A 105336-nucleotide genomic window follows, 5' to 3' on the forward strand; every position below is an offset into this window, starting at 1 on the left:
GCAGTGTGACCCAGAGGAATGAGTCCCCTAGACGGGGGGTGGAGCAAATGAGTACAAAACAAATCTGGTCTATTTCTTGTCTTTTTCTTGTTTTGATCCACTCCATCTATCTTTTACATCTTTCGCTGGAAGCAGACGGTGCAGGACTGCAAGCCATCCACATCTCATGGCTGCTCGGCAGAAGATGGTACAACAGGATTGCTAGCCATCCTCATCTCTTGCCTGCCCGGCATAAGATGATGCAATAGGACTGCTAGCAATCCGAATCACCTGCCTGCTCACCATAAGATGGTTCAATAGGACTGACTGCAGGACTAAAGAGAATGACCTGGTCAAGTCACTCCAAATTTAGTCCCTGCGCCCATGTCTGCCCAGGCGCTCCTGATCGACATCACAGAGGCGACCAGGAGCACCTCAGACACGACGATGATGGCTACCAGTCCTATTGCACCGTCTGCTGCCACAAGGCAATGGGTTGCTGCTGCTGTGTAGCAATGCAGTGCCATGTTTGCCAGCACCCAGGAGACATACGGTGACAGTGAGCTGAGCGGGCTCCATGCTTGCCATGGTATGGCATCTGCACAGGTAACTCAGGAAAAAAGGCGCGAGACGATTGTCTGCCGTTGTTTTCACAGAGGGAGGGAGGGCCTGATGACATGTACCCAGAACCCGCGACAATGTTTTTTACCCCATCAGGCATTGGGATCTCAACCCAGAATTCCAATGGGCAGCGGAGACTGCGGGAACTGTGGGATAGCTACCCACAGTGCAACACTCCGGAAGTCGACGCTTGCCTCGGTACAGTGGAAGCACTCCGCCGAGTTAATCACTTAATCCACTTAGAGCATTTTTTGTGGGGACACACACACGATCGACTATATAAAAACGATTTCTAAAAAACCGACTTCTATAAATTCGACCTAATTTCATAGTGTAGACATACCCAAAGAGGAGACACTTAGATCTCGAAAATTAGATAAAATGCTTCAGTCTGAGCTAAGTAGTAGCTGCTCTTAACAATTTCAAAAAAAATACAAAATAGAATATTTCAGCTATTCTATGATGTCATAATCTGATCTGAGTGAACGTGATAGGACACCTCATATTATGCTCTACTCCTAGTGACACTCTCCAAAGAAACCCCATCCTCCACCCACCGTGAGGTAGGTAGGAGCGGATCATTATTATCCCTACTTGAAAGAGGGAGAAGCTAAGGCTGAGAAAGGAGAATTGACTTAGGTCACACAGCCAATCAATGGTAGAGTTGGGAATAGGACTCAAGAGCCCTGATTTTCAAACTAACCATCGGATCTCGAATTTCATACATTGAATGACCTGAATAAAGTGCTCTCCAATGAGCTTCAGACCAACAACACTACACAGGAATTATTCAGCAAGTATTTTAGGAGAACTGGAATGTTAGAGAGAATCATGAACTGCTCAGAGACAATTAATGCAGAGAAGCAGCAAAATTCGTCAAACATATGACTGGTTATGACTTATTTACTTGGTCTTAAAAGAGAACAACAAAGACCCGAGTCTCCTCCCTGTCAATAACCCCCTGCTCAGGCAATCAGGGTAGAGACTGAGGACGGGAGGCTGAGGGTTCTCACCAGACAGCCCAAAGGATGGCCCAGGTCACTGGTGGGGATCACTGCCCAAGCCCTATTTCAGCCCCACATTTTTGGGGGGACCTCCCACAATGGGAGCTGCAGAGTACTCCCCCGCGACACACACACCTCCTGATGTTGGGAGGGGAACAGGAGAAAGGACAAAAGAAGCAAGAGAAGAAGAGAAAGAGGGAGGGATGGAGGAAAAGGTGAAACAAAAAGGACAAACCCTAATGTCCCCAGTGATTCTAAGGGACAACATTCTAGGTGCAGAATAAAATTCTGCCTCCTTAAATTCGTGTTTTCCACGCCGAGAATTCAACTGTCACCAGCTGGATCAGACTGAGCAGGTTTCAAACCTCGATGAGGCTCTTACCTTCTAAACAGGGACGTCTAATTTCTACTCAAATCAGTAAAAGGAAAGGAGAAAACTTGAAAGAGGTTCCTTCTCGCGCTCACATACGTGAACCCTAATACTCTCGCAGTCCTCAAAGAGAGACCTCGAGAAGGAGACTTGCTGAAGCAAAGATACATGGGTCTCTGAGGTTTCCCTGGCCCCTCGCCCCTGTCCTGCCTGGCTGATGTCAGCATCTCTCTGTGAGGTCACCACCTCCTCACCACCTTGAACCAATTGTCTGAGGTCCTGCAAAAGGCCTTTGTGATGTCACTGCCATACCCCTCCCTTGCTGTGCTAATGTCCTGCCGCTGGCCAGGCACTTTGGAGGTTTGAGCTACTCCCTGTGGATCACCCCACTCAAGGAGTGTTCATTCTAGGAAGCAAGCCGGCTAGACAGTGAAACATCAGATGCTGCTCCCAATGCTCCACTCAGTTTTTCAGAAATGAGGAGACTTTGTGGCCGGAAGAGACCATTAGAGCATCTAATCTGACCCCCTGCGTATCACAGGCCTCCTGTATGACACAATAGCTACTTTTTGGGCAAACACATTCCAGAAAGGCATCTAGTCTTCATTAAATGACATCAAGAGATGGAGAATCCACCACTTTCCTTGGTACCTTGTTCCTGTGGTGAATCATCCTCGCTGTTGAATATTTGTGCCTTATTTGTAATATGAATTTGTCTCTTTTCACCTTCCAGCCATTGGGTCTTGTTTTGCCTTTCTCTGCTAGATTAAAGAACCCTTTAATACCCAATATCTTCTCTCCATTAAGACACTTCAACACTTCAATGAAGTCACCTTTCAATCTTCTTTTGATAAGCTAACCAGGTTGAGCTCTTTCAACAGCTCACTAGAAGGCATTTTTCTCCAGCCCTCAGAACATTTGGTGGCTCTTTGCTGCCCCAGCTCCAATTTCACAACATCTTTTTCAAATGAGGACACCAAAGCTGGATGCAGTATTCCAATATCAGTCTCACTGATGCCGTGTCACCTCCCGTGACGTTATTGACATAATTTGTAACTCTATTGATCACTGTTGCGACCACTGTTATACTTTTGCAGCCAATATAAAGGTTGTCGTGTAAGGGGTCCATGGAGAGGTTATGATTGGCTGATTCTAATTATGCTATCTTTTTCTTTTACTGGGGTATTGGTTTTCATAACCATTCATCCCCATAACGAGTGGCACTGGCGGTGATACTGGGAAACTGCAGTGTCCAAGGGAATTGCTTGTGTGACTTGTGGTTAGCCAGTGGGGTAAAACTGAAGTATTCTCTGTTTGGCCAGTTTGGTTTGCCTTAGATGTGGAAAAACCCACATCTACGGCAAACCAGCTTTCCGCTCTAACTGCCCTGCTTGAAGCAATTTGTCCTGAATTGGCACTCTCAGCTGGATCCTGCCAGAACCAGCATCATTACAGCTCCCTGTCCTACTCACGGCTCTGCCCCTACGTCTGATGATGGCACATCATCACATGTGTTCACCACATCATCACATGTGTTCACCACAGCATCACACTGGGAGCTCATCTTGAGTGGCTTCTCCACTCTGGCCCCTAAATCCTTTTCAGAGTCACTGCTTTCCTGGATACATGTCCCCATTGTGTAGGTGTGGCTGGCATGCCTTGTTGCTAGGTGTAGGACCTTGCATTTGGCTCTGGTCAAACTTGTTTTCTTTGAACAGGGCCAGCTTGCCAAACAAGCCAGATCGCTCTGTATCACTGCCCTCTCCTCATCAGTAATTACTACTCCACCAGTATTTTGTCATCCACCAAACTTATCAGCAGTGATTATATGTTTTCTCCCAATTCACTCATAAAAAATATTTTTAAAAATTAGTCCTTGAGAGCTTCTTCAGACTCTTAGTACCCAGGACCTGCTCCCCACAGCACAGTGAGAAAAGGCCATCCAGCCCTGCTGGTACAAAGGAGAGAAGCACAGAAGGAAGGCAGGATTTCTTCCTCAGCAACTACCTGAAGGTCCGTCTCCCTGAGGGAAGGGAGGACTTGCTCCTGTTGCACCAGGGTGTGGTGTTCTGTCCCATCTAGTGGTGCTGAGACCACATAGAGAGAGAATTAAATGAGTCTGCTCTATAGCCTTAGCTAATAGCCAGTTGGCTTTTAGCTCATGCTGTAGAGGCTCATGCACTAAGCTCCCAGGCTTGATCCTGCCCACTGACGACCGGGGTGTATCAGTGTTATAAGTGGGGGGTTGTGACATTATTGACATGAACTGTGACCATATAGATAATTGCTGCAACCAAGGTCCTATAGTTGCACCAAATCTTGTACGAAGGAGGTCATGTGAGGTGTCTATGAAAAGGCTGTAATTCGCTGGTTATGATTATGCTATCTGTATGTGTGTATCCTTTTTGTGTTTGAAGTTATGAGTCTTGGCTATGTACTTGTATCTCAATGTGTTTGATTCTAAGTAGCATTAGTGAAGCATTTGGTCAGTTTCTTGAGAAAGCAATTTTCAGATTAAGTGTCCAATAAAGAATCACTTAACTCACAATTGACCTTGGGAGACTCCAATCCACGTATGAGAAGCCTTCCTGGGAACGTTCAAGATAGCATGTGAGCAATGGCTGCTCCACCTGTAAAGGATGGAGTCATGCATGGACATGTGACTTGCCCATGTGACTCCAAACTCCACCTTGCTGCTGTGATTTTCCACAGTAAGAACAAAAGGGTCCTTCCACATGGCAGAGGATATAAAAAGCCCTGAAAACCCCTCCATTTTGTCTTCAATCCTGCTTCTTACCTCTGGAGGAACTTTGCTACAAACTGAAGCTCTGAACAATGGACTGAATGGCCCATCCAAATCTGTGGATGTTCTCCAGAGACTTGATTTGTGACTGCAGTTTATTCCATCACTGCTACAAGCCTGAACCAAGAACTTTGCCATTGCTGTATGTAATTGATTCGTTTAACAATTTTAACTCTCATCTATATTTATTTCTTTTTATGAATAAACCTTTAGATTTTAGATGCTAAAGGATTTGCAATAGCGTGATTTGTGGGTAAGATCTGACTTGTCTATTGACCTGGATCTGGGGCTTGGTCCTTTGGGGTCCTTTGAGAGAACCTTTTTTCTTTTACTGGGGTATTGGTTTTCATAACCATTCATCCCCATAAGGAGTGGTGCTGGTGGTGATACAAGGGAACTGGAATATCTGAGGGAATTGTTTGTATGACTTCCAATTAGCCAGTGGGAAAACCAAAGTCTTATCTGTATGGCTGGTTTGGTGTGCTTTAATAGTAAAGGACACCCAGCCTTGGGCTGAGACTGCCCTGCTCCAAGCAATTTGTCCTGAATTGATACTCTCAGTAGTGTCCTGCCAGAGGCCGCATCGTTACAGGGGTCATCCAGGATTACAACTGAGCTTCAGAGACTTCCCAGGACGCGCTTCCTCAGCCAGGGGAAGTATGTAACCCACACACCTTCTGGGTGCAGTGGTGTGTCCCAGCTAGTGGCACCAAGACCACTTAGAGGGAGAAATAAAACAAGTCTTCTCTACAGCCTTCGCTAACAACCAGGTGGCTTTTAGTTCATGCTGTAGAGGCCCATGAACTAAGCTCCAGAGGTCCCCGGTTCAATCCCGCCCACCAATGACTGGGATCTGTCAGCCTTACACAGGCAGCTGCCACCCGAAGAAGGAGAGAGCTTCCATGCCACGCCCTGCTATGAAGAGGTGCCATGTAGTGAGTTGACACCCTTCAGAGCTTCCTATGATAAACTGCGAACTTCGGACAATAGCAGGGTGGTAGGAAGTGTCACCCCCTTGTGTTTCCCTCAGAGTCCAGCCAGCCCAGAATCCTATCCTCCCACAGTGGCCAATGCCAGGTGCCCCAGAGGGAATCAACAGAACAGGCAGTCATCAAGCGATCCATCCCCTGTCACCCATTGCCAGTTTCCAGCAAACAGAGGCTAGGGACACTTCAAGAGCATGGTTTTGTATCTCTGCCCATCCTGGCTAATAGCCAATGATGGACCTATCCTCCATGAACTTATCTAGCTCTTTGTTGAACCCTGTTATAGTCTTGGCCCTCACAACATCCTCTGGTAAAGAGTTTCCCCAGGTTGACCGTGTGTTGTGTGAAGAAATACTTCCTTTTGTTTGTTTTAAGACTGCTCCCTATTCATTTCATTTGGTGACCCCTAGTTCCTGTGTTATGAGAAGGAGTAAATAACACTTCCTTATTTACGTTCTTCATAGCCGTCATCATTTTATAGACCTCTATCCTATCCCCCCTTAGTCATCTCTTTTCCAAGCTGAAAACTCCCCCCAGTTTTATTAATCTCACCTCATACGGAAGCTGTTCCACACCCCTAATAATTTTGGTTGCCCTTTTCTGGACCTTTTCCAATTCCAATATATGTTTTTGAGATGCAGGGACCAGCTCCAGTATTCAAGATGTGGGCATGCCATGGATTTATAGAGAGGCAATATTTCATTTCTGTCTTGCTATCTATCCCTTTCCTAATCACTTCCCAACATTTTGTTCGCTTTTTTGACTGCCGATGCACATTGAGTGGACGTTTTCAGACAACTATCCACAATGACTCCAAGATCCCTTTCTTAAGGTGTAAGAACTAATTTAGACCCCATTATTTTAGATGTAGAGTTGGGATCATGTTTTTCAATGTGCATTACTTTCCATTTATCAACATTGAATTTCATCTGCCTTTTTGTTGCCCAGTCACTCAATTTGGTGAGATCCCTTTGTCACACTTTGCACTCGCTTTTGGACTTCACTAACTGGAGTTGGTTTGTATCATCTGCAAATGTTGCCACCTCACTGTTTACCCCTTTTTCCAGATCACTTAGGAGTATGCTGAACAGTACTGGTTCCAGTACAGACCCCAGGGGGACACCACTATTTACCTCTCTCCATTCTGAAAACTGACCACTTAGTCAGACCCTTTCTTGCTTTTGAACCAGTTCCCTACCCCAGAGAGGACCTTTCATCGTACCCCATTTTGCTTCAGAGCCTTTGGGGAAGGAGGTTGTCAAAAGTTTTCTGAAAATCTAAGTACACTATATCCACGGGATCACCTTTATCCACATGCTTGTTGACACCCTCAAAGAATTCTAATAGATTCGTGAAGCATGATTTCCCTTTACAAAAACCAGGTTCACTTTTCCACAACAAATTGTGTTTATCTATGTGCCTAATAATTGTGCTCTTTACTCTAATTTCACCCAATTTGCCTGGTACTGAAGTTAGCCTTAGTGGCCTGTCATTGCTGGGAGCATCTCTGGAGCCCTTTTTATACATTGGTGTCATATTAGCTATCCTCCAGACATCTGGTACGGAAGCTGATTTAAAGGACAGGTTACATACCACAGTTAGTTAGTAGTACTGCAATTTCACATTTGACTTTCTTCAGAACTCTTGGGTGAATACCATCTGGTTCTGGTGACTTATTGCTGTTTAATTTATCAATTTGTTCCAAAACCTCCTTACTGGTTGTTACAGTCAAGTCATGATCACTGGCCCCAGAGCAACCATGGACATCCAGTCCAGTGATCAGCTCATCTTTATCCACCACAAGGAGGCCCAGAATAGAGTCACCCCTATTTGGGTACAAGCTTTGTATTAGAAAAGTATCTATAATTTTTCAAAATCTCCAAGGATGATTTATTCCTGGCTACATGAGACCTCCCCGGTCTGTCTCCAGATAGGAAGTCCCCCGTGCTAACCTAATTTCTTCCCACAAGTCACAGACAGGTGCAAAAGGAGAAACATTTCTTGCTCTCTGGTTTGGATTCAGTGAACTGTGCCAGCCCCGCACCGATTCATCTGCTGGGCTGTGTTAGTTAGCAGATTGATCCCTATCCATTCGAGGTCCTGGGGTTCTCAAGAACGGAAAACAGGTAATGATGTGTCTAATGCAGGGGTTCTCAAACTTCATTGCACTCCCACCCCCTTCTCAAAACAAAACTTACTACACGACCCCAGGAGGGGGGACCGAAGCCTGAGCCCTCCCGAGCCCCACCGCTCCAGGTGCGGGGGGAAAGCCAAAGCCCGAGTCCCCCCACCCTGCGTGGGGAGGCCACAATCGAAACCCAAGAGCTTCAGCCCCAGACAAGGGGCCTGCAACCTGAGCCTGAATGCCCAGGGCTGAGGACCTCAGGCTTTGGCTTCGGCCTCAGGCAGTGGGGCTCGGGCTTCAGCTTTGGCCCCAGGCCCCAGCAAGTCTAAGCCAGCCCTGGGGACCACATTAAAATGGGGTTGCAACCCACTTTGGGGTCCTGACCCATAGTTGGAGAACCGCTAGTCTAATGGAAAGTGCCACCCTGCCCACCACTTTTTTTACCCTCTCTCCCCTACCTCAATGGGTTGTAACCAGCGACACGAACATTCCAGTCAGATGCATCATCCCACCGGGTTTTCCCATTTCTCCTCCACATGGAGAATTTCCAACTCCTCTTCCTTATTGCCCAGATTCTGCTGCCAAGAGCGGTGTTGCTTCCCTTCATGAGTGATATCTTGCAGGGCACATACACCGCAGCACAGCATTCCCCTGAGTCCACCCTTGTGTTACTGCAGGACGGGTTATCTGTAAGCCAGGGAGAGACTCCATCTCACGTGTCCTTTTCTTCCCTCCATTGCAAGGTGCTGAGGGAGAGAGAGAACGTGTCCCCAGGGCTGAGGCAGCATGGGATTGCTGGCGTTGCAGCATGCTCTCCAGGAACCCGCAAGCCTCTGCAGCATCAGAACAGCAGAGCCTGGATTGGAGCAAGGGAAAGGCCTGTTTTCCACAGAATCCTTCCCTCAGGCCTGGAGCATTTAAAGCAGAAATCCCCGTGGGAGTTAATGTTGCTCTAAAAAGAGCTGCCAAGGGGTGTGCAGCTTCTTGATAACACCACGCAAAGTGATCCGTTTGTAGAGATGCATAAAGCCCTGCACTGATTCTCTGAGAGGATTCCCCAAAGCAGTTGTGGGAGGCAGGACCTTATTCCTTACGTCTCATGACAGGGCTGTGAGAGAGCCTGTAGAAAGCCAGAGGCAGCTTTCTAGAGCATTAATTCAGAAATTTCCTGTGGAATCTAGGGGCTGCGGCCTACGGCAGGAAGGAGCCAGGTGGTTGTTGGAGTGACTCCAGGAGGAATGCTAGGGGATGGCTCTCTGATCACCTCTTCACTCTGCTTCTTCCCACCCCCACCTTTGGGGTAAGTCCATCACCTCCTCTTTAGTGCTTGTGGGCTGGAAATCAGATATGGCAGTAGAGACGTTGCCCACTCAGCCCATACGCAGGAGGATCCATTGCAGCTCATGTTCTCCTGCTTGTCACAGCCCAGAGGAATGCATGACACCGAGCCTGGACTCTGGGACTGCATTAGTCACCAACAGGGGAGTGTGGCAGGAGAGGACACATAACATGTCTACAACTAACTTTTTCTGGACTGCTGAGGTGGGGGGAGAGAGGCCAGATTCCATCTGGCTCTTTAGGACACTCAGGAAGCTCTGGGATCTGGAGAGAGGTCTCTGGAGCCTCGGGATGTGCAGGTTTGGAGACATGTGGCTCCTACCTAGTCCAAAGTAACCTGCCGTGCTCCCCCACAAGAGCCATATTAACAGGCAACACTGCCTCTCTATTTCCTTGGCCACATGTACCGTGTCCTTTCTCTGGTGGCTAGTCCAGAAAAGGAGGACGAGAGCTCACAACTGCTACCACCTGAGGGATTTGCTGGGTTGAGATCAGCTGGTAGAAGCAGGCAATAGCGCCAGAATCTGGGACTTCAAGCCCCTAGAGTGACCTCTTACCTTTATAGATCTGCCCTTTCACCATACACAGCTAGTTTAAAGTTTAGTGTGATAGTAAAGAGACCCCTTTTCAACCCTTCACCACACAGGACAAAGCCCGCAGTATTTGTCATTAACTATTTATTTCTACTCTCCTGGCTCCCAAACTGTTTCTCCTCCCTACTGCCACCAGCCACCTTCGAGTTCTCCCTCCTCTCTCCCCGCCTCTGCTCACTTGATTGCAGCAGCTCAGCGGATGGTCAAGCTTTGCTCTTTTACTTCCATTTTTCTTCACTTCTTTGGGTGGCCGCATTTGCCACTGAGCAACCTGATGGAAATACCTGAGTCCTCTGTCTAGGCACACAGGCCCTGCAGCTAAAACCAAGCCCCACTGAGAGCAGTGGGAGATTAGCCTGGCGTGTCAGTAGGGGAGGCTTGGCCCATGGGGACCCCAGGCACTGCAGCTACTGCCACCTCCATGGTGAATCCTCCAACCCATCACCAAAGGGCTCTTCCACATTCTGCAAACTGGCCTCACTGGGTGACTGTCTAGGAAAACAGAAATCCTTTGTTAGAGCAGGAGAGTCTCTTCAATGCAGCACTCTTTCCACGGCTCCCAGAGGGTCCCAATGAAACACCTGTGAGTCTCTAGGAGGCTCTCAAGGAGTTCCCTGCTCAGTCACTTGGCACCCACCAGCAATGGTCTCTGACAGTGGCATTGCAAAGGGGAGCTCAGCAGATGGTCCCTTCCATGGCTTTCTTAATGGGAGGGAGGTTGGGCTTGTTATTTAAGGCCTAGCTGTCAGAGTCAGGGCTCCTGGGTTCTCTGACTTTGGAAGTGGGTGGAGTCTAGTGGTTGGAGGTGGACTGGTATCAGTTCCACACTTCCTTCTTGCCTCTGTCAGTGACATTGTGTGTGACCTTGCAGCCAGTTGCTTTCTATCCCTATGCCCCAGCTAACAGGGATAATAATGACCCACCTCAGAGGAGCTGGCAGAGGTCACCAATGAGGACAGCCAGGACCCCACGCAGCCAGCAGGACCCCCCGACCTGCCTCCTGCTCCTCCGATCCCTGCCCACTATTTCTCCCGTCTCTTCTCCCCAAGCTTCAGCCCCAGCAATCCCTGCCCACAGCTGTCTCTCCAGCACCAGCCATCCCCCAACCATCGGCCCGAGGAGACCCCTGCCCCTCCCATGTCTCTGTCCACCCTCCAGCTGCTGGGCGCTATGTCTTGCTCACCACAATCCTCTCCTCCACAGCCGCCTTGCAGCAGTGCGGCTCCAGTGTGTCCTGCCCTCTCTGCTGTGCAGCGAGACACGCGGGGTGGATGCTGTGCAGGAACAGGAGCTGCTGGGCCTCATCCTGCACCCACCAGGAGTGGGGTTAGGGGAGAAAGAGCCAGTTAGCCAGGGACCTCCCTGCCCCAGCCACACCAGCTGCAGGACTTAGGCCTGAATGGGGGATAGTGGGGACCCACCCATTGTCCAAATCCCCCACGACTCCTACACAAGCAGGGTCAGGAACTGGGACAGTGCCTGTGGGGGGAGGAGACCCCGGCTGGTGTGTGACAAACACCCCTATCTTGGGGGTCCTAGATCATGGAGGAGAAAGGTCCCCATTAGGGGTGGTGGCTCATGAGGGCCAAGACCCTCTGCAGGGGGTTGGGATGCTGGGAAGGAGCAGGACAATCTCGGTTCTAGCACAGCTGGGGGACGTTTGTACCTTTTCTTGGCCCTGGAGCTGCTCTCGGATGTTTTTGAGAGCAGCCTCCTCTGTGACCACGTCCACCCAATCCTCCTCTGAGTCCCTGGCAGTCCCTGCACCAGGGAGAGAAGAGGACAGGGTGACTCCTGCTGCCACTCGGGGGAAGGACAGGGGCATGGTGGGGCAATGTGCCCCCTTCCCACCTCCGGGACCTAGGGCAGATGGGACCCCACATTCCCCACTCTCAGGGATGCCTTCAGCCCCCAACTCCTTCAGGAACCCTTAACAAAGAGAGCCCCCACACTATCCTGGACTCCCTGAAAGGTGCCTCTCTCCCCCATCCGCTGCCCAATGGAGCACCAAGGACCAAAGTGGCAGCATCTAGTGTCAGTGCGGTTCACATGGCTCAGGCCAGACACCTGAGTTGAGGACCCACCCCCATACCACTGGTCAAGGGCCTGGGCCCAGGGTGTTAACAACCCCCTCCTCACCTCTCACTGAGCCCAGCCTGGCTCCTCACCTGGAACAAAGCAGAAGCGTCCACAGGCCTCACTGCTGCCCGAGTCCCAGGCGCTGCTATTGTCACATGGGGAGCGGGCCGAGGTGCTGGTGCTGGGACAGGGATCCTCCACCTCCTTCTCTGGGAAGGCTGGAAGGTCCTCTGGGACAGGGTAGGGCGATGCCTCCTGCTGGAAATCAGGGCTGGGCTCCTGGGCCCGCTGCTGCCCACACAACAAGCCCCAGAGTCACCCTGCCCGGTTCCGCTCCTGGGCTGGGTCCTGCCTTCCCAGCCGCATCCTGGCCCAGCTCCATTTTGGCCTGGATGGAGGGGCCGCTCTGCTCCTGGGGAAGATGGCAACTGCTTCCCTCAGGCTCGGGGGCCACCTGCAGAGCCTTCTTCCTGAACATCCTCAGGAGCCTGGCCATCCTGGAACCGAGCGGGGAGTAGGCGTAAGTCTGGGGTCAAGGCAGCCTCTCACTAACCAGCCTTTTTTGTCCCTCCCCATCCATGCCCCAGCCAGAGCAGCTCTTCTTCCCCCCACAGGGTGCAGGGAGTGCAAGCAGGAGTTCATTGCATGGTCTGCTCCCAACGTTCCCCCTCGTCATCCCTGGTGCTCCAATAACCGGGGAGTCTCCCCCTTTTCGAGCACTAGGGTCAGTCACAAAGACCATCGGTCACTTTGGACAAGCAGCTCCCTCCTGCCATCCCAGGCCAGACTCACCCCTACCCCCACCCCCGCACAGGCTAGAGAAGGAACAGAACTGAGGAGTCTGGACTACTCCTGGGAAACCATTCCCCACTTCAAAGTCCCCATGCATAGCAAGGCCAGGACCCCCTTGTTTCCCATTGATTTCCATGCTCAGCAGCTCACAAGGTCTGGCCCAGTTCAGAGACTCTCAGCCTGGGGAACAGTCTCCCATAAGGGAAGGGCTGGGAGCCCCATTGCTGGGACCTTTCCAAACACACTGGAGACGGCTCTGGAGAAGCCCCTCCCCGGTCTGAGAGCGAGGGGCTTCTGGGGGCTGTTTGCAAATCCAGTCTCCTTTGGGAGAGATTCTCTCCCCCTCTTTCTGCCTCTCCCCAGACAGACAGGGAACACCACAGAGGAACCCTAATGCCACTCACTTGCTCTAGGTGATGGAGCAATGGATGGAGGATGTTCAGTGTCGTCCCTCGCCCTTCTCATTCTCCAAGCCCAAGGCAGGCTGGAGAGGGTGGTGGTGACCTGAGGAGTTACCCTGCCCAGCCACCAGGCAGGGTGATGACTCTGGGGGATCGACTGGCTGTGAAAACAAGAGTCTGTCTTATTGGCAAGGGACGGAGAAACTCGGTCAGCAGCAGGGGGTACAGATCACTGCCGTAGTGCGCGGGTGACAGCGCCTCCAGGATCCTGACATCCCAGCACTTTACACACCTTCCTGGAGCCTCCCAACCCCTCTGGGCTGTCAGAATTGCGACCCCAACCCTACTGATGAGAAACAGGCCTGGGGAGGGGAAGCTACTGGCTCAGAGTCACAGCAAGTGTCAGAACTATGGATGGGACCCAGCAGTCCTTATTTCCAGGCCCCTTCGCTAACCACTGCTGCACACTCCCTCCCACAGCTGGCAATTACAACCAGGCCCTCATGTCCGCTCCCCCTGACTTTCAGAGGGAGTGTGCTCCGGTGGAGTGACTGGACCAGGGGATTGGGAGTCAGGACTCCTGAGTTCCATTGCTGGGTTTCCTGTTGGATCCATTGCTGGTTGTTTTCCTTTTCCTGTGGGACTTTGGGCAAGTTGCTCCCCCGTCTATGGCTCTGTCCCCAGCAGTCAAATAGGAATTTAATACTTTCCCGCTATTGGAAAGTGCTGGGAGAATCCCCCAGCGAAAGCTGCTCTGACAGTGCTAAGCAGCATCTGACCATTAGAGATCGGAGCGCACTGCCCAGGAGGAGGAGTGTTTGGCTCTGGAGTTTCACTTCAGCCCAGTCTCTAGAGAGGGGCCCAGCCATGGAGTTTGGCTCAAGAAGACCAATTCTCCAATTTGTTAAGGGCGTTTTCAATTCCAATCCTGTGCTTCAAAGTGCTTGGTGTCATTTGCAATTTTAGAAGCATACTCTCCACTCCATTTTCCAAATCATTAATGAAAATATTGAATAGTACCGGACCCCGGACTAATCCCTGCCAGACCCACTATGTACATCCTCTCCATTGGACAGCCAAACATGGAGAAGGGCTCTTGGAGTATGGGCTTTCAACCAGCTCTGCACCCACATTACACTAATTGCATCTCAACCCCATTTCCCTCGTTTGCTTGTGAGAATGTCCTAAGGAACTGTGTCAAAAGCCTTAGTAACACCAAGATAGATCACATCTACTGTTTACCCACCTCCACCAGGCCCGTAACCCTGCCAAAGAAGGAAATAGGATTGGTTTGGAATGATTTGCTCTTGACAAATCCATGCTCGCTAGTCTTAAGAACCAAATTATCCTGTAGGTGCTGACAAACTGATTGTTTAAGAACATATTCCAGTATCTTTCCAGCTATGGAAGTGAAGCTAGCTAGTTGGTAAGTCCCAAGGTTCTCTTCGTTCCCCTTTCAAAGATAGGTCCTGTCTTGTTAATGGATGGGAAGATGTTCTTTTTCAGGGATCTCAGACGAGAACTGGGGCACAGCACCTGGTGTATTAAGGCCACAAAAATGGAGGCAGGAACCTCTTCTCTCCTGCTGGCAAAGAACCCCAGGTACCTAAAGGACAGGGACTCACATCCCTGAATGGGCTTTAAACAAGGCAATGGTTACAAAATTTGGCCCCGAACATTTCTTGTTTCCACGCACTAGACATTTTGGCAAACTTTAGAATTCCTTGGTGCTGAACACCGTGAAACTCCCCTCTCTCCTTCACAGAGGGCTTTAGCGCCCCTTCTCTCACTCGGGCTCACGACTGCCCAGAGTTCGAGAATATTCCCCGTTCCCATTGGAGAGATGGGGAGGAGCCTGGGGTACAGAGAAGGGAAGTGGCCGACCCAAGGGCCTACGCTGCCAGGGTGCTAGACGGGGGTGATTCTGAAGCGAGTTAAAGGCTGGGGAGGGGGCATCCTCCATCGAGAGGAGAAAGCCCAGGCTGGTCAGAGCAGCTGATCCCCCTCGCCCTCTGAGGGGGCACTTCGGGGTGGAGAAGAAGATTGGCCAACTGCCAGAACTGCCACTTTGGAGGGTCCCACTCTCCCAGGTGGCAGGGGCTTATCCTGACACAATCCCAAAATTTGTCACTGTGGCAAAAATCCCCCTTTGCTAAAGAGAACAGGAAAAATGAAAAGGATCTGATTGTTCAGAAACCCCAAAACCAAACATCAAACTGGTGAATTTTCAGCCTTTGCCATTTTATCCCTCCCCCCACCCCCCAGTGAAATGGTTCATCCCCTCAGCTGGGAGCTTTTATCCTGAGTCTGGGGATAAGTTTCCAACTCCCTCCCCCTCTCCCCCCCCCCCGCGCAAGTGAGAATGGTCCTTCCTCAGCCCAGAGTGGCAGTTGGTAATTAGGGGTGGGGGCGAGGTTGTGCAGTTTGAAAGTAGAGGGTGAATTGCCCAGAGAGGGACAGTCTGGGCCTGTACTGGCTCCATCCCACAATCCAAACCCAAGATGCCCTTTGCCCTTCACTGCGGCATTAACCCCTGGGAGCAGCAGCTGCAGGGGGCGAGAGGGGACGATGGGCTCGGGAGGATCAAACAGCTCCTGAATTTCTAACAGTCCCAGTGAATGTTCCCTGAGGGGCCACAACAGGCTGCCCCGGCCTCAGACCCTGAGAGGTCCCTGCCCCCCCCCCCCATATCCTGTGGGGCAGCCCCTAAGACGTCACTGCCACCCTGTATCCTGTGAGGCTCACCACACTCCACAGGGATCTATGAGATCACCCCCATTTCCTTTCCTTCCCCATCTTCACACTTATGGCCAGGCAGCCCTACCCCATCTCTGTGGAGGGGCACCCCAGATGACGCGCCCAGGGGAGAGGAGCCTGTGACTGCAGATCAGGTTCCTAATAAATTATTCTGTCTGAGGAGTACATAAAAAGGACCATAATGATAAGCTGACCCTGGAGCCCATGCTGATCACTCAGCAACTGTCATGTGAGCCCAGATACACACCAGGAGAGTCTGTCTGCTTCGACAACTGCCAAAACTGGTTGAGGGGAGGGAAGGGGATAACACTTAAGGGGTGGGAATGAAGGTTGTCTCCACTGTATTGCAGGAGAATTTCAGCTTTCATTACAAAAGTTTCTAGCCCTCATGGTAGCAGAGAAAACCTTGAATACATGAAACCAGTGCATCCTAACAGTTCAGAAACCTAAAGCAAGTAAAAACCTCCAACTTCCATTTTTTTAGAACAGTCTCATGATTTTTAACCATTTGGGGGTGGCAAACAGTTTAGCTAACATGTACTGCTCAGGCAGATTAGTCACAGTACAGCTCAGGTTCACCAGCAGGAGACAGGAAAAATAACTCCTGTTTTCTATCCCTATGCCCCAGCTAACAGGGATAATACTGACCCACCTCAGAGGGGCTGGCAGGGGTCACCACTGCCATGACTCAGGTTGGAATGAGTTGTGCTCTTGGTAGTGAAGGGCCCAGATTCAGTCCCCATGGATGCCCAGGGTGTCTGTACTGTGGCCGTGGTTTGACTCACCTAGCATTACAGGCTGTTTAGCCCGGTCCCGCCAGGCGTGGTGCATCTGCTCCTGGCCCTCTCTGGCACACAGCTCCGTCACACACAGAACCCTGCCCGCCAAGGACAATCTATCAGCTCCCATCTGGTGTTCAGCTCCAAGATGGATGGTGAGCCCAAGCCAGACCATAGAAAGAGAGGGTGGTGCTCTTTGGTGGAAACTGCTCGAGCTTCAGCCTCTGCTCCCACTTCCACCCACACGCTAAGGGCTTCAAAAGTGGTCCCTGACCCCAGGTAAACAAAGTAGTTGAGCTGAGGCCAGGGTGGATGGAATTACTGCTGGGACTGATCCTGAGAGAAGAGCAGATTTCTCCTCTGCTCTAGGGAGATTCCCATCGGAAAAGTAGCTGGGGTGGGGGCAATACAAGCACTACCCCTCAGCCCTTGAATAGCAGGCAACTAGGATTTTGGGAGCCAAGGGACTGGTGTATCTTGCTGGAGAGCAGAAAAGGGCATTGGAGAAATTGAACAAAAGTCAATATCATGGCTGGGTCAAGGGCAGCCAGACCTACTGGTCAAAGCCAAAGTCCACACTCCCATGACAGGAGTGGAGAGTCAGCTGGGTCAGAAAACTGGAAGATCAGCAGCAAAAGACAAACTTGCGATCACAACCACAAATCAGATGCCAGGAAACCAAGCCAGGGGAGCGGCAGCAGAAACAGGCACCACACGGTCCAGAACAGGGAGCAGCCCTGGTGTTCAGTCAGCTTCCTGTTCCTGCTGCTGTCTTAAGAGGACCAGGGGGCCAATTAGCTTTTCTGGGACTCCTCCAATAGGATCTCAGGAGCGGAGCCTCAAACTGGGGCTGAGCTTCATGGGCCTTAGGTAAGCAATTTTCAGCAGCCTTCCAGGTGGAGGGTTGGAGTGTGGCTGCTCCCATGAACCCCACAGACCCGGGTTGAAGACCCCAGGGTCGTGACAGTGAGTGATCTCTTCCCGCTCAAACCTCCAGCAGCAGGAAACAGTCTCCAGGATTCTGGACACACCCTCTGAGAATCAAATGACGATATCATGATGAGACATAGGTTTCTGTAAGAGCACTGGGATCCAGGGACAGGGAAAGCTCCCAACCAGGATATGTAGCAGGAACCCCGTTTGTTGCAAGAGCCCCAAGTGGTAGGATAAGTGAACGGTTCTTACCTCCAGGAGGAGCACGGGATCTTCCATCTGAGTCTCAATGGGACCCATGTTGCTAGGTTTGACAGGATGAGATGACCTGTCCCCACTGCTCCCTGAGCTGGGCTGGTTGCAGGATATATCTGTGTGAGAGGCTGGGACAGAGCCTGAAAGACAGATGTGACAATCAGGGTTCTGTCACCTCAGGGGGAGAACAGAGGGTCTGAACCCCAAATAATGAGCAATTGAATCAACAGATTCAATGAAGTAGTATTGTGCCATATAGGTACATCATAAGGTCCTCTCATGGATTGGTAACTGGTTAAACACTGCTCTGCACTGACTGCCCTGACCACGGGAGGCCCAATGGTCCAACACACCCCCAACTTAGCAGCTCCAGCTACCAAGAGAGCAAGGACCAGAGGCCTTCCTGCTCCTGGGACAGAGGAGTAGGCTGATGATCTACCTGGATGTGAGTGTTGGCCTTCCCCATGCCCATGGTCTATACTCCATTCAGGGCAGCGCACAGGAACTGTGATTCCTATTCTGGATCTAGGGGCGGTTTCAGTTTGCTGGCAGGAGACTGTACATGAGCCCTTGCAGTTGTGGAGTGACCCAGGCACTAACATGGGCAAGGAACTTTGAGGAACAGGGCAGAGGCCTGTGTGGGGCAAGGAGGGCAGGGATTTTGGAAGCAAGAGTAGAGAATTAAATACTTTCTTAATGTGGGACAGGATGATCCCCATTTCAAAGATTGAGAAAGTGAGGCACCAGGTGGGAGAGTAACCTGGCCAGGATCACCTTACCACTCAGTGGCAGGGTTGCAGAGTTCACTCACCGATAAGTGCCCCTTCCTGGCAAGGCCTGGTGGCACAGCTTTCTTGTTGGGCTACCACCCCCGCTGAGAGTCACTTGGGCCCTTTTGCAGTTTTTTGCCTGGGAATTCAGCCCTTCAGCCAGGTGACCCTCCTTTAGTCCACTGCTTCCTGGGTCGCACTCATCCCAGAGGAAAAGTCCAAAAATGTCTTTAACCGAAACAAGGTCCTCCGTCCCTTTGGGGGCTTTTCCTCAGCCTGACTTTGGCTTGGCCTGCCCTTGCTGGCCTTGGTAGCCCTTTCTATGGCCCTGTACCGAACAGCTAGGCCTGCTCCTGTACCTTTGCTGTGGTTTTCCCTGGCTTTCCCCTCAGGTGGAGCTCACTCTGTAATCCATTTGGCCTAGCTCCAGGCTTTATTGCCCACAGGCCAAACCCCCCTGTCATATACGCTCCTCCTTAGAAACTGGCCCACACGAGGGGAAGTTCTGTTCTTGTCCAAGCTTCATCCCTCGTCATCTCGTCGCTGTAACCGGCTGCGCGCTTGTACAGCCTGCACCCACAGTGTCTCCCGCTCCCCTGCCAGCTCCCTCACCAGAATGCAGAGGCATCCTCCTCTTCTGCAGGATCCCAACGCTCTTCCTGCAGCTACTCATTCCCATTAACAGCTGCTTGCAAAGCCTCTTCTGAAGCCTTTAGCTTCTTCTGTAGCCTCTTTGCTACTGCCGCTGCATACACCAAAACCTTTTCCATCAGGGTCAGAGAGCCCACCATGGACTGCTCCACCCTTGTGTTTGTCCCTACTCCAGTCTGCTTCATCTCTGGGCCAACCATTTCGTCCTTCACCTCCCTGCAGCATCCGACAGGGTGTGTTGGTGGAGGGTCCGCAAAGTCCATGGCCATCCCTGCCACCTCCACGTTGCCTGCCTCATGGGGGTTTGTGTCAGAGAACACCTTCTCCGTTCTTTCTAACCTCTTGGGGCCCTGGCCCCTCCTTTTGATACTCAGCAATTTCCTAAGCAGGCCCGGTCTTTTGATATGGCCTGCTTCTCTGCACCCAAAACAAAGAACTATTGTCCTCATCTTGGCATTAGGCCATGCTTGTACGCTTTCTCATGCCCTGCTCTCCTGGGCTAACCTTCTCAGCACAGCCCAGGCATGCTCTCCGTGTCTGCTCTTTTTGTCCATGGGCATTCCCTTTGCAAGATCTCTCACAGGTATTGCTGCTGCTGCATCTGTAGCTCTGCCTCCACTTCCTTCTGCCTCTCTTGGTTTTCTAGGAGCACCTGGAGAAACCCCTAGACCTGCTTTGGCTGCTTAACCAGTCCCTGGAACTAAAATGGGAAATCCAGTGACCGGCTCGGTCCCTCGATACACCCGCTTGGGAGGACAGACATTCCTTCAGCAACCAAGTCTTCCATCAGTCCTCGTAGATCACAGGCAGAATTCAATCCTCCTGACTATGCCAATCAAACAAATCTACTCATTGTTACGTGCCCGCGCTGGATACCAGGCATGACATCACAGCCTTCTCGCTGGGCTAGCGTCCCCCATCCATGGTCGCTCCAGCACCATGGTAGTTTCTCTGCCTGGTAACTCAGCCCTCCAGCCAGGTTACCACCTTTGGTCCACCCTTCTGGGGCCCAGCTTGTCTACACTAGAAGTCCAAAGAGGTCTTTCCACAGATCCATGGCTGGGGATCTTGCTCAGCCTGCAGCCCCCTTGCTGGGCTTCGAAACCCTCTCCGGGTTTGAGTACAGCCCCTTCTTAGGGGCCAGTAGGGGAACCCAGTCCCACCCTGACATTGGTAGCAGTCAAGGGCCCTGTACCCAATAGCAAGGTCTGCTCCTTTCTCTTTGCTGCAGGTTTCCCTGGACACTTCCTACTTCTCTTCTCAAGTTTCCTTGCTGCTCTGAATGACCTCATTCTCCTTCCTGTTGATACCCCAGCTGGACTGTGTCACCACGGAAGTCTGGCTCTTTAGGGGGAGATACCTGGTGCCTCTCAGTTAGGGCTCATTCTGTAATCAGCTTGGCTAGGCCCCAGGCTCTGCAGCCCAGGGGAAAGCACCCTATTACAGGCCTGCTCTGCCCACTCCTACTGTTATTGGCCTGGGGTCCTTGCTCCCCATTTCAGACCTGGTTTCCAGAGGGGCTGAGTACACACAGGCCCCATTGTCTGGACCTGGACTTTGCTTGTTCCGGTGACTCGGACATTCAGGCCCTTCATCATTCAGAGGCTGACAGGTGTGGTGAGGGGGCTGGAGAAACCCCACTGATGAGCGAAAGGAAGTCAAAGAGTTGGGATTCTGGGAGCTGATGGGTTCGTTTGCTCTGCTGCGGGAAGTGGAGTTGGAGACCGGAGATGCCATGTGAACGAGACTACCTGATGCTCCTCTTCATGTCTGAGGGGCTGGAGCCTCCTGCCAGATACGCTCTCAGGAGTCCAGGTTCGAGGACATCTCTGGGGAGCCCCTTCCTAGGAACAAAACCAGGGTGGTACGATGATGGAGACATCTCTGTCCCAGAGCTGGGAGCCAGGGATGGGGGGAAGCTCCCAGCCAGGCTATGCATCGGGGACGCCATGTCTCCCCCAAGAGACCAACACTCCTCAAGGAGTAAATGGCTCTTACCTCCATGAGGAAGTGGGGTCTTTCATCTAAGCCTCTTTGAGAGCCAGCGTTGCTTGCTTGGATGGGACAAGGTGACCCGTCCCCACTGCTCCCTGACGTGGCTCAGCTATAGGGTGCGCACATCGGGGAGGCTGTGCCAGATTCCAGGGTCTGGAAAACAGCTGGGAAGGAGGCTCCTATTCATTTCACACCCAGAGACCCCATAGAAGGGCCAAGGGGAGAATAAAGGGCAGGAGGTGAAGCTAGCCCTGAGCCTCTGTCCCACCCCCACCTCCTCAAAAGTGGAGCTTTCCGAGCTTCAGTGGGGCTGGGGCCCTGACCCAATGGCCTTTCTGCACCATCTGGGGCAGGGAGAGCTCTGTCTGGGCACAGGGGGAATGGGATGAGGGTAGACCAAGGAAAGGGGGGAGGGGAGTGGGTGTGAGGGAAAGAGCTCCTGCCCCAGATGAAGGAATTTGGGGGGCAGAGGGAAGGACCCTGCTCCACAGAGAGATGGGAGAGTTTCTGTGAGTGCCAGTGGCCTCCATTTCCCCTTCCACTAGCTCCCCAGCCAGAGTGTCCTTACCTCCCCGACCCTGGCTCTGTTCTTGTAGCCCAGGAACCTGCTGTCCTGGTGCCAGTCCCAGACCCACAGGTCTTCGGCCTCATGGATGGTCAGGCCTGGGAAAGAGAGAGACACACACACATTTGTCATTCTGGTTGCAGTGTTTGTGTCCTTCCAATCCCATTGCTGGCTGCACAGTGGGCAGAGTCCTCGCTGTGTGCCTGGCCCAACACAATTGCAGGGGGTGGTGTAGAAGACAGAAAGAGAGAGACTCATCCTCCAGCCGGGGTCAGTCTGAGAGAAATTGGCTGGGGTCCCAGTCTCACTCTTCTCTCGGGTGCCATTTCCCAGCTGGGTTCCTTACCCCTCTGGTACAGCAGCAGCTGGTAGAGCCGGTAAACCGCCTCCCTGGCCTGCTGACTGATGTCCTTGGCTGGGTCACGGACGAACAGAGCCAGCTGTGCCACGTGGTGACCCATCCTGGGGAATTCGGCTGAGTTCTAATGGAAGGGAGAGGGAGAGGGGACTTCATCAGCATTTTCCTGTCAGCTCCCAGTCCCCACCTGGACCAGGACTCTCCTTCCCCTCAGCAGGAGATGCTGGAGGATAGGAGCTCTGTCTCTGCCCACAAGGGAGCCTGGAGCACAGGGCTGCAGGCAGGGACCTCCATGAGGATTTGCTTCCCCAGCTGCTCCAGGATCACAGGAAGGCATAAATCTGGAGCATGGTCCCCTTAAAAGCAAGAGTCGCCACTTAACCAGGACAAGAAGAACTTGATTCAAGCCAGGCTCATTCTCTGCTTTGACTCTGCCTCCCCAAGAGGAACACTCCTAACTCACAGCCCCTGCAGCAGCAGATCCTACAGCCCGCTGGAGCCGGCCCACCTATATCTGGAGTCAGGAAGTTGGAGTCAGAGGCCACTTACGTCGAACTCAGGGAGGGTGATGGTGGATCTAAGCAGGGCCGTGCTGCTCCTAATGACCCTGGCTCTCTCTCATGACACCCTGGACAGGATCCAGTAGTTAATGTGCTGCGGGGAAAGGAGGCAGCTCAGGATCAATGGGCAGGTGAATGTGTTGTGCTAATGAGCCCCTCCCCATTCCCAGGGGGCTGAGACGAGGGCTGATTCTCTGGGGTCCTCCTGTTTCTCTAGGAACGAGCCTGTGACTCTTCTCTGAGGACAATCTTCTGGATCTCACAGGAGGGGTTCAGACTCTCACTCCCCAAGCCAGCCAGGCAGCCCATGGTTAGTGCTCAACAGAACCAGGCAGGGCTCTGGCTTGAAGTCCCAGCTCCTTCCTCTGTCCTTCAAGGAGGAAGGGCCTGACACTGCATTGCACCGAGTGCCCTGACCAAGGACGGCGCACTGAGGGCCCAGCTCGGAGGACAGACTGGAAAAGGGATCTAAGAGTTAAGGGAGAATTGCCCCCACCCCTCTCATGGGGCTCACCTCCAAGATGTAGTGGAGCCTGTTGGTGTCTGGGGACTCTGCCAGCGGGTTCCCCAGCATGGCATCCAGGAGGTCTGGCAAGACCCTATGCAGAAACTGCAAAGCAAGGGAGAGTCATGGGTCAGAGTTAGGGAAACTGGGGCTACATCTGCCACAGGATGGGAAGAGGGGGTCTCTGGGAAGCACTGGTGAGACCCCCAAACACATATCCTGGCCTCTCTCATTCACATCCCGCTGCAGGCAATTAGCAAGATTTGTGGCAGGATGACAGCTGGCTCTTCAACCAGGATTTAGCATGATCTACCTGGACTTGGGTGGTGTTCTTCTCTGTGCCCAGGGTGAAGACTGCATGCAGGGCAGCTCGAAGGAGGTGGGTCTCCAGCTTTGGCTCAAGGGCAGGTGTCATGGTGTTGTCAAGAGAGAGGAGCCAGTATTAGACTGTGCAGTGCAGGGGTGGGACTGGCACCAACACGGACGTGAAACTGCAGGGAAAAAGGCAGAGGCTGGCAAGAATGGAAACTGAGGAACCGAGCCAGGGACTGATAAGGCCAAAGTCTACCAGACAGACAGTGGCAGGGCAGGAATGGCGCCTGTTCCCTGGACCCTGCTGCCCCTCCTGTATCTGATCCTGGGAGTCAGCCTCTCCCCAATGCCATTGCAATGTTACTGGAGGGAAAAGATCAGAGCAGCCAGGAGAGAGAGAGTGAACCTTTCTGCCACCTCTGCCAGAGGAGGCACCCCAGGGAGGTGACCTGGGAGTGGGAGGGGCAGTGACTCCCAGTCATGGGCCTGAGCAGCACCAGGGTTAGGGGAACCGGGCAAGAGGGTCTCAGTACCTGAGGTTGCCCACAGAAGTCAGGGAGTTGGCCAGGACTGCGCTGGGTGGAGAGCCATCTGGAAGCTCGTCAATGAGGTCCTGTGAGACGCAAAGGAGAGTGTTAGATTTGGGCCTCACTGACACTTCCCAATGAGGAGATTACACAGCCAGCACCCCACACAGCCAGCAGGATCCCCCCACCTGCCTCCCACTCCTCCGATTCCTGCCCACTATTTCTCCTGTCTCTTCTGCCAAGCTTCAGCCCCAGCAATCCCTGCCCACAGCTGCCCCTCCAGCACCAGCCATCCCCCAACCATTGGCCCGCAGAGACCCCCTGCCCCTCCCATGTCTCTGTCCACCCTCCAGCTGCCGGGCGCCCTGTCTCGCTCACCACAATCCTCTCCACCACAGCCGCCTTCCAGCAGTGCGGCTCCAGTGTGTCCTGCCCTCTCTGCTGTGCAGCGAGACACGCGGGGTGGATGGCGTGCAGGAACAGGAACTGCTGGGCCTCATCCTGCGCCCACCAGGAGTGGGGTTAGGGGAGAGAGAGCCAGTTAGCCAGGGACCTCCCTGCTCCAGCCACACCAGCTGCAGGACTTAGGCCTGAATGGGGGATAGTGGGGACCCGCCCATTGTCCAAATCCCCCACGACTCCTACACAAGCAGGGTCAGGAACTGGGACAGTGCCTGTGGGGGAGGAGATCCTGGCTGGTGTGTGACAAACACCCCTATCTTGGGGGTCCTAGATCATGGAGGAAAAAGGTCCCCATTAGGGGTGGTGGCTCATGAGGGCCAAGACCCTCTGCAGGGGGTTGGGATGCTGGGAAGGAGCAGGACAATCTCGGTTCTAGCACAGCTGGGGGACGTTTGTACCTTTTCTCAGCCCTGGAGCTGCTCTCGGGTGTTTTTGAGAGCAGCCTCCTCGGTGACCACGTCCACCCTTTCCTCCTCCTCATCATCCTCTGAGTCCCTGGCGGTCCCTGCACCAGGGAGAGAAGGGGACAGGGTGACTCCTGCTGCCACTCAGGGTAAAGACAGGGGCATGGTGGGGCAATGTGCCCCCTTCCCACCTAGGGCAGATCGGGCCCCACACTCCCCCCTCTCAGGGATGCCTTCAGCCCCCAACTCCTTCAGGAGCCCATAGCAAAGGGACCCCCCCACGCTGTCCTGGACTCCCTGGGAGGTGCCTCCCTGCCCCCCACCGCATGGAGCACCAAGGACCAAAGTGGCAGCATCTAGTGTCAGTGGGGTTCACGTGGCTCAGGCCAGACACCTGGGCTGGGGATCCACCCCCACAGCACTGGTCGAGGGCCTGGGCACAGGGTCTTCACAGGTCCCTCCTCACCCCTCCCTGAGCCCAGCCTGGCTCCTCACCTGGAACAAAGCAGAAGCGTCCATCAGCCTCGCTGCTGCCCGAGTCCCAGGTGCTGCTGCTGTCCCATGGGGAGCAGGCCGAGCTGCTGGTTCTGGGACAGGGATCCTCCACCTCCTGCCCTGGGAAGGCTGGAAGGTCCTCAGGGACCGGGCAGGGCGATGCCTCCTGCTGGAAATCAGGGCTGGGCTCCTGGGGCCGCTGCTGCCCACACAACAAGCCCCAGAGCCACCCTGCCCGGTTCCGCTCCTGGGCTGGGTCCTGCCTGCCCAGCCGCATCCTGGCTCAGCTCCATTTTGGCCTGGCCACTGCCTCTCCTACCTCGGCGCCTGCGCCAGGAGCGGGTTTCCCCTGCCAGAAGGCTGGGCACTTCCACCTCCTGGCCCGGCTTGGGGCTCCTTCCCCACCAGCGGGGACGGAGGGGCCGCTCTGCTCCTGGGGAAGATGGCAGCTGCTTCCCTCAGGCTCTGGGGCCACCTGCAGAGCCTTCTTCCTGAACCTCCTCAGGAGCCTGGCCTTCCTGGAACCAAGCGGGGAGTAGGCGTGAGTCTGGGGTCAAGCCAGCCTCTCACAAACCAGCCTTTTTGGTCCCTCCCCATCCCTGCCCCAGCCAGAGCAGCTCCTACTCCCCCCACAGGGGTGCAGGGAGTGCAAGATACACACACTGGCAGGAGTTCATTGCATGATCTGCTCCCAATGTTCCCCCTCATCATCCCTGGTGCTGCAATAACACGGGAGTCTCCTCCTTTTCGAGCACTGGGGTCAGTCACAAAGACCATCAGTCACTTTGGACAAGCAGCTCCCTCCTGCCATCCCAGGTCACACTTCTCCCCCCTCCCACCCGCCCCACAGGCTAGAGAAGGAACAGAACTCAGGAGTCCGGACTTCTCCTGGGAAACCATTCCCCACTTCTAAGTCCCCAGGCATATCAAGGTCAGGACCCCCTCATTTCCCATTGATTTCCATGCTCAGCAACTCACAGGGTCTGGCCCAGCTCAGAGACTCTCAGCCTAGGGAACAGTCTCCCACAAGGGAAGGGCTGGGAGCCCCACTGCTGATCCCTGCCAGACCCACTAGATACACTCTCTCTGTTGGACAGCCAAACATGGAGAAGGGCTCTTGGAGTATGGGCTTTCAACAAGCTCTGCACCCACATTCGGGGCAGCTCTACCCATTTTGCCACCCCAAGCAGTCGCCGCCAAATTGCCGCCACCGCAAGAGCGGCGGAGCTGCCACCAAAGTGCTGCAGCACCCGGAAGAGCAGCGAAACTGCCGCCGAAAAGCCGCCGCAGTGGGAAAAGCGGCGGGGCTGCCGCCGAATTGCTGCCACGAGACACAGATTGCCGCCCCGTTTTGAATGGTGCCCCAAGCAGCTGCTTGGAAAGCTGGTGCCTGGAGCCGGCCCTGCCCACATTACACTAATTGCATCTAGACCACATTTCCCTCGTTTGCTTGTGAGAATGTCCTATGGGACTGTGTCAAAAGCCTTAGTAACACCAAGACAGATCACTTCTACTGTTTACCCACCTCCACCAGGCCCGTAACCCTGCCAAAGAAGGAAACAGGATTGGTTTGGAATGATTTGTTCTTGACAAATCCATGCTCGCTAGTCCTAAGAACCAAATTATCCTGTAGGTGCTGACAAACTGATTGTTTAATAACATATTCCAGTATCTTTCCAGCTATGGAAGTGAGGCTAGCTAGTCGTTAAGTCCCAGGGTTCTCTTTGTTCCCCTTTCAAAGATAGGTCCTGTCTTGTTAATGGATGGGAAGATGTTCTTTTTCAGGGATCTCAGACGAGAACTGGGGCACAGCACCTGGTGTGTTAAGGCCACAAAAATGGAGGCAGGAACCTCTTCTCTCCTGCTGGCAAAGAACCCCAGGTACCTAAAGGACAGGGATTCACATCCCTGAATGGGCTTTAAACAAGGCAATGGTTACAAAATTTGGCCCCGAACATTTCTTGTTTCCACACACTAGACATTTTAGCAAACTTTAGCATTCCTTGGTGCTAAACACCGTGAAACTCCCCTCTCTCCTTCACAGAGGGCTTTAATGCCCCTTCTCTCACTCAGGCTCACGACTGCCCAGAGTTAGAGAATTGTCCCTGTTCCCATTGAACAGATGGGGAGGAGCCTGAGGTACAGAGAAGGGAAGTGACCTACCCAAGGGCCTACACAGCAAGGCGGTGGCAGAGCCAGAAAGAGAAGCCACCAGTCCTGACTCCTGTTCTAATGGACAACAACTCCCCCACCCCACCCCCTGAGGCAGGGATAGAGCGCAGGAATCGAGATGGTGGGGAAATTTCACTGAAACCACTTCTGTCAGAAAATCCCATTCAGACTACACCAGTTTGTTTCTTGAAATCATAACAAGTGGGATGAAAGTTCTTTGAAAAAATATTTTGTTGCAAAACAAAAGCACCTCCTGTTTCTCACAATGTGTTAAATTGTCTCATTGCACACAAAGAAGAGACACTTAGATCTCGAAAATTAGATGAGATGCTTCAGTCTGAGCTAAGTAGTGAATAGTAGTGTCTTAGGTCGCACAGCCAGTCAGCGGCAGAGTTGGGAATAGGACCCAAGAGCCCTGATTTTCAAACTAACCATCGGATCTCAAATTTCATACATTGAATGACCTGAATAAAGTGCTCTCCAATGAGCTCCAGACCAACAACACTACACAGGAATTATTCAGCAAGTATTTTAGGAGAACTGGAATGTTAGAGAGAATCATGAACTGCTCAGAGACAATTAAGGCAGAGAAGCAGCAAAATTCATCAAACATATGACTGGTTATGACTTATTTACTTGGTCTTAAAAGAGAACAACAAGGACCTGAGTCTCCTCCCTGTCAATAACCCCCTGCTCAGGCAATCAGGGTAGAGACTGAGGACGGGAGGCTGAGGGTTCTCACCAGACAGCCCAAAGGATGGCCCAGGTCACTGGTGGGGATCACTGCCCGAGCACTATTTCAGCCCCACATTTGTGGGGGGACCTCTCACAATGGGAGCTGCAGAGCATTCGCCCATGACACATACACACCGATCCCCCTACACCTCCTGGTGTTGGGAGGGGAACAGGAGAAAGGACAAAAGAAGCAAGAGAAGAAGAGAAAGGAGGGAGGGATGGAGGAGAAGGTGAAACCAAAAGGACAAACCCTAATGTCCCCAGTGATTCAAAGGGACAAAATTCTGCCTCCTTAAACTCGTGTTTTCCACGCCTAGAATTCAACTATCACCAGATGGATCAGACTGAGCAGGTTTCAAACTTTGAGAAGGCTCTTACCTTCTAAACAGGGACGTCTGTTTTCTAGTCAAATCAGTAAAAGGAAAGGAGAAAACTCAAAAGAGGTTCCTCCTCCGCTCACATACGTGAACCCTAATACTCTCTCAGTCCTCAAAGAGAGACCTCGAGAAGAAGACTTGCTGAAGCAAAGCCACACAGGTCTGTGGGGTTTCCCTGACCCCTCGCCCCTGTCCTGCCTGGCTGATGTCAGCATCTCTCTGTGAGGTCACCACCTCCTCACCACCTTGAACCAATAGTCTGAGGTCCTGCAAAAGGCCTTTGTGATGTCACTGCCATACCGCTCCCTTGCTGTGCTAATGTCCTGCCACTGGCCAGGCACTTTGGAGGTTTGAGCTACTTCCTGTGGATCACCCCACTCAAGGAGTGTTCATTCTCGGAAGCAAGCCGGCTAGACCGTAAAACATCAGACGCTGCTCCCAATGCTCCACTCAGTTTTTCAGAAATGAGGAGACTTTGTGGCCAGAAGAGACCATTAGAGCATCTAATCTGACCCCCTGCGTATCACAGGCCTCCTGTATGACACAATAGCTACTTGTTGGGCAAACACATTCCAGAAAGGATCTAGTCTTCATTAAATGACATCAAGAGATGGAGAATCCACCACTTTCCTTGGTACCTTGTTCCTGTGGTGAATCATCCTCGCTGTTGAATATTTGTGCCTTATTTGTAATATGAATTTGTCTCTTTTCACCGTCCAGCCATTGGTTCTTGTTATGCCTTTCTCTGCTAGATTAAAGAGCCCTTTAATAACCAATAGCTTCTCTCTATTAAGGCACTTCAACACTTCAATGAAGTCCCCTTTCAATCTCCTTTTGATAAGCTGACCAGGTTGAGCTCTTTCAGTAGCTCACGAGAAGGCGTTTTTCTCCAGCCCGCAGAACATTTTGGTGGCTCTTTGCTGCCCCAGCTCCAATATCACAACATCTTTTTCAAATGAGGACACCAAAGCTGGAGGCAGTATTCCAATGTCAGTCTCACTGATGCCGTGTCACCTCCCGTGACGTTACTGACATAATCTGTAACTCTATAGATCACTGTTGCGACCACTGTTATACATTTGCAGCGACTATTGTATAAAGGTTGTCGTGTAAGGGGTCTGAGAGATTATGATTGGCTGAAACCTTGAAAACATGAAACCAGTGCACCCTAACAGCTCAGAAACCTAAAGCAAGTAAAAACCTCCAACTTCCCTTTTTTTAGAACAGTCTCATGAGTTTTAACCATTTGGGGCTGGCAAACTGTTTAGCTAACATGTACTCCTCAGGCAGGTTAGTCACAGCACAGCTCAGGTTCACCAGCAGGAGAGAGAGGCACAATAACTCCTATTCACTTTGGGGTTTGATAGTGAGCCGAAATGTCAGGTAACCAGACTCAACTGATTTACTGATTGGAAATGAAGTCAGTAGAATTGTGACTTTAACCACGGTTCCATCCAGAACGTTGAACAGCTGTATCCCATCTGGTCTCCAACCAGGGGTGCCTTTTACACTGCTTAGCTGTGAAAGCAACCACTCCTGGTTTGCTCTCTCAGCCTCCAGCATGTAAATTACTCCCAGCAACACTGTATGGGGCCTATAGCCAGTGACTCCTGAATTACACTGCAGAGCAACACCAGCCAAATCCTAGTTCCAGACCTTCCCCCCAAAATCTAACACATGGTCCTGTCCAGCCTTGTTCTGGACAATACAAGCTCATATAAACTCCATCATTTTATTAACAGAAAATGATAGGCACAAATCCTGGTCTCAAATGAAGTTTCTCAAACCCTTCAATCCAAACACACTGTTTTAGATGAAACAACAAAACAAGTTTATTAGCTACAGAAAACAGATTATAAGTGATTACAAGTAATGAGGCATAAAAGTCAGGATTAGTTATAAAATAAAAGGTAAAACACAACTAATATCTAAAGTTAGCTAAATGGATTCAAAACAAAAGTCTCTCTCACCACCTATTGTATTAGTTTTATTGGCGGGAATCCTTTCAGCTTGGGACCCTCCTCAAGTGAGGTGTTACTTTCTTTGTCTTTCAGGTGTCATTGATGCCATGAGCAGAGAGAAAGAGAAGACTATTCGGGGGCACCTCTTCCCCTTTCTTATAGTTCATTCTCTTATGAAAGAACCATCCCCAGCCAAGTTTTAGGAGACATACGGTCTGTCTAGACAGAAATCTTAAGCTGTTCCTTTGTTAAAATGCAGATTTCTCACTCACACCCTTTCCCCTAGCCAAATAACAGCCACTTTACCAGGTAAAAGTCCATTCGATTCAGCTAATATTTGGCTGAGGGGTCAGTCTGCCTTTTTGTCTCTGAGGAACTGGTCTGTGGGTTTTCTCTAGAACTACGACATGTCTAAGTAACATCATACAGTAGAATCATATAACTTTACATAGAATGTTGCCTCCCATATTTTCACAAGACAACAATGTTCAGCACATTATGAGTTTTCTAATAATACTTCAAAAGGCATACTTTGTACAAAATTGATCATTAACCTGAGGAGGGGTGAACATAGAGGTACAGACTGTCACAGGTTTCAGAGTAGCAGCCGTGTTAGTCTGTATCCGCAAAAAGAAAAGGAGTACTTGTGGCACCTTAGAGACTAACCAATTTATTTGAGCATAAGCTTTCGTGAGCTACAGCTCACTTCACTGGATGCATGCAGTGGAAAATACAGTGCAGAGATTTTATATACACAGAGAACATGAAACAGTGGGTGTTAGCATACACACTGTAAAGAGAGTGATAAGGTAAGGTGAGCTATTACCAGCAGGAGAGAGAAAAAAAACACCGTTTGTAGTGATAATCAAGGTGGGCCATTTCCAGCAGTTGACAAGAACGTATAAGGAACAGTAGGGGGAAAAAATAAACATGGGGAAATAGTTTTACTTTGTGTAATGACACATCCACTCCCAGTCTTTATTCAAGCCTAATTTAATGGTGTCCAGTTTGCAAATTAATTCCAATTCAGCAGTCTCTCGTTAGAGTCTGTTTTTGAAGTTTTTTTGTTGAAGAATTGCGACTTTTAGGTCTGTAATCGAGTGACCAGAGAGACTGAAGTGTTCTCCGACTGGTTTTTGAATGTTATAATTCCTGATATCGGATGTGTGTCCATTTATTCTTTTACTGTCACAGTAATACAAAAAGGTAAGTATGTACTCACTCTGGAGAAATGTTTTGCAGCAGATACCTCTTCACTCTGTTCTAAACTATGAGCTCAGTTTTGCTCATATTTGTATTCTCCTCATTTAGAAGACAGAAAATTCCAGATTCCGCAGACCTTACACATCTTTTCTTATCTAATTATGCACACAACAGTTTAGCTGGTAGTAAACCACAGCACACAAGTAGCATAAAACCATAGAAATATTTGCACCAACTGTACCTAGCACACAGTTCATATTTAGCAAACCTTAACAGAGCATACATTTTGCGTCTGACAGATGTCGCATATACAATGAACAAAGGTTAGAACAAATTGAACTACTAGTAAATTTGTACAATAAAGCTTAGCATGAGCACAGAGTTTTCTGGATGATTTTAACTCATTCAGAGTTCTTACACCCCCATTTCTTCAGTAGAAATAATGGTTAAAAGGAGACTACAACTGAGCTGAACTGCAGCTGGCATAACCAGCTCCAGAAAGAAAGGCAGGATGGCTGCTTCTCCCCAACATCATCTCCCAAGAGTGACTGGAACATAAAGTCAGCACTGCAGGGAAGATTGCAGATCTTCACTTACACACACGGCAGTGCAGCCATTTCAGACTCATATTTCTCTTGTATTATTTTACTCCCTCCAGGAATGACGAGACAACAGTGACAAAGTCCCATCTCATCATCGCCCTCTGACAGAGAAGAATGGCCACAAATTACCCCAGCTTAAGGAATGTGGAGACAATGGCCCAGTACTGCTGCTCAGTTTGAACTGTGGATGTTGCTGGGACTAATATCTCTCCCTCTCTATTTAGGAATCTCTCTCCTGAAACAATGCTCTCTGGGCTCCCTGTTCCCATGCAGGATCCCACCTCTGTCCCTGCCCCATGACCCCTAGATGTTTCATACCCATGTCACACTCTGGGCTGGGACTGCAACTCCACGAGTTGTTTACAGAAAACACAGACAACAAGCAGCAAACCTGACTCCCAGCCTGCAAAGCAGAGCAAAGTTGCCCAGAGAGATTTTCCTGCACTCCTTGCCACTTGGTGTCAAGGCTGAGATCCAAGTACCTGTCAAGGCTTGTCTACACTACCACGCAGGGTTGATCTAAGATACCGCAACTTCAACTATGTGAATAGCGTAGCTGAAGTTGACACCGCGGTAACTCTCATCAACTGCACTTGCGCTCCTCGTTCTGGTGGTGTACTGGTGTCGACCTCCTCTGGATCGATTGCTGCTCGCTGACATAGCGGGTAGTGTAGACAAGCCCTAAGTGCAACAGCTCCCACTAGTGTTCAAGACACCAAGCTATCATTCAAGACGCTCTAACCCAATGGGAGAGAGCTTGCCTGTCAGCAGAACACCTCCACCTCTATGACAGGCGATGGCTATGTTGGCAGGGAAACTCTCCCATCAACATAGCTCAGTTTACACCAGTGCTTAGGATAGTATATTTTACATCACGCAGGGATGTGGATGAGTGTTCTGGTAAGTGATAAGCTCTAGTGTAGACAAGCCTTAGGTGGCATTACAGTGCCACTAACTCATCCAGGAACACAAATTTGAGTTATTAAAAAAAAAGCCATTATAATAGGAAGTAACTGACATCTCTCATCCCTGCCCTTGCCTTTTTTTTGGTGGATGACTTCTGATGGCACAATGAATCAGATGATGGGTAAGTGATGTAGTCAACCCTGATCATGACAGCAGCATCCATAGATGTCAAGCATTTGCACGTACCATCAAGATGATAAAGAAGGCAGGCCATAACCAAACGGCACGCTATTTGTTTATCCGGAAACTCCGATCTCCAACCTTCCAGTCCTAGCTGGTATTGCTTGCCAGGCAATTAGGTGTGAAGACAGGGCCCTCGCTGCATTATGCATGAAGCCAACTACTAAGACAGCTTGATTCATAATTTTCTCTCAAAGCCAAATCAAAACAACCTTCCTTTTGATTCAGTACTATGAGGGGCACGCAGGGGATGTCACAGCCTTTCATTAACTATGGAGACGAAAGCTCCTTTTCAGTCTTTGCCAGAATCTTTACCCATTATTCCTTTTTCCAAACACAAAAATCCCAGAAGAAATAAAACAATTACTTCAATTTGTGGAGCCTGAGAGGATGGGAGCCGCAGTGAACAAACGGCTTGGGAGAAACCACGGCCTCCAAAGTGCAGTCTTGGCTCCAGTCATCTCTCTTAGCTGCAGCCCATAATGCCCACAATGGAATGTTTCAGTACCTCTTGGCTTAAATGCTCCCATCTCCAGGACCATACAAATTATTTTAACAAACCCAGCACCTAAACTCATGTCTGCTTACTGAAGAGGTGGGAACATTTCAGAGTGGGAGCAAGTTGTCTTTCTTTTACAGGCTTTGAGAACAGGGTGAAGTGAGAGATTGAAGAGGTTCCCTCCATCAAACACAAGGGTCAGGCATCTCTATTCTGAGTGGGTGCTCTGGTGTTTAGTAAGATATGATGAGCGAGCAAAGCGCTTCCCACACTGAGTGCAGGAATATGGTCGTTCTCCTGGGTGGGTTCTCTGATGCTGAGTAAGAGATGATGAGCGAGCAAAGTGCTTCCCACACTGAATGCAGGAATATGGTCGCTCTCCTGAATGGATTTTCAGATGTTCAGTGAGAGATGATGAGTGAGCAAAGCGCTTCCCACACTGCGTGCAGGGATAGGGTCGCTCTCCTGAATGGATTCTCAGGTGGTTGGTGAGGCCAGACAATTGGGTGAAACTTTTCCCGCACTCAGTGCAACAATAGGGTTTCTCTCCAGTGTGGATTCTCTGGTGGCTCTTGAGATGATGTATATAGACAAAGCCTTTTCCACAGTCAGTGCAGCGATGGAGTTTCCCAGTGTGGACTCCCTGGTGTCTAGAGAGACTGTCTGGATGACGGAATATTTTCCCACACTCAGCACAGCGATGGAGTCTCCCCATATTGTGGGTTTCCTGGTGTCTCCTGAGACTTTGAAGGAGACTGAATTTTTTCCCACACTCAGCACAGCAATAGGGCTGTTCCCCAGTGTGGATCCTCTGATGTCTGATCAGATGTTCTCGTAGACAAAATTTTTTCCCACACTCATGGCACAAGAACGGTCTCTCTTCGCTGTGGATTTTCAGGTGTCTAGTAAGACTTGATATAACTTTGAAGCCTTTCCCACATTGGTTACAGCGATGGGGTCTCTTTTCTGAGTGGATTGCCTGATGATTACGAAATGTTGATGAATCCATAAATCGCTTTCCACACTCAGCGCAGGCATAGGGTCTCTCTCCTGAGTGGACTCTCTTGTGGATGTTAAGTGCTGATATATGGAAGAATCTTTTTCCACATTCAGCACAGCAATAGGGTCTCTCTCCTGTATGTATTCTCTGGTGGGCAGTGAGATATGATAACTTGTGGAATATCTTCCCACATTCAGAACAGGGATGATCTCTCTTCTTTCTGTGAGCTTTCCCATGTGCTCTGAACTCCTTCTTTCTCCTAAAGCTCTCCCCGCACTCGCTACAGTGATACAGTTCCTGTCTCCTATGAACCATCCAGTGGTGGCTTATCAGATCTCTTTGCACCTTGAATTCTTCTCTGCACACACGACAGGTAAATAGGCTCTTTCTGGGCTCAGCTTTAACCTCTGCAAGAGGCTTTAGATATGGCCTGGATCTCCTCTGATGGCCTCTTGAGGTTGCTGGCTTGTTCCTGATCAGATTTTTCCGCTGCCTTTGGAGCCTGCACTGCCTCTTGTGGGGTCTCCCCCGCTCAGATTTCTTGGAATGCTTCTTCCCCGATGTCCCTGGGAAAGGCCTGAGTGGCTCCAGGTTGCCACGCCCTTCCTCAGGAGTCTGCCCCTCAGCCCTGCTCAGGTTCCTCGCCCCTGCTTGGTGGGGAAGAGAATCCAAATGTTATTTCTTGTGCTGCTCACAAAGGGAACCACTAATATTCCCAGCAGGGGGATGTGCCTGAGAAAGTGCCACACCCCTCCCCTCAGAACAGGGCTGACCCTTGGCACTTCAGTGTAAGAGGCCAAACTTCCAGGGGCCCCAGCACTGGGAAAGGAGGAGAAGGTCAGTGTCCCATAGGCCCTGATAACAGTCCTCCAAGTCAACGTGAAAATCAGCCCCCCCCCAATTCTCTACCTACTCTGAGGCCCATCTCACTGGGGAGAACAGCATCACTACACACCAGCACTGACACCCCTCTCCCGAGGGACACACACGGAACACTCACACTGTGATGGGATCCCAATGGCTCCATGTTCTTTGGAAAATGGGGGAGGGGGAAGAGACTGGGGGAATCTGTGTAAGGGGAGAGATGGTGTTCCTAGAGGGATGTCAGGGTGAGGAGCTGTAGCACTTCTCATGTTTGGGCTTCAATCCCTGTTGTAATGCTCTGTGAGGGGAGAGTTTGCAGCTGATGGACGATTCCTGAAATGAGCTCTCTGGCTCCCACTAGTTCAAAGGGCAGAGCTGCTTCCCTACCTGTTCTAGGGGAAGAGCTTTGTGTGAGGAAGAAGCCCAAGGAGCTTTCAATTGCTGACCAGTCCCAGGTCTCTTCTGTATCTGGAAAACCTGCACCAAGACAAAAGGTCTTTGGTTGACAGCACATAGACCGAATTAATATCACTGAGGGAAGCCCTTTCCCCTGCACTGTAAATTACTCATTTATGGTCACTTGGACAGTGGGTTCCACAATGCACAAGAAGGGAAGCTATTTGGGACTTGACAGTTTCTTTGTACTGTGGTAGCATAACTGAGATCTTGGTTCCATAGCACCAGGTGCTGCACAAAATTACAGAGAGATCGCCCTGATGTTGTAGAGCTTATATACTAAATACAGAAAGGGTGGGAGAGAACCTGAGTCAAAGGAATAACTTGCTATTTTAATAACTGGGCCCACAAATTTACCCTAATTGGCACTTTAATTGTAAAAACTGTGAGAAAGTTTATAAAGTGTTACAATATCCTGTGAGAATAAATGTTGATGGGAAAAGGTGCAAAATGTAAACAAGATGACAGAATTAGTCCAAATATAAAAGGCCTATAATGCAATTCAAGTACAGTGTTAAAATGATGGTGGTAAACAAGAGAAGTGTGGAACTGGATATTAACGAACCAAAATGACTGAGTTAGAATTTAGGCCTAACACAGAAAAACAGTGAGGGGCTGGGCTATTTTGCCCATTACTTCTTTTTGGTGTTTCTCAAAAGAAAACACTTTCGGGGGAAAATAAAGGAGCGAGACTGAATGCAACCCTTGCTGACTGAAAAAACAGCAACAGCAAGAGCATGCCAACAATTGCTGCAGTGAGCGATACCATCATGATGCCACCCTGATCCTCTTTTGCGACCCCAGATCTTCTTCATCCTAATCCTAAAAGATGTCTTAACAAGACTGCACCAGAGAAAGGGATCTGGAGGATATTGCCATGGTTACCAGTTCTGGCTAACTCCCCAAAATCACCTGGAATGTGAGATTTTGTCCCCATCCCTCTTGGCCCTCATGAATTCTTTCCATTCCCCTCCATATTTCTTCTCTTTCTTATTCTTCTCCCTTTGTCTTCTAGAAAATAAGAGTCTGGCTTAGCTGGCCAAAACTGTCATAGTTTGCAACCTTGCTGTAAGCCCATTATCAAAGAGGCAGCCAAACGCATTGTCCACAACAGACTAACGCTCGACAGGTTTGCCAGGCAGGTCTCCAATTGGCTGATCAGACCGTGTGCCGTGCCTGTGTTTCTCCAGCCATGAAGTGGCAAGTAAGAGTAAACCCAAGCCAGAAGCCACATGTTCTATCCATGCTGTTCTTTTCTCTTCAGTCTTGAGTGGGTTTATCTTCTTTTGTCTCCCAGGAAACAAGATCGGATTTTTATGATATCAACATCAGCTCCAGCACATTTCAACAAGCTGTTTCTCTTTTCCCCAAAAGGACAGTTACTACCATCTTTAATACCATCAAAAAGACTTTCAAACAGAGGCCTTTTGTCTGAAGAATTTCTCCGGGTAAAGGGAAAGGAAACAAGGGACATTGTCAAAATAAAAGTTCTTAGGTCATACCTGACATTTCAAATGCCTTAACTCTTTTTCCTTCTTTTTCTGTATCTTTAATAAAATAATAGAAAGAATTTTTCATGGTGTTCTCCACGGTACTACGCAGGCATCTGTCTCTGTATTCCAAACCCCAAACCTTATTTAACACTCTTTAACGTTAGCCATAACAGTGTCATATTAACACCTTTGTCTCTCTGGGCCCATGTAGTCTATATGAATTAATACAACATTGTCCAAGGTCTGCCAGCAGCTCAGTGGCAGAATGAGGAATAGAATCCAGGTCTCCTCACTCCCACAACATGATGTTGCCTCCCAACCAGTCCTGGAGAGTAATAATGAAATCCCTTATTAATGTCAATTCAGAGCCCAAAAAAGCAATGGAACAATGTTGGGTCCTTACAAAACTGGGCCTGAACTCGGAAGGGAGATTCCCAAGTGCTGCTCGGCCAGCGATTCAGAAAGCCAGGGAAGGATTACAAACACTTTGGTGGACAGGATTAGATTTCTAAAGGATGTTGACAAACTGGAGAATTGGTCTGAAATCTACCAGGTGAAATTGAAGAAACAAGTTCAAAATAGTTCACCTAGGAAGGAAAAATGAAATGCACAATAGAAAATGGGGAATAACTGGCTTGGCAGCAGTACATCAGAAAACAATGTGGTGATTACAATGGATCATGAATTGAATGAGAGCTGAAAATGTCATACTGTTCTAAAAAAGCCTTACAACATTAGACTAAAAATTGTCATTCCCGGATGTATTGTCACTTTGGCCAAAATGTATCAGGATTCCAGCTGCCTTTAAGCTATCATTTGTTCCCTGCACAACACTTTAACTCTTTCCTCACCTGGGCGGGTGCCACTCAGGACGTCCTCATCTTCATCTTCTGTGGGACCCTGGACACAAAGCTCTTCCCCTCGCTCTATGCTGGAGATCACCACTGGCTTGGGGGTTTGGATTCCTGTTTAGAGAAAAGCATCACCCCTAAGAACTTCTAAGAACATTGTGCAGCTCCATATGCAATGTTTGTGCCAATTAGGCTATGAGCTAATTGTGAAGGCTAATAGGCAATTGTTTTCCATGGAAACATGAACTGCAGCTTATGGTCAAAACTCCTGGTGCCCAGCAGTGGCGGGATATTGAGCTGCAAACAACCTGGCACCTGTGGAAAGGGGAGCTGGAGAGGAAAGCGGTGTCTGAAGGGATTGGGTGGAACACATGTGGCAAAAGCTGGATATTTCTCCTTGTCCTAGGAAAGTTACTCTAATATGGCCCAGCACCCCTCTCCCTCCTGTGGATACGTTTACATAGGAATTAAACACCTCTGCCTGGCCTGGATCAGATGACTTGGGCTTGAGGGGCTTGGTCTGTGGGACTGCAAAATTGCTGAGTGAATATTTGGAGGGAGGGTCCAAGACAGGGCCGTTCCTACCTATACGCAAAGTACGCAGCTGCGTAGGGCACCCGGAAATTTGGGGCACCAAATCTGCAGGTGCCCTATGCAGCTGCATGCTGTTCCAGCCCCTGCTCTGCTTCTTCCCCCACCCATGCTCTGCCCCAAGCCGGCCTCTTCCTCCCTGCTCCACCCCAGCCCCATCCCCACTCCACCCTTTCCCCATGGCCCCCGCCCATGCTCCACTCCGCCCCGCCTCTTCCCACCCCAGCTCTGTCCCCACTCCAACCCTTCCCCAAAGCCCCCACCCCTGCTCTGCCCCAGTCCCTCCCCCACTCCACCCCTTCACCAAAGCCCCCGCCCCTGCTCCACACCCACTGCGCGCCCACTCCCCTGAGGACTGCAACAAGGAAGCACCGACCGGCGGCGGGAAGGGCAGCAACCTGGCCCCAGCCACGCCACTGGTGAGTGCTGGGGGGCAGTTCCCCCCGTCCCCCAAGATAACACCCCCCCCCCATGGAGGCCTGGGGCCAGCCTCCCCACGCCCCTGCGGAGGCCTGGGGCCCCAAACGCACACCCTGCGTAGGGGGGGCTGCGTAGGACCCTAGAATGGCTAGTGATGGCCCTGGTCCCAGAGCCCAAGTTCCAACCCAAGTATGAACATATACACTGCAATTTTTAGCCCTCCAGCCTGAGTCCCACGTCCTGAGTCAACTGACCCAGACAAACCACGGCCGTGGTGTTGGTCTTGTATACCAGCTTAGATGAACCCAGTCTGTCTTTCACCTTAACTGTGGTGTTGGTGGCCTTTCATCCTGTAGCCTGCAGAACACACGGCCCTTTTCTGCTTATGTGCTCAGTCTAGGGAACTACAAGAGACAGAATTCTCTTGCCTTAAACTGTGGAGCCCGAGTGACCATGCGTGGAAGGATCTTCTCTTGAAGATATGCAGTGTAGTTGTTGACCTATCAGTCCCAGGATATTAGAGAGACCAGGTGGGTGAGGTAATACCTTTTACTGGACCAACTTCTCTCTCTCACCAACAGAAGCTTTCCTTTCCCAGACCTGAAGAAGAGCTCTGTGTGACTCAAAAGCTTCTCACACTCACCAACGTAAGTTGGACCAATAAAAGATATTACCTCACACACCTGGTCTCCCCAGAAACTGGCTGCTCTGATAAAGTAAACATGCCTCTGTCCATCCATACCCATGCACCTCTCCATCAAACCCAATCGACACCATTCCACCCACCACTCACACCAATGGTCCATCTCAGTTATTGTGTCTCTGTGCAGCACCCAGTGCTCTGGGGCCCTGATCTTACAGACACAGCTCCTCACCTAACGAGACCAGAGTCTGGTAATTTTCCCACATAACGTGTTTGTAAAGTTGTCTTTGCTCCTCGCCCAGCAGCGCCCACTCCGCTGGGGAGAAATACATGGCCACATCCTCAAACGTCAGCGACATCTGAAAGGACAAACAACCCAACTCAGCATGGCAAAGTTTACACACTGGTAGAGGAATAGCTGTTGCAGGTGAGGCAGACGTACAGTGGTCCATGGAACTGGGAGGGCCCTGGGAGGTATGAAAGTTTGTACCATTGCTATGGGTGCAAGTTTGTCGCATTGTACAAAAAGTAATGGCCGGTGTTCTCTGTGTCTGTGACTCCCCACACAGTGGTGGCTCCAAGAGCTGGGCCTGGCCCCCTGCTGTGGGTGTTGTATCCAGTCACAAAGAGTTGCACCACTGCTGAGGCGTCTTTCTCCGGACCCTCTGTCGTGATGGAGCAGGCAGGCCAAACGTCAGTCAGTGCACCAGGTCACAGCCCCACTTACATTTAGTCTGCACACCTGACCCTCTGTCACCAGGCTGGGGGGCTGGGCAGACCAAACCTGAGTAGCACTGCGGCCCCTCCAGCCATGATGCAATGCAATTTATTTTCCACTTTTTCCCATCAAACAGGAGCAGCCCAGGCTGGTAGCACTGGAGGTCCCGGGCTGAATCCCCAGCACGCTGCCCGATGGGGCGCTCACAGAAGGAACCTTCCCCCCGCGGTACCCACGGACTCAGCGCAGCCTCCCCCCGCGCTCCCATCGCCGGTGTGTGCAGCGGCCCCAGCCCGGCGCCGAGCCCGGTGTCCCGAGCGGGCCGGTCCCAGCCCCCACGGCACAGGCCGGAGGAACCGACCGAACGGATCCGCCCCCCAGCCCCGGCCGGTGCCTGCTCTGCGGGGAGGGGTCAGAACCCGGCAGCCCCCGCAGCCCCTCCCCGGGGAAGGGTCCCGCCTGCCCCCGTCAGCGAGCGGGGGCGGCTCGGTCGGGCTCTCGCTGGCTGGGGCGCAAACCTGCCGGGCTCCGCTGCACAGACCGGCCCCCGAGGGGTGGCTCCGGTCCCAGGCGCGGTTCGGCTCCAGCCCCAGCAGCCTCCTCCCCAGGCAGCGATTCGCAGCCTCTGCTGCCGCTTCCCTCCCTCCGCGGCCGCCTCTGGCTGCGCCTCCCCGCGCCCCGCTCACCGCCCCGCGCGCCGGGGCTGCAGCCTGCAGAGGGGGCTCGCTCCCGCACGCGCCGCTCGGGCCGCGCTCGGCCCCCGGGTCTCTGCGGCGGGCACGAGACGGTCCCTCCCTTCGCCCGCCCCCTCGCGCAGTCATTCCTGGGCCTGTCTAGGCTGTGGAGGACCCCGAGCTCTGTGGATTTAACCCTTAATCATCTCGGTCGGGGAAGCGAGTTGCCCGGGGAGCCACTAGGGGAGACGGGGTGAAATCGGTTCCCTGTGGGTTGGTGGCTCCCATCCCTTGTGCAAAGGCGGGTATCGCACCAATGTTATAGTGGGGGGGTGGACACCCTGTTTAGGATGGAAACCACTTCAACCCTGGGGTGCTGCCACACCTGCACTCCCAGCACCCTGAGTTCCAGGCCCCCGGTGCAAAGAACATTTCTTGGTAATTCATCAGGGTGAGAGACGCCTTTTCAAACATTTCACCAGAATAAATATGGATTGAGATTCATAACAGTGTCTATCAGTAAATCTATATATTATTTAATAATTGTTCAGATCTGGAACTGGGATGTGAGTGACTGTAAGTAATAAAATACTTTTGGGGGCATTGTAACTTGTGCCATTAAGATAACAGAAGACAATTTCCAGAAGTGAAATTCTGTGTCTGGGCTACGCTCTGCCAAATATCATACCCGAGTTTCTAGTCTGTATCTATTTGACAGTAGTCATACCACATGTATGAAAAAAAAAAATCAAACAAAAGCAATAGTCAACCAAATTATGGCAGATCCAGATGTAATGTTTTCACATAGTTTATATGGACAACAGTTACAATTTAAGAAGTCTGTAGGACTAGCCCTGCTTCCTTCTTAGCCAAATTAAGAACAAGAAAAGGGCTCAATTTATCAGAACTTATTTCATAGTTGTATAAATATCTAAAATGTTATAATTTGTGTCATGTCTTTTGCATGGTGCACAACAAAAATTATTTGAAGAAACTATCAGACACAACCGGCATCCCAAAAACATGTTTATTATTTATATATAAACATACAAGACCTAGCTGAGTGCACACTGTGGTCAGACTGATTTTCAGATGGCTTCTAAAATACAGGTCACAGTAAGTACCATCAGAGGGCTCACAAACAACTTAAAGGGATATTACAACCCTATTCCCACACACACTACAACTAGTTAAACCAGGCTTTAATGTTGCTGTGAGAGTTGCACAGTAGTAGTGTGGCTTGGTACACTTTCCTTTTCAAGTTACTTGGAGAACTCTTCATCTGAGCAATAATAACTCCACTTCCTTTCCTTTTAATTTCCAGAATTCCATCACAGAAATGCCAACGCTCGGTTTGATCAAGTTTTTTTGGAAACGTACAAAATGGTTCCCAGTGTTGTATGTCATCCTAACAGTTTTGTGCCTGTAATGACAGCACCTTGGCTTTAATAAGTGCTAATGTTTATTCAAATCACTTTGATGTTCTTTACTGAACTAATCAATATTTGGAACACTATTTTTACTATTAATCTTATATCCAAGTTACATGGAAAGGAGTTAAAGAAAGGGTAGGTGAAGGATTTATCTGCCCTTGGGATATTTCTTTTTCTGAACAGTCAATGCATGTATCTGAAAAGATGCAGTACAGTACTTTAATATAAAGGATCCCCTGGGAGAATAACATGAGGGGGAAAGGAGTCCAGGAGAGCTGGCTGTATTTTAAAGAATCCTTATTGAGGTTACAGGGACAAACCATCCCGATGTATAGAAAGAATAGTAAATATGGCAGGCGACCAGCTTGGCTTAACAGTGAAATCCTTGCTGATCTTCAACACAAAAAAGAAGCTTACGAGAAGTGGAAGATTGGACAAATGACCAGGGAAGAGTATAAAAATATTGCTTGGGCATGCAAGAGTGAAATCAGGAAGGCCAAATCACACCTGGAGTTGCAGCTAGCAAGAGATGTTAAGAGTAACAAGAAGGGTTTCTTCAGGTATGTTGGCAACAAGAAGAAAGTCAAGGAAAGTGTGGGCCCCTTACTGAATGAGGGAGGCAACATAGTGACAGAGGATGTGGAAAAAGCTAATGTTCTCTACTGCACTAATCAATATTTGGAACACTATTTTTACTATTAATCTTATATCCAAGTTACATGGAAAGGAGTTAAAGAAAGGGCAGGCAAAGGATTTATCTGCCCTTGGGATATTTCTTTTTCTGAACAGTCAATGCATGTATCTGAAAAAATGCAGTACAGTACTTTAATATAACACCCCAAATGCATTTTGTTTTCTCTCAACTTACTTGCCATCATGCACAGAAATTGCTGGTGGAAATAGACGAGGGTCATATTTTAGAATTTTTCTGTGATTGGACTTAACCTCCAGTGTAATGCAAAAGATGTGTGGTTCGCCATTAATGAGATGACATTTACTCAGTTGATATATGTTGCACTTGTTAATTTTGATTCTGAAACTGTAAAATAAGCAAAAAACCTGCTAGCTATTATACCACAAATATTTTAACTAACCAATTCCTGCTTTTGTTGTTAGTGCTGAACACTAGTGACACCTGTATTTACCTATTCCTAAAGGTTTGTATTATGTGACACTGTGTTGTGCAGAAGGGAATTTTCTTCACCAATAACTGCAGATAGTTCCTGTATAATTTGGTGCTGTGTCTGCCTCTCCGTAAAAAGTTCTCCTGGTCTTTAAACTTGACACAACCAACTACTGCACCAAACATCCATGTGAAGGGGGAAAGTTGGTAAAGGTGAATGTGGAGAGGGATCAGAAAAGGGCTTCAGAAATTCATAGGTATTAAGGCCAGAAGAGACCAGTCAATCATCTATGTCATCTGCATAACACAGGCCATGACATTTCAATGTATTACCCCTCTATGGAGCTCAACAACTTGTGTTTGGCTAAAGCATCTTCCATTATGGTGTCCCCGAGACACAAATCCCATCTTGCAAATTAAAGAGCACATAAACTACAATAGCATATAGTTCAAATGATTCTAAGCAAAGCAATTCATTGCAAGTAGCCAGTTTGCAACAAATCGCTGACAACAGATCTTAAATTACTTTAAAGTTTATATATGTATACACTGGTGCCACATAGGGGTCGCACTGAGGGCCATGTGCTGCCCCCGGCCTGCTGCCTGAACTCTAGGGGCAGGGCCGGCCAGAGTACGCAGCCATGTAGCTGCGCTGCTCGGTCCACCACCAGAGCTTAGGGGCCAGACCTGGGACACCTCCCCAGTCTTGGATAAAGAAGGATGGGGCTGGGGAGTGGGGGGAGAAACACAGGATGGGGAGAGTGTGGGGGTCCCGGGCTAGGAATGGGGCGGGGATGGGTAATGTGGGGAGGTCACGTGGCCCCCCTTAGGGTGGTCCCCACTAGCTGCTGCTGTAAGTATACTTAAAACACACACACACATGTAAAGCATACACATACTAACCCTATATACTGCCCTATACACTAAACCATAATTAAAAGTATATTAAGCTTACGCTATAAATCTGTTGCTGTTTTCTTTTAAAAGTCAAATCACTGCTGTGGCTGCTGTTCAATTGCTGCTCAGTCAGCTTTGCCCGACTCCATCTTTCTTTTCTATCTCTGCCGCAGTTCTTCTTTGGCTTCTCTTGCTGGCTCACCGGCTCTTCCTGCATGCCTCTCTCCTTTTCAGACGTAGCCTCCGGACTTCGAAACTATTGCTGGCAACTGGCCTTTTACGGTTATGCTACACTGTACCTCTTTCTTTATATAGCTTCCTATTCTTAGACCTGGTCTACACTACAAGGTTAGGTCGACTTTAGCCTCATTAGGTTGATTTTATAATGAACTACACAACCAGCCCCATTCCGCCAACTTAAAGGTCTCTTACAATCGACTGCTGTACTCCTCCCTGATGAGGAGAGAAGCGCTAAAATCCACCTTCCTGGGTCGAATTTGGGGTAGTGTAGATGCAGCGCTGTGCAATTAGATGTTCTTGGCCTCCGGGAGCTATCCCAGAGTGCTCCAATGTGACCACTCTGGACAGCACTTTCAACTCTGCTTCACTAGCCAGGTACGCAGGAAAAGCCCTGGGAACTTCTGAATTTCATTTCTTGTTTGGTCAGCGTGGCGAACTCAGCAGCACAGGTGACCATGCAAGCCCAGAATCGCAAACAAGCTCCAGCATGGAGCGAACAGGAGACAATGGATCTGATTGTTGTATGGGGAGAAGAATCTGTGCAGACAGAACTCCGAACCAGCAGAAGAAATGCTGATATAGATGCCAAAATCACACCAGGCACGGTGGAGAGAGGCTACATGCACAGCGTGCCGTGTGAAAATTCAGGAGCTCAGGCAAGTGTACCAAAAGACAAAGGAGGCAAATGGTCGCTCCAGATCAGAGCCCCAGACATGCTGCTTCTATGATCAGCTGCATGCCATTCTAGGAGGAGACCCTACCAGTACCCCAACACTCTCCATGGACACCTGCAAGGTGGCATCCTCAGCCAACAGCTGCAAGGTGGCATCCTCCTGGCAACACGGAGGAGGATTTTGTGGATGAGGAGGATGAAGAGGAGGGGAATGCGCAGCAGGCAAGCAGAGAATCCGTTCTCCCTGGCAGCCAGGACCTTTTGCTCACTCTGAAGCCAATACCCTCCCAGGACCTATTGTTCCTGGACCCTGATGGCAGAGGAGTCACGTCTGGTGAGTTCACATTTGTAATGACACTACAGGAGTGAAAAGCAATTGTGTTTAATGTTTGATTTGCCCTGAACAATTGGGATGCATTCGCGGCCAGTACAGTAGAGCTAATGGAAAAGTCTGTTTACGTGCCTGGGGATGGAGCGGGAATCCTCCAGGGACATCGCCGTGAAGCTCTCCTGGAGGTACTCTGAAAGCCTTTGCAGAAGGTTTCTGGGGAGGGCTGTCTTATTCCGCCCTCCACGGTGGGACACTTTAACACGCCAAGCCAGTAGCAAGTGGTCTGGAATCATTGCAGCACAAAGCATGGCAGCGAATGGTCCTGGGTTTTGGTTGCGTTCATGCAACATTCGGTCCTTTTCTTTCTGTGTCAGCCTCAGGACAGTGATATCGCTCATGGTCACCTGACTGAAATAGGGGAAGTTTTGTAAGGGAACAGTAATCCCTTCTGTTTGCTGATTAGACCCCGGGCATGCTGGGCTGTTTGCGCTTGGCTAAAAGGGATCATCTTGGAGAACAGCCATGCTGGGGGAGGGATGTGTGTGTGGAATCCACGTCCAGTACCAGAAGTGGTGCGGCTGTGTGGGGGGCTGGGGGTGTGCAGGCTGCTGGGTATTTGTGGTGGAGGGTCTGTGCGGGGGGCTGCTGGGCATAGCAGTTCCAAGGGATGCTGGGCATAGGAAGTCGGGGGCTGTGTGACACGCCATGGGCCCACCCCCGAGGGGAAGGCGCAGGCTGGCAGCACAGGGCTGGGCGGGCCAGTGTGCGTCTGGCAACTGCCAGTTTGAATACAGTGCCCTTGCACTGGGCTGGGCAGAGTGGGGCCGGCCCCACCATGCTATGCTCCATTGCCCCTCGCTGGCCCTTGCTCTGGGGACCGACCTCCCCACGCCATGCTCCTTTGCCCCCATGGGGGCCCACAAATATGTTTGGCACCGAGCCCATAAAAGGTCAATCTGGCCTTGTCCACGCCGACAGTGCACGGGCTGTCCCTCCTTTTAAACAGCAAACACAACCGGCATTGGTTGCTATGGGAAAGGAGGGCGCTGCAGTTTGAAACCATTCCCACATGTTCTGAACGCGGAAGAAGACAACCCCATGTACCCTTTCGCTCACCATGGCTATGTGCAAACCAAATTTTGTTGCCCAGCCATGTGTGTTGTGTCACCCTGCTGGTAGGCACTCAATTTAAAAAGCAAAATGTGACCTTGTACCTAAAACACATGTGCTGTCTGCTGTGAATTGCTTGATTCACTGTGAAATCGTCTGCCTTTTGTTCTCAGAAATGAATCTTCTGTAAAGTCTACTCTCCCTCCCCACCCCCAGCCCCTGCAGCTGCAAATGTTTCCATGCTACCCACATCAACTCCAGCCTGAGGTTATCACAGATTAGAAAGCGAAAAAAATGCACTCACGATGACATGTTTTCAGAGCTCAAGCAATCCTCTTGCACTGATAGGGCACAGCTGAATGCATGGAGGCATTCGGTGGCAGAGGCTAGGAAAGAATACAGTGAGCGTGATTGTAACATGTAGGAGGAGATGCTGAGGCTAATGGGGGAGCAAACGGACATGATGAGGCGTCTGGTGGAGCTGCAGGAAAGGCAGCTAGACTACAGAGCCACACTGCATCCATTGTGTAACCGCCTGCCCTCATCGCCAAGTTCCATATCTTCCTCACCCAGACGCCCAAGAACATTGGGGCGGCGGCGGAGAGAGGGAGGGGGAGGCTCCAGGCACCCTGCCACTCAACTCCAGGGGATGGCCCAAGCAACAGAAGGCTGTCATTCAAACAGCTTTGATTTGTAGTGTGGCTACAATAAGCAATGTGGCCTTGTCCTTCCCTCCACCTCCACCCGCCCCTGTTATCAAACCCTTTGTACACCTGGGCTTCCTTTTACTAGTCAGCATTGCCAGTGATCTCAAGTTTTTTTTAATAAATAAAAAATGAATGGATTGAGAACAATAGGGACTTTATTTCCTGTGCCAGCTGTCATCGAAGTGGGGAGGGGGGATTGGTTTACAGGGAAGTACATTCACTAAAAGGGGCAGCTTTACATCAAGGACAAACACACACAACTGTCACACCCTAACCTGGTCAGTCATGAAACTGTTTTTCAAAGCCTCTCTGATGTGCAGCGCACCTCGGTGTGCTCTTCTAATTGCCCTGGTGTCTGGCTGCTCAAAATTGGCCACCAGGCAATCTGCCTCCACCTCCCACCCCGCCATAAATGTCTCCCCCTTACTCTCACAGATATTATGGAGCACACAGCAAGCAGCAATAACAGTGGGAATATTGCTTTCGCTGAGGTCTACCCTACTCAGTAAACTGCGCCAGTGCCCCTTTAAATGCCCAAAGGCACATTCTACCACCATTCTGCGCTTGCTCAGCCTATAACTGAACTCTTTACTGCTCTTTACTGCTGTCCAGGCTGCCTGTGTATGGCTTCATAAGCCATAGGAGCAAGGGGTAGGCTGGGTGCCCAAGGATAACTATTGGCATTTCAACGTCCCCAATGGTAATTTTCCCCAATAGTAATTTTCCGGTCTGGGAAGAAAGTCCCTTCTCGCAGCTTTCCGAACAGCCTAGAGTTCTGAAAGATGCAAGCGTCATACATCTTTCCTGATCATCCCATGTTGATGTCGGTGAAATGGCCCTTGTGATCTACCAGTGCTTGCAACACCATTGAGAAGTAACCCTTGAGGTTTATGTACTCTTTGGCAAGATGGTCTGGTGCCAAGATAGGGATATGCGTTCCATCTATCGCCCCATCCCAGTTAGGGAACCCCATTGCGGCAAAGCCATCCACTATGTCCTGCACATTTCCCAGAGTCACTATCCTTTTTAGCAAAAGAAAAGGAGGACTTGTGGCACCTGAGAGACTAACAAATTTATTTGAGCATAAGTTTTCATGAGCTACAGCTCACTTCATCCACTGCATGCATCTGATGAAGTGAGCTGTAGCTCACGAAAGCTTATGCTCAAATAAATTTGTTAGTCTCTCAGGTGCCACAAGTACTCTTTTTCTTTTTGCGGATACAGACTAACACGGCTGCTACTCTGAAACCTATCCTTTTTAGCAGAATGGTAATGATTGCCCTGGCTACTTGGATCACAGCAGCCCCCATGGTAGATTTGCCGACTCCAAATTGATTCCTGACTGACCGGTAGCAGTCAGGCATTGCAAGCTTCCACAGGGCTATTGACACTCGCTTTTCAATTGTCAGGGAAGGTCTCATCTTGGTATTCCTGCGCTTCAAGGTGGGGGAAAGCGACTCACAAAGTTCCATGAAAGTGACTTTAAGCATGCGAAAGTTTCGCAGCCACTGGGAATCATCCCATACCTGCAACACTATGTGGTCCCACCAGTCTGTGCTTGTTTGCCGGGCACAGAATCAGCGTTCCACTGTATCAACATGGCCCAATGATGCCATGTGCCAATTGCCACATCCCATGCTTTCAGGAACATCTGTGTCCATGTCCTCCCCACAATCTTCCTCATGCTAGTAGCTCCTAGCTAGGCTCTGCACATACTGCAGGATACTGCGTGAAGTGTTTGCAATGCCCACAAAAGCAGTGTACAGCTGGGGTCTATGCTTGCCATGCTATAGCGTCTGCATGGATAACCCAGGAAAAAAGGCGTGAAACAATTGTTCGCCATTGTTTTCAAGCGGGGGTGAGGGAGACGGACGACATGTACCCAAAACCAACTGCGACAATGTTTTTTTCCCCCATCAGGCATTGGGAGCTTAACCCAGAAATCCAATGGGCAGCGGGGACTGTGGGATAGCTACCCACAGTGCACTATTCCGTGAGTCGATGCTAGCTGTGGTACTGAGGATGCACTCCGCCGACCCTGTGCGCTTAGTGGGGAAATGCACCACTGACTTTATAAAATCAGTTGCTAAAGATCGACTTCTATAAAATCGACCTAATTTCGTAGTGTAGACATGCCCGTAGAAACAGTTCCCTCACTTGCACATGCTCAGTCTTGAGCGTTACCCCAGAATTCAGATTGACAGCTCTGACCTTTAAAACAAGTTGTGACCAGGACGAGTGGCTTCCGCCCAACCAGACTGACCTGTCCGTCCCCCCTTACTGCACATGCCCAATAGTTGCCGATCTCGCACGATGCTCCCTGTTGTCCTTTACCCCAGCGCTGTGACTCTGCAGAGACACGTCCGCACACACTTGGCTCTTTGCCAGCGGCCAGCGCAACGTTTTCTTTTCTTTTTTTCTGAAGAAATCCAAAGTTCTTACTGAGCCGGCTCCGAGCCCGCAGCAGCCGTCGCAGGGCGGAGTGACTTCTCCTTACTCCAAACGGAGATCAGAACTACACAGCAGGGGCTGGAGAATTGGCTCTGGTGATACCGTGTTCACTCCCTTCGCCCTCCCCCATCCACCCCCGTGGGGAGGAGAACAGTGAACTGCCAGCCTGGACTGGGGAGGGACCATTCGCACCCTGAGACGGGGGGGGGGGGCGGGAGGGCAAATAATGTAACCGCAGAGATTTTTCTTGACATTCCTGACAGCAAAATAAAAACAAAAATAAAATGGGCTCCCCCGTGACTTTATCGCCTCTGCTCCTGCCACCAGCGAGATGGTTCCATCCAGAGCAGAGCAAGGCACTAAACTCCCAGCTCGTGGGACGAACCATTTCCCTTTGGTAGGAGGAGCTCATGCAGAATAAAATGCCAAAGGTTCAAAACTGACCTGTTTAATTTTGTTCCTCTGTATATTTAAATCCAGATGCTTTAAAAGTTTTCTCTTTAGTGACGGGGGGAGTATTTACCAAATCAGTAGGTTTGAGGATTTTAGTAGGGATCCCTCCCCCCCTTCCAGCTGAGAATGGGCCCTGCCAAAGTGGCAGTTATGGCAGTTGGACTGACCCCTCCCCCACCCCAACTGCCCGCCTCAGATGCCAAATGGGCTCAGAAGCCATGGTGAGGCCTGGCCTGGGGGGACTTTAATCCCTTCAATCCATGGCAGGGTAGAGGTTAATTGGGTCTGTCTGTCCTGTCTCCACTGGGGAAGTTGGGGGTGATTCTGGAACAAGTTAAGAACTGAGGAGGGGGAATCCTCCATTGACAGGGGAAAGCCCAGGCCGGTCAGGGCTGCTGATCCCCCTCGCCCTCTGAGGGGGCAGTTGGGGGTGGGAAAGGGAGGCTGGCCAACTGCCATAACTGCCACTTTGGAAGGTCCCACTCTCCCAGGTGACACGGGGTTATCCTTACACAATCCCAAAATCTGTCACGGTGGTAAAAATCCCCCTTTGCTAAGGGGAACAGGGAAAATGAAAAGGATCTGATTGTTCAGAAACCCCAAACCAACATTAAACAGGTGAAATTTCAGCCTTTGCCATTTAATCCCCCTGTGACGTTGCACTCCATATGCTTTCTGAAAATATGCTTATGAATTGAATATGACATAACTGGAATATGCTTTATGCTAAATATGCCATGTAACATATCTTTGCAAAGGTTATGATCTACTGAATGCATTCATCCTATTTGTATGCATGTATCATTTTTATATCTGAAGTTATGAGCATTGGCTCTATTCTTGTATTTTAAGTGTTTGCTGTGGGAAACACATAAAGGAGTTTTGGCCAACCTATTGTGAAGGGACTATTCAAGTAATTGGAAGTACTTGACTGACAATGGATTTAGGGAGATGCCAATCCACATCTGCTGAGCTAACATGTATACAATGGCGCTGGCCTGCAAAAAGCTGAATCATTCATGGACAAGTGACTTGCCCACGTGGCTACAAACTCCATCTTGCTGCCGTGATTTTGCACAGAAGAACAAAGGGGTTTCCACCCACAAGAGAGAGAATATTAAAAGGCCCTGGAAGCCCCTCCATTTTGTCTTCAGCTGGCTCAAGAGGCTGCCAGTTAGGAGAACACCCCTGTTTATCACCTGAGATGTAAGCTGAAACTAACAAGGTCTGTACCAGGAGAAAGGATTGGGCCCAGACTAGGAAGGAGTCTAGTCTGTGAAAGAAGCTTATTGGAACATCTTTGGAGGGGGGGTGTGGTGGGGTGGAGCCCAACCCCCTGAGAAAAGGGCTGAACCAGGCCAGAGAGGCTGCGCAAACCAGCAGACAATCAGGGAAGGCCTGGGGAGAGCCAATCAGGGAGGGAGAAGGGGCAGCCAATCAGGACCAGGCAAGGTCCTATATAAAGGCTGCCCAGCTAGGGCCCAGGGTAGTCTCTCCCTGACTGGTAAGGGAGGAGGACTGGCTCCTGAGTGGAAAGGTAGCACCTTGGACAGAGCAGTGCTGGGGAAGGTCAGAAGGAGCTGGGGAGCTCCGGCCAAGGAAAACCCTAGGCTGCAGGCCTTGCTACAAAGGGCTGAGCAGGTGCATGGGGCCAAAGGGGAAGCGGCCCAGGGACAATAGTTTGACATGGGGAGAGAAGGAGGGCAGAGAGGCTGCTGCTAGAGGGCCCCTGGGTTGGGACCCAGAGTAGTGGGTGGGCCTGGGTCCCCACCTTGTACTACACCTGGCTGAGGAGGAGCGTGGCCTGATACAGGCTGTGGCTGGCCCCTGCGACAAAGGGGATAGACTGCAGTCAGCCACTAGAGCTGGTGTAGATCGAAGACTGCTGATAACACCAAACCCCCGGAAGGGGGTGAGACCGGAGCAGTAGGCATTGCCGGAGGGCAGTGTCCTGAAGAGGACACTGCCAAGTGGGGAGCAATGTGGGTCCCCAAAGCAGCAGAGCAGACAAAGGGCAAGGCACCATGTGCAAAAAGTGCTCCATGATGAGACTGAGCTAATTCCCTGATGATCCAGGGGGCGGCACTGTGGTGGTGAGTACCAATCCTGTCACAGGGTAAGATATTACCTGTTTCTTAATGTATTGGGCTTAGACTTACGTGTTATGTTTAATTTTGTTTAATCAGTGTTATAGAGGGTGACCAATTTATGAGTTTACCCTGTATAAGCTTTATACACACTAAAATGGATTTATTTGGGGGTTGGATCCCATTGGGAGCTGGGTGTCTGGGGACAGGTAACTTGCTGGGCTGTTCTTAGTGAAGCCTGCAGCTTTGGGGGCCCAGCCCAGACCCTGGGTCCGTGTTGGGCAGGCTAGCATGTCTGGCTCACAAGACAGGAATCTGGGGTGCCCAGGCTAGCAGGGAAAATTGACTCCAAGGCAATTCCAGTACATCATTTGACAGTCCCAAGGGGATCCTTGTGACCCAACCCATCACTGCCCTCCCCCCCATAGTGAAATGGTTCATCCCCTCAGCTGGGAGCTTTTATCCTGAGTCTGGGGATAAGTCTCCAACTCCCTTTCTCCCCCCTGCGCAGGTGAGAATGGTCCTTCCTCAGCCCAGAGTGGCAGTTGGTAATTAGGGGTGGGGGCGAGGTTGTGCAGTTTGAAAGTAGAGGGTGAATTGCCCAGAGAAGGACAGTCTGGGCCTGTACTGGCTCCATCCCACAATCCAAACCCCAGATGCCCTTTGCCCTTCACTGCGGCATTAACCCCTGGGAGCAGCAGCTGCAGGGGGCGAGAGGGGACGATGGGCTCGGGAGGATCAAACAGCTCCTGAATTTCTAACAGTCCCAGTGAATGTTCCCTGAGGGGCCACAACAGGCTGCCCTGGCCTCAGACCCTGAGAGGTCCCTGCCCCCCCCTCCATATCCTGTGGGGCAGCCCCTGCTTCAACCCCTAAGACGTCACTGCCACCCTGTATCCTGTGAGGCTCATCACACTCCACAGGGATCTATGAGATCACCCCCATTTCCTTTCCTTCCCCATCTTCACCATTTATGGCCAGGTAGCCCTACCCCATCTCTGTGTAGTGGCACACCAGATGAAGTGCCGGGGGAGAGGAGCCTGTGACTGCAGATCAGGTTCCTATTAAATTATTCTGTCTGAGGAGTACATAAAAAGGACCATAATGATAACCTGACCCTGGAGCCCATCCTGATCACTCAGCAACTGTCATGTGAGCCCAGATACAGATCAGGAGAGTCTGTCTGCGTGGGAAAGTGCCAAAGCTGGTTGAAGGGAGGGATGGGGATGGCACTCAGGGGGTAGGGGTGGTGCAGGGGTTCAGGTTGTCTCCACTGCATTGCAGGAGAATTTTCTTTCATTACAAAAGATAAGTTTCTAGCCCTCATGGTAGTAGAGTAAATCTTTAAAACATGAAACAAGTGCACCCTAACAACTCAAACCTAAAGCAAATAAAAACCTCCAACTTTTATATTTTAGAAAAATCTCATAATTGTTTAACATTTGGGGCTGGCACAGTTTCCACAACATGTACTGCTGAGGCAGTTTAGTCAAGCTCAGATTAATTAACAAGAGAGAGATGCACAATAATTCTTATCCGCTTTGGGGTCTGATGGTAAGTGCGTTGAGATGTCAGATAACCAGACTCACTGATTTTATTGATTGGAAATGGTCAGTATAATTGTGACTTTAACCACGGTTCCATCTGGAATACTGAACAGCTGTTATCTGATATGGAGATTCTCAAACCCTTCAATCCAAACACACTGGATTTGATGAAACAATATTACAAGTTAACTACAAGCTAAAACTACAGAGAATTTTTTAAGTGATTACAAGTAATGAGGGATTGTTCATGGGATTGTTCATAAAGAAAAATTCAGAGAGGCCTGTGACTCGTCCCTGACTTTTATAAAAATATCCATGATAAAATGGGAAGGGACTGGGCAGCTGTGGAGTGGCTTGGAGCTCTTGGGGCCCCTACTACCAGCGGGGGTTCAGCTCTCCAGGGTCCTCCTGCCACCAGCAGTGGAGAGAAGCTGCAGGGTCCCACTGCCCCCTCTCCAGCAGTGGGGAACAGGGAATCCCCCTGCCATTGCTGCAGGGGGGAGCTGTGGGGGCGCACATGCCCCCCAAGTGGGTCAGGAGCTGCAGGGATTCCCCTGTGCCACACAGTGGCCAGAAGCTGCAGGGTACCCCCTGGCCTGCGGCAGCAGCTACAAACTGTGGGATACCCTGCTGCCCATGGTGGCAGAGAGCTTGGGGGCCCACCTACTCAGACAGTGGATGCACCTCACAGCTCCCTGCTGCTATGGGAGGCAGTGGGACCCTGCAGCTCCCAGATGCCAGGGCTGAAGTCATGGAGGTCTTTGGAAGTCACGGATTCCTTGAATTTTGCAACTTCTGTGGGGGAAAAAAAACATAGCCTTAGTTATAAGAAAATAAAAGGTAAAACACAACTAATAACTAACTTTACAAGCTAAATGGATTCAAAGCAGAAGTCCCTCTCACTGCATGCTGTATTAGTTTTATTGGCTGGAATCCTTTCAGCTAGGGACCCTCCCCAAGTGCAGTGTTACTTTCCTGGTCTTTCAGGTGGTGGTAATGCCATGAGCAGAGAGAGGGAGGAATATTTGGGGGGCACCTCTTCCTTATAGGTAGTTCTCTTCTGCATGAATCATCTCCAACTGAATTTCAGTATCTATCGCCCTTTTCAAGAATGCAATCCTGATGTATACAGGAGACCCCCTGTAGTCTCATTTAGAAGACAGAAAAGTCCAGATTCTGCAGACCTTACACACCTTTTATCTAATTATGCACACAACAGTTTAGCTGGCGGCAGACCATAGCAGACAAGTTCCATAAAAACCAGATACATGTACACTAACTGTACCTAGCACACAGTTCATATTTGGCAAACCTTGAGAGAATACATCTTGCGTCTGACAGATTCTGCATATATTATGAACAAAGGTTAGAGCAATTTAACTACTAGTATATTTGTACAATAAAGCTTAGCATGAGCACAAAGTATTCTGGGAGATTTTAACTAATTCAGTGCTCTAACACCCCCATTTTTTGAATACAGATAATGATTTAAAGCAGATTACAACTGAGCTGAACTGCAGCTGGCATAACCAGCTCCAGCAAGAAAGGCAAGATGGCTGCTTCTCCCCCACATCATCTCCCGAGAGGGACTGGAACATGGCACAGTCGGCACTGCAGGGCCACGCGTACACGCACACAGAGTCTTTCAGACGCCTATTTCTCTCGTATTCTTTTATTCCCTCCAGGAATGATGACACAACCGTGACACAAAGTCCCATCTCATCATTGCCCTCCGACAGAGAGGCATGGCCACGGATTTCCCCACCTGAGGAAGGGGGAGACACTGGCCCGCTACTGTGGCTCAGTTTGACCTGTGAACGTTGCTGGGGCTGGTCTCTCTCTCCTCAAACAATGCTCTCTGAGCTGCCTGTTCTCACGCAGGATCCCACCTCTATTCCTGTCCCATGACCGCTGGATGTTTCATACCCATGTCACACTCTGGGCTGGGACTGCAACTCCACAAGTTGTTTACAGAAAACACAGACAACAAGCAGCAAGCTGAGTCTCAGCCTGCAAAGGGGAGCAAAGTTGCCCAGAGAGATTTTCCTGCACTCCTGGCCACTTGGTGTCAAGGCTGAGATCCAGGTACATCTCAGTGTTAGGTGTAATCTACATTAGAAGTGCTACAGCTCCCGCTAGTGCACAAGACCCCAAGCTAGAATTCAAGATGCTCAAGCCAATGGGAAAGAGCTCACCTGTGGCTGGGAACGGTGGGGTACCCCTGTTGCCCATGGCAGTGGAGAGCTTGGGGGGCTACTGACTCAGGCGGAGGGGGTACCTCGCAGCTCCCTGCCACAACGGGAGGGAGTGGGACCCTTCAGTTGCCAGGGTTGAAGTCACGGAGATCTTTGGAAGTCACGGATCCCGTGACTTCCACAACCTCTGTGACAAAACCGTAGCTGTAAGAAAATAAAAGGTAAAACACAACTAATAACTAACGTAACTAGCTAAATGAATTCAAGCAGAAGTCTCTCACCACATGCTGTATTAGTTTTATTGGCAGGAATCCCTTCAGTTAGGGACCCTCCCCAAGTGAGGTGTTACTTTCTTTGTCTTTCAGGTGTCATTGATGCCATGAGCAGAGAGAAAGAGAAGACTATTTGGGGGCACCTCTTCCCCTTTTTTATAGTTCATTCTCTTGTGAAAGAATCATCCCCAGCTCAGTTTTTAGGACACACAAGATTTGTCTGGACAGGAACCTTAAGCTGTTCGTTTGTTACAATGCAGATTTCTCAATCTTAAAGCAGATTACAATTGAGCTGAACTGCAGCTGGCATAACCAGCTCCAGAAAGAAAGGCAAGATGGCTGCTTCTCCCCAACATCATCTCCCAAGAGTGACTGGAACATGGCAAAGTCAGCAGTTCAGGGAAGATTGTAGGTCTTCACTTACACACATGGGAGGCAGCCATTTCAGACTCATAATTCTATTATATTACTTTATTCCCTCCAGGAATGATGACACAACAGTGACACAAAGTCCACATCTCATCATCGCCCTCCGACAGAGAGGCATGGCCACAGATTTCCCCACTTGAGGAATGGGGAGACACTGGCCCAGTACTGCTGCTCAGTTTGATCTGTGGATGTTGCTGGGACTGGCTTCTCTCCCTCTCTATTTAGGAGTCCCTCTCTCTCTCCTCAAACAGTGCTCTCTGGGCTGCCTGTTCCCACGCAGGATCCCATCTCTGTTCCTGCCCCATGACCCCTGGCTGTTTCATACCCATGTCACACTCTGGACTGGGACTGCAACTCCACAAGTTGTTTATAGAAAGCACCTACAACAAGTGCCAAACCTGAGTCCCAGCCTGCAAAGTGAAGCAAAGTTGCCCACAGAGTTTCCTGCACTCCTGGCCACTTGGAGTCAAGGCTAAGCTCCAGGTACATCTCAGTGTTAGGGCTAATCTACACTAGAAGTGTTACAGCTCCCAATAGTGTTCAAGACACCAAGCTAGCATTCAAGATGCTCGAAGCCGATGGGGGAGAGAGAGCTCGCCTGTCAGCATAACATCTCCACCCCTATGAGAGGCGAAAGCTCTCCCACCAACATAGCTCAGTCTACACCAGAGCTTAGGTTGGTATATTTTACATCTCTCAGGGATGTGGATGAGTGTTTTGGTAAGTGATAAATTCTAGTGTAGACAAGCCCTGGGTGGCACTAAAGTGCCACGTAAGCGTCCAGGGATACTTCCTGTTATGCCTTTTTTTTTTTTTATAATTCGAATTTGTAACTGACATCTCTCATCCCTTCTGTGATAAATGAAGGGGGTGGGGAGTAGCTCCCTTTTATGGACACCCGCCCAGCCAGTTAGCTATAAAGTCCCTCTTGGTGGCTGTTCTCTGCTTGCTTTACCTGCAAAGGGTTAACAAAGTCCCCCAGGAAAAGGAAAGGGAGTGGGCACCTGACCAAAAGAGCCAATGGGAAGGCTATAACTTAAACTCATAGATATTAAGGTCAGAAGGGACCATTATGATCATCTAGTCTGACCTCCTGCACAATGCAGGCCACAGAATCCCACCCACGCACGCACTCCTGCAATAAACCCCTCACCTATGTCTGAGCTATTGAAGTCCTCAAATCATGGTTTAAAGACTTCAAGGTGCAGAGAATACTCCAGCAAGTGACCCGTGCACCATGCTGCAGGGGAAGGCGAAACCCCCCCAGGGCCTCTTCCAATTTGCCCTGGAGGAAAATTCCTTCCCGACCCCAAATATGGTGATCAGCTGAACCCTGAGCATGTGGGCAAGATTCACCAGCCAGATACCCAGGAAAGAATTCTCTGTAGTAACTCAGATCCCATCCCATCACAGGTCATTGGGCCTATTTACCATGAATAATTAAAGATCAATTAATTGTCAAAATCATGTTATCCCATCATACCATCTCCTCCATAAAATTATTGAGTTTAATCTTGAAGCCAGATTTTTTTAAAATGGGGGAAAAAACTTCCCCTTTGTCTCTGTTGTTGTTCTCCGGGAAAGAGGGGACAGGGAGCAGTTATCCTATGAGAAACATTAAGCCAGGTATGATGGTAGATCATCAAATCATACCTAGAACGACTGATTTGGAACCCCCAAATGTGTAAGATCAGGAATGTTTAGAAAGACACAATTAGGTTTATTTCCGTTTATTTCTTATGGCTAGTGGACTCCTCTGTGCTGACCCCAGATACTTTTGTTTGCTTGTAACCTTTAAGCTGAACCCCCAGGAAAGCTATTTTGGGTGCTTATTTTTTGGAATTGCTCTTTTAAAATCTAGCAAAAGCCTGAATTCCAGATCTATGTTCTTTCTTTTTGTTTTTAATAAAATTTACCTTTTTAAAGAACAGGATTGGATTTTTGGTGTCCTAAGAGGTTTGTGCATATGTTGTTTAATTAGCTGGGGGCAACAGCTAATTTCCTTTGTTTTCTTTCTCAGCTCCTCCCTGGAGGAGGGAGTGAAAGGGCTTAAGGGTACCCCACAGAAAGGACTTCCCAAGTGTTCCTTCCTGGGTTCCAAGGGCTTTGCATTTGAGTGGTGGCAGCATCTACCCGTCCAAGGTCAGAGAGAAGCTGTAACCTTGGGAGTTTAATACAAGCAAGGAGTGGCAAGTATTAACTTTTTGAATCCTTGCAGGCCCCCACCTTCTGCACTCAAAGTGCCAGAGTGGGAATCAGCTTTGACACCTGCACATGCCCTTTTTTCTGGTGTATGAGTTCTGATGGCACAATGAATTAGATGTTGGGTAAGTTATGTAGACACTCTAATCATGACAGCAGCATCCATAGAGGTCAAGCATTTGCATCTTCCATCAATATGATAAAGAAGGCAGTCCATAACCAAACATGCTGTTTGTTCTTGAGCCCCACAGGAACAGGATGGGGAGCTCGAGAAGCCTCAATGGGTAGAGATGTAAGTTAAAGCACCTGTCACCACAATGTATCCTGTTGTAATGAAGAAGGATCTTTCACTTAATATGGTTATTCCGAGAAGGACATGAGAGCTGATTCGGAGAGAGTAGGGGATGGAAATCTGACTTGTCTATCCACCAAGAAATGCAGCATCAAACCAAAGTACAGTCCCACACCACCTGTTGGCACTGTTCCTTAGAAATGTTGTCTCTGATACATTGTCTGACAGGCTATTTCAGAAAAGGGGTATCTTGACTTTAGCTGTATCATCATTGTGTGACCTGGAAACTCCACTCTCCAAACCTCAGGTCCTAGCTGGTATTGCTTGTCTGGCAATTAGGTGTGAAGACAGGGCCCTGGCTGCATTATGCATGAAGCCAACTACTAAGACAGCTTGATTCATAATTTTCTCTCAAAGCCAAATAAAAACACCCTTCCTTTTGATTCATTACTATGAGGGGCACAGAGGAGATGTCACAGCCTTTCATTAACTAAGGAGACGAAAGCTCCTTTTCAGTCTCTGCCACAATCTTTGCCCATTTTTCCAAACCCAAAAATCCCAGAAGAAATGAAACAATTAATTTGATTTGTGGAGCCTGAGAGGATAGGAGCTGCAGTGAGCAAACAGCTTAGGATAAACCAGGACCTCCAAAGTGCAGTCTTGGCTCCAGTCATCTCTCTCTCAGCTGCAGCCCATAATGCCCACAATGAAATGTTTCGGTACCTCTAGGGTTAAATGCTTCCATTTCCAGGAGCACACAAATTATTTTAACAAACCCAGCACCTAAATTCGTGTCTGCTTACTGAAGAGGTGGGAACATTTCGAAGTGGGAGCAAGTTCTCCCACTTTTACAGACTTTGGGAACAGGGTGAAGTGAGAGATTGAAGAGGTTCCCCTCCATCAAATACAAGGGTCAAGAGTCTCTATTCTGAGTGGCTGCTCTGGTGTTTAGTAAGATATGATGAGCGAGCAAAGCGCTTCCCACACTCAGTGCAGGAATATGGTCGCTCTCCTGAGTGAGTTCTCTGATGCTGAGTAAGAGATGATGAGCGAGCAAAGTGCTTCCCACACTGAATGCAGGAATATGGTCGCTCTCCTGAATGGATTTTCAGATGTTCAGTGAGAGATGATGAGTGAGCAAAGCACTTCCCACACTGCGTGCAGGGATAGGGTCGCTCTCCTGAATGGATTCTCAGGTGGTTGGTGAGGCCAGACAATTGGGTGAAACTTTTCCCACACTCAGTGCAGCAATAGGGTTTCTCTCCAGTGTGGATTCTCTGGTGGCGAGTGAGATGATGCATATAGACAAAGCCTTTTCCACAGTCAGTGCAGCGATGGAGTTTCCCAGTGTGGACTCTCTGGTGTTTAGAGAGACTGTCAGGATGACGGAATACTTTCCCACACTCAGCACAGCGATGGAGTCTCCCCATAATATGAGTTTCCTGGTGTCTCCTGAGACTTTGAAGGAGACTGAATTTTTTCCCACACTCAGCACAGCAATGGGGCTGCTCCCCAGTGTGGATCCTCTGATGTCTGATCAGATGTTCTCGTAGGCAAAATTTTTTCCCACACTCATGGCACAAGAAGGGTCTCTCTTCACTGTGGATTTTCTGGTGCCGAGTAAGATTTGATGTAAGTTTGAAGCCTTTCCCACACTGGCTACAGCGATGGGGTCTCTTTTCTGAGTGGATTCTCTGGTGATTACGAAATGTTGATGAATCCATAAATTGCTTTCCACACTCAGCGCAGGCATAGGGTCTCTCTCCTGAGTGGACTCTCTTGTGGATGGTAAAAGCTGATAAGTATAAGAATCTTTTTCCGCACTCAGCACAATGATAGGGTCTCTCTCCAGTGTGGATTCTCTGGTGGGCAGTGAGCAGTGATAACTGGTTGAATATCTTCCCACATTCAGAACAGGGATGGTCTCTCTTCTTTCTGTGAGCTTTTCCGTGTGCTCTGAACTCCTTCTTTCTCCTAAAGCTTTCCCCACACTCACTACAGTGATACAGTTCCTGTCTCTTATGAACCATCCAGTGGTGGCTTATCAGGTCTCTTTGCACCTTGAATTCTTCTCTGCATATACGACAGGTAAATAGGCTCTTTCTGGGCTCAGCTTTAACCTCTGCAGGAGGCTTTCGATATGGCCTGGATCTCCTCTGATGGCCTCTTGAGGTTGCTGGCTCATTCCTGGTCAGCTTTTTCTTCTGCCTTTGTGCCCTGCCCTGCCTCTTGTGGTGTCTTCCCCGCTCATATTTCTTGGAATGGTTCTTCCCTGATGTCCCTGGGAAGGGCCTGAGTAACTCCAGGGTGCCAGGCCCTTCCTCAGGAGTCTGCCCCTCAGCTCTGCTCAGGGTCCTTGCCCCTGCTTGGTGTGGAAGAGAGTACAGATGTTATTTCTTGTGCTGCTCACAAAGGGAAACCACTAATATTCCCAGCAGGGGGATGTGCCTGAGTCAGCCCCACACCCCTCCCCTCAGAGCAGGGCTGGCTATTGGCAGTTGAGTGCAAGAGGCCAAACTCCCTGGGGCCCCAGTGCTGAGGGAAGGAGGAGAAGGTCAGTGTCCCATAGGCCCTGCTAATAATCCTCCAAGTCAACATGAAAATCAGCCCCCACAATCCTCTCTCTACTCTGAGGCCCATCTCACTGGGGAGAACAGCATCACTAAACATCAGCACTGACACCCCTCTCCCGAGGGACACACACGGAACACTCACACTGTGATGGGATCCCAACGGCTCCATGTTCTATGGAAAATGGGGGAGGGGGAGAGACTGGGGGAATCTGCGTGAGGGGAGAGATGCGGTTTCTAGGGGGATGTCTGGGTGAGGAGCTGTAGCACTTCTCATGTTTGGGCTTCACTCCCTATTGTAATGCTCTGTGAGGGGAGAGTTTGCAGCTGATGGACGATTCCTGAAATGAGCTCTCTGGCTCCCACTGGTGAAAAGGGCAGAGCTGCTTCCCTACCTGCTCCAGGGGAAGAGCTCTGTGTGAGGAAGAAGCCCAAGGAGCTTTCAATTGCTGACCAGTCCCAGGTCTCTTCTGCATCTGGAAAATCTGCACCAAGACAAAAAGTCTTTGGTTGACATCATATGAACCGAATGATTATCACTGAAAGAAGCCCTTTCCCCTGCACGGTAAATTACTCATTTATGGTCACTGTTGGACAGTGGGTTCCACAATGCACAAGAGGGGAAGCTATTTGGGTCTCGACAGTTACTTTGTACTGTGGTAGCACAACTGAGATCATGGTTCCATAGTACCAGGTGCTACACAAAATTACAGAGAGATCGCCCTGATGTTGAAGAACTTATACACTAAATACACAAAGGGTGGGAGAGAACCTTAGCCAAAGGAGTAATTTGCTGTTGTAATAATTGGGCCCACAAATTTTACCCTAATTGGCCATTTAATTGTAAAAACTGTGAGAAAATTTATAAAAGTGTTACAATGTCCTACAACAATAAATGTTGATGGGAAAAGGTGAAAAATATAAACAAGATGATGGAATTAGTCCAAACAAAAAAGGCCTATAATGCAATTCAAGGACAGTGTTAAAACGATGGCTGTAAACAAGAGAAGTGTGGAACTGGACATTAACGAACCAAAATGACTGAGTTTAATTTAGGCCTAACTGGCAGAAAAACAATGAGGGGCTGTGCTATTTTGCCCACTACTTCCTTTAAGCGTTTCTCAAAACACTTTCAGGGGACAATAAAGGAGCGGAACTGAATGCAACCCTTGCTGACTGAAAAAAACAGCAACAATAGGAGCGTGCCAACAACTGCTGCAGTAAGCGATACCATCAAGCTGCCGCCCTGATCCTGATTTTGGGACCCCAGATGTTCTTCATCCTAATCCTAAAAGATGTCTTAACAAGACCGGACCAGAGAAAGGTAGCTGGAGGATATTGCCACCGTTACCAGTTCTCGCTAACTCCACCAAATCACCTAGAATGTGAGATTTTTGTGCCCCTGTCCCTCTTAACTCCCATGAATTCTTTTCATTCCCCATCATATTTCTTCTCTTTCTTATTTTTCTCCCTTTGCCTTCTAATAAGTAAGAGTCTGGCTTAGCTGGCCAAAACTGCCGTAGTTTGCAACCTTGCTGTAAGCCTGTGATCAAAGAAGCAGCCAAACGCATTGTTCAGAACAGACCAACGCTGGTACACGTTGCCAGGCAGGTCTCCAATTGGCTGATCAGACCGTGTGCCATGCCTGTGTTTCTCCAGCCATGAAGCAGCAAGTAAGAGTAAACCTGAGTCAGAAGCCACATGTTCTATACATGCTGTTCTTTTCTCTTCCGTCTTGAGTGGGTTTGTCTTTTTTTGTCTCCTAGGAAACGGGATCGAATTTTTATAATATCAACAACAGCTCCAAGAGCTTTGACGTTTCAAAAGGACAGTTATTACCATGTTTAATACTATCTAAAAGACTTTCCAACAGAGAACTTTTGTCCAAAGACTCTCTCCAGCCAAAGGGAAAGACAACAAGGGACACTGTCAAAATAAAAGTATTACATCATCCCTGACATTTCAAATGCCTTATCTCTTGTTCCTTTTTTTTTCCTGTATCTTTAATAAAAGAATAGAAAAAAATTTTGTGGTGTTTTCCATGGTACTACGCAGGCTACTGTCTCTATATTCCTAACTCCAAAGCTTATTTAACACTCTTTAATGTTGCCCATGACAGTGTCATGTTAACATCTTTGTCTCTCTAGGCCCATGCAGTCTATATGAATTAATACAACATTGTCCAAGGTCTGCCAGCAGCTCAGTGGCAGAATGAGGAATAGAGTCCAGGTCTCCTCACTCCCACAATATGATGTTGTGTCCCAACTAATCCTGGGGAGTAATAATGAAATCCCTTATTAATGTCAACTGAGAGCCCAAAAAAGCGATGGAACAATGTTGAGTACCTACAAAATTGGGCCTGAACTTGGAACGAAGACACCCAAGTGCTGCTTGGCCAATGATTCAGACAGCCAGGGAAGGGTTACAAACACTTTGATAGACGGGATTAGAATTCAAAATGATGTTGACAAACTGGAGAATTGGTCTGAAATCAACAATGTGAAATTCAAGAAACACAAGTACGAAATAGTTCACTTAGGAAGGAAAAATGAAATGCACAATAGAAAATGAGGAATAACTGGCTTGGCAGCAGTACAGCAGAAAAGAATGTGACGGTTATAGTGGATCACGAATTGAATGGTAGCCGATAATGTGATACTGTTCTAAAAAAGCCTAATATTAGACTAAAAGACTAGCATTCTGAGATCTACTGTCACTTTGGCCAAAACATATCAGGATTCCAGCTGCCTTCAGCTACTTGTTGGATCCCTCCACATGACTTTAACTCCTTCCTCACCTGGGTGGGTACGTCTCAGAATGTCCCCATCTTCATCTTCTGTGAGACCCTGCACACATAGATCTTCCCCTCGTTCTATGCTGGAGATCACCACTGGCTTGGGGGTTTTGATTCCTGCTTAGAGAAAAGGATCAGCGCTAAGCAGTTCTAGGCAGAGAAGTGCTGCACTTTCCACAGATGCACATGCAATGTTTGTGCCAATTAGGCAATCAGCTAATTGTGAAGGCTAATAGGCAATTGTTTTCCCTAGAAACATGAACTGCAGCTTATGGTCAACACTCCTGGTAGCCAGCAGTGGTGGGATACTGAGTTGCAAACAACCTGGCACCTGTGGAAAGGGCAGATGGAGAGGACTGCAGTGTCTGAACGGATTGGGGGGAACAGATTTGGCAAATGCTGGATATTTCTCCTTACCCTAGGAGAGTTACTCTACTATGGCCCAGCACCCCTCTCCCTCCTGTGGCTATGTTTACATAGGAATTAAACACCTGTAGCTGGCCTGGGCCAGATGACTTGGGCTTGAGGGCCTTGGGCTGTGGGACTGTAAAATTGCTGAGTGGATATTTGGAGGGAGGATCCCAGAGCCCAGGCACCAGCCCGAGAACATCTACAATGCAATTTTTAGCCATACAGTCTGAGTCCCACGTCCTGAGTCAACTGACTCAGGCCAGCCAGAGCAGCATAGATTAACCCAGCATACACCAGCATAGCTGAACCCAGTCTGCCTTTCTCCTTAACTGTGGTGTTGGCTGGGCTTTCATACTGTAGGCCTGCAGAACACACTGCTGTTTTCTGCTCATGTGCCTGTCTGGGAACTACAAGAGCCAGAATTCTCTTGCACTAAACTGTGGAGCCCTAGTGACCATGGGTGGAAGTGCATCCTCTTGAAGATATGCAGTGTAGTTTTAGACCTTTCAGTCCCAGGATATTAGAGAGATCAGCTGAGTGAGGTAATACCTTTTATTGGACCAACTTCTGTTGGTGAGAGAGAGTTTTCCTTTCCCAGACCTAAAGAAGAGCTCTGTGTGGCTCAAAAGCTTCTCTCTCTCAACAACAGAAATTGGCCCAGTAAAAGATATTACCTCACCCACTTGGTCCCCCCATGAACTGGCTGCTCTGCTCAGTTAAACAAACTTCTATCTATCCACACCCATGCACCCCTCCTTCCAACCCCATAGACACTGTTCCTCCCAACCATTCATACATATGCTCCATCTCAGTTACGGTGTCTCTGTGCAGCACCCAGTGCACTGGGGCCCTGATCTTACAGACACAGCTCCTCACCTAATGAGACCAGAATCTGGTAATTTTCCCACATGATGTGTCTGTAAAGTTGCCTTTGCTCCTCGCCCAGCAGGGCCCACTCCGCTGGGGAGAAATACAAGGCCACATCCTCAAACGTCACCGACATCTGAAAGGACAAACAACCCAACTCAGCATGGCAAAGTTTACTCACTGGTAGAGGAATAGCTGTTGCAGGTGAGGCAGATGTATTGTGGTCTATGGAACCGGGAGCGCCCTGGGAGGTTTGAAAGTTTGTACCATTATTATGGGTGCTGGTTTGCGCAGCGTAAAAAAAGTAATGAAGAGTGTTTTCTGTGTCTGTGATTCACCACATAGTGGTGGCTCCAAGAGCTGGGCCCGGCCCCCAGCTGTGGGTGTTGTATCCTGTCACAAAGAGCTGCATCACTTCTGAGGCAGCATCCTCCTGATCCTCTGTCATGATGCGACAGGCAGGCCAAATGTCAGTGAGTGTCACAGCAACCTGGAGCACCAGGTCAAAGCCCCACTTACATGTAGCCTGCACACCTGACCCTCTGTCACCATGCTGGGGGGCTGGGTAGACCAAACCTGAGTAGCACTGCGACCCCTCTAGCCGTGATGCAATGCCCAGAGCAGGGTACTGGGCGCAGCCAGCCCCATAGGACTCTGCTGGAGCCACTACTGCAGGGTGAATGTGGGGCACTGGAGTGGCATTGTGGGGTGTGTGCAGGGTTGGTTCACTCCCCAGGGGCTCCCTCCCTGGGCTTGCCCTCTTTCTTGGGCGAGAATTAGGGTTACAGTGTTGTAGCCGTGTTGGACCCAGAATATTACAGAGACAAGGTGGGGGAGGTAATATCTCTTATTGGACCAACTTTATTTGTTCTTGAGCTACACAGAGCAGGGTCCCAAAGCCCAGGCTCCAGCAGGAGCCCAAATGTCTGCACTGCCATTAAACTGCCCCTAGGCTGAGCCCCATCAGCTGGCACAGCCCGGCTGCAGATTTTAGTTGCCATCTGCACAGACCCTGGGAGCCCCAGCCAGACAGCTGCAGCTCAAGCAGGAGCAGCCCAGGCTGGTCGTGCTGGAGGTCCCGGGCTGAATCCCCAGCACGCTGCCCGATGGGGCGCTCACAGAAGGAACCTTCCCCCCGCGGTACCCACGGACTCAGCGCAGCCTCCCCCCGTGCTCCCATCGCCGGTGTGTGCAGCGGCCCCAGCCCGGCGCCGAGCCCGGTGTCCCGAGCGGGCCGGTCCCAGCCCCCGCGGCACAGGCCGGAGGAACCGACCGAACGGACCCGCCCCCCAGCCCCGGCCGGTGCCTGCTCTGCGGGGAGGGGTCAGAACCCGGCCGCCCCCGCAGCCCCTCCCCGGGGAAGGGTCCCGCCTGCCCCCGTCAGCGAGCGGGGGGCTCGGTCGGGCTCTCGCTGGCTGGGGCGCGGACCCTGCCGGGCTCCGCTGCACAGACCGGCCCCCGAGGGGTGGCTCCGGTCCCAGGCGCGGTTCGGCTCCGGCACCAGCAGCCTCCTCCCCGGGCAGCGATTCGCAGCCTCTGCGGCCGCTTCCCTCCTTCCGCGGCCGCCTCTGGCTGCGCCTCCCCGGGCCCCGCTCACCGCCCCGCGCGCCGGGGCTGCAGCCTGCAGAGGGGGCTCGCTCCCGCACGCGCCGCTCGGGCCGCGCTCGGCCCCCGGGTCTCCGCGGCGGGCACGAGACGGTCCCTCCCTTCGCCCGCCCCCTCGCGCAGTCATTCCTGGGCCTGTCTAGGCTGTGGAGGACCCCGAGCTCTGTGGGTTTAACCCTTAATCATCTCGGTCGGGGAAGCGAGTTGCCCGGGGAGCCACTAGGGGAGACGGGGTGAAATCGGTTCCCTGTGGGTTGGTGGCTCCCATCCCTTGTGCAAAGGCGGGTATCGCACCAATGTTACAGTGGGGGGCTGGACGCCCTGTGTAGGATGGAAACCACTTCAACCCAGGGGTGCTGCTGCACCTGCACTCCCAGCACCCTGAGTTCCAGCCCCCCTCTTAATTCATCAGGGTATGAGACACCTTTTCAAACATTTCACCAGAATAAATATGGATTGAGATTCATAACAGTGTCTATCAGTAAATTAATAGATTTAATAATTATTCAAACCTAGAACTGGGATGTGATTGGCTGTAAGTAATAAAATACTTTAATGGCACTTACAGTGCCCTGAAAAGTGAGACAAGAATATGCCATTCCCCAAGCTGAAACTCTGCGTCTGGTCTACACTCTGCTAAATATCAGACCCGGCTGAGTTTCTATTTTGTATCTGATTTAACAGTAGTCATACCATATGTATGAAAAAAAAATCGACTGAAAGCAATATTCAACCAAATTGTTGCAGACCGACATGTAATGTTTTCACATAAATTACATGGACAGTTACAATTCAAGAAAGCTCCATGACTAACCTTTCTTGGTCCTTAAACAAATTAAGAACCGGAAAAATGGCTAATCTAGAGAACTGTCTTGCAGCAAAAAAATAAATAAATAAATAAACAAACAAGGAGTCCTTGTGGCACCTTAGAGACTAGCAAATTTATTTGGGCATAAGCTTTTGTGGGTTATGACCCACTTTATTAGATACATGGAGTGAAAGATATAGTAGGCAGGTATAGACAGCACATGAAAAGATGTGAGTTGCCTTACCAAGTGGGGGGTCAGTGCTAACGAGGCCAATACAGTCAGGGTGGATGTGGCCCATTCTCAACAGTTGACAAGAAAGTATGATTTCTGTCCATTTATTCTTTTGCATAGAGACTATCTGGTTTGGACAACGTACATGGCAGAGGGGCATTGCTGGCACCCTGACTGAATTGGCCTCATTAGCACTACAATAAGTAATATTTTTCCTCTGCTGATATTCATACCTTCTTGTCAACTGTTGGGAATGGGCCACATCCACCCTGACTGTATTAGCCTCGTTAGCACTGACCCCCTACTTGGTAAGGCAACTCCCATCTTTTCATGTGCTGTTTATTTATACCTGCCTACTGTATCTTTCACTCCATGCATCTGATGAAGCGGATCACAACCCACAAAAGCTTATGCCCAAATAAATTTGTTAGTCTCTAAAGGTGCCACAAGGACTCGTGGGTTTTTTGCTGATACAGACTAAGCCCTGGTCTACACTAGGACTTTAGGTCGAATTTAGCAGCATTAAATCGATGTAAACCTGCACCCGTCCACACGATGAAGCCCTTTATTTCGACTTAAAGGGCTCTTAAAATCGATTTCCTTACTCCACCCCTGACAAGTGGATTAGCGCTTAAATTGGCCTTGCCGGGTCGAATTTGGGGTACTGTGGACACAATTCGACGGTATTGGCCTCCGGGAGCTATCCTAGAGTGCTCCATTTTGACCGCTCTGGACAGCACTCTCAACTCAGATGCACTGGCCAGGTAGACAGGAAAAGAACCACGAACTTTTGAATCTCATTTCCTGTTTGGCCAGCGTGGCAAGCTGCAGGTGACCATGCAGAGCTCATCAGCAGAGGTGACCATGATGGAGTCTCAGAATCGCAAAAGAGCTCCAGCATGGACCGAACGGGAGGTACGGGGTCTGATCGCTGTATGGGGAGAGGAATCCGTGCTATCAGAACTCCATTCCAGTTTTCGAAATGCCAAAACCTTTGTCAAAATCTCCCAGGGCATGAAGGACAGAGGCCATAACAGGGACCCGAAGCAGTGCCACGTGAAACTGAAGGAGCTGAGGCAAGCCTACCAGAAAACCAGAGAGGCGAAGGGCCGCTCCAGGTCAGAGCCCTAAACATGCCGCTTCTATGATGAGCTGCATGCCATTTTAGGGGGTTCAGCCACCACTACCCCAGCCGTGTTGTTTGACTCCTTCAATGGAGATGGAGGCAATACGGAAGCAGGTTTTGGGGACGAAGAAGATGATGATGATGACGAGGTTGTAGATAGCTCACAGCAAGCAAGCGGAGAAACCGGTTTTCCCGACAGCCAGGAACTGTTTCTCACCCTGGACCTGGACCAGTACCCCCCGAACGCACCCAAGGCTGCCTCCTGGACCCAGCAGGCGGAGAAGGGACCTCGGGTGAGTGTACCTTTTAAAATACTATACATGGTTTAAAAGCAAGCATGTAAAAGGATTACTTTGCCCTGGCATTCGCGGCTCTCCTGGATATACTCCCAAAGCCTTTGCAAAAGGTTTCTGGGGAGGGCAGACTTATTGCGTCCTTCATGGTAGGACACTTTACCACTCCAGGCCAGTAACACATACTCGGGAATCATTATACAACAAAGCATTGCAGTGTATGTTTGCTGGCGTTCAAACAACATCCGTTCTTTATCTCTCTGTGTCATCCTCAGGAGATTGAGATATAATCCATGGTCACCTGGTTGAAATAGGGTGCTTTTCTTCAGGGGACACTCAGAGGAGCCCATTCCTGCTGGGCTGTTTGCCTGCGGCTGAACAGAAATGTTCCCCGCTGTTAGCCACAGGGAGGGGGGAGGGTTGAGGGGGTAGCCACGCGGTGGGGGGAGGCAAAATGCGACCTTGTAATGAAAGCACATGTGCTATGTATGTAATGTTAACAGCAAGGTTTACCCTGAAAGAGTGTAGCCAGTGTTTTATAAAATGTGTCTTTTTAAATACCGCTGTCCCTTTTTTTTTCCTCCACCAGCTGCATGTGTTTCAATGATCACAGGATCTTCTCCTTCCCAGAGGCTAGTGAAGATTAGAAAGAAAAAAAAACCACACTCGTGATTAAATGTTCTCTGAGCTCATGCTGTCCTCCCACACTGACAGAGAAAAGACGAATGCGTGGAGGCAAATAATGTCAGACTGCAGGAAAGCACAAAACGACCGGGAGGAGAGGTGGCGGGCTGAAGAGAGTAAGTGGCGGGCTGAAGAGAGGGCTGAAGCTCGAATATGGCGGCAGCGTGATGAGAGGAGGCAGGATTCAATGCTGAGGCTGCTGGAGGACCAAACCAGGATGCTCCAGTGTATGGTTGAGCTGCAGCAAAGGCAGCTGGAGCACAGACTGCCACTACAGCCCCTGTGTAACCAACCGCCCTCCTCCCCCAGTTCCATAGCCTCCACACCCAGACGCCCAAGAATGCGGTGGGGGGAGGGGCCCACCGGCCAACCAGCCACTCCGCCACAGAGGATTGCCCAAAAAAAAGAAGGCTATCATTCAATAAATTTTAAAGTTGTAAACTTTTAAAGTGCTGTGTGGCATTTTCCTTCCCTCCTCCACCACCCTTCCTGGGCTACCTTGGTAGTCATCCCCCTATTTGTGTGATGAATGAATAAAGAATGCATGAATGTGAAGCAACAATGACTTTATTGCCTCTGCAAGCGGTGATCGAAGGGAGGAGGAGAGGGTGGTTAGCTTACAGGGAAGTAGAGTGAACCAAGGGGCGGGGGGTTTCCATCAAGGAGAAACAAACAGAACTTTCACACCGTAGCCTAGCCAGTCATGAAACTGGTTTTCAAAGCTTCTCTGATGCGTACCGCGCCCTCCTGTGCTCTTCTAACCGCCCTGGTGTCTGGCTGCGCGTAACCAGCAGCCAGGCGATTTGCCTCAACCTCCCACCCCGCCATAAACGTCTCCCCCTTACTCTCACAGATATTGTGGAGCACACAGCAAGCAGTAATAACAGTGGGAATATTGGTTTCGCTGAGGTCTAAGCGAGTCAGTAAACTGCGCCAGCGCGCCTTTAAACGTCCAAATGCACATTCTACCACCATTCTGCACTTGCTCAGCCTGTAGTTGAAGAGCTCCTGCCTACTGTCCAGGCTGCCTTGTACGGCTTCATGAGCCATGGCATTAAGGGGTAGGCTGGGTCCCCAAGTATACATATAGGCATTTCAACATCCCCAACAGTTATTTTCTGGTCTGGGAATAAAGTCCCTTCTTGCAGCTTTTGAAACAGACCAGAGTTCCTGAAGATGCGAGCGTCATGTACCTTTCCCGGCCATCCCACGTTGTTGTTGGTGAAACATCCCTTGTGATCCACCAGTGCTTGCAGCACTATTGAAAAGTACCCCTTGCGGTTTATGTACTCAGTGGCTTGGTGCTCCGGTGCCAAGATAGGGATATGGGTTCCGTCTATGGCCCCACCACAGTTAGGGAATCCCATTGCAGCAAAGCCATCCACTATGACCTGCACATTTCCCAGGGTCACTACCCTTGATATCAGCAGATCTTTGATTGCATGGGCGACTTGCATCACAGCAGCCCCAACAGTAGATTTGCCCACTCCAAATTGATTCCCAACTGACCGGTAGCTGTCTGGCGTTGCAAGCTTCCACAGGGCTATCGCCACTCGCTTCTCAACTGTGAGGGCTGCTCTCATCTTGGTATTCATGCGCTTCAGGGCAGGGGAAAGCAAGTCACAAAGTTCCATGAAAATGCCCTTACGCATGCGAAAGTTTCGCAGCACTGGGAATCGTCCCGGACCTGCAACACTATGCAGTCCCACCAGTCTGTGCTTGTTTCCTGAGCCCAGAATCGGCGTTCCACAGCATGAACCTGCCCCATTAGCACCATGATGCATGCATTGGCAGGGCCCATGCTTTCAGAGAAATCTGTGTCCATGTCCTGATCACTCACGTGACCGCGCTGACGTCGCCTCCTCACCCGGTATCGCTTTGCCAGGTTCTGGTGCTGCATATACTGCTGGATAATGCGTGTGGTGTTTAATGTGCTCCTAATTGCCAAAGTGATCTGAGCGGCCTCCATGCTTACCTTGGTACGGCGTCTGCACAGAAAAAAGGCGAGGAATGATTGTCTGCCGTTGCTCTGATGGAGGGAGGGGCGACTGACGACACGGCTTGCAGGGTTGGCTTACAGGGAATTGAAATCAACAAAGGGGGTGGCTTTACATCAAGGAGTATTTCAGGCAGGACTTCACGGAGGGTTCCAATAAGAAATGGTGCACCTAAGTTATTGTTCTTATTGGAACAAGGAGGTTAGCCTGGCCTCTGATTGATACATGGCTAGATTTACCTCGCTGCACCTTCTCTGTGAGTGACTGCAGTGTGACCTAGAGAAATGAGACCCCTAGATGGGGGAGGAGGCAAATGAGTACAAAACAAATCTGGTCTATTTCTTGTTTTGATCCACTCCATCTATCTTTTACATCTTTGGCTGGCAGCAGACGGTGCAGAAGGACTGCATGCCATCCACATCTCATGGCTGCTAGGCAGAAGATGGTACAGTACGACTGCTAGCCATCCTCATCTCTTGCCTGCCCGGCAGAAGATGGTACAATACGATTGCTAGCCATCGTCATCTCTTGCCTGCCCGGCAGAAGATGGTACAGTACGACTGCTAGCAATCCGTATTGCCTGCCTGCTCACCATAAGACGGTTCAATAGGACTGACTGCAGGACTAAAGAGAATGACCTGGTCAAGTCACTAAAAATTTAGTCCCTGTGCACGTCTGCCCAGGTGCTCCCAGCCGACGTGGCCAGGAGCACCTCGGACATGACGAGGACGGCTACCAGTCATACTGCACCATCTGCTGCCAGAAGGCAATGGGTTGCTGCTGCTGTGTAGCAATGCAGTACCACGTCTGCCAGCACCCAGGAGACATACGGTGACGGTTACCTGAGCGGGCTCCATGCTTGCGGTGGTATGGCGTCTGCACAGGTAACTCAGGAAAAAAGGCGCGAAACGATTGTCTGCCCTTGCCTTCACGGAGGGAGGGAGGGAACGGGGGCCTGACAATATGTACCCAGAACCACCCGCGACAATGTTTTAGCCCAATCAGAGTGCTCCATTGTGACTGCTCTGGACAGCACACTCAACTCAGATGCACGATTGTTTGCCGTTGCTCTGACGCAGGGAGGGGCGACTGAGGACACGGCTTACAGGGTTGGCTTCAGGGAGCTAAAATCAACAAAGTGGGTGGCTTTACATCAAGGAGTATTTCAGGCAAGACTTCACGGAGGGTTCCAATAAGAAATGGTGCACCTAAGTTATTGTTCTTATTGGAACAAGGAGGTTAGCCTGGCCTCTGATTGATACATGGCTAGATTTACCTCGCTGCACCTTCTCTGTGAGTGACTGCAGTGTGACCTAGAGGAATGAGTCCCCTAGACAGGGGAGGAGGCAAATGAGTACAAAACAAATCTGGTCTATTTCTTGTTTTGATCCACTCCATCTATCTTTTACATCTTTAGCTGGCAGCAGACGGTGCAGAAGGACTGCATGCCATCCACATCTCATGGCTGCTCGGCAGAAGACGGTGCAGTAGGACTGCTAGCAATCCATATTGCCTGCCTGCTCACCATAAGACGGTTCAATAGGACTGACTGCCGGACTTAAGAGAATGACCTGGTCAAGTCACTAAAAATTTAGTCCCTGCGCCCATGTCTGCCCAGGCGCTCCCAGCCGACGCGGCCAGGAGCACCTTGGACATGACGATGACGGCTACCAGTCGTATTGTACCGTCTGCTGCCACAAGGCAATGGGTTGCTGCTACTGTGTAGCAATGCAGTACCGCGTCTGCCAGCACCCAGGAGACATACGGTGACGGTTACCTGAGCGGGCTCCATGCTTGCGGTGGTATGGCGTCCGCACAGGTAACTCAGGAAAAAAGGCGCGAAACGATTGTCTGCCCTTGCTTTCACGGAGGGATGGAAGGGGGGACTGACGATATGTACCCAGAACCACCCGCGACAATGTTTTAGCCCCATCAGGCATTGGGATCTCAACCCAGAATTCCAATGGGCAGCGGAGACTGCGGGAACTGTGGGATAGCTATCCATAGTGCAACGCTCCAGAAGTCGACTCTAGCCTCGGTACTGTGGAAGCACTCCGCCGAGTTAATGCACTTAATGCACTTCTGTGGGGACACACACACTCGAATATATAAAACCGATTTCTAAAAAACCGACTTCTATAAATTCGACCTTATTCCATAGTGTAGACATACCCTAACACGGCTGCCCCTCTGAAACCTGTCTTGCAGCAGTTACATCTTCACTCTGTTTCAAACTATGAGCACAGTTTAGCTCATATTTGTATTCTCCTCATTTAGGAGGCAGAAAATTCCAAATACCTTACACACCTTTACTTATCTAATTATGTACACAACAGTTTAGCTGGCAGTAGACCATAGCACACAAGTAGCATTAGATCAAGGAAACATTTGCACTAACTGTACCTAGCACACAGTTCATATCTGGCAAACCTTAAGAGAGCATACATCTTACGTCTGACAGACGTCGCATATACAATGAACAAAGATTCGAACAAGTTAACTACTAGTAAATTAGCAAAATAAAGGTTAGCATGAGCAGAGTATTCTGTCAGATTTTTAGTAGTTCAAAGCTCTAACACCCCCATTTCTAGAGTGGGAATAAGTGTTTAGAGAATATTACAACTGAACTGAAATGCAACTGGCATAACCTGTTCCAAAAAGAAAGGCAGTCACGGGTAAAGTCAGCACTGCAGGGAAGATTGCAGGTCTTCACTTACACACATGGCAACGAAGCCATTTCAGACTCATAATTCTATTGTATTATTTTATTCCCTCCAAGAACGATGAGACAACAGTGACAAAGTCACATCTCATCATCGCCCTCCAACAGAGAGGCATGGCCATGGATTTCCCCACTTGAGAAACAGGGAGACACTGGCCTGGTTCTGCTGATCAATTTGTTTTCTGGCTGTTTGATTGATTTGTTTGATTCATAGACTCCAAACTGCAGTCCTGACTCCAATCATCTCTGTCCCAGCTGCAGCCTATAATGCTCACAATGGAATGTTTCGGTACCTCTAGGGTTAAATGCTTCCATCTCCAAAACTACACAAAATAATTTTAACAAACCCAGCACCTAAACTTGTGTCTATTTAGTGAAGAGGTGGGAACATTTCAGAGTGGGAGCAAGTTCTCCTGCTTTTACAGGCTTTGGGAACAGGGTGAAGTAAGAGATTGAAGAGGTTCCCTCCATCAAACACAAGGGTCAGGAGTCTCTATCCTGAGTGGGTGCTCTGGTGTTTAGTAAGATATGATGAGCGAGCAAAGCGCTTCCCACACTCAGTGCAGGAATATGGTCGCTCTCCTGGGTGGGTTCTCTGATGCTGAGTAAGAGATGATGAGCGAGCAAAGTGCTTCCCACACTGAATGCAGGAATATGGTCGCTCTCCTGAATGGATTTTCAGATGTTCAGTGAGAGATGATGAGTGAGCAAAGCGCTTCCCACACTGCGCGCAGGGATAGGGTCGCTCTCCTGAATGGATTCTCAGGTGGTTGGCGAGGCCAGACAATTGGGTGAAACTTTTCCCGCACTCAGTGCAACAATAGGGTTTCTCTCCAGTGTGGATTCTCTGGTGGCGAGTGAGATGTTGTAGACGGACAAAGCCTTTTCCACAGTCAGTACAGCGATAGAGTTCGCCAGTGTGTACTCGCTTGTGTCTAGTGAGACTGTTTGGATGACCAAATACTTTCCCACACTCAGCACAGCAATGGAATCTCCCCGTACTATGGATTTCCCGGTGTCTCCTGAGACTTTGAAGGAGACTGAATTTTTTCCCACACTCAGCACAGCAATAGGGCTGCTCCCCAGTGTGGATCCTCTGATGTCTGATCAGATGTTCTCGTAGACAAAATTTTTTCCCACACTCATGGCACAAGAACGGTCTCTCTTCGCTGTGGATTTTCAGATGTCTAGTAAGACTTGATGTAACTTTGAAGCCTTTCCCACATTGGTTACAGCGATGGGGTCTCTTTTCTGAGTGGATTGCCTGATGATTACGAAATGTTGATGAATCCATAAATCGCTTTCCACACTCAGCACAGGCATAGGGTCTCTCTCCTGAGTGGACTCTCTTGTGGATGTTAAGAGCCGATATATGGAAGAATCTTTTTCCACATTCAGCACAGCAGTAGGGTCTCTCTCCTGTATGTATTCTCTGGTGGGCAATGAGATGCGATAACTGGTGGAATATCTTCCCACATTCAGAACAGGGATGGTCTCTCTTCTTTCTGTGAGCTTTTCCGTGTGCTCTGAACTCCTTCTTTCTCCTAAAGCTCTCCCCACACTCGCTACAGTGATACAGTTCCTGTCTCCTATGAACCATCCAGTGGTGGCTTATCAGGTCTCTCTGCACCTTGAATTCTTCCCTGCATACACGGCAGGTATATAGGCTCTTTCTGGGCTCAGCTTTTCCCTCTGCAGGAGGCTTTAGATTTGGCCTGGATCTCCTCTGATGGCCTCTTGCGGTTCCTGACTCCTTCCTAGTCAGGTGCTTCCTCTGCCTTTGGAGCCTGCACTGCCTCTTGTGGTGCCTTCCCCGCTCAGATTGTTGGGAATGGCTCTCCACTGATGTTCCTGGGAAAGGCCTGGGTGACTCCAGGTTGCCAGACTCTTCCTCAGGAGTCTGCCCCTCAGCCCTGCTCAGTTTCCTCGCCCCTGGTTGGTGGGGAAGAGAATTCAGATGTTATTTCTTGTGCTGCTCAGAAAGGGATACCACTAATATTCCCAGCAGGGGGATGTGCCTAAGGGAGCCCCATGCCTCTCCCCTCAGAGCAGGGCTGGCCATCGGCAGTTCAGTGCAAGAGGCCAATCTCCCAGGGGCCTCAGCGTTGGGGAAGGAGGAAGAGATCAGTATCTCATAGGCCCTGATAACAGCCCCACAAGCAAACGTGAAAATCGGCACCCACGATTCTCTCCCTAATCTGAGGCCCATCTCAGTGGGGAGAACAGCATCACCACAGACCCAGCACTGACACCCCTCTCCCGAGGAACTCACACTGTGATGGATCCGAATGGCTCCATGTTCTGTGGAAAATGAGGGAGGGGGAGAGACTGGAGGAATCTGCATAAGGGGAGAGATGGAGTTTCTAGGGGCATGTCAGGGTGAGGAGCTGTAGCACTTTTCATGTTTGAGCTTCAATCCGTATTGTAATGCTCTGTGAGGGGAGAGTTTGCAGCTGATGGACGATTCCTGAAATGAGCTCTCCGGCTCCCACTGCTAGAGAGGGCAGGTTCCCTACCTGCTCCAGAGGAATATCTTCGTGTGAGGAAGAAGCCCAAGGAGCTTCCGATTGCTGACCAGTCCCAGGTCTCCACTGTATCTGGAAAATCTGCACCAAGACAAAAGGCCGTTGATGGACATCATATGGACCAAATGAACATCACTGACAGAAGCCCTTTCCCCTGCACTGTAAATTACGCATTTATAGTCACTCTTGGACAGTGGGTTCCACATAGGGTGACCAGATGTCCCGATTTTATAGGGACAGTCCTGATTTTGGGGGCTTTTTCCTATTAACTATTACCTCCCACCACCGTCCCGATTTTTTACACTTGCTATCTGGTCACGCTAGTTCCACAACATACAAGAGGAGAAGCTATTTGAGGCTTGACTGTTACTTTGTATTGTGGTAGCACAACTCAGCTTGTGGTTTCATAGCACCAAGTGCTACACAGAGAGATCACCCTGATGTTGAAAAGCTTACATACTAAATACATAAAGGGTGGGAGAGAACCTGAGTCAAAAGAGTAACTTGCTGTTGTAATAATTGGGCCCACAAATTTACCCTAATTGCCAGTATAACTGTAAAAACTGTGAGAAAGTTTATAAAGTGTTACAATAACCTACAACAATAAATGAAGATGGAAAAGGTGCAAAATATAAACAAGATGACGGAATTAGTCCAAACAAAAGAGGCCTACAATGCAATTCAAGGACAGTGATAAAATGATGGCTGTAAACAAGAAAAGTGCGGAACTGGACATTAACGAACCAAAATGACTGAGTTAGAATTTAGGCCTAACTGGCAGAAAAACAATGAGGGGCTGGGCTATTTTGCCCATTACTTCCTTTTGGGGTTTCTCAAAAGAAAACACTTCGGGGGGAAATAAAGGAGTGGAACTGAATGCAACCCTTGCTGACTGAAAAAAACAGCAACAGCAGGAGTGTGCCAACAACTGCTGTGGTGAGCAATACCATCATGCTGCCACCCCTCATACTCTTTTGGGACCCCAGATCTTCTTCGTCCGAATCCTAAAAAGTGTCCTAACAAGACTGGACCAGAGAGAGGGAGCCGGAGGATACTGCCATCATTACCAGTTCTGGCTAACTCCCCCAAATCACCTGGAATGTGAGATTTTGTCTCCGTCCCGCCTAACCCTCATGAATTCTTTCCATTCCCCACCATATTTCTTCTCTTTCTTATTTTTCTCCCTTTGCCTTCGAGTAAATAAGAGTCTGCCTTAGCTGGCCAAAAATGCCAGTTTGCCACATTGCTGTAAGCCTGTGATCAAAGAAGCAGCCAAACGCATTGTCCAGAACAGACCAACACTGGACAGGTTTGCCAGGCAGGTCTCCAATTGGCTGATCAGACCGTGTGCCGTGCCTGTGTTTTTCCAGCCATGAAGTGGCAAGTAAGAGTAAACCCGAGTCAGAAGCCACATGTTCTATCCATGCTGTTCTTTTCTCTTCCCTCGTGTGGGTTCGTTCTGTTTTGTCTCCTAGGACACCAATGCGAGGAGCCTAGGTAACAAAATGGAGGAACTAGAGCTACTGGTGCAGGAAGTGAAACCAGATATTCTAGGGATAACAGAAACAGGGTGGAATAGGAGTCATGACTGGACTACAGCTATTGAAGGGTATGTGCTGTTTAGGAAAGACCGAAATAAAGGCAAAGGTGGTGGAGTAGCATTGTATATCAATGATGAGGTAGAATGTAAAGAAATAAGAAGCGATGGAATGGATAAGACAGAGTCTGTCTGGGCAAAAATCACATTGGGGAAGAAAACTACTAGAGCCTCCCCTGGGCTAGTGCTTGGGGTGTGCTATAGACCGCCGGGATCTAATCTGGATATGGATAGAGCCCTCTTTAATGTTTTTAATGAAGTAAATACTGATGGAAACTGCGTGATCATGGGACACTTTAACTTCCCAGATATAGACTGGAGGACGAGTGCTAGTAATAATAATAGGGCTCAGATTTTCCTAGATGCGATAGCTGATGGAATCCTTCATCAAGTAGCTGCTGAACCGACTAGAGGGGATGCCATTTTAGATTTGGTTTTGGTGAGTAGTGAGGACCTCACAGAAGAAATGGTTGTAGGGGATAATCTTGGTTCAAGTGATCATGAGCTAATTCAGTTTAAACTGAACGGAAGGATAAACAAAAATAAATCTGCGACTAGGGTTTTTGATTTCAAAAGGGCTGACTTTCAAAAATTAAGGAAATTAGTTAGGGAAGTGGATTGGACTGAAGAACTTATGGATCTAAAGGTAGAGGAGACCTGGGATTACTTTAAGTCAAAGCTGCAGAAGCTATCGGAAGCCTGCATCCCAAGAAAGGGGAAAAAATTCATAGGTAGGAGTTGTAGACGAAGCTGGATGAGCAAGCACCTCAGAGAGGTGATTAAGAAAAAGCAGAAAGCATACAGGGAGTGGAAGATGGGAGGGATCAGCAAGGAAAGCTACCTTATTGAGGTCAGAACATGTAGGGATAAAGTGAGACAGGCTGAAAGTCAAGTAGAGTTGGACCTTGCAAAGGGAATTAAAACCAATAGTAAAAGGTTCTATAGCCATATAAATAAGAAGAAAACAAAGAAAGAAGAAGTGGGACCGCTAAACACTGAGGATGGAGTGGAGGTTAAGGATAATCTAGGCATGGTCCAATATCTAAACAAATACTTTGCTTCAGTCTTTAATAAGGCTAATGAGGATCTTAGGGATAATGGTAGCATGACAAATGGGAATGAGGATATGGAGGTAGATATTACCATACCTGAGGTAGAAGCGAAACTCAAACAGCTTAATGGGTCTAAATCGGGGGGCCCAGATGATCTTCATCCAAGAATATTAAAGGAATTGGCACATGAAATTGCAAGCCCATTAGCAAGAATTTTTAATGAATCTGTAAACTCAGGGTTTGTACTGTATGATTGGAGAATTGCCAAAATAGTTCCTATTTTTAAGAAAGGAAAAAAAAGTGATCTGGGTAACTACAGGCCTGTTAGTTTGACATCTGTAGTATGCAAGGTCTTGGAAAAAATTTTGAAGGAGAAAGCAGTTAAGGACATTGAGGTCAATGATAAATGGGACAAAATACAACATGGTTTTACAAAAGGTAGATCTTGCCAAACCAACCTGATCTCCTTCTTTGAGAAAGTAACAGATTTTTTAGACAAAGCAAACGCAGTGGATCTAATTTACCTAGATTTCAGTAAGGCGTTTGATACGGTGCCACATGGGGAATTATTAGTTAAATTGGAAAAGATGGGGATCAATATGAAAATTGAAAGGTGGATAAGGAATTGGTTAACAGGGAGACTACAACGGGTCCTACTGAAAGGTGAACTGTCAGGCTGGAGGGAGGTTACCAGTGGAGTTCCTCAGGGATTGGTTTCTTATTTAATCTTTTTATTACTGACCTCAGCACAAAAAGTGGGAGTGTGCTAATAAAGTTTGCGGATGATACAAAGCTGGGAGGTATTGCCAATTTAGAGAGAGACCAGGATATCATACAGGAAGATCTGGATGACCTTGTAAACTGGAGTAATAGTAATAGGATGAAATTTAATAGTGAGAAGTGTAAGGTCATTCATTTAGGGATTAATAACAAGAATTTTAGTTATAAGCTGGGGACGCATCAATTAGAAGTAACAGAGGAGGAGAACAACCTTGGAGTATTGGTTGATCACAGGATGACTATGAGCCACCAATGTGATATGGCCGTGAAAAAAGCTAATGCCATCTTGGGATGCATTAGGCGAAGTATTTCCAGTCGAGATAAGGAGGTTTTAGTACCGTTATACAAGGCACTGGTGAGACCTCACCTGGAATACTGTGTGCAGTTCTGGTCTCCCATGTTTAAGAAGGATGAATTCAAACTGGAACAGGTACAGAGAAGGGCTACTAGGATGATCCGAGGAATGGAAAACTTGTCTTATGAAAGGAGACTCAAGGAGCTTGGCTTGTTTAGCCTAACCAAAAGAAGGTTGAGGGGAGATATGATTGCGCTCTATAAATATATCAGAGGGATAAATACCGGAGAGGGAGAGGAATTATTTAACCTCAGTACCAATGTGGACACAAGAACAAATGGATATAAACTGTCCATCAGGAAGTTTAGACTTGAAATTAGACAAAGGTTTCTAACCATCAGAGTGGTGAAGTTTTGGAATAGCCTTCCAAGGGAAGCAGTGGGGGCAAAAGACCTATCTGGCTTTAAGATTAAACTCGATAAGTTTATGGAGGAGATGGTATGATGGGATAACATGATTTTGGTAATTAATTGATCTTTAAATATTCACGGTAAATAGGCCCAATGGCCTGTGATGGGATGTTAGATGGGGTGGGATCTGAGTTACTACAGAGAATTCTTTCCTGGGTATCTGGCTGGTGAATCTCGCCCACATGCTCAGGGTTCAGCTGATTGCCATATTTGGGGTCGAGAAGGAATTTTCTTCCAGGGCAGATTGGAAGAGGCCCTGGAATCATAGAATATCAGGGTTGGAAGGGACCTCAGGAGGTCATCTAGTCCAACCCCCTGCTCAAAGCAGGACCAATCCCCAATTTTTGCCCCGATCCCTAAATGGCCCCCTCAAGGATTGAACTCACAACCCTGGGTTTAGCAGGCCAATGCTCAAACCACTGAGCTATCTCTTCCCCCAAGGTTTATGGCCTTCCTCTGTAGCATGGGGCCATGGGATCACTTGCAGGAGGATTCTCTGATCCTTGAAGTCTTTAAACCATGATTTGAGGACTTCAATAGCTCAGATATAGGTCAGAGGTTTATCAGGAGTGGGTGGGTGAGATTCTGTGGCCTGCATTGTGCAGGAAGTCTGACTAGATGATCATAATAGTCCCTTCTGACCTTAATATCTATGAATCTATGAAATGGGTTCGGATTTTAATAATAGCAACAACAGCTCCAGCCCATTTCAACTAGCTGCTTCTCTTTTCCCCAGAAGGACAGTTATTACCGTCTTTAATACCATCGAAAAGACTTTCAAACAGAGGCCTTTTGTCTAAAGACTCTCTCCTGCTAAAGGGAAAGGCAACAAGGGACATTGTCAAAATAAAAAAGTCTTACGTTAGACCTAAAATGTCTTAACTCTTTTTCCTTCTTTTTCTGTATACTTAATGAAAGGTTAGAAAGAATTTTTCATGGTGATTTCCATGGTACTGAGCAGACTACTGTCTCTGTATTCCAAATCCCAAACCTTATTTAACACTGTTCAATGCTGGCCATAACAGTGTCATGTTAACATCTTTGTCTCTCTGGGCCCATGCAGTCTATATGAATTAATACAACATTGTCCAAGGTCTGCCAGCAGTTCAGTGGCAGAATGAGGAATAGAGTCCAGGTCTCCTCACTCCCACAACATGTTGCCTCCCAACCAGTCCTGGAGAATAATAAGAAAATCTCTTATTAATGTCAACGGAGAGCCCAATAAAGCGATGGAACGATGTTGGGTCCCTAGAAAACTGGGCCTGAACTCGAAAGGGAAATTCCCAAGTGCTGCTCAGCCAATGATTCAGACAGCCAGCGAAGGATTAGAAACACTTTGGACAGGATTAGAATTCTAAATGATCTTGACAAACTGGAGAATTGGTCTGAAATCAACATGGTGAAACTGAAGAAACACAAGTTCAAATTAGTTCACCGAAGAAGGAAAAATGAAATGCACAATAGAAAATGGAGGATAACTGGCTTTGCAGCAGTACAGCAGAAAAGAATGTTGTGGTTAAAGTGGATCATGCATTGAATGAGAGCTGACAATGTGATACTGTTCTAAGAAAGCCTACCAACAATAGACTAAAAGACTAACAATCAGGGATTTATTGTCACTTGGGCCACAATCAGGATTCCAGCTGCCTTCCTTCTATCCCTGCACATCAGTTTTACTCCTTCCTCACCTGGGTGGGTTCCTCTCAGGATGTCCCCATCTTCATCTTCTGTGGGACCTGGCACACACAGATTTTCTCCTCGCTCTATGCTGAAGATCACCACTGGCTTGGGGGTTTGGATTCCTGCTTAGAGAAAAGCATCACCGCCCATTAGATCTAAGCTAAGCACTTCCAGCTACACAACTGTTGCACTTTGCACCGCTCCATATGCAATGTTTGTTAATTAGGCAATGAGCTAAATGTGAAGGCTAATAGGCATTTTTTTTCTATGGAAACATGTACTGCAACTTATGGTCAACACTCCTGGTGCCCGGCAGTGGTGGGATATTGAGTTGCAAACAACCTGGCACCTGTGGAAAGGGCAGGTGGAGAGGACTGCGGTGTCTCAAGGGATTGAGGGGAACAGATGTGACAAATGCTGGATATTTCTCCTTACCCTAGGAGAGTTACTCAGTTACCCAGCACCCACCTTTCTCCTGCAGCAGATATGTTTACATAGGAATAAGACACCTGTAGCTGGCCTGGGCCAGATGACTTGGGTTTGGGCTGTTGGACTGTAAAATTGCAGAGTGGATATTTGGAGGGAAGGTCCCAGAACCCAGGCTCCAACTCGGGCATGAACATCTGCGATGCAATTTTTAGCCCCACAGCCTGAGCTCTACATCCTGAGTCAACTGACCCAGGCCACCCATAGCCATGCCAGGGGTCTTTTATTGCTGCACAGATGAACCCAGTCTGTCTTTCACCTTAACTATGGCGTTGGCTGGCCTTTCATCCTGTAGACCTAACAAACACACAACCCTTTTCTGCCTATGTGCTCTGTCCGGGGAACTACAAGAGACACCATTCTCTTGCACTAAACTATGGAGCCCTAGTGACCATGGGTGGAAGCGCGTACTCTTGAAGATATGCAGTGTAGTTGTAGCCGTATCAGTCCCAGGATATTAGAGAGATCAGCTGAGTGAGGTAATACCTTTTATTGGACCAACTTCTGTTGGTGAGAGAGAGTAGTTTTGCTTTCCCAGACTTGAAGAAGAGCTCCGTGTGGCTCAAAAGCTTCTCTCTCTCAACAACAGAAGTTGGCCTAATAAAAGATATTGCCTTACCAATCTTGTCTCCCGATAAAAGGGCTGCTCTGCTCCATTAAACATGCCTCTATCCATCCACACCCATGCACCCTTCCTTCCAACCCCATAGACACCTCTCCACCCAACCACTCATACCACTGCTCCATCTCAGTTACTGTGTCTCTGTGCAGCACCCAGTGCACTGGGGCCCTGATCTCACAGACAAAGCTCCTCACCTAACGAGACCAGAATCTGGTAATTTTCCCACATGACGTGTTTGTAAAGTTGCCTTTGCTCCTCGCCCAGCAGGGCCCACTCCGCTGGGGAGAAATACATGGCCACATCCTCAAACGTCACCGACATCTGAAAGGACAAACAACCCAACTCAGCATGGCAAAGTTTACACACTGGTAGAGGAAGAGCTGTTGCAGGTGAGGCAGACGTACAGTGGTCCACGGAACTGGGAGGGCCCTGGAAGGTTCGAAAGTTTGTACCATTACTATGGGTGCGGGTTTGCACAGTGTAAAAGAAGTAATGGACAGTGTTTTCCGTGTCTGCGATTCACCACACAGTGATGGCTCCGGGAGCTAAGCCTGGCCCCCTGCTGTGGGTGTTGTATCCTGGCACAAAGAGTAGCACCGCTTCTGAGGTGGCGTCCTCCTGACCCTCTGTCATGATGGGACAGGCAAGCCAAACTTCAGTGAGTGTCGCAGCAACCTGGAGCACCAGGTCACAGCCCCACTTACTTTTAGCCGGCACACCTGACCCTCTGTCACCATGCTCGGGGGCTGGGCAGACCAAACATGAGTAGCACTGCAGCCCCTCCAGCCATGATGCAATGCCCAGAGCAGGGCACCGGGCCCAGTCGACCCCACAGGACCTTGCTGGAGCCACTATTGCAGGGTGAGAGTGGGGCACTGGAGTGGCATTGTGGGATGAGTACAGGGGTGGTTCACTTCCCAGTCACTCCCCCCTAGGGCTTGCCCTCTTTCTTGGGCGGGAATTAGCGTTACACTGTTGTAGCCATGTTGGTCCCAGGATATTACAGAGAAAAGGTGGGGGAGGTAATATCTCCTTCTGGACCAACTTTATTTATTCTTGAGCTACACAGAGCAGGGTCCCAAAGCCCAGGCTCCAGCAGAAGCCCAAATGTCTGCACCACAATTAAACTGCCCCTAGGCTGAGCCCCCTCAACTGGCACAGCCCAGCTGCAGGTTTTAGTTGCCCTCTAGACCAGGGGTGGGAAAACTGCATCCTGCAGGCTGGATCTGGCCCATCAGGGCTTTGGATCCGGCCCGCGGTATTGGCCCCATGGCGCTGCAGGCCCCGTGCCACTCTCAGAAGCGGCCAGCACCACGTCCCTGCTGCCCCTGGGGGTGGGGAAGGGGGGGGCAGAGGTCTCCGTATGTTGCCCTCACCTCCAGGCATCCCCCACAGCTCCCCTTGGCTGGGAACGGGGAACCGTGCACGGCCAATGAGAGCTTCGGGGGAGGTACCTGGAGGCGTGTCAAGGGCAGTAAGCGAAGCCCTGTGCAAACCCCCGCCCGCCCGCCCCCCGGGGCCACGCAGGGACCTGGTTCCGGCCGCTTCCCGGATCGGCGCGGCATAGGGCCAGGGCAGGCAAGCAGGGAGCCTGCCCTGGCCCCAGTGCATGCCGCTGCCACCCCTTAGCCACTTTAGGTAAGCAGCACCAGACTGGAGCCCGAACCCCTCAAGCACCCCACCCCCCAATTCCCTGCCCTGAGCCCCCTGCCAAACCCCACACCCCTCCTGCACCCCTGCCCTGAGCCCCCTCCCGCACTCTGCACCCCTCCTGCACCCCAACTCCCTGCCCTGAGCCCCCCATACACCTCACACCCCTCCTCTGCCCCAATCCCTTGCCCTGAGCCGGTTCCTGCACCCCGCACCCCAACCCCCTGCCCTACATACAATTTCCCCACCCAGATGTGGCCCTCGGCCCAAAAAGTTTACCCACCCCTGCTCTAGACAGACGCTGGGAGCCCCAGCCAGACAGCTGCAGCTCAAGCAGGAGCAGCCCAGGCTGGTCGCGCTGGAGGTCCCGGGCTGAATCCCCAGCACGCTGCCCGATGGGGCGCTCACGGAAGGAACCTTCCCCCCGCGGTACCCACGGACTCAGCGCAGCCTCCCCCCGCGCTCCCATCGCCGGTGTGTGCAGCGGCCCCAGCCCGGCGCCGAGCCCGGTGTCCCGAGCGGGCCGGTCCCAGCCCCCGCGGCACAGGCCGGAGGAACCGACCGAACGGACCCGCCCCCGCAGCAGCCTCCTCCCCGGGCAGCGATTCGCAGCCTCTGCGGCCGCTTCCCTCCCCCCGCGGCCGCCTCTGGCTGCGCCTCCCCGCGCCCCGCTCACCGCCCCGCGCGCCGGGGCTGCAGCCTGCAGAGGGGGCTCGCTCCCGCACGCGCCGCTCCGGCCGGGCTCAGGATTGAGGCACGGAAGGTCTCGCAGTCATTCCTGGGCGTGTCTAGGCTGTGGAGGACCCCGAGCTCTGTGGGTTTAACCCCTTAATCATCTGGTTAGGAGAAGATTTGTTACAGACCCAGCCAGTCGTGAACACGAAGCGAAGTCGGTTCACTGCTGATGGGTCCCATAGTCCCATTCCTTATTCAAAAGAAAAGGCGGACTTGTGGCACCTTAGAGACTAACCCAATTTATCTGATTAATGCTCAAATAAATTGGTTAGTCTCTAAGGTGCCACAAGTCCTCCTTTTCTTTTTGCGAATACAGACTAACACAGCTGCTACTCTGAAACTTATTCAAAAGAGTATTTTGTAGTAATTCATCAGTGTGCGATGCTTTTTCAAACATTTTACCATAATAAATCTGATTGAATTTCATGACAAAAACAACAGAGTCCTGTAGCACCTTAGAGACTAACAAATTTATTTGGGCATAAGCTTTCGTGGGCTATAACCCACTGTTTCATAAGAGTGTATATACATAATTATACATTATTTAATAATGCAATATTCAAACCTGGAATTGGAATGGGAGTGGCTGACAGTGACAAAATATTTCTCGGAGCACCCAGAGTGCCATTGTGGTGAGACAAGAAATGCCATTCCCAGAGCTGAAACTCCATGTCTGGGCTACTCCCTGCCAAATATTACACTCCTGTTTCTATTTTGTATCTCATTTGACAATAGCTATAGCACATGCACAAAATAATCAACCAAAAGCAATAGTCACACCAAATTGTTGCAGATCCAGAGGTAATGTTTTCACATAAATTATATGGACAGTTACAAATTAAGAAGTCTATGGGACTAACTCCGCTTGCTTTTTGGACAAATTAAATCAGACAAATTAAGAACAGGAGCAATGGCTAAGGTATCAGAACTTGTTTCATTGTGTTATAAATAGGAAAAAAAATTGTTATAATTAGCATGTGTATTTTGCTTGGTACACAACCAAAAATATATGAAGAAACTATCAGGCACACCTGGCCCCCAAATAATCATGTTTATTATTGATATAAAAACACACTAGAAAGAGCTTAATGCAGACTATGCTCAGACTGATTTCTGATAGCTTCTAAAACACAGATCACAGTGAACATCATTAGAGGACTCTCAAACAACTTACAGGGATACTCCCCTATTCCCAGACACACTACACTACTAGTTAAACCAGTCTTTAATGTTGCTGTGAGAGTTGCACAGTAGTAGTGTGGCTCTTGGTACACTTTACTTTTCAAGTTACTTGGAGAACTCTTCATCTGTGCTGGAATCTCTCCACTTCCTTTTCCTTTTAAATTCCAGAATTCCATTACAGAAACGGCAACTCTCTGTTTGATCAAGTTTTTGGAAACATATAAAATGGTACCCAGTGTTGTATGTCATCCTAACAGTTTGTACCTGTAAGGACAGCACCTTTGCTTTAATTAGTGCTAATGTTTATTTAGATAACTTTGATGTTCTCTACTGAACTAATCAACATTTGGAACATTATTTTAAATATTAATATTATATACAAGCTATATTGAAAAGAACCGAAGAGGGGCAGATGAATGATTTATCTGGCCTAGGAACATTTCTTTCTCTGAACAGTCATAGAATGTATCTGAAAAGAGGCAGTACTGTACAGTACTTTAATATAATACCCCAAATGCATTTTGTTTTCTGTCAACTTACTTGCAAGCAAGCACAGAAATCTCTGATGGAAATAGCTGAGGGTCACATTTTAGAATTTTTCTGTGATTAGATTTAACTTCCAGTGTAATTAACTTCCAGGTTTCAGAGTAGCAGCCGTGTTAGTCTGTATTCGCAAAAAGAAAAGAAGCACTTGCGGCACCTTAGAGACTAACCAATTTATTTCAGCATAAGCTTTCGTGAGCTACAGCTCACTTCATCCTTTTCTTTTAGTGTAATTAATATGATGCATGGTTCACCATTAGTGAGATGACATTTACTCAATTGATATCTTTTGCACTTGTTCACTTTGACTCTGAAATTGTAAAATAAGCAAAAAAAAGTTGCTAATTATTATAACACAAATATTTTAATTAATTAAGGAATTTCTGCTTTTGTTGTTAGTGCTGTTCACCAGTGACACCTTATTTACTCATTCTTAATGGTTTAAATTATAAGACCCTGTTTGATACAGAAGGGAATTTTCTTCATGAATTACGACAGAGAATTCCTGTATAATTTGGTGCTGTGTGTGCCTCTCCATAAGAACTTTCATGCTCCATAATCCTGATGCAACCAACTACTGCACCAACATCCATGTGGAGGGGGAACATTGATAAAGGTGAATGTGCAGAAGGATAGGAAAAGGGCTTCAGACATTCATATATTTTAAGGCCAGAAAGGATCAGTAGATCATCTAGTCTGACCCCTGTATAAAATCATCTAGTCTGACCCCTGTATAAGACAGGCCATTAAATTTCACCTAGTTACTCCTGTATTGAGCACAATATCTTGTATTTGGCTAAAGCATCTTCCATAACGGTGTCCCAACAGGCTTTGAAGATACCAGGAGCTGGAGAATCCACCACTTCCCTTGGGAGTTTGTCCTCATGGTTAATCACCCTCAGGGTGGAAAACTGGTGCCTTATTTCTAATTTAAATTAATCTTTCTTCAGCTTCCAACCATCGGTTCTTGTTCTGCCTTTGTAGAAGGAGCATTCTGGGGGGAAGAAAGCAGGTTCTCAGGCACCACTGATCTTGAGAAAGCCCCACTCCTGTGATACAAATATCTATTAGCTGGGGACTCCTGAAAAGTGTATCTACTTCATGTTGGGCCCATTCGTGCTAACCCCCCATCCCATGCAATATAAGGCTGTGTTTATTTCTAATTTCCCCTTTGGAAGGTCCCATTTCACCCCCACCCCTAATACAGAGCTTTGTTTACTCTCCCCCCGCCCCAGTTTAAGTGGAAGGGAAACAACTAACTGCCACTCAGGGCTAGGGAAGGACCTTCTCAGCCTGAGAGGGAGGATGGAAAATTATCCCCAGACATAGGAATTTTAACTCCCATGTTGAAAAGGGGTCACTAATACAAGGGGAGGGGTTTTTCTTTTAAAATTCCTGACCGGGCAACAAAAACAAAAATAAAATGGGCTCCCCAGATACTTTATTACTGTCCCCACCACCAGCAGCAAGATGGTTCAATTCAGAGCAAAGCAAGACACTAACAGTCTCAATGAACCATTTTGATAGTGGGTGGGGAGAAGAGGGGAAAGAAAATGCCAAAGGCTCAAAATTGACCTGCTTCATTTTTATTTTCCACATTTTTAAATGCACAGATTCATGGATTCCAAGGCCAGAAGGGACCAGTGTGACCATCTAGTCTGACCTCCCATGTAACACAGGCCAGAGAACGGCCCCAAAATCATTCCTAGAGCAGAGCTTTTAGGAAAACATCCCAACTTGATTTTAAAAAAATCAATAGATTTGAGGGTTTGGTGAGGGATCCCCCCCTCCCCCCGTGAGAATGGGACCTTCCAAAGTGGCAGTTATGGCAGTTGGCCAGACCCTTCCTCTGCCCCCACAGTGTCAGGCTCACAACTGCTGAGCTCACAGTGTCAGGGGAGGGCTCAGCAGTCGTGGCCAGGCCTGAACTGGGGGTAATTTAATCCCCACAGCCTATGGCAGGGTGGGGTTTAATTGGTGTGACTGAATGCACCCCTATATTCACACCCTAAACACTCCTGAAATTACCTTTGTATAATATATGCCTTGTAAGGTATCATTTCAAATCTAATAACTTTCTGATCAATAATATCTTGATAAAATGTATGTAGCAATGTTATGTGTAAAGTTATGAACATAAGCTGGAATCATGTGTTTACCAGACAAGTCTGGGAAGTGGGCAAACCCGTCCCTTAAAGACAAGGAGCAAGCTGATGTCCCAGCCAGGTGCCATCAAAAGTGATGGGCCATCACCTACCAAGTGGCCATTCTTTTGGCAAGGAAAAGGGTAGGAACAAACAGATCTGATCTAGGCAATCAACAGTGTAAAATCTCCCCCTCATGAGACTCCATGTCTCCTTGCTTTCAGCTGCAAAGAACTTTATGTAAGGGTCATTCTCAGGGAAATACATTTCAAAGGGTGACTGAAGTATAAAAGTGAGGGGCAAAAGCACTCCAAGTTATCTCTCCCTGTCCTTCTCTCTCTTTTCCACCTGAGAAGACAAAATAATTCAGCTCTTTAACTTTGGGAGGAATCCTAACCTGAAGATTGGTCGGTACGGCAGTTGGAAGCACGTGGTACAAATTTTACCTTAAACCAAACCTACTTTGTAAAGATTTAGTACTACAAAGCATTTTATCTTTATTTTTCTTCTAACAATTTCTGACTTTAATGCTTTAATACTTGTACTCACTTAAAACCTATCTCTTTATAGTTAAATACACTTTTTTGTTCTTTAATCAAAATTAATCCGGTGTTGTCAGTTGGTCTGCCTGTCTGTCCTGAATCCATTGGGGTGAGGTGGGGCATGATTCTTCTGAGACCAGCTCAGGGGCGAGGAGGGGGTATCCCCCATTGACAGGAGAATGAGCAGAGTCAGGCCCAGAGCTAACTCTTCCAAGGTGATAACTCCCCTTTAAATCACTGCACAAACTGAAATGTTCCCCAGCACCAGGGATTGGTCAATTGCACTTGCCCATCTCCATGTGCAAAACATTCCTTGCACCCAGTGTGAGCTCATAGCTTTCCTGCCTCCTGGCACTAAGAGCTCTCTGATGGGCATGTCTCATTGTCCTCCTCAGACACAGAGACCAGGCCCCATGAGCCTGAATCTTTTTGTACATAATAATGTCATTAGGACTGTAGTGAGGCAGAGTGGTCTCCCACTGAGCCAGAGGGGGAGAAGCCACTCTCTGATCCTTGGTGGGTGGAGCCTGGCCATGCCGACTTCTCCTGCCATGCCCTGCCCTTACAGGAGACTGACCCTGGAGAAGAGTTGCCAGGACGGCCGCTCACTGTAGACTCCAAGAAGACAAAGGACCCCTGGACTACCCCTCGCCCAGACCATAGTAGGAAGTAGCCCAGGGGAACCAGTCCATGGTCCGGTTTTGCTGTTAGACCCCAAGTCAGCATGTTGCAGTAGGCCCCCCGCTGACCCAATGGTGGAACACTCTGCCACTATTAGGGCCCTGGTCTGGGACCCTGTGGAGGAGGTTGGGCCTGGGTCTCCCTACCCCCTGCTGCCAACTCCACCTCGTGGTGGCAGCCTCCCCACCTTAGGCCAAGAGGCTTGCATTTATCTGCCGTCTGTCAGGCAATAGACTGTTTGTTTGCTCTACCCTGCCTAAGGACCTCAGGGGCCTAGACCATCTTGGCCCTGTCCAACTACCGAGACCACAGATTCTCATGCTCGATTAGCTAATTCCCCAGTAGTGGGCCGTGCCCCAGTGACATAGTGAGGTGGAGTGGCCTCCCGCTGAGCCAGAGAGGGAGGGACGACCACTAATCCACTACAAGGACAAGCTAAGAATACCAGGCAATGAAGCAGAGTGAGGTGCCTGGAAACAGTGTCCCCACTCCCTGCTGCTAAATGTCAGAGCTGAGACCCTAGAACATCTCAGTGTTAATGGCATTCAAGTGTTGCTTCCGCTTCCAGGGACAAAGACTTGAGTTATTCAGAAAAAGAGCCATTATAACAGGCAGCAGCTCTCTGACCCCTGTAATGTATCAGTCCTTCATCCCTGCCCTTCCCTGTGATCAGTGCAGTGAGGGGCACAGAGGAGGCATCACAGCCTTTCAGTTACTCAGGAGCAGGAAGCTCCTTGTCAGTCTCTTAGTGAGAAACTTTCCTCATTTTTTCATTTTGCAAACTGAAACCCCCCCGAGGAAATAAAATAATACATTGCATCTGTGGGGGTTGAGGGGAAGGAGCTGCAGCGAGTGACTGGCCTGGGAGAAACCAGGCAGCCCTCACTCCAGTTGTCTCCTCTGTCCTAGCTACAGCCCATAATGTCCTCTCAATGGGATGTTCAGATGCTGACCCCATGCTGACCTAGTGCCTGGTTAAAATGGGGAGGTGGGGGCATTTCAAGGCAGGTTCAGGGTCTAGCTCCTGTCTAAAGGCTTTAGGGAGAAGGATCAGGCAAGAGCAAGCAGAGGTTCCCCCTTATCACATACAAGGGCCAGGTCTCTCTCCCCTATGAGTTCTCTGAACAGATTACTTTTGGGAGTGAAGGCATACTTATGCATGACAGAAGCCTGTTGTGGATTTTACAGGCCTGTTCTGATAATGCTTGACAGCATAAGTAGAACTGTGTATGTGTAAAAAATTGCAGAGTAATCATATCTGTGAGAGCCACAAAACATAAAGTAATTAAAAAGCTAGAAAAGACCAGTGTGAACTAACACTAAACCTGTACTGATGGGGTAAGGGGTGAGGAATTAACATGGAAATGAGACTAATAAATATATATAAGAAAAGATATCAAAAAGTAATTAATAAGTTTGTGTAACATAGGGAGGTTGAAATTGTATTGTCCAGTGCTGGAGGTGATGGTGACGAGATTGTCCTAATGAACTTCTCACTTGGAAGTAATTGATCACAGCTTGCTGAGTGCTTTGCCTTAATAAATATTTGTTAGATCCATCTGCTCCGTAAATGAACCTCAATCCAACATTCTGGAGAGCCAGCCAAGCACTCTGCAGATTGGGCTAACAGCCAATATTCCAGGAACCACAACCTACGGCTATTGAGGGGTGTGACAGAATGTATCTCTATGTTTACACCCTATATGCTATTGTAATAATCTTTGTACAAAATATGCATTGAGAGGTATCATTTGAAATCTCAGAATTTGCTGGTCATTGCCCTGATAAAATGTGTGTAGCAAAATTGTAAGTGAAGTTATAAGGTTCCACTGTATGGTGTTCTTAACATATATTGCAAACTGAGGTTGGCAAACAGGCCTGTCTCAAACAAAGGAATGGGTGCCTGTCTTAATTTACATTTTAAGCAGTAAACAGAGTCATCAAGCAGAAAGGGAAACAAAAGAAGCTCAAACAGTCAAGGAAAAAACAGCAGAGAGCATCCTTCCCTATAGATTCTCTCTCTCCTAAATCTCATCTGCAAATGTTTTCCAAGAGGGAGACTGACACTATAAAATGAAGAGACAAATACCCAATGCCCCCTCCCCTCCTCTCTCTCTACATCAATTGATTCACTACACCAGGAGGGAAAAAGGAAGTGGTCACTGAACTGGAGAAGGGGTCCTGACCTAAGAACTTTGGTCAGCAAGACTGCTGAGAGCATGTGGTTAGGCACCAGTTGCATTTTATTTTTATGTAACCATTTCTGATGTTTATGGCTCATTATATGGACTCATGTAAAACCCCTCTCTTTGTAGTTATTAAACTTCTCGTAATGTTTTATCCAATTCAGTGCTTTTAAATTGAAGTGTTTGGGAAACTCCTTTTGGGATAACAAGATGTGTGCATATTATTTCGATTGATGAAATGACAGACTTTTATATAAACTTCTATTGTCCAGGAAAGGGCTGGGCAGTACAGGACATAGATTTCTGGGGGGAAATCTGAGATTGGGAGTAAGTTGGAATCGCCCTGGAGTGGCTGGCTGGCTACAGCAAACATAGATCTAGCTGGGAGTGATTTGCATGCTAGAGGCCATTTGTGAGCAGTGCAGGCTGGAGGCTACAGCAGCAAAGCATTGTAAAGGGCACCCCAGGTTAGAGATCTGGGGTGACAAAGGTATTCATTAGTCTGGACATAGCGCTGACTTCCCCTCTAGCCAGGGGGTGTTCGACCCTCCCCTCCGCCCCTTCCCCCAAGCCCACACCCCCACTTGATCCCTTCCCCTAAGCCCCCTCCCCTGCCTCTTCCCACCCTGCCTTTTCCCCACCTCTTTCTCCCCCCAAGCGCACACATGCCCCCCACTGTTCCCACCCTGGAGCCTCGTGAATGCCGCGAAACAGCTGTTTACGGTGGGCGGGAGGCGCTGGGAGGGAGGGGGAGGAGTTGAGGAGCAGGCAAGAGATGCTGTGGGGAGGGGGGAGTTGGCTGCCAGTGGGTGCTAAGCACCTGCTAATTTTTCTCCATCCGTGCTCCAGCCCCAGAGCACCTACGGAGTCAGCGCTTATGAGTCTGGATTATACTGTGGGACTGTTTAAAGGGATTTAAGGCATTTTTCAGGGACAATGGAGTTGCTGGGGAGATCTGCAGATACGTATCTAGCTCGACATGGTGGGGGTCCGGTTAAGGAGGAAGACAGCCTGACAAGCCAGAATCCATTTGAACTGGGGACGAAGCTGTTGGAAAGCAACTTTTTTTTTTTTTTTTTTTGGCAACAAAAGGTTGCTAAGAAAAAGGCGAAAGCCACCGTTGTTCAGAGTTTGATAGTAGCAGCCAGAGCTTTTGTGAAACAATGCAGCATTGAAACGGGAATGTAGAACATACAAAACGCCTGAACTCAAGGATGTGCAGGAGGGTGGAATGCAAGGTCACAGAGCTAGGGGCACAGGGTGTTACAAGGTCTGAGGCTTTGATTGAGAAGCCCCAGGAATGTGAGTCTCTCGTGGAGGAGAGCGACATTCTGCAGACACAGCTAGAAGCAGTACAATGGGAGAATACAGAAATGGCAGGGCTTTTAATCAGACAGTGAAACTTTTGAAAGGAAAATGCATTAATGTGTAGAGTGTCGTAGTGTCAAAAGACGTTCCATTCCTTTATAGTCCACTTTATCCTTCCTTGACCAATCTGGATTCGAAATCTCCTACAGCACCTGTTCCTGTGAAGCCTATAATCATATCCACAGTCCAAAACAATCAGAGTAGTACATGTGCAGAAGTGAAGGTTAAAAACCTTTTACCAGAGGAGATATCAGCCATAATGAAAGAAATAGATCCTTGTCCCAAAAAGCAGAGGTATGGAGGAAGTATTAAAGAGGCTTATGACAAGTAGGGAGCAGGCTGAGTTTTGTGATCTGACTAGAGGGAATTGGGAGAGAATTTTGCAGAAGGGAGTTTGCTCTGGGTTTGGCTGCATACGCCACAGGGCTATAGAGGTCAAGGACAGTGGCAGTTCCTGTGTTCAGAGATTATCCAAACTTTATTCGGGTCTGGCACAGCAATCACCATTGTCGGTACTGTTAAGCAGAAACCTATTAGCCCCGTGCATAATATGAAGGGCAACTATTTTTGCTTGATCTCTAATAATCTTGATATAGGCTACCAAAAACTTGTAGATGGGCTACTTCCAAAGATTAAAAAGGCAGTCAAAATGATGTTTGATAGGGATTGTACTGATTTTCAGATTTTGGGTAAAAAAGCAGAATGTGGTTATTGCCATGGCCCCTTGAGGTAAGAATAGGGACCCATTGGAGGAGGCTAAAGCATTCAGGGTTGAAAGTGGCCTGCCAGAAACCCAGTTCAGAGGGTAGTCCGGAGACCTCTGAATACTGGAGAGGGTACAGCTGAGGGAAAGGCGGCCTTGAGCACCCACGGCTCACTTTCTACGAGATACAGAGGCATCATGAGGAACTGGAGGAAGATGTGCAGGGGCTTAAGGAGCTGATTTGGGGGGCAAGGAGCTGTGCTCCAACTGGAACTGCTTCCTTCATCCCCCACTTATCCAGGAGTCTTACCCTCATTACCTTGGATAAGTGGGGATGCCCTGCTGTGTCATCGCTTGTAGAAGGCATTCACAAGTCAGCTTTGCTTGATAGTGGATGTCTGTCTCTTTAACATCTAGAATTAAGATGGGGGACTTCACACAACAAGACAACAGTAGAAACTGTGACTGGAGTGACAGGGCAAGGAGATACTCACTGGTGTAGACCCTTAGATGTCCCAGTAGGGAGCTTTTCTGTTACTCATGTCTTTCTGGATGCTGCTTCTTGGGAATTTTAGGAGCAGATTGGGTGAAAGCTGGGGGTTGTTTGGTGGATATGGCTAATCTTTGGCTATGGCATACGTCACAGGTTGAGAATATGTCTATACCAATAGCTTTCAGTGTTTACAGTTAAGGGAGTTCATTCTTTATACTGGAGGGAGTATGTGACGGATACTGAGGTTTTGGAGCTGTGCTTCCCATTTGCCCAAGTTTTTGCAAGTCTAAACATGAGTATGAGACCGTGGATGTAAGTATCAGGTTCAGGGAATGGATCCTAGAGAGGCAGTGGACTCAATGCGTGTAGCTTCAAGGAACAACATTGTTTTATTTTTTATTTTTGGAGAGGGGGTGTGTGTAAAATATTTCATGGAATCAAGTTTGCTTTAGCAGCTTGATACAGCATATCAGATAGGGAAGAGCTGCCTTTTCTAGGCATTGGGATGCACTGTGCCTTTAAGAAAGAACACAGCCCTGGGACTCCTTCTGCTTCCCCTTCCCCCACCCCATTTTTGCAGCCACAGATGGCTTGGAGTAACTTTAATCCCTGTGCCCCTCCCTATCCTTAGGTTTCCCCCTCTGTCACTGTCTGGCAGCACTTAGCCCGGTTCTCAACCCCAGCTCCTACCCCATCCCTGATTTTGCCCCTTCCTTGGCCTCTCTCCTTGTCCTTTCCCTGCCTCCAGCTATTTGACCCTCCTGTGCAATGTGCATTCAATTTCTGCCCTGCCCAAACTATACCCCTCCCTCCCCCATGAACCCCAGAGCAGCAGGGACTCCAGGGAGCAGGTTGTATGGGAAGAGTAGGGCAGCGGTTTCAGCAGATGTTACTGAGGCTGCTCAGTACAGCACAGCAGCAAATTCTGACGGGCAGCAGCAGTTTGTGACAATTTGCTGTTCCCAGGGCTCACAGTCCCACGAGCAGCCCCCCGCCCTGTGTCCAGGAGCTGGGCCCAGCCTCCACTCTCGAGTGGGTCTGGGGGTAGCGGTGCAAGAGCAGCCTGAGCCAGAGCCCAAGCCCATGGGCCCAGCCTGGCAGCTGAGCTCAGGAGAGAGTAGAAGGGAGCTGAGCTGCAGCAGCATCGTCCTGTCCTGGGCCGGCAGGGAGCTGGGGACATGCAGAGGCCAGAGGGGATAGGCAGGGGGTCAGGGATGGGCCTGTCTGTGCTGAGTGGGAGCAAGGAGCTGGGGTTACAGATCATTTCTTGCTCTCCCATCACAGTAAGATCCGTGTTGGAGCCTTTGCTGCAGGCTGCGGGGGAGGCTGGACATACACAACAGGCCCTGCAAGTGTGGGGGTTGGAGAGTGAGGGAAGGCCCCAGCTGGGATAAGCGCTCCCCCGGGAGAGAAAATGGCTGTAAAGCGAGGGACAGCAGCAGCCCTGGGTCTCCAGTTCCAGTTACCGATAGAGCAGGGGGTGCAGCCTCCAGTGAAAATGGAGAATCAGGACGCAGCAGGCCCAGAGCTAGGGGAGGGGGCAGGAAAAGCCTCTGATGTCATCCAGGCTGGGACCATTGGGGAGTTACTGAGATGGGCAGCACCGCGAGAGGTCAAGCAGGAGCTGAGCCAGCCACCCTCTGTGGGGATGACACCCACATAGAGATGTGCCGTCGGCGCTTCAGGCAGTTCTGCTACCAGGAGGCCGAGGGGCCCCAGGAGGCTTACAGCCACCTCCAGCTCCAGGAGCTCTGCCATGGCTGGCAGGAGCTGCACCAAGGAGCAGATCCTGGAGCTGCTGATCCTGGAGCAGTTCCTGACCATCCTGCTGGAGGATTGCAGAGTGTGTCTGGGAACGTGGCCATGAGACCTGTGCCTAGGCAGTGGCCCTGGCAGAGAGGTTCCAGCTGGGTCATCCAGAGGCTGAGAGGCCAGGGCTACAGGTCAGAGCATTTAACCCTAATCATCCCAGTGAGGAATGGGGTTGGGGAAGGGAGACAGACTGTGCTATGTCTGTGCCAGGATCTAGGGTATGCCCATTTCTGTAGAGACTGTTTCCCCCCACACTGACTGCCCAGCCGCATGGGAGCTTCCAGGGGGGCACAAAGAGTGGCAGAGCCAGAGCTATTGGTTTCTTACTTCCAGGAAGCACCACAGCTCTATATACTGCCCCTGGGCATTGAGCATGGGTCTGTATCCCCCCAACCACCCCCATCCCTGTGTCCATTATGGATGTTCTGTGCCGTTTCCCGTCTCAGGCCCAACTCTCCTCAGAGGGTGCCAGGCCCCAGCACCAAGTTGACGTGTTTGACTTGTCCTCAGGTCATGGTGCATGTGAAAGTTGATGAAGTGACCTCAGAGAAGATATTATCCCCTGGGGCATTATGGGAATCTCCTGGCTCTCAACTGGAGCAGCCACAGCCCCATCACAAGTGTGTATTCCAGGAGAAGATAGGATGGGATGAAGACCCAAGATCCCAATACAAGCTGCCCTGTGTCCCCAAAGAAGAGCTCTAGCCTCTCCAGGAAATGGGTAATATGATGACTACAGGATATGACAGGATGGATGTGGGGAATTCTGAAGGGGCAGCTGTGAAGGGAGTGCCCAGGGCTGGGTGTGTGGGGAAAATAGGAGGCGCTGCCTGGCTCAGGCTGGGAGTAATGGAATATGGAACTGTTCATCTCTAGGACACATGGTAACTAAGGAGGACTTAAACAATATCTCATAGTGATAAACATTTAAATAACCAACTCATGTAGCTTTCACACAAGAGTTCTAAAAGAGTTGGCTGAGGCATTCTCTGAGCTGCTGATGTTAATTATTGATAAATCTTGAAATGGTGGGGAAATTACAGCAGAGAGGAAGAGAGCTAATGTTGTGCCAATATTTTAAAAATGAAAGTGTGATGACTTGGAAAATTAAATGCTGGTTAACCTGATATCAGTCCCAGGCAAAATAATATAAAAGCTGGTAGGGGATTCAATAAACAATGAAGCAAGGATGGAAGTAGAATCAATGACAATCAACATGGTTTCATGGAAAATAGGTCTTGCTGAACAAACCTGTTTGCAGAGCTCTGGGACCACAATGAGGAGGACCCTGAGAGAAGGCTCAGGACCTGAAAGCCCCTCCCCTGAGGAGCCCTAATGAATCCCTCAGAACTGCTCAAATATGAGAGAGGTGGGAAGAGCTGGAGATCAGAAAACCTTCCCAGAGCTCCTGCGCTGAGATTGTGGCCTATCATGCTTTAGCTTGCTTTGTTGTGTCTTGCCAGGTGTCTAGCAAGCCTCCCACTCCACTTGGGGATGAGCAAGTTATAAATAAATAGAATAGATACATAGATAGCCATCAAAGTTAGTTTTCTGGTCATTATGTAAATTACCTGTTACCCATGATTATATCAATGAGATTGGGGAATGGAGCTGTTTTCTTCATCTTCCCCTCATTGGGGATATTAGGGCTGGAAATCCCACCTCACTCTTTCAGAAGTCTCTTATCCCCCTCCTCTCTAATCCCAGGAAGTTGGTCCTCCTGGGAGAATGTCCTCATTTGCTATGGGAGCCCTGTTATTAAAGGATAGGATATGCCCTAGAGCAAGAGTCTGATGCACCACCAGCAGAGGGAGCTAGACAGCTTGGTTTGGACATCACTTGTCAGATGCATACTATCCTCCCAGAGCATTCCATCACGTGTCTGATGGAGAATTTATGGCCTATTCATGCCGAGTAAATTTGAAACTTCCAAGATTCACAGACAATTGCCATAGATTGCATTTCTCTGCGGGGGCCTGACACTTTCCCTGAAAGGTTTGTACCTATGAGCACCTCAGAGATGGGATTTGTTCCTTAGTGGCCCCTTCCCTCCCTGCCATGGAGCTTTTACTGCTCCAGTGAATTCTCTGAGTTTGGGATGTTTCCACCCCCTTACTTTGCTTCCCCTCTAAATGCTCCTGCAGCATCTCCCAGAGGGTCCTTGTTCATAGAGCACCCAGCACTGCTCTCACGGGGGAGGGCACTTGCTGTGCTTGAGGCAGATGCTGCCCTGCCTGTTGGGGCTGTTTCTGGCCTGGGTGAGTGACTTCTGAATAACAAATTTTCTGAGATGCTAAAACTAGTTCAGCTGCTTCCAGCCCAGAAGAATCCTGTGGAGAAGCTACGATAAAATACACAACTTCCAGATTAAATTAGTGAGGAGCAAATGTATTGGTGAGTAAATGTGTGGCAAGGAGTAAGATGATGGAGATGGGCTGGATGCCTCAGCTGGATGGGATACAGAGCCTTTCACCTCTGGGTCACCAGTTCAACTTCAACCCCGGCCTGGTCAGCAGCACCCAATGTAATTTGATTGTGTGTGAGGCTACGAATGACTTGGTGGGGGTCCATCCATTTGATAGCGGGCAGCTGTCCCAGTCCCCTCCCAAACCCATCAGCACTAATATCCCATTGCTGGGTTCAGCAGAGAATCCAGGGGGCTGAATGGGCCACGGAGACTGAACTCTCCTGAACTGACAGGAGTCGAGAGTCAGCTGGGTCAGGATACTGGAAGATCAGCAGCAAAAGACAAACTTGCAATCACAACCACAAATCAGATGCCAGGAAACCAAGCCAGGGGAGCAGCAGCAGAAACAGGCACCACACGGTCCAGAACAGGGAGCAGCCCTGGTGTTCAGTCAGCTTCCTGTTCCTGCTGCTGTCTTAAGCAGGACCAGGGGGCCAATTAGCTTTTCTGGGACTCCTCCAATAGGACCTCAGGAGTGGAGCCTCAAACTGGGGCTGAACTTCATGGGCCTTAGGTAAGCAATTTTCAGCAGGCTTCCAGATGGAGGGTTGGAGTGTGGCTGCTCCCATGAACCCTGCAGACCCAGGTTGAAGACCCCTGGGCTGTGACCATGAGTGATCTCTCCCCGCTCAAACCTCCTGCAGCAGGAAACAGTCTCCAGGATCCTGGACACATCCTCTGAGATTCAAATGAGGATATCAGGATGAGAAATAGGTTTCTGTTCCAAGCCTGGGATCTGGGGACAGGGAAAGCTCCCAACCAGGATATGTATGTAGCAGGAGCCCCCTATTTGTTGCAAGAGCCCCAAGTGGCAGGATGAGTGAACGGTTCTTCCCTCCAGGAGGTGCATGGGATCTTCCATCTGAGCCTCAAAGGGACCCATGTTGCTTGGTTTGACAGGATGAGATGACCTGTCCCCACTGCTCCCTGAGCTGGGCTGGCTGCAGGATATATCTGTGTGAGAGGCTGGGACAGAGCCTGAAAGACAGATGTGACAATCAGGGTTCTGTCACCTTAAGGGGAGAACAGAGGGTCTGAACCCCAAATAATGAGCAATTGAATCAACAGATTCAATGAAGTAGTATTGTGCCATATAGGTACATCATAAGGTCCTCTCATGGATTGGTAACTGGTTAAACATTGCTCTGCACTGACTTCCCTGACCACGGGTCACCCAATGGCCCTCTGCACCCCCAACTTAGCAGCTCCAGCTACCAAGAGAGCAAGAACCAGAGGCCTTCCTGCTCCTGGAACAGAGGAGTAGGTTGATGATCTGCCTGGATGTGAGTGTTGGCCCTCCCCATGCCCATGGTCTATACTCCATTCAGGGCAGCGCACAGGAACTGTGATTCCTATTCTGGATCTAGGGGTGGTTTCAGTTTGCTGACAGGAGACTGTACATGAGCCCTTGCAGTTGCGGGGTGATCCAGGCACGAACACGGGCACGGAAGTTTGAGGAACAGGGCAGAGGCCTGTGTGGGCCAAGGAGGGCAGGGATTTGGGAAGCAAGAGCAGAGGATCCAACACTTTCTAATGTGGGACAGGATGGTCCCCATTTCAAAGACAGAGAAAGTGAGGCACCAGATGGGAGAGTGACCTGGCCAGGATCACGTTACCACTCAGTGGCAGGGTTGCAGTATAACCTGTTCCCTGCTCTCATCACTGGACCCTGCTGCCCCTTCTGTATGACCATTCCAGCCATCCTCTCCCACAGGCCATCCCCACCACTCTCCAATACCAGGCTGTTTCCATAATGGAAGCAAGCTTGTAACAGTGTTCACTCACCACTAGGTGCCCCTTCCTGGCAAGGCCTGGTGTCACTGCTTTCTTGCTGGGCTAGCACCCCCGCCGATAGTCACGAGGGCACTTTGGCAGTTTTTTGGCTGCGAACTCAGCCCTTCAGCCAGGTGACCATCTTTTAGTCCTCTCCTTCCTGGGTCGCACTTATCCCAAACGAAAAGTCCAAAAATGTCTTTAACCAAAACAAGGTCCTCCGTCCCTGTCGGGGGCTTTTCATCAGCCTGACTTTGGCTCGGCCTGCCCATGTTGTCCTTGGTAGCCCTTTCTATGGCCTTGTACATCCCCTTCCTTAGAGACCGTGGGAGAACCAGTCCTACCCTGGATTCTAGGTTCTGCCCCAAGGCCCTGTACCGAACAGCTGGACCTGCTCCTGTAACTTTGCTGCGGTTTTCCCTGGCTTTCCCCTCAGGTGGAGCTCGCTCTGTAATCCATTTGGCCTAGCTCCAGGCTTTATTGCCCACAGGCCAAGCCCCCCGTCATATACGCTCCTCCTTAGAAACTGGCCCACACAAGGGGAAGTTCTGTTCTTGTCCAAGCTTCATCCCTCGTCATCTGGTCGCTGTCACCGGCTGTGCGCTTGTACAGCCTGCACCCACAGTGTCTCCAGCTCCCCTGCCAGCTCCCTCACCAGAATGCAGAGGCATCCTCCTCTTCTGCAGGATCCCAACGCTCTTCCTGCAGCCACTCATTCCCATTAACAGCTGCTTGCAAAGCCTCTTCTGAAGCCTTTAGCTTCTTCTGTAGCCTCTTTGCTATTGCCGCTGCAGATGCCAAAACCTTTTCCATCAGGGTCAGAGAGCCCACCATGGACTGCTCCACCCTTGTGTTTGTCCCTACTCCAGTCTGCTTCATCTCTGGGCCAACCATTTCGTCCTTCACCTCCCTGCAGCACCCGACAAGGTGTGCTGGTGGAGGGTCTGCAAAGTCCATGGCCATCCCTGCCACCTCCACGTTGCCTGCTTCATGTGGGTTTGTGTCAGAGGAATCTTCTCCTTTCTTTCTAACTTCTTGGGGCCCTGGCCCCTCCTTTTGACACTCAGCAATTTCCTAAGCAGGCTGTGTCTTTTGATATGGCCTGCTTCTCTGCACCCAAAACAAAGAACTCTTGTCCCCATCTTGGCATTAGGCCATGCTTGTACACTTTCTCA

At 49.5% G+C, this 105336-nt stretch overlaps 3 protein-coding genes across 9 annotated transcripts; all 3 read right to left on the reverse strand.

Moving 5' to 3' along the window:
• Window positions 1-30513: 30513 nt before the first annotated feature.
• On the reverse strand, window positions 30514-48054 carry LOC141988543 (uncharacterized). Of its 5 annotated transcripts, none has more exons than XM_074954348.1 (5): window positions 41837-41963; window positions 40665-40791; window positions 38779-38892; window positions 36366-36455; window positions 30514-35761 (listed from the first exon to the last, which is right to left on the reverse strand). In XM_074954348.1, exons 2-5 carry the CDS (start codon window positions 40789-40791, stop codon window positions 34323-34325), a joined length of 1770 nt encoding a protein of 589 aa, XP_074810449.1. In that variant the 5' UTR covers window positions 41837-41963; the 3' UTR covers window positions 30514-34322. The 5 variants fall into 5 exon arrangements, with proteins under 5 accessions (XP_074810449.1, XP_074810450.1, XP_074810448.1 ...); XM_074954347.1 differs by lacking the exon at window positions 41837-41963 and adding an exon at window positions 47936-48054 and having other exon boundaries at window positions 30515-35764; XM_074954344.1 differs by having other exon boundaries at window positions 30515-35764.
• A 6725-nt stretch (window positions 48055-54779) lies between these two features.
• LOC141988542 (uncharacterized) lies at window positions 54780-68607 on the reverse strand. Of its 2 annotated transcripts, XR_012639765.1 has the most exons (6): window positions 68506-68607; window positions 66918-67044; window positions 65634-65747; window positions 63232-63321; window positions 60281-62631; window positions 54780-57275 (listed from the first exon to the last, which is right to left on the reverse strand). XR_012639765.1 is itself a non-coding variant. In XM_074954343.1 (5 exons), the coding sequence occupies exons 2-5, from the start codon at window positions 67042-67044 to the stop codon at window positions 61190-61192; spliced, it is 1773 nt and encodes a 590-aa protein (XP_074810444.1). In that variant the 5' UTR covers window positions 68506-68607; the 3' UTR covers window positions 54780-61189. The 2 variants fall into 2 exon arrangements, 1 of the variants encoding a protein (XP_074810444.1); XM_074954343.1 differs by having other exon boundaries at window positions 54780-62631.
• Window positions 68608-72234: 3627 nt separating this feature from the next.
• Window positions 72235-88318, reverse strand: LOC141988538 (uncharacterized). 2 transcript variants are annotated; one of them, XM_074954338.1, is made up of 5 exons: window positions 88209-88318; window positions 86077-86203; window positions 84783-84896; window positions 78892-78981; window positions 72235-78307 (listed from the first exon to the last, which is right to left on the reverse strand). In XM_074954338.1, the coding sequence occupies exons 2-5, from the start codon at window positions 86201-86203 to the stop codon at window positions 76869-76871; spliced, it is 1770 nt and encodes a 589-aa protein (XP_074810439.1). In that variant the 5' UTR covers window positions 88209-88318; the 3' UTR covers window positions 72235-76868. The 2 variants fall into 2 exon arrangements, with proteins under 2 accessions (XP_074810439.1, XP_074810437.1); XM_074954336.1 differs by lacking the exon at window positions 88209-88318 and adding an exon at window positions 87816-88029.
• Between the last annotated feature and the right edge of the window lie 17018 nt (window positions 88319-105336).

Source organism: Natator depressus, chromosome 6, assembly GCF_965152275.1.
Source record: "Natator depressus isolate rNatDep1 chromosome 6, rNatDep2.hap1, whole genome shotgun sequence".
NCBI classification, from domain to species: Eukaryota; Metazoa; Chordata; order Testudines; family Cheloniidae; genus Natator; species Natator depressus.

What these genes read in the sequence shown, in the direction of transcription:
- LOC141988542 (XM_074954343.1), bottom strand. Translation starts at nt 67,044, where the DNA reads ATGTCGGTGACGTTTGAGGATGTGGCCTTGTATTTCTCCCCAGCGGAG. An exon ending in CCAGATTCTGGTCTCATTAG is followed by an intron (nt 65,748 to 66,917) that starts GTGAGGAGCTGT and finishes TTCTCTAAGCAG; the next exon opens with GAATCAAAACCCCCAAGCCA. An exon ending in TCTGAGACGTACCCACCCAG is followed by an intron (nt 63,322 to 65,633) that starts GTGAGGAAGGAG and finishes GTCTTGGTGCAG; the next exon opens with ATTTTCCAGATGCAGAAGAG.
- LOC141988538 (XM_074954336.1), bottom strand. Translation starts at nt 88,001, where the DNA reads ATGGGAGCGCGGGGGGAGGCTGCGCTGAGTCCGTGGGTACCGCGGGGG. An exon ending in CCAGATTCTGGTCTCGTTAG is followed by an intron (nt 84,897 to 86,076) that starts GTGAGGAGCTTT and finishes TTCTCTAAGCAG; the next exon opens with GAATCCAAACCCCCAAGCCA. An exon ending in CCTGAGAGGAACCCACCCAG is followed by an intron (nt 78,982 to 84,782) that starts GTGAGGAAGGAG and finishes GTCTTGGTGCAG; the next exon opens with ATTTTCCAGATACAGTGGAG.
- LOC141988543 (XM_074954347.1), bottom strand. Translation starts at nt 40,791, where the DNA reads ATGTCGCTGACGTTTGAGGATGTGGCCATGTATTTCTCCCCAGCGGAG. An exon ending in CCAGACTCTGGTCTCGTTAG is followed by an intron (nt 38,893 to 40,664) that starts GTGAGGAGCTGT and finishes TTCTCTAAACAG; the next exon opens with GAATCCAAACCCCCAAGCCA. An exon ending in CCTGAGTGGCACCCGCCCAG is followed by an intron (nt 36,456 to 38,778) that starts GTGAGGAAAGAG and finishes GTCTTGGTGCAG; the next exon opens with GTTTTCCAGATACAGAAGAG.